We start from the raw sequence: 139732 nt of genomic DNA, 5'->3' as shown, positions 1-139732 counted from the left end.
CCACCACCCGCCCCCTATCACCTGGACCATCTCGGCTCCCTTGTGCTTCTCTGTGTTCCATCTGCCCTCTTTCCTCTGACAACTCATTTTAAGTCAACCCAAGTCTCCTCTTCCCTCTGCACAGCCTGACACTTGTCCTCTTGGGCAGTTCGCCCCTTGTATATTTATGCCCTCACCAATACATGTACTGTGTATCATTGCCCATCATTCCATTTGAGCCTCTTTCTGCAAAACTCCATCCATCCATCCATCCATGCAGTTTCTATTCTGTTTATCCACATTGGCATACAACATTCACACTCACATGGACAATTTATTGTCATCCATTGACCTAACATGTATGTTTTTAAAAAGTGTGACGACTCTGCAGTACTTGGAGAAAACCCACTTAGAACATCCAAACTCCATACAAAGGCCGAAACCCTAGATTCTAATCCAGAACCCCAGAACTGTGAGCCAGATGTGCTAACTATATGTCTGCTGTGCTGCACTCTGCTAATCTCGAAGAGTAAAAATTGGGAATACAGTGGTACCCCTACTTACGAACGTCTCTTCATACGAAATTTGCAAGTTACGAAACGTCTCAACAGGAAAAATATTGCCTTTTGTTACGAAAGACATTTCAAGATACGAAAGGTAAAAATGCGGTATGGTCGGCTACTCACTGCTCAGAGTTTCCTGAACGCAACATACGGATAGCTGCTCTGCCATTGGCTATTACCGAGAATCATCCTGGCATCCCATTGGCTAAGAGGGACTTCTCCTGTGTGTGTGTAAATGTGTGTAGATAGATAGATATGTGTCGATGCAGCATCCTCGTTATTTGCCCCTCGGGCCATGAGGTGTTCCGCTAGTTTTACGTAAATGTGAATCACCCAGAAAAAGTGTTCACCAGTGGGGTGATCGCTCACTATGCTGATGTTTGCCTTGGACATTTTCGAAGGATTGTTAAAAACCAACAAAAGCAAACGTTCTTGGATCAGTTCTTTGCAAAACATCAGGAAAAACCACTTCTGAGAGACATGGACTGAAGAGGGCAAAAAACGATGAGGACGCAGTTGAAAGTTAAATGACCATCATTTTTATTCTTTACTCTATTCTTTGTGTCTTGCATGTATGTGTTATTTTTTATGCAAATTTTGATGCATTTTTATGCTTTGGGAATCATTTATGTCTGAATTTTTTGGAGGGCTTGGAACGAATTAGGGCATTTACATGGAAAATCCGTCTCTACTTACAAAATTTTCTAGTTAAGAAATTTCTTCCAGAACAAATTAATTTCGTATGTAGAGGTACCACTGTACTACCCTATCCCACCCCTCCTCACACTTTCAACCATATTGAGTCTTACTTCCCACCTCTCTCTCTCCATTGTCCCATTTGCCTCCAGTCTTCAAATCGGATATCATCACATCTCGACCGCGTAGGAGAGAAACACCAGCGCCATTATCTCCCCATCGCGCCTCCCCTGGTTCTCTCATATGTGTGCATTACTCAGATGGAGAGTGGGGCAATTGCGCAATAATCAGATGGTTCAAAGTAAAAAGGGAAACATTATACTGTTTACTGTACCTTTGCGTCTCCCTCGCGTCCTCGCTGGTGGTAGGGGTTATTTGTCCAGTTATCTCCACTCTTGTCAAACCAAGCGCAGAATCCCTCTCAGGCAAAAATGCGCGAAATAATCCCACTCTTGGTCAGAACCATTCTTTAGACATAACAATAGTCGGTGTCCACTTTTTTTGGTGTGTGCGTGTAATTTTCGGTGTCTCGCTCTTCCCTGTACCCGGCTGACTTTTGAGGTTGTCGGGCCACGTGACGCGGTTCAGTCGTATTGAAATAAACGAGGTGCGGTGCCGGTGGCAGCCCGCAGAAACCCAGCGTCCGCTCGAGATCCACTGGGACGCAGTTTATGAGCTGAGAAAACGCCGCTAAATCGGCGCACCGCTGCGTTCGCGGTCATTTACTCTCCACACGAGCTCCCCGCGCCCCCTTCTTTCAATCACCCGTTTAAAGGAAAATATCCAACCGCGTCTTACCCTGGAAACCACCCCTTGGTTAGCCAATGACAAAGCAATGACAACGGGAAAGCTTTGGAGATCGATTCCTTCATGAAGACAGCCGCGTGCTTGCTCGTCGCCTTAGTGGCCCACTATTGCGTCTCGTCGCTTCCAGATCTAAATGCATGGCTGTCCCGACAGCTGAGTTCTGCCATTTGCAGCTCTTTCAACACCTCCGATGGAATGATAACCTCCCGGTGGCCCTCAATAGATTAGGCTCCGCCACAAGGTTATCCAGAGGGAGCTCTCCCAGGAGTCGTTGCCCCTCTTTCCGCCTCATAAGTGACTTTGTCGTGACCCGTTGTCTGCCCGCAGTGTTAAGAGACTTACAGAAAATGTTGAAGTTGCAGCCTGCAGAGCAATGATCCACAAAGAATACTCCCAAAAATAAAATAAAAAATAAACAAATAAATCCCCTTGTAAGCAGCAAAGAACCTTCGCGCGCGGGCTTATCCCTGATCAAATGGGATATGCTCCGACACTGTGAGCATCCTAGATGGCCCCGCCTGCAGTTACTTTCCCACAGTGCGGCTGTGGGCTTTGTCCCAACGCAGTCTGTATCCTCCCCTCCGCGTCCGTCTGTCCATTCGCTGCTGCTGGCGGATTGCGCAATGATTAATTGATGCAGGGCGTTTGCTTGAACGAGTGTGTTAGAACAATCTATCGAGACAAACCAGGAGGACCATATCCAATGTCAAGCAGCAAATGTATAATGTGTGGCATTATGTTAATTTGACTCAAACTTTCGAAGTAGGGGAAATGAGAATGCGTTAGAATTGACATGGTTGGTTATATGGTTTTAACAATACAGAATCGTAATGACTGCAAAATAGCCCCCCTCTCAAAAAAAACAACAATCTGAAAATGGTGCAGCATAAAAATCATGTTTAGTGCAAGATTACATCAACTCCAAAGGGCATCGTAACAATTCTGGCACTTGTACCACTAGGGGCTGTAGATGAGCCATTTTCCTCCACAGTTTTTTTTTTTTTTTTTTTTAACGGCATACATAAAAATGACATTTAGCTCTGATGAAAAGTAATTGATAGAAGTTATGCAAATTAAATTCCACAGTGAGACACATGCACAATAATAGCAGTGATTAGTGCAATCTCCAATACCCAGTCATAGATGTCTACAGATGCTGCATGTTTTTTGTTATTTTTTTTTTATTTTGCCCTTCAATTATCTGATTACAGCTAGACATTGGGCAATTTACATGGAAGGCAACATAATTCTAAGATTAAAGATGACAAAGCCACGAAGGTGATCCAAGATCAGAGGAAAAACAGACTAAATTAGACAAACATATTATGGTGAGTGAACAGCCTCATTTTATCTCATGTGCCACTCAGTCAAACAAATACTTTACGAGTATGCTGATGGATGATTGTGGTAAAATATTACATGCATTGCTGTGTAGGATAAAATTGTAATTACTCTACAACAGCATTGCCCAAATTATTATTGGTCATAAACAACAAAATAGGTCAGAGTGTTGTTTTGATAGCTTCAGTTCACATTGTGGTTTAATTGGTCTGAACTCTTGAGGGAGAATTCATATCTGGTCATCTTGAGGTCTTTAAATAAAAGTTTCTGACCTAAAAGTTTGTTCAGAAGAGATGGAAACAGACCCCAGAGTGGTTTTAAAGGTGACAATACATTCAGGGATACATTGGCCAAATTTTACATACGATATCTGTAGTCATGTGTACAAGTTTGACATCCAAAGTTAACCATTATTCATTCCGTGAGGCTGTCTGATAGCAGGTTTGGACTAACTCAGGTGTCAGTTTCAGTTTTATTGACATCAACAGTAGTGTCATAAACAGTTAATTGTACACAGATTGGCCAGCAATAAATAACGTTTTAACACCCATGTCTGAATAAGTGTTAACATCAATTTACTTATGATTACTGTATGTTTTTTTTAATTAAAAAAAATGACACGAAAATAACAGTACTCACTCCATGCATAATGTAGGATGGATGCCTATTTTTTAATTCGATTCAGTCGAACAAGTGGATAAACGACTTTCCATGTGACAGGGTGACAAGTGCATGTGCAAAGGCAGAGACTGTGTGTGCCCGGGAGCCGAGTCTCTTCACATTAAGACAAAATAGATTTGACTGATTGTCGTCATCTTGGGCACATTGTCGTAGCAGCGGGCTCAATTGGAGCTCATTACTGTTTGGCTCGTTGGTTTCTGGTGGCTACGCAAATGCGCAAGCCATAGCTAAGGGAAGAAGAGTTAGTCCTTAAGATGCTCACTAAGCAGAAGTTTCACAAAGTCCTGTGTGACATTTCTCATAATGATGTTTCCATCTTTGTGCATGAACTCCACGTTGTACAACTTTAAGGACACTCGACATTGTGCTGTGCTGTAACTGACTTCTTGAAACCGATTAAGTCTGTTTCATAGAAAACAGCCCAAGAAAACAGCACAAGAGTTCAGTTTTGTTACTGTTAACAAACGAAGGGGCTGAAGCGTGTGTGGCGGGCGCTTTTCAATAAGAGCACATTTGACTGGAAGTCAGGAAAATACTTGGTAAAGGGAGGCGAAGAAAGCATCCCTCCACCCCCCCAAAAAACAACAACTCCAACCGCCAATTCAGAACTTTGGACAGCTCCACAGCAGGATTCCACAGCACAAGGCGGAAAAGCTTTATCCTCCCAGAAAAAGCCAAAAGCGCTTCTCAACATGCTCTCATCTATTCCTCTGTAATTCCCTTGCTACATCCCTTATACACAGGCACAGACACACAGGCGCACTCATGCATATCTGGGTTATTTCTCTTGGTGCACCTTTTCTCACATTACCACGGCTCACATGACGATTCATCCATGCTTGCTTCTCCAACTAACCTTCCACCAATTGTGTGCCTGTCATAATTCCGCCAGGTGGTGTGATGGTTGGTGTCCAAACATGGGGTAGGAATGGCGGATTATAATCCCGTGTAGGAAGAAAATTTTCCACATGTATTCTTCCTCGGAAATGACTTGATGTCAAGTAAAATGAGTTGCGGAGGAATACTCAACACGTGAACAGGCTGAGTGTCTTTTACAGCTGACAAAATAGTTGATGCAATTGTTGTTGGTCAGAAATGACAGTTTTCGGGACCATTATACCCGCAAACACAAACAATAGTGTCAAAACATATACACATTTCTATCTCGATGTTGTTTTAGGACATTTCTGTAGGAAAGAGTGTCGTTAAAATTCTAGCAAAACTGCGTCCCTTTCAGATATTGCTTATCCATGCAGTACTTTAATGACATTCTTAATGAGTTAACCTCGGGAAATGTTTTACTTTTGGGTTAAAAACAGCTTCCTTCAATTTCCAGGATCCCTCATCATACCCTTTTTTTTTAAAATCTTGCTTTGGTCCAGTAAACCCATCTGCACTGCGTCATACCAGCTCTCTAGTGCTAAGATAACCTGCCATCTCCAGTCAGTGTTCGATTCCGGTTCCGGCCATCCTGTGTGGAGTTTGCATGTTCTCCCTGTGCCTGTGTGGGTTTTCTCCGGGTGCTCCAGTTTCCTCCCACATTCCAAAAACAAGACACATTAACCACCACACTTCTTCTGTCTTGTCAATATAAATTCCTGAAATCCTGGATGTCTAGCCACACTGAAAAAATGGTATGTTGAATTATCAGGTGGTTTTTACACAAATAAAATCATCTGGATCCATATATATTTTTTACATGGATGTATAGTCTATCCAGATACATTTTTAAGTAGTCTATTTAAAAAGTGTGGATACAAGTATTTTAACAAGTATAAAGTAATAGCTGTCGTACAGCATCCATAATATGTATCTGCTCTGGAAACCCCTGTGACAATTTCACTCCGATTAAGTTGCTGCCCAACAGTTTCCAGGGCTCCAAAAATAGTCGTGCCTCCTAACATCTGATATTTTCGTTCCATTCACTGGAGCATGAGGAACTGAGTACTCTGGCAGAGCTGCCTTCCTTCCTGCACTGTATTACACAAGGCACTTTGCAGCACAGGAAAGATATGGCCCAAGACCACCGTGCAAAATAACACCTCAGCGCAGCATGACATTGAACTGTACCGCACAGTGTGAAAAACTATGTCACAGTTAAACACAGCAAGGACAACAGCTTTCCAGATGAAAGGGGAACAACTCCGAATGATCTTTCATAGACTGCTGCCCCACTGAGCTCTCGCTTAAAACGTGGCATGTTAAAGCTTGCGACGGCATGGCACCAAACAGCACAATGCGTTTTTAGCATCAAGCCAATTGAAACGTGGTGGATTTTGTTCATTCCAGACACAGCACGGCTGCCAAATGATTTTGTTTTGGATTAACCAAGATTTACGAAAAACGGCTCGACAACAGCTCGACCTGTGATCGTCTTTGAGCTTGCTAAACATGAACCCCTGGGATTGATGTAGCTTTGAGCTCAATTCTATGCACACCCCTTCCCCCCTCTCCGTCCCTATTAGATCCTAACAAGGTGTCCTTTTTCGAGTTCTTATCCTCAAATACGAGGCAAGTACTTGTTTTCGGAATTACAAATCCCATTACATCCTTGCAAGGTGTCCTTTTTCAAGTCCTTATCCTCACATATGGAGTGGAAAATTTGGTTTAAGCTCAGAATCACGTTTTTGGGGGGATGTAGGAAGCCACCATCGAACACCAACAAAACCCATCCGAGCGCTGGAAGAATGTGCAAACTCCGCATAGAAATGTTCCAGTGTTGATGTAAACATAGATCTCCTGAGTCTGAGGCAAACGAACATGTTGCAGTCAACAAACGAAAGATTATTTTCAGAAAGGTGGTGTGGCTTTCGACTGGTTAGCCCGTCTGCCTCACAGTGCAGAGTTGCTGGGTTCAATTCCGGCTCCAGCCTCCCTGTGTGGAATTTGCATGTTCTCCCCGGGCCTGCGTGGTTTTTCTCCAGGTACTCCGGTTTCTTCTCACATTCCAAAAACATGCATGGCAGGGTGATTGAACACTCAAAATTGTCCCAAGGTGTGAGTGCGAGTGTGGATGGTTGTTTTTCTCTGTGTGCCCTGCGATTGGCTAGCCACCATTCAGGGTGTCCCCCGCCTACCGCCCGAAGTCGGCTGGGATGGGCTCCAGCATGCCAGCGACCCTCGTGAGGCTAAGCAGACTAGAGAATGGATGGATACTTTCAATAGTTTGCTGTGACTCTGTTTATATATTTGGCTGGTAGTAAGTCCATCAAGCCCAGTCTTGAAAACACTGCAACAGTACGGCATTAAAACCAAATTGCAAGATGATGGTGTCTGGTGACGCCTCTTTTTTTTGCCTTTTATATTCCATTCCATTCCATATTATATTCCAACCACAATTTTTTTTTTTTCAAACGTCTGGCACATTGACTAGATTAGGTTGTTCTAAATCAGGGGTGTCAAACTCAGGTCCTTGAGGGCCGCTGTCCTGCATGTTTTCCAAGTCTCCCTGTTGCAACACACTTGATTCAAATGAACAGATCATCAGCAAGCTCTGCGGAAGCCTGACATTGAACCTGTTCATTTGAATCAGGTGTGTTGCAACAGGGAGACTTGGAAAACATGCAGGACAGCGGCCCTCCAGGACCGGAGTTTGACACCCCTGTTCTAAATGTTACTACACCCTGGTCACTAATCAATAACAGGGCACATATTGAATGAAATATACTTTAGTGGTGTTAAAAAAAAAACATCATATCAGTATGATGGATTTTTTTTTTCATTTATGGTCCACATGATTGTGCTTCGCTCAGACTGAGCAAACACGTCTGTCAAAAATTGCCAACAGAAATCGGTCACACTGAGGAACTGAACGCACAACGTGCCAAGTATGTGAGATGCCCTTCCTACTCCGGAGAGCCCTTAGCCCTGCTGCGCTCACCTCTGTTCCGTGTTGAGGCATTCTGTTTCATGCCAAGCCGGCTAACTACAGCCTTCTGCTCCGTTGGTGCAGAACGTCAACTGCATCTGCTACAGCGCGCTGCCGTCTTGTGTGTATTGAGTGGATGAATAAATACAAAGCTAAACCGAGCAGGAGAGGAAAGGCAATAAGAATGTCGCAATGAGGCTGAAAATAATGTGGAAAAAAGATTCTGTCCACTATTTTACAGAAGGGAAAGTAAACTAAAATTCATGATAAAATAAGTGTGGAAAAAGATGACTGGATTTTTTTTCATCTTGATTTGTTATTATCCCAATTGAAAACATATTTCCTGTCAGAGTGATGGCTTTTGTTGCAGCTTAATCAGAACTGACCTTGGCCGTTCCTTTGATGAGCTCATTTCTAATCCTGGCCAGCCTGATGACTCCTAAAGAAAACCTCAACGTCTTAATTTCCGCCACCTGCAGCTCTGCTTCCTGTCATTTCTTCAGAGCCACTGTCCGCAATCCGTACATCATGGCCACCCTCACCACGGTCTTATAAACGTTACTATTCATATTCACATTGCTCAAATCACAAATTATGTGACACGAACGGCCTGATTTACGGAAGGTTTGCGCATGCAAAACGTGTGTAAACTTGATTGTTTTTGTAAACAGTTGTGAAAACTGATCCAAAAATTGGGTGCACCAAGAATTGAGCCTAACACGTGAAAAAAAAATAGGCAGATTTAGCTTCTTTTAATACCACATGTGAAAGGCAAGTGTAAAGTGGCACAAACAAAGATGCCAGGGTAGCGCAGGCCAAAGGAAAGGTGGGGAAAACGTTTTGCTTCATGTGAACATTTTTAGATGCCAAAAACAAACATTACTGCAACATATCTTCTATTCAGCAATGCAACGTTGGAGCTTCAGAATGATATAAGGTCTGACTTGGAGCCAGTCACAAGAAGCAGTCACGTCATATCGCCTGACAAAACTCTATTCAACTCTGTGTTTTCTTGCGTCTCTGTCGGTGTACAGTCACAAAGACGGTCACAATCTGCAGATCACGTGCAACACAGCCACCGACATTGTGCGCAATCTCTTAGACTGAACGCACAATTTAGTTCCAGCTGTTTGGAATATTAGTAAATCCTCAAAACGTCCTTAGGCGGTTCAAATTTCGAACTCCAATGTGTTAGTTAGCATATAGTTACTGTTTTATACATTTGGTTAAACAAAATAAAAAGTATAAGGGCACAGTTTACGGTCACCAAGCTTCATGGAATACGAGAGGAAGGAAAAACTATGCATAATACTGTGGATTCGTTATCCGGGGGGTTTACCCTTGCCTGACCGCAAATAGCAAAATTCCACAAATAATTCACACTTCCCTAAAACTGATCAGAATTTAGTATATGAATAGTTTAATCCATAAATATACCACAAATGATGATTATGAAACCATTTTAAAGCATTCCAAACACTGTCAAGTGTGAATTTGGGAAAATTAACATGTTTTCCCCAAATTTCCGATAGCCACCCCACCCCTGGTTACAAATAAAACGTGCAAGTCAAAGCACCACTGTATATGGTTTTCACGGTCATAATGGCCCAGAAAGCCATAACGATGATACAGCCTGCAATGAAATTGAGCAGGTCAATGCTGATGAAGAGTCTTCAAGCAACCTATCAAAGATGTGATATCAATGTAGGAGGAAGCCAGAGTATCCACAGAGAAAGTTTGTATATACACCCGTCAGATACTCCTCTTTTCCACCCGCTTCCTGAAAATACATTCTTTGTAAGTTAATGGTAAGTGTAAATGTGAGTTAAAATGGGTGCTTATATGTGATACACTGGCGAGAAGCAGAAAGAAAAATGGGTTGATTGGTGAATGGTATCTTCAGCAGGCGGCGCATGGATGGCCCTGTAGGCAGTTTTTTACCACAGCAGCTGGCCCCTTAAATATGTAGCATAGGGCCATTGCTTTTATGCGCATAAACGTCTTGAGCTGAAAGTAGGAAGTGCTCCAGTTGAGCTAAGTGCGCAAAACGTTCACACTGTACTCGTGGCCTTTGTTCCTGGGCCTTTGGCTATTTGCTGTTTAATATGCAAGATGGTGGCATTAAGGAGGTAAGCGTGCTTTTGCTATCATTATTAATATGCACCATAAGGCTGCTGTTGCGCAGTGCTAGAGCTGCGAGCTGTAGTGCCCTGGGAAATCCCTGCTGCTGACCTTTTGCTGACAGGATGAAACCTGACACGGACACACACATGGTAATGAGGGCTGTGAAGAGAGCAAGAGGAAGAGTGAGAATAGCCATCTCGAGTCAAAGAGAAGGGTGTTGGAGGCGAGAGCGGTCGTATGAAAATGCAAACAGAGAGCTATAGGGGACCATGAAAGAAATGAGGAAATGATCAGATGGTCTGCGGTAACGAAAGGAACTGCATTTTATAACTTTGGGATCAACAACAAAGGTCATCTGGAGTGAACAGATGCCATTTCTGAACAGGGCGTGACAGAAATGGAGACCGGCATACAGAAGGGAGAAATCCTGATGCAATGAGGACACAGAGGAAGAGGGTTGCATGTGATGGGCCGATAGTGGAAAAGGGCAGGTGTCTGCCAGAAAGAGAAAAAAAAATGACAATGGTCCGAATAAAAACATAGAAGAGACCACAATGTGACTCAGGGAGGAGAAATACCAGTCGATAGAGAGCAGACAGGAGGGAGATGGAGGGCCAAAGGAGACAAAGACCAAAGACTATAATCGGAGCAGACCGTCACGATTCCCTCGCAGCAGTTTGAGTGAGGCTTCAATTTGTTGCTCTGGCAAGTCGCAATGAGCTTGTCTATGCATGCATTTGTGAGTTGTGAGTGGGCCTGAGGCAGACAGTTTGACACCCACCGGACTCAAAGGCTAAAACACAAATGAATGAGTCCACATCACAGACTGAAGGAGCAGATTGTTTCTCTTTATTCAGATTTGCTTTCTGTTTCAAAGATCATCCCGGTTTGGGAGAATGAGTCCGATGAGAGAACTTGAGAAACGAAAAAGGTCGAGAGAGAGGAAAGTAGAGGGCAATGAGAACAATGAGAAGATGTGCAAGGAGCAGGAACATGTAGAGGAAAATGAATGAGGCCAAAATAATGGATGGCCTTGTTGAAGAGAGCTATAGGGGACCATGAAAGAAATGAGGAAATGATCAGATGGTCTGCGGTAACGAAAGGAACTGCATTTTATAACTTTGGGATCAACAACAAAGGTCATCTGGAGTGAACAGATGCCATTTCTGAACAGGGCGTGACAGAAATGGAGACCGGCATACAGAAGGGAGAAATCCTGATGCAATGAGGACACAGAGGAAGAGGGTTGCATGTGATGGGCCGATAGTGGAAAAGGGCAGGTGTCTGCCAGAAAGAGAAAAAAAAATGACAATGGTCCGAATAAAAACATAGAAGAGACCACAATGTGACTCAGGGAGGAGAAATACCAGTCGATAGAGAGCAGACAGGAGGGAGATGGAGGGCCAAAGGAGACAAAGACCAAAGACTATAATCGGAGCAGACCGTCACGATTCCCTCGCAGCAGTTTGAGTGAGGCTTCAATTTGTTGCTCTGGCAAGTCGCAATGAGCTTGTCTATGCATGCATTTGTGAGTTGTGAGTGGGCCTGAGGCAGACAGTTTGACACCCACCGGACTCAAAGGCTAAAACACAAATGAATGAGTCCACATCACAGACTGAAGGAGCAGATTGTTTCTCTTTATTCAGATTTGCTTTCTGTTTCAAAGATCATCCCGGTTTGGGAGAATGAGTCCGATGAGAGAACTTGAGAAACGAAAAAGGTCGAGAGAGAGGAAAGTAGAGGGCAATGAGAACAATGAGAAGATGTGCAAGGAGCAGGAACATGTAGAGGAAAATGAATGAGGCCAAAATAATGGATGGCCTTGTAGCCACAGGGAGGGGATGTGAATAGAAAGAAGCATGTGTGAGGGAGAGGCGTGAATGAAACAAGGAGAAGAATGAAGACAGGAGCGCAAACCAGGGAGGATCAACGACTAATCGGGAGAGGGATGCAAAGACGAGAGGATGGTGAAGGACACGGTGAGGGGGTGGGGCAATCAGAGAGAAAAGTGGATCGAGGGAGGTGAGGATTGGAAAAATAGCGAATGAGATGGGGCAGTAAATGGAGAGGAGAAGAAAGGAAAAGCGGAAAAGTCGAGGAGAGAAGATAGGATTAGAGGGTTGGAAAGAGAAGAGGGGACGGAGCGCCATATGGGACAGGAGATGAGACCAAAATGAGTTCCATTTTTATCCAAAATAGAGTAATCCCCAATACAAAACTGTTGAGATAAAGGAGTTGAAATAACAAGTTTGGGTAAGTGGCTTTGACTTGCTAATGGAACACTGAGTGGAGTCCTGCGTAGTTCCGTATCCGAATCCTGTGATGTATAGATATCATCTTATCCATAGTATTATTTACAGGTGTAATCAGAATGCCTCCAAAATCTTTATGCATCCATTTTCCAATGAGCTTATCACCAAACAACGGTAGGTTATTGACATAGCTATGTATCCCAAATAAAAACGAAACAAAAACAGCGCTGCTCTCTACATATTTTTTTATTCTTTCTATTCAGTTCTTTAAACACACTGCTATGATTCTCTCCAAATATGAATTGTTTTTGTTTTGTTTTTTTAGCCCAATTGAGAGCACACTCATGTGGGGTTTTTCGCAACGCAATCCAGGCAGATCTCTGTGTAAACGAGGCGATTAATGGTGTCATAAGTCCTCCAAGCTTTTGGAACAATGTCCCCATTGCTGTTTTCTTTATTTGCTGGATGAGCTTTTTGGAAGGATAAAAGAAACAAATCTTTAAATTTGCATCTCCCAACAGTTTTTTCTTTCTTTTGTGTTCTACTATATATAATGTGTTATTAAAATTCATACACTCAATAAAGCTATTGTTGTTAGACAGAATAATATACTTGCACTTCCTACAATGAAAAAAATACTACTACGAGGAAATGTCACTTGGGTCTCATTAAGGACCAGAAAGAAAAGAGAGAGAGAGAAAAAAATAGGTGGTTAATTATACCGTGGTGATCATCAGGTCCCGAAAAACTGTGGCCCCGCCCCCGATGGAAGGTGGGAATGGGATTTTTCAGTACAGCATGACCACCATGGCTGACATTACTATAGGATGTGAGTGACGAAAGGAGAAACATCTGCAGGAGGAGAAGGAGGAGAAAAATAAAGACCGAAATGAAGAGAAAGATGAGGTAAGGTGAGGTGTGTCGGCGTGTGAAACAATCACACCTAGAATTACCGGAAAGTAACAACAGACAAACAAAATAGAACATACGACCCTTGTTGTTCTTCAGCTTGATATCACTGAGATATTTTTTGGTGACGATGGGTCAAAAACAATCAAACAACAGCAACAAGTGCTGTGCGGGCCTCTCGGAATGGAGAGAAGAGTCATTCAAGGGATTTGAGGGAGAGGGAGAGCTTTTTCCCGTATGAAATCACATGATGGAAAACATATGATGGAAGCGGAGTGGCAGCACAAAACGGCACACAAGCACACACCCGGCTTGTTATTGAGGGCATAGGTCTTTGAAGAATGCATTAGGGGACGGAAAAACACAAATGGGAGTGATAATCTGGAGCCGAGTCGATACGAGGAAGCACTTCATGTCGTCGCTTTACCTCGGGATGCGATGCGGAGAGTTGAAGTCGGTTACCTCACTTTGACCCTATGACGTTTTCCACAAAAGCGGTGTACAGGTTTTAGTCTCCCAAGAAGCCCCTGGGTGCACTTTCTACTCTCTCCACTCTTGAATGTATTACAGACCACTTTTTGATTTCTTGTACCTGTCTATTTTTTTTCTAACGCCTGTTTCTGTATCTTTGCCTTCTGTGCCTTTCCATGTTTCCACTACACTCAGCATGTCATCTTTTCCTTTCTAAAAGCTTCCACAGCTTTTTTTTTTTAACGTGCAGATAGGAGTTGGATGATTGCTGCATTGCTTGATCATGGTGGATGTCTCCATTTATTTTCTCCACAAAGAATCAACACCAAATCAATACAAATAACGGTTACGGTAGTGCCAGCATTGTAGCTGGAATAGCACTCACTACAGCGCAGATCTATTTAGAATTAAAATAACAACAAATCCGAGGCCAACCAATTTGTTGAGGTTCTATTTGAGTACAGTCGGTACAGTAGGTTCTCCTTCTCAAATAAATCTTCCATTTACGGACCAGATCATCCCTTTTCTAATGTATTATTATCAATGCAAATCATTCAAATGTTTTGCATTCATTTTTTTTAGATTAAAGACCACATTCTACTTTGTTTCTCCGCTGCATTATGTGTGGCTACAGCGGACGTGTCTGCTGTGGGGGGAATTGAGTTGCTCGCTTTTACCTCACTTTTACTTCTGCGTGACCAAACCAAAGCTGGTATTACCCCACCACGTACCATGAACAGTAATTCAGTGATGGTCGGCCATGTAGCATGAAAGCACGGCTTTTGTAAAATGGATTTATGGGCGCTTAGCTGAAGGATGTTGACAACTGAGGTGATCATCTCCTTTTTTCTCAGATCCTCTGTGTAGCATTTCTTCATCCTGGTGATTTTACTCCAATGCCCACGCACACTTTTTCTGTATGAAATTGCTGCCCTGTGGAACTTATGGTACTGCCAGAAACGTGACTGTATGTAAACACATTTTGTCCGAACACAACATTGTGATATGGTGTTATAAAATTGATAAAACTTAAAATATGTGTTTACAGTGGTGGTGTTTTTTTGGTGTTTTTTTTTTTTTTTTTTGGTCCTCTCATGTGATGAATAGAGTCATCTGCCTTTACGACCTACTCCACGGGCCTTATTTTCGTAAGTCTGGCACAGAGTGGTTTTTTTTTTTTTTTTTTGGTCATCTCATGTGATGAATAGTCATCTGCCTTTACGACCTACTCCACGGGCCTTATTTTCGTAAGTCTGGCACAGAGTGCAGTCTAACTGTGTTCACAGGTGGACTTTTCTTTCTTTTGGCATTTAGAGAAGGATGTCTGTGCCGTTGTGGTTGCCAGCCGGTCGCAGGGCACACAAAGACAAACGACCATTCACACCTACACGTAGGGAAAATTTTGAGTGTTCAATTAACCTACCATGCGTACATGTTTTTGGAATGTGGGAGCAAACTGGAGTACCTGGAGAAAACCCACGCCGGCGAGGGTAGAACACGCAAACTCCACACAGGAAGGCCAGAATCAAACCCATGACCTCTGACTGTGAGCGTGTGTTTGTAAAAAAGCAGCGGGAGCAAAACTGAGTTCGGTTGTACTTTATTGAGGTATTCAACAATGTACTCACATTTTTTTTTTTTTTGGGATCGATCCTCATCCACAAATCCATCAAAGTCTTCTGTGTCGGAAAAACACGCCAGGTTCCCTCTCGTCATGATCAGAGTCAGTCCTCCTCAGAAAGGATGTCGGCTTTTGCGAAAGCTCGTACAAGACTGCAAGCAGACAAGTTTGCCCAGGCATCCACAAATTGTGGCGTAACTCGCCCAGTGCTGCCTCCCAGTCTTCGTAAAGCTGTGTCTGTCATCTGTCATCCATCATTCCCACGGCACTTGCAACTTCACTTTGGATGCTCTGTTTACGCCATTGTCCAGCGGTTGGAGTTCTTTCGTCAAAAGAACGACTTCTTGGTCTTGTTTGTACAACTTGTTTGTCCCCTTCTGTCCAGTATGGTTCACCGGGATGTCGAAAGTGAGCGGCACCTCATCCATGTTGGTGATGTGGTTGGGCTGGATGTGTTTGTCGGCAAGATGGCCACCTTTTCCTTGTAATCCCCCAGGTTTTGTTACACCACGGTAGTCCTTGCCCGGATGGATAGTCGGTGCCATTTCATCAAACGAAAGCACCAAGACGGACCTCCTTGAAAGTGTTCGATTTTCATTTCTTCTGTAAGTGTGTTTGACCTCAGTCAAATGGTCACGATAGAGACGCTTCTCTCGGCTATTCTTTGATCATTGCTGGAGTTGGTCTTCCAATCACAGCAGCTGATTCTGCCAGGTGGGAATTTTCAGTGTTTGCAAAAAAAAATCATGGACCTCTTCATGTGGGGAATAATATTTCCTTGCTGTAACTTCCACTTCGTCAGTGTGAGCTGAAACGCTCAAGCCTGGCTTTTATTGCCTCATTTTCTGGTTCTCTCTCACTTCCCAAAGCTGCACATTCTGAAGTAGAAGACAATTTAATTCGATTAAGGTGACAGACTAATTTCATTCAGTGCACTCATCATCAAGTTCTGTGCTGTCTCCTCTAGCCAAAATCACGTGATTAGTGACTCACTCAACATCATGCTCTAAATGTCATTTTGGAGAAACAAATCGACAAATCATCTGGTCTGTCCAACCCCTTGTCGTCACCACTTTCGGCGCTACTTTTCTCACCCTGAAGCTAATATTGCTTTCTGTTAAGGGATGTCTTAGTGTTTCCATAACTGCTTCTGCTAAACCCGTTTAGGCACGTGTTGTTTCATACTATTCTCACAGGAATGTGGCCCGACACGCATGATAAAATTACGTTTTTTTTTTGATTAAGCTGTGTGAAGGGACCTTGCAAAAAATCTTGATGACTGAAGTCAGTAGGGTTTTTTTTTTGTTTTGTTTTCCTTTGTACTCTTTTAAAAACAGAGGTAGTTGACAGATCCAAACATAAAGCAAACTTAAAATTGGTGTTACCTGTTGAATCTGGCCTTGAGCGATTTCTCCCATTGCCTTAAGCAGCCCTTAAGCACTCTTCCCTTTATGTGTGTCAGAAGCTGGAGGAAATCAAGTGCGGGAAGGTACATCATTGCACTTGAATTTTGGATCTATTTACAACATCTAGCACACGTACGAAGGTTGTAAGAGAGAATTTCTGTCAGATGTCACATGGATATCACAACGTTTTTATTGTTTTCTTTTTGTTATGTCATCTGACAACATTGGTATGCACTTCTAGATTGGCAAGAAGGCTTAGTTAGCTCTTAGGCTAAATCAATCATCCCACGACTGTCATGGATCTGTTGGTGATCAACAGGTGGCACTTCCTGCAACTGCACACCCGTTGCTCATTGTGCCATTCGTTTTCTGCCTTAAGGACTCCCGACCACTCAGTCCCGGGTCATTGTTTCTGTTAGTGTTCGTGTTTTGCTTCTGCCATGGGTTTTTGTTACTTTTGGTTCATGTTGTTTTCAGGACTATGTTTTCTCAGTGTTTTATGAACACATTTTGTGAAGTTCACCCTGCTGCTCCCTCCTGCCTGATTTTGGGGTCTTCCACCACCACATTTGTGAGAGAATGACCTGACCAGCAAATGGACCCCACAGGACCAAAGGACTGGTCCCAATTCCATCCTTTGTCTGGCGGAGCGCGTCTGCGGCCGCCACCCGTTCCCATTCAGGCGGCGCATGTCATCCGGCCGTACCATGTTGCCCGTCAGGCTGAGCCCCGTCCACGTCAGCCCGAGCACCGTCCAGGTCATGCCCAGCCAGGTCAACATCGGCCAGTGGCTGACAGTTTGGGACTTGAGGCATCAGTCCCTTGAGGGAGGGGCAATGTCATGGATCTGTTTGTGACCAACAGGTGGCACCTTAGGGCTCTTCCTGAAACTGCACACCTGTTGGTCATTGTTTCATTATTTTCTGCTTTAAGGACCCCCTGCCCGGCCACTCAGTGTCAGGTCATTGTTTCTGTTTCTGTTAGTGTTTTGCATCTGCCATCGATTTTTGTTTGTTACTTTTGGTTCTTGTTGTCTTCAGGACTTTGTTTGGGATTTTGTTTCTTAGTGTTTTATTTATACATTTTGTTTGCCTTTTTGGTTTCTTTCAACTAAATTGCTTTTGAGTGCAAGCCTGCCTCTCCATACTACTTCCCTGCATTTGGGCCCACCTGCGTGCCGAACTCCGTCAAGAAACATCTGCGGGTCTCCTGATTGCTACCCCCTACACTAATGATGTTTTAGTGATTTGTATCTATCCTTACATCTTCTTTACCACTTACCCCCACTAGAGTTGTGGGTATGCAGGATGATTTGACGGATGTGCAGGATGGATTCATTATTACAATTTGGGATCTTAGTGAAACATTGTAATGTTATTTTCACATGCAACACATCCACTAACAGCACACAAAACCTGTAAGAGTGAACGTGCGATTTAGCACCTATTTGGGACCTTAGAAAATCATGAACTGAAGCTGATCAGGAAGGAAATGGAATATTCTGATGTTAACATTTCACAGGAATAACACAGCAAAGAGAGACAATTTAACAATGTTTCTGTTTTGCCTTAAAATGGCCTCAGGTTGATTATTGGTGTTAATGAGATGCTTGGTAATGTGTTTTTTTAGATGAGTTAGGTGTTTTGTGGTATTAAAAAAAAAAATCCCATTTTCGAGTAAGAAATATACTGAATAATTGCAAAAACAATACTTAGATGAGTTAGGTGTTTTGTGGTATTAAAAAAAAAAAATCCCGTTTTCGAGTAATAAATATACTGAATAATTGCAAAAACAATACTTCATTTCATTTCTCCAGACATGTCAAGTCAGTAAGATGCTGGCGACAAACATTCATGTGCAATTCAGTGCGGGTGAGTGAAATGTCACTGCCCAGCCCACAGATTCCATTAAGGGGATTATGAAGATGCATGCAGCCACGTTTACAGTCTTAGTGCTCAAGTTCACAACAATCTGACCGCTGCTATTATATCACGGAGTCAACAGTGCATGACACCCAACAGCCCACGCAAACGGTACATAATAACACCACTGAATACCGTGTTTCACAGCACTCTGGTGTCCTTTCGTAGAAATAGGCAGGTCACTGCTAATGCACTGCTGCTCATGATTATTATTATTAAAACTGTGAGACGAGACATCATGTCAAGGAAAATGTACAGTCCATAAAACTGAAATAGCATCAATAAAGTGTAGCCCAAATAATATCGTCCGATTTGACTGATATGAAATGTGTGATAATTTGAATCTAAATAAGAAATTGAAATGTACATACATTAGGAGTCTCAGAAGGGCACTGCAGTTTTGGGGATTTTGGCTCAGGCATATGTAAAACCTTATACCCTTAATATCAAAATGACCTATTTGAACCTGTTAAATCAATCCACAGAAATCTAACAAAAAGACTCAAATAATTATGATGTTTATTCATATCAATGACATGAGATGAATGCTCTCTCATGATACAGTGAGAGCCTCCTGATACACAGCAGAATAGAGCCAAAGGGGACGACATATTGTTGAACCCCTCACATCTACTAGCTAGAAACCTTGATGTAAAGCATTATTAAGTGAGAAAGAGCCAAACGGCTAAGTGAACTTTGTGTGCTCTTATTTTTTAATTTTTTTAATTTTTTTTATCACCACTTATAACATTTTTCCCCCCAAGAATAAATTGGACTCTTACTCAATGACAGGCTATTATTATAGTCTTTTTCGAAAATACTTCAACCCTAACTTTGATTCTTGGAGCACAATTTCTGAAACTCAAAGAGTTTGCACAACTAAAAGCACAGACACCGCTTTGTACTGAGTGTGTCATTTTGTGACACACACTTTGAGAATTGTTTGAGCAATCCACTGCCCAGCGTGCTTTTTGCAGAAGTGTAAACACCACTGACTGCTTGACGCTCATTTTCCAAATAATCAACACACGCCTCGCAAAACCATACACATTTATCACATACTTACGGACGGACGCCATTCGGCTAACTGGCCACACTGTCTTCGGAGAAAAGTGTTTTCGATCATGAGTTCAATTTGCAATCAGCCTGTGCACTATAAATAAGGCACAGGAAAGCTGTCGCTGCTGTGGAATGCAATGGAAGGAGCAGGAAGAATGCGAAGAGTGAGAATTTGAGCGAGAAGCGAAGGACATGAAGTTGAAGGAGGAATGGGGAGTAAAAAATAGAATTACTGATGACATCAGATTTACAATAGCAGAGCATGAACTAACTCGCAGGGACGACCCATTGTAGCTTGAGTTGTTTTCCCCTCTCTATCTTTCAGCGTGTCTCTCACCTCGAATGTTTACAGAATTATGACAAAAGAATGACCTCAAACTGACATTGCCTACCTTGTGCACAGAGAAAGGAAAAGCCAAATGTGTTTTTCATTCATGCCGCGCGCATGCGTGTGTGTGTGTGTGTGTGTGTGCGTGTGTGTGTGTGTGTGTGTGTGTGTGTGTGTGTGTGTGTGTGTGTCAGATGTGACTCGAATCTGGAAATACTCATTTGTTGGATATTAATGGCCAAATACTTTTTTATCAGTCAAGGTGGCTTTTTTCATAAACCAGAATCCTGATGAATCCGATGGTCAAATGAAGACAAAAATATTGTGAATAGGTTTTAACACAGTGGTGAATCTGTGTTTGAGTTACGATAAAGGTTGAACTTAGAAACACAGTCTGCATAAGATTCACCAGGTAAAGTAAATTCCATCCATCTATTTCCTGAACTAAAAAGTCACTTAAATGTTATGTGACTAAAGCAGAGGTATTTTAGTAGAACTTGGAATTAGAGCTCTGCTTCATTTGAATGTGTTTGCGTGAAGAAATAGTCCGGAGAATGTATTTTCTGGCGTAAGATTTCCTATCCAGTCTTCAGGGCTGTAGGCCAAGCAACACTTCACACGGTAAATGTTGAACTTAGTCTGAATAAATCTGCTACCAGTGTTATAACATTGTCATTACAGTCACAACGTGTTGACATATTCACTTGATTTGCATTGTTTTTCTGTTTCTGCAAGAGCAAACAATGAAAGAGTTCAGGGGGTCTAAAAGGACAAAATAAAAGCAATATGCGTTTGCATGCCTCTTATGAATTAATGCTTTGTGTCGCATGTGTCCATTCTCCTGCCATAAAGTGAAGCTGTTTACAGTAAAATTTAACATTTTTCTTTCATTTAGGGTTGTGCAGAGCACTTTTAGAGGGGGATGCATCTGCAGATAAAAGCCTTTATTTTTAAATAGTCACATACATCAATAATCCCCAACCTTTTTTGAAGCACGGATCAGTGACTTGCACGGCAAAAAGTAAACAAAATACATTTTTAATGGCAAAGTCAACAAAAAGAGATCGTTTTTACATGGGTTGGCCTTTATGACAATGCTCCATTTTCCATTTCAACAACAAAGCCTCCTTCATATTGTATTGAAGCTGCACTTTGACAACAAAGCTACAAGAACTGGTGACCAGACTTTGTCATACATTATCCGTCCATTTTCCCAATTCTTGGGAGGGGAAAAAAATGTAAATTGTTTAAAATGAATACGAACTTTGGAACACTGGTGTTGTAATGGTGTCACATTACCCAAGGTGCTGCAGGTCCCAAGCCTGGATGAAAAAAATGGGTGAGTTGTGTCCTGGAGCGCATTTGGCCAAAAACTCTGCCGTGGTAAATGTCATGCATTACTCTGACCATTCTTAAAACGCAGGTGAAATTTGGTGAGATGGATTTGTGAAATGACTTCCAAGGTTACAAATCAGCAGATAGTGTCAGTCCTCATGATTCTGTTTTTGTTTCAATTACATTTGGTTTTGTTTCAGCGTTTTGTTGACTCATGTGCTTTTGTCTTCCTCGTTGGGTTTTGTGTCCACCTGCTCTTGTCAACCGGGTCCCTTGTGTTAACCAATCAGTTCCCTCAACACCTTGTGTCTTGTCCAGGTGTTCATTGTTGTCTCGTCAGTTTGATTGGATTGAGTTCCCTGGTTTCTGTCAGGCTTTGTCGGATCGTTGCGTTGCTGTCACCTTGTTTTGTTTTACTGTCATGGATTTTTGTTTGTTTGTTTGTTTGTTAGTTTGTTACTTTGGTTTATTGGCATTTCTCAGGACTTTGTGTTTTGGATTTCGTCCTTGCAGTGTACCTCTGTCAGGGATTTTTGTTGACACATTTTGTTCAGTACCCCTGGTTCTCCTGCTTCCCTGCTTTTTTGGGTCCACTACAATCACGCGCATGTGACGAGCTAGAAAATCACTAATTTGATTCTTGTCAACATTATTTTGACACACATTCTGCAGCCATCTCTAAGGTCTAATTAAATTGGAGTGATAATGAGCTCATGCCACACTTAGAAATGGTAACCCCAGTCTCACTTTATTTATTTTTTTTCTGGAATTACTGCTCTCTGGCAAGATTTAATGACGGTAACCCCACTGAACAATGCATAATTGCAAAGTGCTTTGGCGATGACAAGCACATGGCTTAAATGAAAGGGAACACACTGATAACTTTGCAGCATGATTCCCAACTATGGTGCCACTCCTTACCAAAGCAAAATGGAAAAAAAATGCCCAACATCTACTGATAGTTTCGTGATAATTATTCTAGATTCATCCAACATTCTTATTGTAACAGCCCAAAAATATGATTAGCTGAGTTGTAGATTTGAAACTGCAAAGGCCAGTTGTCCTTTTGGTTGAAACTAACAGTGTTACTTGGTTGGAGAATTAATGTCACAACTTAATCACATTATGCTTCCTTTTATTCACATGGCTCTATGACAAATATGTGGGGCTGACAGTAATGTTTTAGTCTTGCAGAGTTTCAGATTTTGAGCTTGCGGGTTAGCGGGCACGGCACTTTGTTGTGTTACATTTGTGATTAGGGAAACGAATGCTTGCTGATTCTCCTCTGAGCGCAATCAAGCACGGCAAAGGACGCCACGGGAGGGAAAGATAGAAGGAGACATCAAAAAATTGTCTGGATGAGGTAGCGGATGAGCATACATACTGTCATGGTTGGACTAAATCAGGTGACTACATTGCACATTTGGAAAATATAAAACAAACGGAAGGGAAGAGAAGAATGACTTGAAGGACAAAACCGTGTTTCTGCTGCTTCACTAGCTGCTTCAGCTGAATAAAGCGACATTTGTGTCCTATCAAACTCTCACGGAGTGTTCTTTTCTCACCCAACACAAAACTTCCTCATGGTATGCTGTGCGTGCGTCTATGTTTTCACTTTCCTTCGGAATAATTTCCTGTGCAATAAAAGTGTAATGCCCACGGGCACAACTTTACTGCCGCTTTGTCAAAATATTTTAGACCCATACAAGCAGAGAAACTCTGTGCTACTAAATGACCAAAAATGTACCCTTATGCAATAGAGGCAATGGTTTACACATTAGAAAATGGGTGTGTGGCCGAAGATGAATTCTGTAGCCAGTAATAATGTAGGGGCATTGTCCATATCATTCAGGAGGACAGATAATAACCGAGAAATAGAATATAAAACAATAAGCCTTTATTAGTCCCACAACGGGGAATTTCAAGTTTTACAGCAGCAAAGTGGACAGTAGCAGCACGCAAGAATATTATCAAGAATCCAAAATCCAGAACCAGTTATGTGCATATTTAAAACATCAGGCAATGAGACGAAGCAGAATGAGCGGATGCAACAGTACATGAACAGTAATATCTATACATGCAGTTGTGAATGCAAAACTCTTCATGCCTAAATAATTACACGCATAATATATGCAATTGACAGGTAAAGTGGACAGGAGCAAGAAAAGTCCGCAACACTGCATGAAGCCAAAATGTATGGATCATTGAAATGTTCTATGCATAAGCAGGAGAGACTTGAAGAAGAAAAAAAAAATGCGGTATTCATTTTCAGCAACGGAGCGACAACTGGCTATACAGTACACTAAGAAAAAGATCGGAACACCATACAGTACTAAGGCCGACTATATGCACTATATATGTGCAGGTGTGAATGTGAACAAGAGCAGAAAGACAGAGGAACAGTGAAAAAAAAAACTGTGCACGAAAGCAAAGGTTCTCAGCTTGAGGAACAATGAAAAAGAGAGCATGGAAAAATATTGTTCAAAGAGAAATCAGAATGAAGTGAGACCAAAGAAAGGTGTGAAGAAATGGCATGTGGTAATAATCGTCTCTTACTTGATTCCTCTTTCGGCTGGCATCACACACACGACACCCTGTAGAATAATCAAACCCATGCGAGGCACCTGTCTACGCAACAGGGAACCTTTAGAGCACATCAGCCCCCAGGAACATGTTGCATCAATGTTACCTAGCAACAGGGCAATAGAAAGTCGCACGTTAGATTTGAGGGTTCGATCATTGCAATGCAAGGACTCTGGCGAACATTTTTCGTGGAAGCCACATGAGTATTTCTGTCATAGTGGATCATTAAAAATGTTTGCCTGTCATCCTTCAACCAATGTATGCGTTAAACGGTCCCGATAAAATGTCGCTTCTAATTTTGCCTGACATGACATTTAAGGTCAATGAAATTATTTTTGGACTGAGTTGGCTCCAATAAGGTGCAGGATGTCTGCTGGCTGGCAGCTACTTGTTATGTAGGAATTAGGGGCTATTAAAAAAAAAAATGCTTGACCAGATCAAGCTGGAATACCTGTTCGTTGTCCCACATTTCGCATAGAGCGGCTGACAATTTGGTGGCTGGCAGTCATTGGAAGCACGTTTAATTATTGGAGTATATACTGTCGTCCAAACAGTTTGGTCAATGTGATCAAGGCAGAGGCAGACAAATTCTGCGCTCCATGGACATGTGAGGTGGATATTATTGGATTTTATTCAGAAATATGACGATGGCATGCATGGAACCCTCTGAATCGTTGTAGATCTCAATTGAATGAATGCATGATTTATATTGTATTCCCCATTATATTTTAAAAATCACTCCATTGGGTGATCATACACAGACACGAATGACTTGAGGTAGAACGCAGTCTCCAAGTGGCAAACGCAGATATGCGATTTCCCTGGCCTAGGTATCACACACACATTTGAAAGGGAATCGCAATTGCTGCCTTGATTGGCAGCAAATGGATTTGATGGATTTGTTCACGCCCAAAAACTCCCATTTTTAGCTATGCCAAAGCTATTTACGTCTGTGAAAATACCAAAATCAGTCTAGCTGGCCTCTGCACATATTTATACCGTGCCTCGGGCTACATTTACAATGGGCACGAAAATAGAGCCCTTAATCTCAATGACTTCATCCTAGTTTAATGCAGGTTGATGGAGTGACACTGCAGATTTGTATTTATTTTTTTGCTCTTAAGTGCCAGGTCGGAAAAGCAACAGCTCGAGGAGTAAAGCTGTCGTTATCTGCTTTGAGCGAACATTTTAGGCAAACTTGCTCATGCCATTGAATGAAAAGTCTCTGAACTTGTGACTGACACTGTAGATTTCAATCGTCGACAACAAAAAAGGTTTAGGCACAGAAGTGGAATTTTCCATTTGTGCAAATCCAGCCCTTGCTTCTCCTTGAAGCCACACCTTACAAACCTAAACCCCTGTCCTGACATCAACTCTCGACAGAGCTGTCTTATCGGCACAAGCTTTCTCCATCTGTCATTCTGTGTTCTCCTCTATCTCCCTCCATCTTGCTGTCTCCTCAGCTTCCCCTCACACCTATACACTGTCTATCTGTTTCCTAAACACATGTCCCATTCTTTTATTGTCCCAAAGTTGCTCCATCGCTTTCCCCATGCTGTGGTGATATGAGCTGATGTGTCACTTGATTTGATTGTGCCCTCCAGCTGCCGTCTGCCGACTTTTTCTCCCTCACGTGTCATCTTCTCTTTTCCCTTCGCTCTTTCACTTTGTCGGTCGTGCATCCTCTTTGCTTTTAAAGACGCTTTCACTCTATCGTGTTTTCTTGTCTGTCTTTCACCATCAACCTTTACTTTTGTCTGTGCTCCCACCCTCTCTTTGCTTCCCTTTCTGAGGCAGGCATGTCAGCAAGATTCAGCCTCTTGTACACAGGCAGTCGGATGTGGTTGTGTCTGCTTCGGTATGTCTACATGTGCGGCACGCCATAGTACTCACATACTCAATTAAGTGCGAGTGACAAAAAATGGGGTCGCTGGGCTTTGTTTGGCTGCTCCAGACATTAAGTAGGTCCAACTACTTACAACTAAACTAAATTTTATGTCTAATTATTTTATGTCCGTAGCAGAAGCTTCGTCGAACCCTTGAGACTAATTCACTGAACCCCTGGGGTTCAATCGAACCCAGGTTAAGAACCACTGTGCGACACGATGTTACGGCAGTGTCGCAAAGCAGTGGTTGAGTAACTGCACACACATATTACGGAGTTGAATGAAGACCGTTGACAAAGCAAATCGTCTCCTCACGTTTTCCAACACAACACTTGAACACCACATACAACACGTATTTTAGTGTTGGTCATTATGGTGGTACTTGGGGAGCCAGGTATTTTTTTAAGGTGGTATTTGATTTATAAAGTTTGAGAAATACTTCTCAACGCAGAATTTCAAACTATATACACAAGGACTTGACAAGTGACTCATACTGACAAGGGGCAGCTGCATTGCCCGGTGCTGAAAAGGGGTGGTGGGGGGGCTGTACACGTCAAAGCTTAAACAGGATGCACCAAATGTCTTTCATTGGACTGGACAAAATGAAAACTTTGAGAATGATCAGCACACAGACAGCTGGTCTTGAAAGGAACCAGTACTCACCGGTTTTTGGCTACTAGTTGAGAGGGCAACGTACCCATCATAAATTGAGCGAAAACTAACTCATTCCTTCGACCAACAGCCAACTTTTGCAGCGTGCAGGATGCGAAAATTGCCATCCTACACTTAGTGTAGAATATAGCAAAGAGATTACAGTATGTAGCAAGATAGGGCTTAAGGTGCCTCAGCAATGATACAAGATACGTTGAGCTGAGGGTGACAACGATTTGTCAGGAAAAAAAAACCCAAACAAAATAAAATACAAAATAAAGAAGTATCTTAGTTACAATGGAGTTTTTTTAAAAAGAAATATAGTGACAATTGAGATTTTTTTTTTCGAGTGGTGTGCACTCTAAGGCCTTAAAGCACACAAAGCAACGTTCATATAAGCAACATTATTTTCAACATTTTATTTCATATGAGTCAATGTACTGCATGGATAATAGTGTTGTAAGGGGTTCAGATTACATTTTTCAATGTTTTGTTTCTTCATAGGTCACCTTCAATGGTTTGTTTAGGCTTTTAACTCCAGCAATCAATATCACTCTAAATTCTATTCAGCGTTTGTTGGTGTGACCAACGGGGGATATTTAAGATGCAGAGAATATTGTATTGTGACTACTTCGAGCCATGCTTCATGGTGAGTTAGACGCAGGAAAAATACCTCACAGAAGACCAAAACTGGACCAACTGTATGCACCCTGAAGCTGGCTATGGCCTTAGATCTTGGGAACAACTTGCCACCGACAGAGCAGTTTGAAGAAAAACAACTTTTGATTGCACAGACTCATCCAAAAAAGGCCAGGAAACAACAGATGAAAACCAAAATGAATAAAAAGAACAATCAAACCAACCACACCACCTACCCACTATACAATTGCCCATGACTCTTTTAACATAGGCTTGGCCTTCAAAGTCCCTCCTGCCATCAACATCGACCACAGATGGCAATGTCCTAACCACAGAGAATCCAATGCTCGCACTCAAGCTGGAGCCAACACATTTTGGAAGTGCTGCGATATTATGGGCTCATGCTTATACTACCCAGAGAACACTTTACATCACACAAAATAATGTAAAAAAAAAAACAAACAACAACAACCCCCCTCCCCCCATCCTACCGCTATATAAATGTGTGTGCCATTAAGTAGAGACAGAGGCATTCCATGTGTATGAGGATGAATGCCATTACCAGTATGATTACTAAAGCAAAAAAACCACAGTTACCTTTATCTTACAACTTGCATGCAAGCAATGAAATTGGTTTTTAATTGAATCAAAATAATTGCATTCATGATGAACCCGGTTGCAATTACAGTAGAACATATCCTTTAAAATCTCTCTGCTGATTGACCAATCCTAATTATGGGTTTTGTCATTAAGATCCATTCAATATCCATGAAGAAATGAAAGAAAATTAGTATGTATCATTTTGTATCACTGCCGAGAATCCCTCCTCACCGGACCTTTTTTTTTCGCTCGCTCGCTGTTGGCGAACAGGGACCAGCAAGAGATGGCAGTTGGTCCATATCAATGACGATATTGGAACCAGACACTGCAATGACACGTCCTGATTCAAAAAGCCCCCTGATGGGGCTGCTTACTAGTAGGCTTGTAGGGAATACAGTGTACCTACTATCAAAGAAAATGAAGCAAGCATACCTCTCAGGCCATGAAAAGGATGAAAAGAAAAAACATGATGGTGGTAATTGGGTATGCGTGTCTGTTACATGGGAAAAGTAATCAAGCCAGTTTGTGGGTTTTCACTCCTGTCCCATCCCACTCTCCCAGAAAAATTCCCGTCCCATACCCTCCGTATAAAGCCATCTCACACACACAGTAGTGTCTAATTTGTGCAAAAAATTTAAATTGCGTCACTTTAACATAGTCATTTAAATGTAGACTAACAGTCTGAAATGGGGCTCTTGGTTGAAACAGGTTTGGTTTGAAGTTTCTTATAGAAAAGATCTTGTTTGTGTGAGCACAACTCTGTGTGAATCTGACTAAGCGGTTATTTTCCTTGCATGTCTCTTTCGCATTGTAAACAATGCACAAAGCATCTCTGGCTTTATAAACACCCTGTTATTCTGCCCCAGGGTGTATCCTAATGTGCTGGTGGAGTGTGACACCACCTTGCCAGAAACCTCCCCAAGGCAATGGCTGCAAGGGAAGAAACAAGAGTGTCCCTAATATTTCTGACCTGGGGGATTGTATTTTTTTCTGGGGGGGAAAAAAAAGTCATTATTCACCATGTTTTGAAAGGTCCAATCAACTGCGGGTCTTTGGACGCCTCCTGTTCAAAACAATTGGTTGTTTGATTAGAAATGTAAAATCAGCATTCAAATGAACTGACAGGGCAAACCTGGACAGCATTGAGTGTGAGTATGGAAGATTGGTTAGCTCCAAGAATGCTGTCAATGAAAAGGCATTTCTTGATTTGCAAGAATGTGCAGATTACCGGTAAAGGAATTCATTCATTTTCTTTCTATATTTGATTTTATTTTTCATTATTTTCAATGCTATTGTTTCTAATTTCTTCAGTTTCATCCCACAGGACTGTTTCTCTCTCCTTTGGTCTTTTCTCTTACTGTCAGCCTTTTCTTGTCCCTCTTTTTGTACCAGATACAGACGTACAACTTTCTCAAGCAAGACTATTGATGACACACAGCAGGATTTCTGGTGTTGGTTGCGTTTAATCGTCCCACTTCACAAAGCCTGACGAAAACAGCAGAAAACAGTGTCCTCCTCGTCTCCCTCCAATGAATACCAGTTATGAGGGGATGAATTAGTATTAATAATAGCATAGTAATAATGTATATATATTTCTAGCGTAACAAACCCCTCACCCCCAAAACACACACAAATACACACTGCCCAGTTTACTTTTTTCTTTTGTGAAACACGGAAAAGGCCAAACGTTGGTTCTGGATGGCGCAAATATGGGACTATTATTATGTGATAGGCTATCAATGTGTGCACAGCCATTGTCAAATAATTTGCAGTAATGGCTCCTGCAATTACTGTGTATTCACTGACTTTATCAATGCCCTGTTTTGTGTCAAGCTATTTTCCATTAAACACTCATTCCCAACGTATCCTGCACATTTTGGTGGTCAAACCAAGTCCTTGTTCCTATTAAATGCGAGCCTTTTATACTGGTTTGTTCAATTATTGTTTTCACTTTGTTTTCTGGAACACTCTGTAAAACAACAATTGATCAATACAAGCCTGCTGCCACCGCTGGATTGTTCTTTCATTCCCTGTGGAATCATGAATTCATAACCAAGTGTGAGCGAACACATGGGCACTGCACACACACGCACGCAAGTACACACACACGTTCACAAGCACACTAAAAGCCCCCATACATACGCAGGCACATGCCGACTCCAGTTGACACATAATGATAATGTGCTGATTACCAACAAACAACTGTGCACATTTTTTACCAGATAGTCATCTAGGCACGGAAATAAAACACAAGTAGATATATTGTGTTCACAAAAAAGAATGAGTGGGGTAAAATTTACAAAAAAAGAAAAAGGTGAAAGGGAAGACACCGATCATAGACAAATTGGTCCTTGGAGGTTTGACCTTTAAAACCTCCAATATGGCTGCAGTTTAAAAAAAAAAACACCTATTAAGATTATAATATTATTTGTCCTGTATTTCAAAAATGTATGCCCGCAAATGTGTAGTGGGATACACAGGAATGTGAAGGCAAGGGTAAAAAACATTGCCAAAAGGAATGTGAGGCGTGGGAAATGAAGTGAGTGAAGACAAGCAGTTGATGTGACATGTCTAAGATCAACATGACATCCAACAGGCAAATGTCGTGGTTCAGTTTGAGCCAGTAAGGCAGACATATGATCAGTCACCAGTCACGTTGCCTGCGTTTCACACTTGGGCATGCAAAGGTCATTGGAAACAAAGCCAGTCATCTGTTATTGAGACATATTCATGTTGATCGAGAGCTATATATGGGTACTCTGTTACATATCTGACGATTGACGACAACAAATTCAGATCAACAAAAATATGTGATATGATTAAGTGGACATTTGATCAACAAACTACTTAAGATTTTTTAATCCATCCATCCATCCATCCATCCATTTACTGATCCGCTTTATCCTCACAAGGGTCGCGGGGCCTATCCCAGCTGTCTTCAGGCAGGAGGCGGGGGACACCCTGAACTGGTTGCCAGCCAATTGCAAGGAATGATTTTTAAAAATGTTCATTCAAAAATGTCATAATGCACAGTTCTTAATATTTTGCTTTATTTGTAAGCACTTTTGAAGGAAAATGTGTCATTGACCAATGTGTTTTCCAAGAACCTCTCAAAATGTTTGAAATAATCCGAGTCAAAACCTCATGAAATATGTACAGTATATTTAACATAGGAAAAGAAGAATGCAGTTGGTACGCGGCCAATTTTTTTTCTCTGGCTTCCACAAAGACCTCCTTAGGCTTCACCCGTCGGAGCAAACACACATCTATGACTGGAGTCTATCCCAGCAGACTTTGGATGAGAGGTTGGATAACTGAACTGGTTGTCGGTAGTCTGTGACAGCCACCTGTGGGAGAAGGAAAACGGGACATGACTCATTATCTTCTTTCATATATTATAGGTATCTTTATTTAACGGCAACAAGACCATGACTCTGTCTGGACACGGACAGCCATTTTAAGCCGTCTGCTGTATAATATGGTGGCATGAGATCAACCTCCTGGTCATGATTTGATCACTGAGGAACACCGGGAGGGCTGCAAGCACAGTAAGGCCTTGTTCAAACTGCCAGCCCTCAATCTATTTTTTCCCTTACCCAGCTTGCTTGTTATGATTGAGTCTGGACAGCAAAAATAAGAGAAATTCAAATCACATCGAGAGTTGGTTTGAGATGTGACTCAAATGAATTATTAGCCTTCACGTTATGGTGGTATTGCTATTGCTATTTGCAGCCAAGTGGTATCTGTTCCATTTGCACTCTCTACCGGGAGTAATATTGTACATTGTCAAATAAAATTATCATTTGATAATCATTCCGACTTGATTTTCAGCTGCCGTTTACGGCTATTATAGTTTTTCTCAGTCGCTCTGTTACATATCGAAGGACAGAATGGAAATTCTCAAACTACTTGTTCAATCTTCACATTATAGTGTCACTTGTATGTATATCAACTTCAACTTACAGTAAAATACTCTGGCTTCTTGGGTTAGTGTTGAGTGAATGTCACATTGGCAGTAGAAGGATGATTCATGTTAGTATGTGATCCATTATATTAGAAAAAAAAAAAAACATGATAAAAATGGTTCTTAATATTACAGAAAGTGACTCGCTGGTATGCAGCCCAAGTACAAAGAGTGAATGAACAGGTGCATGAGTGAAACAAAAGCCATACATGGGTAGAACGAGCCTGTGCTTGAAAAAGAAAAAAAAATCTCACAACCTGTCTGTCTAATACTGCGACAGTAAGTTAGCTATGATGGAGTTTTAATGTTGGACTTTTACCTGTGCAGAGTTTTAGAGTTAGTGAAATAGTCTGTGAATCTGTTGACAAATCGTATATTACATGTATTGTATGTATTGTTTACCTAGCATTAGACGGGCTGCAAAATTTGGCCAATTCATGAGTACCAAGAAATGTAGGACATTGACAAGTAAGCTCGGGTCCAATAATTCCTACTGCCAAGTGTCATTATTTTTGATAGTCCATTTTTGGTTGAATGGTTGCAATCACGCAATATGAATAGCTCAATTAGCATTGTAGCGTTCTTCGGAATAATGGTTATCAATGGTGCAAAGTACTGACAATGAGATCCACTGAGGGGGTCAAAGTTCAATATTTTCCAATGAAGTGGAACACCTGTAAGGTCGGAGCAGGAGAAGATTTGAGAAAGTTGCCGAAGCATTTCTTTTGGGAATGTGTACTTCTTGGAAGCAATTATTAAATATTCAATGCAAACTGACACATTTACCATTTGTCCTATTGAGTTCTAAAATTAAATTGTGACAAACAATCCGTTGTACACTATTTCAATATATACATACAATATACATGATAAATGTGTACTCAACTTCATTTATTGAGAATTTAAAAAAAAAAAGAGCTTCAGCTTCAGTATTGTACATAAGATCGACCATAAAGCATAAAACACAATAAATACAAAAAGAAGACTAACTAAATTATCATTAAGAAAAATGGAATTAACAAATATTCAAATGTTCTCCCGGGCCTGCATGGCCTTTCTCCAGGTACTCCGGTTTCCTCCCACATTCCAAAAACATGCCTGGCGGGCTGATTGAACACTCTAAATTGTCCCTAGGTGTGAGTGTGAGCGCGGATGGTTGTTCGTCTCTGTGTGCCCTGCGATTGGTTGGCAACCAGTTTAGGGTGTCCCCTGCCTACTGCCCGAAGACAGCTGGGATAGGCTCCAGCACCCCCCGCGACCCTTGTGAGGATAAAGCGGATCGGAAAATGAATGAATGGCTCCACTGAGTGACATACATGTTATGTCGTCAATCATTCTCAAATTGCTAAAACAACAAATCTAATTATGTGTTAGACTTTGGCACAATACCCTATTTTATAATGTCATCTTCACATAAAATCTGCAACTAAGACAAAGTAAAAGCTTAGAATATGGGTGCTACCTGCTCTTAAAAAATAAGGAGAGAACCTATAACTCCAATATGTCAGTAAATAAAAGGATCCGCAGGTTATCTTCATGATGAAAAGAAAAAATCCAAACAGACGTTTTCGGAATACTTTCCAATGAGACTCCTGCTGTTCAACATACAGGATTTTCGAGCAACAGCCACCATTTCCATGTGCTTGACTGAACAAACTAAAAAGATGCAGTAGCATGATCCATATCAAAAATTCACAGCGAGGCACAGCTATTGGACTCTTGCCTTCAATCAATCTGTCTGCCTCTGTGTCTCATCTGTTGGCGCATGTTTACCTGTTGGCCCTGACTAGTGAAGGAGAGAGATGGGATGCATTTGAGAAAGAGACAGAAAATGGCACGGGGCCAAACCCAAATGGGAAAAGACCCAAGAAGGTGTGTGAGAAGCAGCCGAGAGTAGGCAGGAAGTGGCGGAAATAAAGGGATTAGAGAGGACCACCACCAAGGACAATTCCTGCACACAATTGCCAAGCTCCCTTTGAGAAATTTTGGTTCTTGAGAGTATGAGGCATTGGATGATACTAATTGTTGTTTTTTGTAAAAAAAATAAAAATAAAAATAAAAAAAAATTGCAAAACGTAATAAGGTGAACGGAAGGGCAATATTTTTTTGCTTTAGGGACATTGTTTCTGTCTCGATTCAAAATGAAAATGTGAATGATTGTCGGATATCTTAAACATCTGATTATTAGCTCTGACATGTGATGGAACGAACCATCAACAATACCACCCACACGTCACTAGAATTACTTCATTAAAATGATTCTTTCAAAAGATTGGTTCAGCGATCATTCCGGGCTTTGCCGTTCAGTTACTTTATACTTTACAATAATTAAGTTACATGCATCATCAAACTGCCAATTCTCAATGAATGTTCATGAGCTTTGGATGCTTTTGTGACATTTGCCGTACATATATTGATCGTATCGTATGATTTTTTTTTCAATCACCTATCGATGCTATTTGTTTTCACAAGAGAGTCCTGACTTTTGACTTTGACTTTTGAGGTCTGTACAATACCGGTATATGTTCTCAAAACCACATTAAAGCAGAGCTTTTTTTTCTTATTTCCAGACCTCCAAAAAATAAATAAATAAAGTTTGTTGCTATACGCAATGTGACTTTCAGAAATAAAAGTGGTTGAATCCATTTTTAAAACATGTTTTGTTGTGTACATTGCAATGTTGTGTAATGCGCTTTGTTGTTATGCTCCTCTGTCATTCGTTGTTCATACAATGTTAGCGTAGCGAACTCAAAACGTTCTTGGAGTACAATTGACCATCCGTTTTAGGACTACTTCATCTTGTTGTTAAGCCCAGACACAGTTTTGGGACCCAAATGGCAGAAAGCCTGTTTTATTGATGCAATAGGCAAGATCAAGTAGCATCAGCAGATCGGGTAGGCTGGCAAAGGAAAGTTTCAGATGAGCAGGAAAGTCTTGGGTGATGCAAGGTCGAGTAGCATCAGCAGATCGGGCAGGCTGTCTATGTATTCCCAGGGCTGGAAGAACCAGAACAGACTTGAACACAATTAGTGAATTTTCACAGCTTGAGCTTGAAGGCTTTTCTCGGACCCTTCATCCACGACGGACTGGTAAACTGCACTGGGTATCCTGATCAGCCTGATTGGCCACCACCAACCAGCCTGGGGGAGGGTGCAATCAATTAAGACGTGATGGACAGATCACCAAACTTTTTAGCTGGCTCGTTATGTCGCTGGATGTTTTTGACTTGCCTGTAAAATGTGACGCTGAGAGGGTTGGAGAGAGCAACTCCTTTACATGGACATCACATTTTCATCCAAAGGTGTTCTATCATGTTAGTGTACACAATATAATCTTAGAGATGCACTGAGGGGACGGCTCATTTAGTTGAACTAAGTTAAGGTGAAGCTACACTTTGATTGAGCATACAAATGCCACATGCGTGCACTTCTTTGCTGTTTCGGCGAACAAGGTTCACAGAAATGGTTCTTGTGCAGTGACTTTTGTGCTCCATATGTCCTCTTAGGTGCTTGTGCAGTAATTGTGGCACAAATCTAACGTCATACTGTAGCCTCTGCCTACACAGCGTGCAGAATGCCGAGGTTGGGGTTTGATTCCCCCCCACCACTTTTGTTTTTAACCAATATAATACGGCGCGCTATTTTTCTTGATATTTATGTTATTTTTGATTGTATATTGAATTGTAATCCAGCCCCATGCAGTATATCGCATGATATAATGTCTTCATCTTCACACATAAATATTCCAGCCTGCTGGCATGTTGAACAACTTTGATTCTTGCTTTAATGATGACAACGACAGTACAGCATTAAATTCCTGATTTGTAAGGGAAAAAAGACCGAGCGCAGCCAATCGTGGAATACTTAAAACCACTGATTCAGACTTGCCCCTCTAACACAGGAAATGTAACGAGAACAAAAGCAGTCTTGGAATTTGCAAGCATCTCTGCCCACACTGAGCATTATTACAGAAATCCTGGTGGATGCAGAGCCTTTTGTCTCAGTGTTCTTTCGTTTTGGAGCTGCCGTTTCCATGCTGCCGTTTCTCATTGATTGTTGTGAAGTTGCTTTGTAATGAATCTGCTTCAAGGGAGAACTTTAAATTGGGCCACTTCATTGCGTGTGAGATGGGCTTGAAATAATGTTTCCTACTTGCCGCTTTCTAAAGACATGAAGCGAGTGTTTTATCACATTGTGTCTGGTTCGGGAAAGGCCAATGGGCTTTTAGCACTAGGCCGGGATATCATTAGGTTTCTTGGTTTGTCTTGGCATTTGGAGACAAGCCAGTTATCGTGCTGCTGGCGGTCGAGAGGGAAGCGCGACAATATTTTTGTCAGGACTGAATTATTAGAATTTGCTTGTAAGGATGAATCTCTATTTATTTCCATCCATGAACTCTCGCTTGCAGTGTAAGTACACTTTGGATAACTATGGTATAATTGAATCACGACACCGGACATGACTACTTTAACTTTTATGTCAGATATATACCGTGTGCCACAATTGACCTCCTGTCAAACTTTGTTGTCATTCATCCGGGTCACCTGTTTTAATTTCTGAACTGACTACACTTATTGACCCTTTGTCCCAAGCCTCACCATATAGACTGCTGCATGGTTCATGGATCCATTTCTTGGCATGCTGAAGTGTATTTTCTCATTGTTGTCTTTGAATACGGCAGATGGCATGCAATTTGTCATGCCACTGGGGTATAAGATATATCCAATTTCTATACTCTGTGTCCTTACTAGGATCAAAGTTAAGTGAGAGCCTTTCACAGCTGCCTCTGGGCAAGAGGAGGTCTCATCCAGAAATCATTCTCAACATTTATTTGGAGCTCAGTTTTGACATTTGAAAAGTTGCTGCTACTTTCTAGGTTCCGCAAAGTTTTCAATGATTCACTAGCTTGTGTGGGATCTGAAAGACTTGCTCTCTTTGAACCAGTTTTCCTCTCATGTCAGTAAGTGCTTACCAACCATCACCTCAAATAATTGTGCTGTCTGTACAGAGTTGGTACCTTAGGCTCCTTTTTTTTTTAAATTTTGATTGACATGCTGTGGTTGTTTAATTGCCATTCCAGACAAATATCTTTGATGTAAATAATATTCATTTTTGTATTGGGAAGTTACCTGACTAAAACCAAATGTCAGTGCTCCTCCTCCTGCTCGGGAAGGTTTGCTTTGAGTCAGCCAACGTTAAAACGGCCACAGTACATGGCATTTCCAGTAGCAAAGCTGGCTTCCTCTTCTCTTCTGCTTTGACAGTTTCCAGTTTTTTGCCGTGAATTTGTTGTTTGTTTTTGTCATTCGACTGTTTCATTGCAAACAGTCTCCGACAGAATAAATGCCCTGACTTATGCAGCCTTGCTTTATTCATACTGTATGTATTTAGAATGTATGTCAGCTCTGTGATCTTTTTTTCCCAGATTTTATTTCACATTTATCTCTCTCCATTCATATCCCTCTCCGAATTCCTTCTTTATTATCATAATTGGTTGGCTGGAGTGGCCAAAATTTCATGAGTGAGCAAACAGAATGACAGAGACATTATATTCAGACACTTGGGAACATTTTCTGAAGTGGAAAATAAAATAAACGTCAAGTAAAATAGTATATTTCATTTCATCGGGCAAGAGTGTTGTAAAGTTATCTTTGGGAGGGAAAGCCAAAATGATATATTTATGAATAGGCTATGTAGAGTGTTTCCCACCACTTGTGTGTTCATCCTGTCACCTACCCTTTATATTAAAACGAACATGCGTCTTCCAAAGGCAGGATCATTTTCTCCACACCACAAAAGGACACACAGGTGAAGACAATGTTAGAGGGAAGTAACGAATAATCATCAACATGAATGACAGAACCCAAGTCCAGGTGTTTTTTTTTTTTTAGGGAGTGAAAAGGGAAATAGAAAGAGCAAGAACAGCAAAGGAAAGAGGAGACTCCGAGAGAAGACGCTAAGTGGATTATAGGACAGAAGGGAAGCGTATGGGAGGGGAAACATCAAAGGTGCAGTTAAATATGAAAAAGAAGATAAAAGCAACTGAATTTAGAGTCAAATCGAACCCGTAGCACACCATACCATCCCCGATGAAGATGCTTAACAAGCATCCATAACTTAGAGTCTAAAATAGTACGACCTGACTGCCGTTAGACCTGAGCTTAGCGTCAGTGCCTGTGGGCTATCATAAAATTTAGGTCAAAATAGGTCTTGCCTTCTTATTCGCTCTTAAATATAGGAATGCACTTGGGACTCTTCTTTGGCTTCATATTAAAATAAACCCTTTGGCTTGATACTCTAGTAAATTGTGCGCTAAGCCGTGAGTCTTTGCCATGAATCACACTAGGAGCATAATGTTTGTTAGCCACAAATGTATGGCATGATTGGAGTACTGTGTATTGTATTTGTCTAAATGCAGTAGCACTCTCCGATGTCATAAAGAAGCATTGAAAGCTCATTTGTGCATTGCTCTTGGTCAGATCTGTTTTATGGGTATATCATTTCAAAATCTCTCAACTGGATGACCAAGACCATCTCATAAGATGCAGATAGCTTTTTGAAAGTGCTCTATAAATACAGGTGAGTTGAGTTGAGTTATTGACGGAACAAGTGCGTGTCGATCCAGAGATTTCTTTCCAATGATGAATTTCTTCATCAAATAGCTGGGCTAATAGAATGCTTCATGGTCGTAGAGTTAGGAGCTATTTCAGTTTGTTCTGACCATGGACAGCTGCCTTTGTTCAGGCTATCTCTGCACTTTGTTTTTTTTTTTTCTGGGTCCAATTACATGGTAAGAGATGAGCTCTTTTGGCATGTTCATGCCAAGTTTGTGACAAGGGTTTCCTAGTGTTATACAAACACTGTCACTTTTAGTTCGTTCTACATTCAAAGATAGCTTTCTATTGCGCTACGTCACCGAGTGTTCCACTTTATTCTCAGGCCCGATAACAGTGTGCCGTTACCCGACCTAAACATCGGATCGTTTTTGCAAGGTAAGAAGAAACAAGGGGAGCCTGAGCTCAGCACCGCTGTGCTTCTGTTTCTTGCCAATGCATACTGAATGTGTGCTTTCTCTCCCAGGGAGTCTAAAATCCAATTACAATGGGAGTTGTTGAGGCCAACAAGTGAACGTTTCTCTGACAGCCTGGCTTAGGGAAATGTTGAAAATGCTCATAAGGACATACTGTAAGTCGGCATATTGGCACATGACACAAGTCGGTGCTCTGGTATGTTGTATGGCACCGCTACTTGACATAAATGGCCTGGATATGATCCTTTGCACACTCTCTGAGTCCGGAAAGGGTGCATGACTCTCAAAAGCTCATTTAGTTTTCAAACCATGGAGACTAGAGGAATGTACGGGGTGTAGGAACCACTGTTTTTAACTTTTAGTGTGTCCTTGTAATTTATTATGCTCTAACTGCCACATACAATATACCCTGTGCCTCACATACTGTATCTCAACGTGATTCTGTTATTAAGATGTAAACGTTTGTAATTGATGGACCAACTTTTGTGTGCTACATTTTGACAAAACACATGAGTAAATACTGCTCATGAGAGAAAACTACTGACATTTTGCTGGTTTTCTACTCTTCAGAGAGAGGAAAAGAGAAGAGGTTGCATTGAGAAGGTATAAAAAAAAGGAAGAAGCATGAAATCACGTTTGACATTTGAGTCTGGTAAAAAAAAAAGAGAGAGAGAGGAGCGGATAAAAAAAGAATAGGCACAAGATTAGAATTGTTTCTCACTTGAATACATGTGGGTGGAAGATAGAGGAGGGCCTGTGGACAGAGGAAAGACAGAGACACACGGGGATGTTTTCTTTATTCTTATCAGAAAAATGTCTTATAAAAATGTATTTTGTGGCTATTTTCATTCCTGTTCCCAAGAGCAGTTTTAAAAGATAATCTTAGCCTGTCCAGATTTGTTAAGATTTGACAAAATGTTGCCTCATGGCTGTTGGGACCGGGCCACGGAGGGAACAGTGAAAGCCAATGCTTGAAAACAATGCAGCAAAAATCAATGACGATTCGGTCCAGATTATTCCCAAAACAGAGGCCGTTTTAAATTTCATCATTTAAAAGTTTATTTCTGTCTGTACAACCCATTGCACACTGTCTGTTATCTCTAGCGCTGCAACAAAAATGTACTATGGGTTCCATGTTACTGCAAATTTTTGTTTGTTTGTTTGTTTGTTTTAATGAGTACCTTATGCTTTCGATACAAGAAAAGTTTAAACTGAAGTGTTTATTTGTTTGAAAGGAAATACTGCTGTGTCCTTGAAAGATTTAATCCTAGCTTGTGAATGTCACTTCACACTGATAAAGGAAGACTGTGAAATATCTCAACAAGAGTTGCAGCTTGTGCGCACGTGAGTGTGTGTGTGTGTGTGTGTGTGTGTGTGTGTGTGTGTGTGTGTGTGTGTGTGTGTGTGTGTGTGTGTGTGTGTGTGTGCGTGCGCGTGTGCACGTGTGTGTCAAAACGTGTAATGATCACATTAATATGCAAAACGTATCTCATCGAAATGTGAAATTTGTCACATAATATGATCTTGCACTTTTTTATGGTGTGGCAGCCATACGCTTCCCTTGATCCTGAAATGTAGCAGCTACCTTTAAATCTTCACAACGACTTGGCAGTATTCCTGTTCACAGACACCATCTATCCCTTTTCTAGCAAGTCAAGTGTCAATCAAAAGGCACTACTGGTAGACAAAGAGCCATTCACACTTGCATTCAAAACTACGGGCAAAATTAGGAGGACCCGGATAAAACCAACAAAAGCACGGGGAGAAAATGCAAACTTCACATGGAAGGAGACAAGCTGACGTTCAAATTCAGAATCTCCCACTGTGTTGCTAATCATCAAAATACTGTTTTCGGGCTTTACAAGGCTCTCATCCCAGGTCTTGGCATTCGTGCAACACTCTAGAGGTAGCAGGAAATTTTGAAAAGCAGCAGAGCAAATATTGAATGCTGAATGACCCAACGTATTCCAAATATCTGAAGGTTAAATCAATCTCTGTGCTTACACGTTATTTTTTTTTCACGATAGTACCGGTACAAGTTTTTAAAATAAAATACTGGAGAAGCCACAGTTGCTTTTAAATACCATTGCTTATCAACTTGTGGCCATGGTCTGACAGTATACAATAAGGTGGCAAGACATTTGGATAATGAAAAGACCTGATTCATCAAAGCGGATTGACACAGAAGGGAAGTCAAGTATAAAGTTGTTTATTCACTAAACGGCTATCGCACAACACCATAAGTCATTTCAATTTACAAGAACCCCCATTGAGTTCATTTGCATGTAATTCCAAAATTAGATTGTCTTCAAACTCTTAAAAATCTCAACCGATGAATTGTGTTTTGTGACTGTGAGTCAAGGCAACTGCTTGAGGCCAGATTCATCTGACAACTGGAACGAGGGATGTCTGTCAGCAAATTACACTGATGTAATATACTCATCAATATTTAACTGTAATCACGGTCATTCCAGCTCCTGATTAGATACGGTAGCAGCCTGTTCAGAAAATAAAAAGCCAATGGAAGTGAAGTAGTTCCTTTGTGACTCTTCAACACATAAACTAATCCCTCTTGTTTTTTTATCGATGAGTTATATTTTATTTTGTAATACACAATCTGATTGGCTGGCAATGAGTTCAGGGTGTACCCTGCCTGCTGCTCAAAGACAGCTGGGATAGGCTCCAGCACGCCCTGGACCCTTATGAGGAAAAAGCGGATGAGAAAATGGATGGATGGATGGATGGATGGAGGGATGGATGGAATACACAATCTAGATGGATGGATGTATTCGGCCACATGGTCACTGCCTTTATATGAAATGAAATTGAAGAAAACATACAATAGTTGGTCCCATGTTTCAAATATTACAAATAGCTTCCACTCTTCTCATTATTCTTCAGAGCTATTCTTGACTGAGTTTGGTTATTATGGTAATTTTGGGGCATATTTTTAATTGTCATTTGTGAGTAGCATTTTTCCTGAAAATCAGTTCTGTTGCAATGTCTTTTTCTTTGGAACTGTTGGAACCATACTAATGTGAATTTTAAGTTTTCCTGAATCATTACTTGGTAAAGCTATATGAGTGGCGTACATTAGTCTATATGGTGGAACTAAGCCAGATTTCAATTTATAAGGAGGTGTTACGTATGCCACAAATGACTAAAACGTAAGAATACATTCCTACAAAGAAATTCATACTACCGGGATATATATTTTTCCTGTCATTCACCTTGAGGTATTCTTCATTCTCTCTTATTTTCAAAAAATATGATTAACTGTGTAATACAAAGAGGACACACATGGATTCAAGTGACACGATAATGGCTCTCCACCAATGGCAAACAATAAATGTGTCCATTCGAAACATACTGTAACCTCTTTTCTGGCACTATTCACACTTTGTATAGGTGAAGAAGAGGGACAAACATTCAACACGTCATTTTTTCCCCAAACGCTATAAGATAAGATAAGATAAGGAAACCTTTATTAGTCTCGCAATGGAGAAATTCCCAATTCATATCTATAGCGAGGATTTTCTTTTTTGCACCTTGATTCTTCCTGGCTTATAACACCTCCATGAATACAAACAGCATCGAGAAAAAGATCAGTCACGGCGATCAACAGAAATATATATTTAAAACAAATACAGGCAGACAGCCCCTTTATCAATTTGTTTGACGAACAAAGTAAACGCAAGTGTTTCGCCCTTTCTCGGCTAATTTTCGGCCCGACGCTTGATGCCGTGAACCAGTGAGCTAACTGTGAGCCAAAAATATTGCTCAACAGTTTCAGTTGGATTTTTGAGTGATTACTATAGTTCATTTGTGCCATAGCTGGAGTCCTCCACCTACGCTCCACATTTGGAAAAAAAAAAAAAAACCCAGTCTACATTTACCTGCTGCTGAGACAATTACAAAGCTGACATCCCTGTGGCAGAATTTGTTGTGCACATAAAATGAGCAATCGCTCTGATTCTTTTTCTCATCACAACAAATAAATCCACCATGATGGATATCTATCCATCCATTATCCAAATAGCTTGTGATAGTAAAATACTGCTTTGCTCCTTAATATTATTACAGGCTGATAAAAGTTGTATTATCAGCCTGTCAAGAGCTTGTCATGCTTATAATACAGAGCAAGTAGGCATTGTAATGCAATTTAATTATGGTTTTATATACATATATATATATATATATATATATATATATCTTCCTTCACGGTTGAGTGGTGTGATTTGTGTAGACTTTGTGACTAATATTTCTTTTAGATTTTGGTGCGACGTGAGAAGACATATTTGGTTCAGGTTAGATCAGAAAGCTTTCTGGAAGCTGCAACTTTAAAGATTCTTTTGGGGTGGCATGCATCTACTTTTTTTCTTTTTGTGGGTACTTACTGCATCAGCTCCTCACCCACAATGATGTTTGAGGAGAACTGCCTGCTACTTTTTTTCATACTGTTTGTCAGTTATTGCTGCACTGTGAACAGTGTGACTAGAGAGATTAGTTGATGACTCTGTCAGACAACTGGCCATCTAAATCCACAACAGGGATGAGATGCATGAATGAACTGGAATGTGCTCATTTTTGCCCCAGGCGGGATTCGAACCACCGTCTCCCGTACGCCAAACCGATGCCTTACCAACTGAGCTATCCAGCCGCCTCATATATATACATTTTTATATATATATATATATATATATATACACAGAGAGAGAGAAAGAGAGAGAGAGAGATGAAAGCGAAAATATAAATATACTTTTTTTCCTTTTTTCCCCTCTAGTTGGGGAAAACAAATCTCAGGATCTCAGGCTAAGTAGAGTATCATCTGGAGAGACATTTTAGCCCAATAAAATTGGATGGCCTCAGTAAGATGATAAGAGGTTTGCTTGAGGGTAAATATGAGAATTAAAATGGCTGCCACATACATTCCTGTTGGCAGTTATTTGCATGGTGACAGTCATTGGTTACTCACGAGGCTTAAGCTTTTTACCCCCAAATTTATGTACAAGCAAATACAACAACATTAATTTGAAACTTTTACAACCCAACAAACCAGTAAATCTTGTCACCCACGGCATTTTGGAGGATTTCAACTTTGAAAGTTCCCATTTTCCCTTTCTGAGGTACTTAAAGCCCAACCCCCACAGTCACGTTGCAAGCCTGATGCATCCAATTTCAAAATCCTTTCAGTCCCCTTCCAAACCGTGAATTATGCCTGAAGCTGCTGATGATTTAGGGAGAAAATGTTTTCAGCACATCTTACATGTAGAAGGCAGTAGTGTTGCAACTCTCTGTGTCCTACTCTGACTAAGGCTATCTGATTGTGATTTGTCAAAGCCCTCGTTTGTTGTGGTGGCACGCGGTGTTGTTCCTGCCGTGTCAGTTTGATAGTTATTACATTGTAATTTCAAAAGTTTCTGTCCGCAACTAAAAGAGCTTACTCTTCATTTGGGTCCACTTGCCGTTTTTGTTTTATTTTCAATCGTGCGTATTGTGACATCATGAGACATAAAAGATCAGACTCACTGCTGTCATATTGCAGTGGTGCTTACATGTGGATGCCCAGAGGGTTGTAGGAAACAGATTTAAACTTCAGTATTTCTCTTCATGAAGAGGATTTGTGGCTCAGATGATATGTCGATGCATCACATTTAGTGTCTATGAATCATCTCCTGAGTGCTCTTGAATATGATGGTTCCGCTGTTTACCAAGACAGGTTTATTAATGGAAATAAATCATGAATGTGGCAGAAGAAGGGACCATGTTCGACCGACAACAATGTGATGGGTTCAAATTCCTCATGAAAAAAAATATGATATCAGCATTTTATTTTTCAAATTCAAAAAGCTTCTCAAAAAGCAAGTCATAACAGCAATTACCAGAGTTGGGAGTAAGTCACACATGTTCAAGTCACAAGTCAGTCTTAAGTGGCAACCTTCAAATCTCAACGAAGTCTCAAGTTACTGTGAAAATAAAATGAAATAAAATAAAATAAAAATCAAGCAAGTCAAGTCCTAACCTGGTTAAAGCAAGATGTAAAACAATTCATAAAATGTTGCTCAGTAGAACATCGGTGGCTTTTCACTGATTCTACTATAAAAAATAAATTATAACTAAAATTTATTGAACATTTACATTTTAAAAAATGAAATTAACAATTAACTTATAAAATGAATGGTTCCACCTTCATTATTTAGAAGAATGCATGTCTTTTTTTTTTCATACAAACGTTTATATGAGTGACAATGATAAATACTGAAACGCTGAATGGGGACGAAAACATCCGATTTAAAACTACATACGTTGTTGCTGGTGTTACCCAAATCTAATTAGCGTGTGGAAATGGGTGAAAGGAAGACATTCATTTTTACAATATTATCTGAAGTTGTAGCCTGCAAACCACAGAAACATACTTCTTAAGCAATTTCATATACAGGTAATTATAATAGTTCTCCACTTAACAGTTGCTTACTAGGAGGATAATACTGGTGGACAATTAATGTGGACTAACTAACGAACGAATCAAGAAATTTCACACAAATGGGTATCGTAATGCACGATGAACTGTCGGTTGATTGAAGGAATCTATTTTTACCCTGATAGTCGTGAACGCACCACGAGCTGCGTCATTAGTTATCCCAGAAGCCTTTTCACCAGGAAGTGGGAGGCACTTGAAGTGGTAAATGTTTTGACAATGATGGAGGAAGAAGAATTTGAATTTGCCGATGATTTGGAGGCAATTTTGCATCTCACACCAGAGGTCCAGCTGGCGATTGAACAGGTAACGTTTCGGGGGTTGAAAATAAAGAGTTGCTTCAGCCGCATTGTTGACGGATTTTGCCACCAAATGACGAGATTGTGTCACCCTGTACCAGCTGGTCGTAGCACTAGCAGTATTGTGTGTTTATTATTTAGTTATACCGACTGAAAAGTCGGCCGAATGTACTTTATATATGCGTTTGCAGTGCTTATGTTTGTATCCACAGATAAACGTCAACGAGCTAATTCAATAAGATGGGGTTATTTGAATTGCCGAGACAAACCGTTGTCGGTTTGTTTTACATTAGCTATTTGAATACTGTATTAATGAATATTAAGTATGGCACGTTGACCAAATTGATTTTGTCGTATTTTCAAGGTATTTCCAAGTCAAGATCCGCTTGATAAAGCAGACTTCAATGCGGTGGAATATATCAACACATTGTTTCCGACCGAGCAGGTAAAAGCACGGTGTAGTAACCCATTATTATTATTATTATTGAATAATCTTTATTGAATGTCTCAAATTACAAAACTGGCATACTGGCAAAGTTATTGACATACATAGTCGAATAGAAGAAAGAGCCGCCAGAGAGATTTGAAATAAAATGTTTAAAAAAAAAAAAAGAGCATGAAGTTCGAGCCGATTTGTTCTTTGGATGGATGGAAAATCCTTTCAAACATTGGACCGGTCTTGTTGTGTAGGTATGCTATATTTCCATGAGGGGGCTCTGTAAACCAATAAAACAGAAATGGAACAGCAAGATTAAGTTATTGAAGGATTTAACAGAAATCGTTTTAAAGAAACAGGGTCATATAAATATAGCATGGAAAGATGACGTTTTTGAATGCTAAAAGTTTAAGTGTTGCTTCTTAATCCTAACCATAATCACTTGATGTCTGCTTTTGTTTTCTTCCCCCTAGTCCCTTGCTAATATTGATGATGTGGTAAACAAGATACGTCTGAAAATCAGGTCAGTTGATCTCAATTTTTTTTCTTGCCGACTCTGTCATTACAAATAATATGTGGATGCATGTATTTAAATGTTCAAATCATGTGTTACATTTTGTAGGCGCCTTGATGACAACATCAGGACAGTGGTGAGGGGTCAAACCAATGTGGGGCAGGATGGGAGGCAGGTGAGTTGTCTCGTTAAATTTTGCATTTGTTACTTTCAGCCTTAAAGGGCACTTACTTCTGCCAGTGAATGAGCTATTATGTTGCATTACACTTATTGCATTGTTATTAACTTTCATGTCCTAGACCACACACCAAATGGCAAATAATCCTTTTAATTGGCACAAAAATTCAGAAATGAAATTTCACATTGCGGTTATTTGACCTCGTTTAAAAAAAAAAAAAAAGGCCGCAATGCAATAATTGGGGAGAGTACCATCCAATTCAATGTTCAACACCTTCAAAACACACACACACACACACACACACACACACACACACACACACACACACACACACACACACACACACGCTAGAAAAATGAAAGTGCCCCCAACATTGTTCATCTTCTGGAGTTACGATGCAACCTGTGGATACTCTCATCTCTGGAAAAACAGAGATCCTTCTTGCTTTCCCTTTCATTTGTCTCCACTGCAATCCACGGAAAAGGACATGATGACTCAGATTCATCCCCATTGCGCAAACTCTACTTTTTTCTGTTTCAAAAAAACATGTCTGGGAAATATATCCCCTTGTGTATACTTCTTTTAGTATAACCCCAGGCTTTATTGTAAGAAAATGATGGAAAAGAGCTGCCCGTGCATATTTCATTCAAGCCTTTTCCCAGTTAAGGGTTTGTGGTTTCAAAGGAACATGACACCTGAAGGTTGAGCCATGAAAGTTCTGAAACGTAGACTTCATTTGGCGTACGAATTCTTCTGGGTGTCTGCCGTGGTGGCCATGTCTTTTCCAGTGTTGCTACTGTTTGGAAGCGGAAAGACTTTAGTCCAACCCCAGACGAATAACATTATCAGGTTGCACACACACAATAACTTGAGGTTGTTTTTCCAAGGCCACGAAGCAATTCCAACATTTCCAGAGGGAAATTTTTTTTTCGACAGATGGAAAGAAGCAGAGGTGCTCTTTTTAGGATGAAGATTGAGACATAATAGCCGCAATAGAATCAGCAATGTTGTCTGCCGCAAGAGAAATGTGACCGTTAGTTGACACTGAAGAAGATAACTCTTAAGAACTACCGGGAGTTGGCTGTATTGTGCTATAGGATTCATGATAGTTGAGTGTTGTCATGGAAGTCTGAGGAGGAGTACCCTTAACCTGGGTTTGAACCTAGTCTGTTGGTTTAAAAACAGAAAACTGTGCACTGACCATGACATAAAAAAGTCAAGCTCTTTGAAATGTGTGCCTTATCGGAAATACAACTGAAATTTACTTCCATTACTGCATTCATTATCTTTCTGGAATAGAATCCCACACATGCCCTATTCTGCTATTCCTCCGGGGTCAGTCTTACAGTGTCACCGGTCCCCAAAGTTCCTTCAAACTGCTCTTACCACAGATGGCCTCATGACGAACCAGCATACTTCTGGCTTCATTTATCCTGGTGGTCCGTGATAGGCCATGAAATTCTGATGTGTCTGGTTTTTAAATCCTTGTGCTCAGAGGTCAGTGACAAACTTTCACGTTTGATGTTTAGCTGTTTGGCCAAGCATGATGACCCCACTGGGAAGGGCCCTTCACACGTGTGACTTCTGCGCAATTGATCCCAAAGGGGCACTTCACCTCACACACTGCTACACATTTTGTATTGCACGGCACACAGCGAACAGACGACACAAAAACATGCAAGGAGTGACGTCAGAGTCAAAGGGGTGTACAGAGTGCTGCAAGGGTGCAGATGATGCCTTGCTTATGGGCACCATAACATGGAGCTGGATTTGAGCTGGGGCACTCTGGCACCAAAGCCCACGTCATTACAGATTAGCTACTGCAAAATCATAGTAAACATGCTATTTCTAGTGCAGGTGAAAATGCTGGCATGATGTACATAAACTGCTTGCTAATTGCATGTCTTGGATTATGTCCTTCCCTCGTCCGCATTTTCCACTTGTGTTTGCTCTTTCTTTTATGTCTGGTGTGGTTAAAACAAACAAAAATGTTGAGGTACCTTTTGCCCCCCCACCCCCCTCAAAAAAAGCTTCACCTTAATATTTTATGTAAAATCTAAATTTTTCATATTGTCAAAAAAAGTAGTTCAGAGGCTGTTTTAGTTTCCACACTTTTCATCCCCGCTCGCTGACTTTGACAGATCCATTTATTTCTGTATTCTGACACTGAATCAGTTCTTTTAAGCCTTTCGAACAATGTGTTTTCTGCACTTGTCATTTAAAGTAACATCTGGGACACAAGCAAGCATGGTGCATTCGTTTTTCAGTTATATGTAGGGATTTAAAAGAAAAGAAGCCTATCAACTGCAACTGTGCTTAGATCGCCTTTGCAGACTCATTGCGCATATGTATACCGGTGTGTGGTGTGTGTGTGTGTGTATATATATATATATATATATATATATATAGTTTTAGTAGTAATCCTTTTTAGTGTAACAACGTTGCATGATACACTATGCAACTAGGGAAATGTTTCAACTCTTAATATAATTCCACTTGGTTGTTTAATTTTTGTTGTTTTTAACTAAACTTGAGACACATTTTGTACTCATTTTACTGTTGTACATGTGAAGGAGAGTTGATGACTTGTCTGGCTTGTTTAAGCATTTTGAAGAAGGTTTTCTCCCCCCTTCAAAATACCCCAGTAGGTGCTGCTTATTTCATGTTAAAAGGGATACACAGTTGTGTTTGTGTGGAAAGGTAGATAGCATCTCGGGCATGGAGGCGCCTGTTGGGCAGTGGTCTCCCTTTGCTTTCCTCTGGGATAAATACAGGAAATGAGCACTAGGCAGCGGGCCAGATTGATTCGGCTGAGTCTGCATGACTGACGATTACAACCTTGAAGAGTCTTGGCTCCTCAGGATGGACAGATTTTCTTTAAGATCACCAACTGAGAAGCTCTTCGAAATGATGTGGAATTCCAACTGCCAGATCAAATAGCAGACATGCAGTTTACCTTCCTTTTTCCAGATTTTTTTTGACGTTTCTTTATTTCGAGGGAATGTTGGGCAACTGAGAAGCTCTTAGAAATGATGTAAATAGGGTATGTAGTTTATTGGCTCTCAGAATTGCAAATTATCTCTTTGATACATTGAAACGTTTATGTGACGGTCGTCATGTTTAGCTTTGTCTCTTGGCCCTTTGCCTCAATTGAGTTGGTGCCCGGTTGGCCAATTAGGCTAAGCCTGACATTACAGGCAGGATTACAAGGATCATTTTTCACTTGGAGCTACAGCTTGCGGTGAGAGTGAATAAAAGTGATCTCAACACATCAGTCCCAGACTTTTAATCGCAGGATTGTAGTTGAACCAACCATCGCACAACCACCCATCCAGTTTAGGATCGAAGAAAAAGGATAAAGGAACATTTCAAATGTTGTTTCATTCATAACAAAAGTGATGCTGGACTTATTTAAATCGCTGCCTATTTAGCTCACAACCTCATGTACTTTCGGCCAATTATGGCTACCAGCTATATGTCATAGTTTAGAATATTGTCAACATTACTCTGTATGCCGTAGCGACCACAACGGTACATGGTGCCAGAGCTGCTGCCCACTGCCAAAGCAAATCACCCCATTTCCCAACAGACTGAATTATGTGGTAAATTACCCTAACCTTGACCTACTTGAAACCAAATCAAAATAATAACGGACTCAGTTTTATGATCACCTCAACAGTTTAGATCGATAGTGTGTGATAACTTGATTTTCAGTGTCCAGTGTCCATACAGATCCTGTAACTGATGATGTAATGATGTGATGCGATGATGTGATTGAGATGGTTTCATTGTAAAGAACACGCTTTTCTGTGTTTTGCATGTTTATTTGTGAAATGTGAATTGATGATTGACTCCCTGCAGTTCAAACATGCTTACAGGTCCACTCGCAGCTCTTAGTGTTAGTTTTCAAAACACCTAAATAACGGATGTTCTATTTTTAATATTGACAAACGTGGTTTCTACAGGCTTTAGAAGAGGCCCAAGTAGCAATTCAGCAGCTCTTTGGAAAAATCAAAGATATCAAGGACAAGGCAGAGAAGTCTGAACAAATGGTATGTACGCACACACACTGACAGCATTCAGCACCTTCCATCGATTATAATAAAAACAGTGGGTAGCTTGTCTCCTTCTTCCTTTAGGTCAAGGAGATTACCAGGGACATAAAGCAGTTGGACCATGCCAAGCGCCATCTTACTACATCTATCACCACACTGAACCACCTGCATATGTTAGCAGGAGGCGTGGACTCTTTAGAGTGAGTACACCTGTATTGCACATACAGACACATTTGATTTATTAGCAAACGTGTGCAGAACAAATTCATGTGACATGAAATTTGTATAATTATGTTTTTGTTTTTTTCTGCATAGCATGCATAATACCGCGAATCATATTTGTTTTTTTTTAACCAATCTGTATTGAGCCTATGTGGGACTTGATTTGTTCCTCTCTTTTAGCTCGAGGACCCGCTTCCAGACTTATATTATTCCAGATATAAACTCCAGCTAAATCATCCAATTGAACGAATATTTGCTATGATGCAGTAAATTCTGATCACTGTTCCAGACACCTCCGAACCGATTTGTTAGTTCTGACCATTAGAAAAGTAAGCTTTTGATGACAAACATTATTGTGTGCATCCTTATGATTTGAAGCTGGGACTTTAAATTGTTTTTTTTTTTTTTTTTTGTGTCAGGACCGACACGTCATTTAATTTTGCATTTGAGTGATTCTTTTTCTTTTTCATTTATTGTCTTTTAAATCCAGAAATGAAGACATTGACAATGACACACTGAAATAAACTCAGGCATCTTTGTGTGTGTTCCAGGGCCATGACGAGAAAAAGGCAGTACGGTGAGGTGGCCAATCTCCTGCAAGGAGTTGTAAAAGTACTTGAGCACTTCCACAAGTATATGGGCATACCTCAGATCAGACAGCTCTCTGAGAGGTACCTCATACTCGTACACATATACCTAATGCATAGTTGCTCACATGTCTACTGTATTGCAGAATCATTTTTGATGATGCATCTTGTATGGCTAATCAGTCATTTTTACAGCAGCTATAGCATCAGATGGAATGTGTCTAACTCCGGGTTCAGAGTAGTGTTGATCCGTCTAATCGGGAAAATGGCCATCTGTTCAATTTTGACTGAGGTGTGGCAGATAGCGTTGAATACCAAAGAACAGCTGCACGGAAGGAGTAACTTCAGGAGAAACAGATGATGGGACTCAACTCAATTGTATTTATAGAGCACTTTAAAACAACCAGAAAAGAAATATGAGCGGGGGAAGTAATTAATGCAGAGAAACCAACAAGAACAGGGTAATATTGTGAAACACAGAATAAGACTGAATGTGAATTAAGCTCCTAAAATGTATCAGTACAGATTTGAAGATTGGACAAACAAAATTTAAAACTGTACAGCCCCCTCCAAGTTCCATTTCTTGCTCTTTGCGATGACCGGTAACCCTCTTGTGGTAACATCACAAAAACCAAAGAAGCAAAACACACTTGTGGAACCAAAATTTCACAAGACTTGCTAACGTGTGTTTCAGACTTTGAAGGAATTCTACTTATCGGTCTGAAACAAGACACTGAGATTGACAGGATGACTTGATGAGTCTGAGTCTTTCATTTGCATTTACAAATCTTTCATACAGCTTCAGACCAAATGGCTAGTGAATGGCTGTATAGACGAATATGACACATTTGTACAACTCTGACACTTCCACTGTGAATTTGCTCTTTGACTTGTATAGAGTGAAAGCAGCACAAAGTGAGTTGGGCACTCAGATACTGGCAGATTTTGAAGAAGCATTCCCATCCCAGGGCTCCAAGGTAAACACGTCAGCTTTTCAAAATGTGTTTTCAGACTCTTTGAGGTTCATTCTCCTTTATAAAAATAAAAGCAACAGTGTTTTTGATCTTTATTTTTTTTCCTCACCACAGAGGCCCGGTGGGCCAAGTAATGTGTTGAGGGATGCCTGTCTGGTTGTAAATGTTCTTGATCCACGCATCAAACTCGAGATAATTAAAAAGTTCATCCGGCAGCATCTCTCAGAGTACCTTGTGCTCTTTCAAGAAAACCAAGATGTGAGTAAATGCTCATTAACAAAGATTACCCACTAATAAAGTTTGGTATCAAGGCTTGAAAGTACATGTGACTTTGGATTATAGGATGCTTGAAAAAGTACTTAACCAAATGTTTTAGGTTGCATGGCTAGACAAGATTGATCGCCGCTATGCTTGGATCAAGCGGCAACTAGTCGACTATGAAGAAAAATATGGACGCATGTTTCCAGAGGAGTGGTGCATGACAGAGCGTATTGCAGTGGAATTCTGCCACATCACCAGGTAGATTTATAAATCCCTTTCACTGACCTATTCAGGTTAGGGCTTGGTGTGTATCACCTGCAAGTTGCGGGGGACCAATGTACCTCAATAAAAGTGCAAGTATTGCATCAGTTTGTTTTTTTATGTGTCAACTTCTATGTGCATCTTTTTTCCCAAAAGAGTGGAGCTTTCCAAAGTAATGAGAACACGAGCCAAGGAGATTGAAGTGAAACTGCTTCTGTTTGCCATTCAGAGGACGACAAACTTTGAAGGTCTGCTGGCAAAACGTTTCACAGGATGCACATTGACTGATGCCCCTGTGGTAAGAACAAGCACAGGCAGACTTCTGTTGGTGATTACGTCAGACAGAATTTTCATTCTCCATTTAGAGCAGGGCAGGACTGCCTAAGAATAAAATTCGAAATGTTTTTTGCCCCACAAAATCCCAACTAGGTTGAACAGGTGCACTGCAGAAAATAGTCATTTGGCATTTGGTCAATACAATTTTGCAGGATGAGTTCATCATTAGAAGTGAAATAAAGGACTTGAAATGAAAATGGGCTATGTGTAAACATTATCCTTAATGTAAGAATTTTCCATACATTGAACTAAACTGTATTTCTCCAATTATACATATTACCAAAATATGTTTTGTTTTGTTTTATTTTGAGCAGCAGAAGAGGCCAGAGAGCCCTTTAGAGCCCTCTAATCCTTTCTTGGAAGACGATCAAGGTGAAGATGAGGGTAGTGAGAAGGATGGCAAAGATGGGGATCTTGCAAAGGTGAGATAAGCTCCAATAACAACTAATCAATATCTTTCCTAAGAACTGGGTTCTTTTGTCTTATTTATGCTGCATAAATGTTGGAAAGACCTTTCCATCCCAGGGATGGGAAGCCCATCTCTGAATTTAGCAAGGCAGCTTTATTTATATAGAAGCACATTTCAAACATTTGGTAACTCAATGCACTTCACGCAAACAGAGACACAGCAACACAACAAGCATTTACAAACAGAACAATTAATAACGTTCAGAAGCGAAAGTAACGTAGCAAAATTACGAAACAACCATACAAATACAAGAAATAAACACATTCACAGAAACCCTTAAGAATATTTACAACATTTTAGAAGTTAAAAAAAATGTTCAAAAATTACGAAAAGAAAAAAAAACATTAAAAAAAATGATTAGATTGTTTTGGGAGGAGGGAGAATGCACATTAATAGGCAAATCAGTAAGTATGCCGGAGTTAGTGCAGTTGCCTTGTGGCATCTCTCTCTCTGTCCTTTCCCTGAATCTGCTCACCCTTCCCCTCTCTGCTCAGCCAAGTGGGAGGAAAAGAAAGTGTCGGGCCTCTCGTTGATTTTAGAGAGGTGACTGGCAACGTGATCAAGTGATCTCTGCAATCAGCCAATCATATTGCAGCCGTTTACAAGCCCTCTCAAAAAAATAAGAGAAAAGCACAATACTGGAGACGGACAGTTTTAGCAATAATTGAAACCTAGATTTTCTGTTATTAGGATTTTTTTTTTTTTAACCAAGTAACAAGTAACCGGCCCATATGGAGTCATTTGTATTAATGCCTGTGTTTCTTACATTCCTGTAGCCCAGAAAACCCAAGGCTCCTGAGAATCCTTTCCATGGCATTGTTTCCAAGTGCTTCGAGCCTCATCTGTATGTCTACATAGAATCACAAGACAAGTGAGCAACCAAAAAATTGTTATACACATACTGCATATACCGTATGTATCTACATCATCAGGAACAGATTGTGTATAAAGTTGACATACGCATCCTTGTTTGCCAATTTCTACGTATTCACTAAAACACACACACACACACACACACACACACATACCTCTTGCTTTCCATCTCTCCGGCTTGTCTGTCTTTCCATCTCATGTTCCTGGACATGCCACTGACTTGGTTGTGGCAGAAATGTTTCCCATTAACTACACAACCACAGACGCTGAGAGAGCGGGAGAGCTTGAATAAATCGCTTGCCTCAGCAACCATTCTTTTTCTTTTTTTTTAAATCCCCACCTCTTCATTTTATATGCCCCCCATTTTAGTCTGCTCCTGCCTTGTTGGTTGGCTCTCTTGTTTTCTCTCACTTTTTGCCTATTTTCCCTCTGTTACTTCCACCAGCTACCACTTTTCCCTGAATACTCTATCCTTTCCGTAGGCCATAGTGGCTATTCCCAATATGAATGCAGTTTTAGAAGAGCTGTGATTGAATGGTTGTTGTGTGCAGCTTTAAATGGTGCTCGTCAGTGCTCGCTTCAATTAAATCCAAAGACTTGACTATAAATTTTTTACATGCTTGCCTGTTAATACATCTGGTATACCGTCTGTGTTACAGGAACCTAGGTGAACTGATAGACAGGTTTGTGGCTGACTTCCGAGCACAGGGCCCACCCAAGGTTGCCACCGATGAGGGTGGTGCTGTGCTGCCAAGCTGTGCTGACCTCTTTGTCTATTACAAGAAGTGTATGGTCCAGTGCTCCCAGCTGAGTACTGGGGAGCCTATGATTGCCCTTACAACCATCTTCCAGAAATTCCTACGGGAGTATGCCTGGAAAATCCTCACAGGCAATCTGCCTAAGTAAGAACACATTAGTTCTGTTGAACAGAATCATAATTTAATCCACATTTGTCACACCCATATGTGGTCTTTCTTTTAGTGCGGTGATAAAACCATTAGAGACTTGAAAATTCATTTTGAAATGGAATAGCTTCAGTCCTTGCCCTGTTTTGATGGGTAGCAGTAATGTGGCAATTGGAGTGGGTTATGTAATCGCAACTGTGTGCAAATTGCAGTAAAATTATTTGGATCACTAACCACACTAGAAATCATCACTGACAGCTGACTGTTTGTGTTGCCGATACACAAAAATGCTAATTACACATGTGCACTCGCTGACTTATGGATGCCATATTGTCGACCATATGCGATCACTTAAACAAACTCTCGAGGGTCCACTGGCCCATTAGTCTAATATCATGAGTTATGACCTAATTTTAAAAAAAAATATTGAGAACAGCTTGATTTACATGGTGACTGATCATATCGCTTTCTTCTGGCTGTTAACCTAAGTCACTTTATATGTCTTTTTAAGTAAAATATGTCCATCTACAGGTCGAGCAGTAACAGTGGGGTTCTGACGATCAGCAGTCTGCTGAAAGAAAAAGAAGCCTCGGAAACGGCCAAGTTCACTCTTGATGAGCTGTGCCTCATCTGTAGCATCCTCAGCACTGCCGAGTACTGCCTTGCTACTACGCAACAGGCATGTACATGTAAATTGTGTAAATGTGTATATATATATTTTTTTTTACATCAACATAATAATGAACACAATAGATTGATATTTTTTTCTTCTCTCATTGAGATTCCTGTCATGCTGTATTAAATCTTGGATATACATGTGTGGTGTCTTTCAGCTTGAAGAGAAACTAAAAGAGAAAGTGGATAAAATCCTGGTGGAAAGAATTAATTTGACTGGGGAGATGGATACATTTAGCACGTATGTAGCAAATATAGATGATCTTGTATAGCAGCCTGCTTTTGAGTAGATCATTTGTGATATTAGTGTCTTCTCATTTTCACTATTGTACCAGAGTGATCTCGAATAGTATCCAGTTACTTGTTCAAGATCTTGATGCTGCCTGTGACCCTGCTCTCACTGCAATGAGCAAGGTCAGACACACTATTTTATTTCTCTTCTTACATCAAACTCCATTCAATAAAACAGGAATTGCATATTATGAGGAGGCAATGTGACTGTATATGCACATTCCTTTTCCTCTCAGATGCCGTGGCAGAATGTGGAGCATGTCGGTGACCAGAGTCCCTATGTGACTTCAATCATCATGCACATAAAGCAGAATGTGCCAATCATCAGAGACAATTTGGCCTCCACGCGCAAATACTTCACGCAATTCTGCATCAAATTCACAAAGTAATACCCATGAGAGATCCTTAGTTTAGTGGTACATGAGTCAGAAGTGAAGATACATGAATTGAATTTTGTCATTTCCCTTTTCTAGCTCTTTCATTCCCAAATTTATCAATCACTTGTTCAGATGTAAGCCTATCAGCATGGTGGGAGCAGAACAAGTACGTGCATCCAAATCTATTTCTGCCTCAAGGTGCTACAAATGCACAGCTCTGATTTTGACTGGCTTTTTATTTTGTCTGTTCCTTCGAACAAGCTCCTTCTGGACACACACTCCTTGAAGACCGTCCTGCTAGACCTACCCTCTATAGGTTCCCAGGTACTTCGCAAGGCACCTGCAAGCTACACCAAGATTGTGGTGAAGGGCATGACCCGTGCAGAGATGATACTTAAGGTGAGCAACTCTGGTAGGCTTACTGACATTATTCTAAACAGGATAGCTTGAGGCAGAGATGGATATTCCGTCCCTGGGACGGAACGGTCCATCTCTCCGCTCCTGGGATGGAACGGGCCATCCCACCATCCTGTAAACCTCAAACCACAGACCTGGCATCCTTGAGCAAAGTACTTACAGCTAGCCCCTTATCCAAAAATATGTTTTTAAAAAAATCTATATACTTATGAACAAAATTAAAGACGATGTCCAAAACATAGCATGTACGTTAGATGTAGTTTTTACTGCAAAGAGTAATTGTGACAGTCAAGACAACTGACCTTGTCTCAAACAACCATGTGGACCCTCGTATGTTACTGCCCCGGATTGCCCCACCCTTATCAACTGTCCCTGGGGTGAAGAAAAATGCCCACACCCTCTTAAGTGAATGCCTGTCTGCCTTTTGAATTTGGTGGGACTCCAGAGAGCCCCTCTTTCCTTCCGAAGTTTGACCTTGGTTCTGCTGTATTTTCTTGATGTCGATCAGCAGACTTGCATGAGTTGTGGAATTCCTTCTCACGGCTTGACAACCAGTGAGATGGATTTCATGTGTTATCGCTATATGGCTGTTATCTTTTCAGGTTTTTGATGTTTTATCTCAGTTCTGACAGTGTAGCAAAATCTGCACTTAGAAAATTGCTTGGTGTTTGTGTTACAAAGCCAGTGTTTGCACACGAAGGGTTTGATTTAAGAGCCTCACAGCTCAGCGGAGTAGTAGATCAGCTTCCACGTCCTATTCGCGTGACCAATCAAGTAGGCACCCATTTCTTCACATGCACATGTTTCGTAACTTATGACTGCAGCACACGATTATTTACATCTTAATAGTATAATATTATGCAAAATATCAACCAACTGTCCATATTTTTCATTTTTTTTGTGACTCCCAGCAGCCTTTTTAACTGGAGCATAAAACCCCCATTTGCAATGTAAGTGGAACATTGTGTAAAATGCAAATAAAAACAGAATACAATGATTTGCAAATCAATTTCAACCTATTGTACATTCAGTTGAATACACAACCAAGACAAGATATGTCATGTTCAAACTGGCAAACGTTTTCTCTCCCCCCCATGTGTTGTCATTTTTATATCATTTCTGCAACACGTTCCAAAAGGCTCAGACGGGAGCACCAAAAAAACTGACACCGTTGAGAAATGCTTCAAGAACACATGAGAACATTTCATTTGTGATTACTTAAATTGGAAATGGGTGAGTGTTATGCTTGGGTACAAAAGGAGCGTCAGCTGAAATGGAGGGAAACATCTAAAACATGCAGTATAGGGGCTTTCGAGGACTGGAGTTGGTGACCCCTGGTTCAAAGAATATTGCCATGTGGGCTGCGGAACACTTCAGAATACCATTGTCAGTTAACAAAGTCCGTCGCTACATTTACAAAAGCAAGTTGAAAGTGTCTCATGCAAATGGACAGCCATATATCAACAACACCCAGAAAAGCTTCTGGCTTCACTGTGGCCGAGCTCATTTGAGATGGACTGATGCAAAGTGGAAAAGTTTCCTGTGGTCTGTTGATTCCACATTTTCAAATTGCTTTTTGAAATTGTGGACGTCGTGTCCAGGAAAGGTACCATAAGGGTTCCCACGCGTCCTGGAAAACCTGGAAAATGATTGACCAGTTTTCCAGTTATGGAAAACACGTGTAAAATTAGAGAAAAAGTTAAATGTCCTGGAAAGGCTTGAGTTGTTCTGGAGAAATTATTTTTCCTCCCTCTTCTTCTGTCTGCCTTGTGGGTGAATGCAAACGTTTGAAAACAAACATCAATGTCTGTTTTCAGCTGCCTTCATTCGGCAACATTGAGCTGTAGCGCTTTTCTGCTCCATCTCGACTTTGAGCCGGCACAGCGCCCCACGTGGTGCTACTAACCAATCAAATTGCAGATTCCCTTCGAACAGATCTGCTGCCCAGTGTTTCCATATGAATGTTGCCAGATTTACAGACTTTTCAGACCCAAGCAAGGATTTATTTTCTCCAAAGCTTCAGCTCTCAGTTCTAAGAGAGCAGCTCGAGGGATCAGGATGAATTTTGCACTGGTAGCAGTGGTGCGACCAACACAGATTTGGCCGTACCCTTTTTTGGGGCGGGACAACATGACCATATTTATATTACAACATAAGTGTCTTGATGGACCGTTGATTGAAATTAAATAAAATACGTTTTTAATCGATGGATGGTAAGCCCACATTATTTCGAGATTTGTAGCTTTTAACGTTTACTGCATTGAGGGACTTTTTTTCTGTTCTAGTTGGAATCACACATTGTCTCAAGGCTGTCTTCTATTTAAGTACATATTCTGCTTCATGATACCTTAACATCATTTTTTTATTTTCTCACTTGTGTGAACTGTTCTTGCTGTACCGTTTATGCATCTCATACGACCATCCATTTAATTATGCGCATTCCAAGTACAGCACATTCCAGTATGGATGTAGTGACTGACATGTTTTCACAGTATGTCTGATAACTGAGCCTATTCTGCTTGGCTTCCAACAAGTTTCAAAGTGTTCTCCCATTATTGTATTTATTACTATTTATTTATTTATTTATTTTACTTCTCTCGCTGTTGCAGTTGCTTGAGGTTTAACGTTGCCACCCTGGATTTTGTTCTTGCTTGGTTGCTTTCTGTGAATACGTTAATAAGGTGTGATATGAATAGAACTTAATTGTTTGATGCTATGCAGTTTGCACACTTTTTTTTTTTTTTTTGTGGACCTCAGCTGTTGGCTGCGCAAGACATTTTCCTTCATTTTAGAGAAGATTGTCGGTTTGTTGTGTACATTGAGGTCGTTTTGTGAGCCACTTATGTTCCGAGCTTTCCGACTGAGGCGGTCTCTCCTTGCTGGTGCAACGCCTGTGAGACTTGGCTGTTTTCCACCCAGGCCAACATCACTCCAATGCTCACTTGTGAAGGTCTCCTCTGGGAACTGTTAAAAAAGCAACCCCCATCCCCACATTTGTTTAACCTTGCTTTTGTGTGCGTGTGTGTGTGTGTGTGTGTGTGTATTACAGAGGAAGTGTCAAGACAAACTTATAGACTACTAGTTTTTTGTTGGTTTTGTTTTTTTTTATAGGTGGTGATGGCCCCACATGAACCGCCTGTGGTGTTTGTGGATAACTACATCAAGCTCTTGGCTGATGGCAATCCTGAGACGTTCCAGAAAATACTTGACATGAAGGTTTGTTGGTTTGCCCAGTTTCAAATCATTTTGGACTCATCCGGGTGAATGTAAATCCAAAAAACATAGACAACTTAGCACAGGCATGTTATGCTCGTACCAGTATCTTTATCAAATGCTTTTAGCAACTGTATCTGTGTGTTGTCATTCTTTGGTGCGTAGGGTTTAAAACGTGGTGAGCAGAGCAGCATGCTGGAGCTCTTCAGACAGAGGTTACCCACACCACCCTCTGGGGCCGATGGCAGCACCTCTTTGTCTTTCAGTGCCCCCACCCCTGAGCAGGAGTCATCGCGTATACGCAAGCTCGAAAAACTCATCAAGAAAAGACTGTGAAGGAATAGCACTTCAAGAAACTGTGTGTTGCTTGGCTGGTCTTTACCACTCAATTATTCATCTCACGAAATGTCATTCTGCTCCATTTAGTGATTGTTAAAAATAAAAGAGATTACTTCATTTACCATCACGGAGAAAAATAAATCCAAGTTCATCGTGAGTTCTTCAGAAACTTCCTCAAATGCAAATTGCTTTTGGTACATAAACTCGTTTTTGTGCAATTTCCTCGCGTCTGTGTTCACACAATGGCCATAGATTGATCAATGAGTTGCACTGAAAAGAATGGATGTTGTTCATCAGTCTTGTACAGGCAACTTCATCCAAGCTAAATGTTGACGTTGTTCTTTTTATGACAAATAAAGGGCCATAGAATTATTTGGCAAATCTTAGTATATTGATTTGAAATATGTATGCTTGTCTTTCATGAATTTATGAAAAAGAAAATTAAAGCTTCTTCCCCTTTTTAGGCCTTAGGGGGCATATTCTGTTCACTATGTTCGATATCACATACACAGAGCTGCCAACCAAACATCGGTTGGCTTCGTCCAAATCAGCCATTGTAGTATTCATGTCTTGCGTGTTTTGCCCCAGTGGTCTCTTGGTGCCATGTTGGGAGTCAAAACAAATATTGCTTTCGAGTTTTCTTTTGTTCATCCAATCAGAATCGAGGAAAAAAAAAGCCTTGGAATGGGCGTGTCTTTCCTCTTTCAACGCGAGGAGGATTTAAAGAGGGAGAAGTTTGAAGATCAGCCTCGAGGCTTTTCAAGTTATGTTCAACTTTGCCTTGTCCGTTCAGAAAATACAGTATAAAGTATATGAACATAGCACCTCCAGTTTATTGTGCAAAGGCCATTTAAATTGAAGGCTTGTCGGAGTTGGGAAATTATTTTTTTCTTCCCTGACTGTGAGCATCCCTGTAAGTAGCAAGGGAAGCAGTGAAACGTGAGCACGGAGGGGAAAAAAACCTACAAAAAACGGGTGAACCACATTCTGGTAGCTGTTCTCCTTCGCAAGAAGCGTTGCCGGCTGCCGGAGTTTTGCAACTTCTCACTTGGAAAGGAAATGGTCAGACGGTTGAACTTTCCAAATGTTTGCGAAGAGGACCCACTTGGTATGAGCTGCCGGGCGGACAGAGGGCTTGACAGCCCGGACTCCGGTTTACCACCTAGCCCAAGTCCCAGCGCTTGGCTGCTGCCTCAGGACAAAGCCCGCGGCGTGAGCCCGGTACCGGAGGACGAAAGAAACGGATCGCGGGTAGGTAATCGACTGGATGCTTATCATTTGGTCACCATCAGTGTCAGTGTGACTCATGAGTCCGATGTGTATTTGACTCGAATGCATGTGTGTAAATGTTCGCTATAATACTATAATTAAAACCCTAAATACACCCCAATAGTAATTATTTCCCTGTTCATTGTACATTACCCCTCTCTCTCTCTCTCTCTCTCTCTCTCTCTCTCTATATATATATATATATATATACACACACTTAAATTAAGAATACTTAGTTATGTAAAACAGACAAAAAAATCACAAGTGAGTTAGCGACTCGATGAGTATACCATTATACCAGTATTTCCTCAGAGTGCAGAAAGTAATAGGCCTTTATTTGAAAGGTGTTTATTGAACAAATGGGTGGCGTTAGGCTAATAGCATAAAAGACATTTTTGCACATTTTCGGACAACGAGAATAAAAAAAAATTAAAAAAAATTGCAACAAACAAGAATCGTCCAAATGGCTTGATTCAACCTCTGCTTTGTCATGAACCTGGATGACTGAGAATCTACACAGACAAACTTTCTATGCACTTTTTAAAAATTATTGATATTGAGACAGTAAGCTAAAAATTATTGGGGCCAACAATTCTCAATTTGGCACATGCGCTACCATTAGTGGTGAGGGAGCTCCTTTCGAGGTATGCAAAAGAATCACTGGGCACTTAACTTTTCAGTTCAATATATTTGCATTTCATCTTTAAGGCCTGTTTGATTTTAAACGTTTGGTGATGTTTTCTTGTTGCATTTCATTTTAATTCAATTATTTAAGTACTGTTGTTTTCATTTAGTGTCACGTCACTCATGATGTGAGTCCCTTAAAAAAAAATCTCTCTCTCTCTCTCTCTCTCTCTCTCTCTCTCTCTCTCTCTATATATATATATATATACACACACTTAAATTAAGAATACTTAGTTATGTAAAACAGACAAAAAAATCACAAGTGAGTTAGCGACTCGATGAGTATACCATTATACCAGTATTTCCTCAGAGTGCAGAAAGTAATAGGCCTTTATTTGAAAGGTGTTTATTGAACAAATGGGTGGCGTTAGGCTAATAGCATAAAAGACATTTTTGCACATTTTCGGACAACGAGAATAAAAAAAAATTAAAAAAAATTGCAACAAACAAGAATCGTCCAAATGGCTTGATTCAACCTCTGCTTTGTCATGAACCTGGATGACTGAGAATCTACACAGACAAACTTTCTATGCACTTTTTAAAAATTATTGATATTGAGACAGTAAGCTAAAAATTATTGGGGCCAACAATTCTCAATTTGGCACATGCGCTACCATTAGTGGTGAGGGAGCTCCTTTCGAGGTATGCAAAAGAATCACTGGGCACTTAACTTTTCAGTTCAATATATTTGCATTTCATCTTTAAGGCCTGTTTGATTTTAAACGTTTGGTGATGTTTTCTTGTTGCATTTCATTTTAATTCAATTATTTAAGTACTGTTGTTTTCATTTAGTGTCACGTCACTCATGATGTGAGTGACAATGTTAATGTTCACACTGTGTGTAATGTAACAATGGCTGAAAATTTTATAGAATACTGTATACTTTTTAGGAATAAAACTTCGGTCTCATTTTTTATGAATGCATAAGCCTACTCTGCTTATTTTATTGCTTGTCAAGGCGATGGTACATGGAGAGCTATGTATTTTGTTTTAGGTGGCTCTTAGTGTAATAAGTTTGAGAACTACTTGAGCAATTATCAACTAACAATGTTTAAAGTTGCAGCTCATGATTGGTTTATGAGGAATTTTTACATTACAGTAGTTAGCATTAGCAGTTTATGGCGGCGGCGTGATCCGAATTCCTGCGCAGGCCAGAACCTACCTACTAAGCTGCTAGTGCAGCAGTAAATTAATAAATAATTGAATGAAAAGATTTGTATGCCATACACAAATCAAATGATAAAGCAGTAAGTGCAGGAGTAACTGAGCGTACCTTCTTGTGCCATATGACAAGATATTGTTATGCTGCGGCACAAACTACAGCACTGTAGTTTTTGAATTAACCCAATTGCTCATTTTAGAATAAACTGGACCACACAAACTATTATCCTAATATTCTTGATTAATTTCATTTATTTTGCAGGTGTCAGATTTGCCCTCTGGTTCCTTTCACCCTTTGTCCTATGGGGAGGGAATCATTATTGACTCTTTACCTCCTCAAGAAGTAAGGTGAGTCTGTCAAAGCCCTTCAAACAATCCAGCCGTTTCATTTTGTTCTGCGGCTCAGTGTTTAACTCTTGGCTGCAGCCTTGTTCTACCCATGCTAATGCGGGTATTCTCCGGTTATGCCATCTCCCTCCCACAGTCCAAAAACATGCACGTTAGATTCATTGAAGACTCTAAACTGTGGGTGAATTTGAAAGTAAATGCTCATTTGTCAACATGTGCCCTGATATTGGTTGGAGACCAGTCCAGGGTGTACGCCTCCTCTCAGCCAAAGTCAGCTGTTTGCTGCATAGGCACAAACAACAGTCAGGAATCATCTTCCGTCATCCACAGATACACCTCCTCAGTGCACTATGACTCTGGCCGCCACTTCATTCAGAATGTGGCCCTGCAACCGTGGGGTCAGGGCCTGGAGCACTGCACGCAGACCATCACAGCCGTGTCCCACAGCACCTGGCGTCATTATAAGACACAGCTGGATTTCCAGCCCCGGCATCGGCCACAAAGTTTTACAAGCACCACCATCATCTACCCAAAGAAAATGAGCGCTGTGTACGCCACAGAGCTGAGCTACGACCGCCACCGACGAGGCAATCGTTTCCTCTCCAGCATCGAGTTGGAGGCAGCAGGAAGCCACTTCAGGAACACAGAACATGTTATTCCGGTCACTCCTGTCCTATAACGTACCCCTTTTGGCTGTCTGTCGCTGACCCAGCTGTGTTGTCTTCACATTTGAGTCGTTACTTAACTTCATGTTATTTTTAATGACAGAGAACAGAGACATAGTCTAAGCTAGAGGGAACACCTATTCATTCAATGTCTTCCCAATTTTCTCAGTGGATGAGTCATCCATTAGAAATGATCTTTTTACTAGTTTCTCCATATACTGTATCTGTCTCGGTCTTTGTGTTTTTGCGGCCCTCGCCCAGTGGAGGCTAATGACTTGCCCTCCATCTAAGGCTCCCATCAAATTGTCACTGCTGATGTTTAACATTTTTAATGAGCGCAAAGACTGTTACTAGTTAATGAAAGGAAGAGAAATTCACTGTTGTGCAGGGTTTGTGATGCATGCAAAGAAATCACTCGCTGAAGATAACCCCACTGTACAAAGGATACTTAGGGATTATTATTATTATTTCTTCACTAAATTAGCACAAATTAAGATCTTCCCAGCCTATATTATAGACATTAACAAATGTGTTATATTAATGTGGGTGGATTAGATGGAACATGAGTCTTAAAGTGACAAATACAGTATTGTTGATACCTCTCACTGGCCTACCAGTGAAAAGTAACACACTGCATTCCACTTCATTGCATTTTCTATGGCATTTGAATGACATTTTGTATTTATTCTTTTAACATTTGAGATTTTATCATCTAATAAATTTATTGTGTCACTAATTCAATATTTGTGGTGTTTTGTTTTACGTGCCTCGATGTTTTTTTCATTTTGCTATTGTTGACTTATTTGGTGCCAGTTTGAAATAATAGAATTCGAGGTCAATATTTAATATTTGGGTGGGGGATAGCGTCATAGAAGATTAGATGGATGGACAGCTGGAAACACACACAATTGAAATAATCCTTCCTACAGTACTTGCAAACCGCATCAATAAAACTATAAACAATAATGACTAATCTAGATCTCCAACAATTGCGCAATCATACACATGAAGTTATTTTGGATTGAAGAGTTTAAAGGGCTTTTTTTTTCTGTAGTGTTTGAGCGCCTCGTAGTGACCAAGGAGTGCAATGATTTCAATTTGGAGGAAAACCAACGTCCATATAAAGGGAACATCTATAAAAGCTTGTTGAAATGTTGAAAATTTTTATTTAATTTAAAACCACATTTTTTTCTTTTAATAAGAAATATTTCCACCCGGTCTTGAACGAATGAGAGCGGCAGGCAGTTGTTATATAATTATTAATTTGAAACATACTGTACTTTTAGTTTGATGGCGTCATTTTTCCAAAGCCACGCCCACAAGATTCGGCATGGAAGATGAAAGTGTCTTGTTTTACGTGTTCGAAGCTAAAACTTTGCTCGCACCTCTAGATTTACCAACACAGTGACGTGTTGTCAAAAATGTGCTTGTATTTGATTTGAGGCAGTTAAAGGCAAAGTGACACGGTGCTTCGGAAGCGAGTGCCGACGAATGGGCACTGAGCGGTGTTAGCTGTTTATGCTAAGTGCTAACGCTACGCCTTGGAAGAATGAAGACCACTCACCGCAACAACGTCGTGGGCATGTTTGAAGAAGGAAACGTGGTAAAGATCTGTGCGCCGATGGTTCGTTATTCGAAGTAAGTTGTCATTTATTTTGTCTCTGTGCGTTTACTTATTGATGCTGTTGTGCACCACTGCATTCTACAACCAACGTAATGCAATTAATAAAAATTAATGCATTTGTGCGAGCGTCAGCAGGTTTGTAGCTCTTACCTTGAAACCCGCACATAGTGTTGTAGGGCTCCTCTGTGAATCATTAGCCCTCTGCTATAATTTCTCCACAGACTGGCTTTCAGGTCATTGGTAAGGAAGTACAACTGTGACATCTGCTTCACTCCAATGATAGTTGCATCTGACTTTGTGCGATCCATCAAAGCCAGAGACAGTGAATTCACTACTAATGAGTGTGAGTAGGAGTAATTCAGGCAATGTTGAGTGCTGCTAATCGATTGAGAGCTGTTTGATGTTAAAAAAAATGTTTTACTGTTCCTTTTTACCTAGGTGACAGACCCCTAATTGTGCAGTTTGCTGCCCACGACGCCCAGACTCTGGTTGATGCAACGTGTGCAGTTGCACCTTTCTCAGATGGAGTTGATCTCAACTGTGGATGCCCCCAGAGGTGCATGTCTATCTCCTTGCATTGCATTCTTATATTGCATTTACACAGTAGGTCTGCAACAGATTAGAGATGTCATAAATACTTAACAACTAATTGATAATCAAATTAATCGACAACTATTGTAATAATCAAGTAACAGGTGTCAAAGTCCAGTCCTCGAGGGCCGGTGTCCTGCATGTTTTCCATCTTTCCCTGTTGCAAAACACCCCATCCAAATTATCAGCTCATCAGCAAGCGCCATAGGAGCCTGATAATAATCCTGCAACAACAACAAAAAAAGCCTATTCGGGTGCCATCTTGGAAAAAAAAACTGCTTCACTGAAACTGCAGATCCGAACAACCAGTGATTTATAAAGGAAAATCTTGAGAATGATCAGGGGTGCCTTGTGAGGATAAGCGGATTAGAAAATGGATGGATGGATATATCATAAATTAATGGCGAGTGGTAGGCTCGAAATAAGCAGAGCAGTTTTGTTAAAATCAGTGACTTAAATTGAGCAGCAACTTTCTCATTTTGAAGAGCTATTTTTTGCAGGTTAATCCCAGAGACCTGAAACAAGGATTTTATTAATGATCTGTACTTTTGTAATGAGTTTGTTTGTGTTGTTTGGGCAAACGTTGGGTGTGCATTCATCACCCACTGGCGTAAGACATCAAGTTTACATTGACTGGGCAGTCACACTGGCACGTATCCTATACGCATCAGATTTGTATCCGTATTTGGAAGGGCCCTGATCCCAAGTTGATGATATTTGGTTCCATACGGGGAGGGCGGGGGTGTATTTTCGCTGCCACGATGTATGTCCCAATTGTCCCACTTGGGAGCAAGTGTCACTTGAACCATGCAGTGTAAATCCAGCTTTACAATACTTTTTCCACTCTTTTGGTCTCAGTATTTATCAGAATCAATATATTTATTAAGCCTGCTTAAGTATGGCAGCAGCAACCTCTTTGAGTTGTATGAAATATCTTGTCTTCAGATGGGCCATGTCTGCGGGATATGGTGCGTGCCTTATCAACAAGCCTGAACTGGTTAAAGACATGGTCAGACACGTCAGGAACCAAGTGGACAATCCAAACTATACAACATCCATTAAAATAAGGTAAACGAGAAAGCTATTCAGACCTGAATTTAAAAAAAGAAGATAATAATTCAATTTAATCTGTAGAATTCACAATGACCTGAGGAAGACAGTTGATCTGTGCCAGAAGGCTGAGTCAGCAGGTGTGGCGTGGATAACCGTGCACGGTCGTACGTCGGAGGAGCGCCACCAGCCAGTCCACTACGACGCCATAAAGACAATCAAAGACAGCGTGTCCATTCCGGTCATTGCCAACGGGGACATCAAGTACCCACGCGATGTGGAGTCTATTCACCAGCTCACCGGTGTAGATGGTGAGTTTTTTTTTTTTTTTTTTTTTAATTGCTTTGGTAAAAATATCAATTTGAAATTAATTTCCTGGCGATTTGTTTTAGGTGTGATGGTAGCGCGAGGATTGCTCGCTAACCCGGCGTTGTTTGCGGGGCATGAAGATACACCTTTGGAGTGTATATGGGACTGGGTGGACATCTCTGTTCAGCAGGGCACTCCATTTACGTGCTTCCACAATCATCTCATCTACATGCTTGAAAGGGTTAGCTCCCAGCCTGAAAGAAAAGTATTCAATTCTTTATGTAGTACATCAGCTGTAATTGACTACCTACAGAGTACATATGGTTCAGTGTATGATTTGGTCACATGAGCATCCGTCCATCTTCGATTGCATTTGTGTCACTCGGGTCAGAGGTGAGCTGGAGCCCATCACTGCTGACTTCAGGGCAAAGGACACCCTGACGTGGTCACCAGCCAATTGTCTGTCACATATAGGCAAAGAAATATTCACACTCGCGTGTCAAATTAAACTTTACTTGCATAGCATCTTTCATACATGAATACTGTTTCACTGTAAAGTAGGGCTGAAACCCGAGTAATTCGAGTACCTCAGACTAAAAAAAAATGCTCAAGTCATTTTTCTGCCTTGGGTAACCATTTATTGAGTGTACACTGTCAAAAAGTCAAGCCAACTACGACAAGTGTTCATACTAAAGTGGATGGATTGATTAGCCAATTATTTAATCAGTGAAAAATGTAAAAATGCTAATTTTACTGTTTGTATGTTATGAAAATCTGTGAATTTTAATACAATATATGCCCATTTTAGTTTTACTTACAATTTAATTATTAATAAATAACCGGTCAGTTCATTTTTTTAGTAGTATTTTAATTATTTTCAGTACTTCAACTAAGAAGTTATTAAAAAAAAAAAGTAAACAAGTACGCATTTTGACCAACCAATTTGAGGGGATAAAACAAGCTTCAATAACGGAACAAAGAGGAACATATTGTAAACGTAGCGTAGCATTAGATGCATGCATGGTTTTGGACCTCTTGACTGTGAGGCACGTGTGTTAACCACTCATCCTGCTAATTTGTGGTCAGTTGTAACACTGTGAATAAAGCTACAGATTGACCCCTGTGTTGATGTCATGACACTTGTTTTGTTCTCTGCTGTGCTATCATATTAAACTAATTACATATGATTTAATACTTAGTTGTGAGGATTCAATCGACTTGTTTACACATTTACAGGATTAATGCATTAGTGCATTTAAAAACAACAAAAACTTTTAAATGATATTTGACTGGACCAGAACTGACGGAAGTCAGTTTCTTTCACAATAAAAGCACTTTAGGAGCACTCAATGCACCCTTCAGGGATTATAGTTATTTCGTTCACAGCAAAGAGTACTTTGTCAAATTTGACATTTTTGTGCCCCAACTACCACTATTTTTGCCACAATACGTACCTCATGACTACATGTCATTTTAATCTAAAAGGAAGCAGCGGAAGGCACGCTTCCTACTTCCTACCGGAAGCATAGAGGCGGTTGCATGAAGCAGGAAGTGTGTGTGGCAAACAGATCGACTGATACAACTTTGTGCTCCCAGTATTGTTTTAGTCAAAAGTTGGAAAGTCCGTTGAGACGTCGATTGTGCGCTTTCCTGGTAAGTCAACAAGGCATATTCTTCCAGTGCAGCCTGTATGAAACGCAGTCTTATGGTTTTAAATAACGCAGGTTAGAAGTTTGGCTGGCGGTCACTTTAAATTTGCCGTGCAGTGGGAAATGTAAGCAAGTGCGAATAATTTTCTCGTGTAGTCGCAGCCGTTCCTTTTATGAGGAGTATTTTACGTCTATTGTTGTTTGTGACGGCGTGGCGCCGCGTAATGTACTGTAATGCAAACTCAGTCTTGAGTCATGCATGACCTGTTGACAGACTGGTAGAGAACTCTCCTGATGAAGATGGACCACGCCTTTCATTGGACCTGTCGCAAAGATGACGGAGGTTGTAAAACCAGTGTGCGCTAATCTTGCCCTTTTGCATTTTTTTTTTCAAGTTGACCTAACCTCCGAAAGATGACGCTGCAATGGACCGCTGTGGCCCTCTTCCTCTATATGGAGATAGGCATCCTTTGCATCCTCTGCCTGCCCTTCATCTCAGCTAAGCGGTGATATACATTGTTTTATAAGCAACTACATCGTTAAAACACACACACGGAAAAGGAGAGCGCACATGACACTTGTTGGGCCAATTTTAAAGCCCCTTTTGATGAAGTCACCATCTCTGAAATGTGTCTAAAAGTTATCCCCAAAACAGGGGTGCTCAACTTTTTGGAATTACTTTTCACGCAGCCAACCTCTCGAGATCGACCACAAAGTGTCAACTGTTGACACCTCAAACCTGCACACCTCGTGATGGCAGAATTAATCTTGAAGCATTCCAACCAATTGATCTGCTCATGGTTCAAAGTTTCATGGTGTTATGGCGCCATCATGTGGTCAAAAACAGGATTACATCTACAGTACACAGAATGAAATAAGATTGGAGGCTAAACAGTGACAATTTGACCACATTGCAGTTTTAGCAGTTGGTGCGTAGTGCAAGTATGTCTTAATAATATGTTTATAAATAAATATCAGAATTTAAAACTGTCAAAATCTGTTCAGGCATCAAGCCCATGACACTGTGAGTGAAAGAGCATAAGTGTATACTCTCATGCAACAAGTACATACAACGATATAATGACTACACATGTACTGGCCGCAATAAAAAATAAACACAACTGCTAACCATACACAAGAACTTTTATGTATTCTTTTGTTACACACAGAGTGACTCCTGAACTCGCAAGGTAACATGAAGTTCACTCCATACGATAACACCTGCCAAAATGTACAAGGTCTCGAGTGTTAGGAGAGAAGGATATGTTGAATGCGCCAGCGACATTATCCGAACAAACAGAGGCCTCGTATGTCATCGGTTATGTGAATTTCTTCTCAATGACACACACTCTAAATCCAGGCTTCATTTGGCACGCCCACTTTTGCTCCGAAGCCTGTTTTCATTTGGCACATCACTACCACACAACTTTCTCAGGTTTCATGAACTAACCTCACAACATTTTTTCGTCACACAGCCACTTGACATCGCATCACTGCACTCCATCATCACGTCATTTCTGGGATCAATGCATGATAAATTGTGTGTGTGTGTGTGTGTGTGTGTGTGTGTGTGTGTGTGTGTGTGTGTGTGTGTGTGTGTGTGTGTGTGTGTGTTTCAGGTGGCAGAGCATTTTCAATTTGAGGATCTGGAGCCCGGTTGCCCACTTTTCAAACAAAGTCTTCCTTACAATGATTATCATACTTATTGTCCTTTTCCTTGGTAAGTGCAATCATAGTTGTCTAGGAATTATTGAAATAAATAAATAGCTGCACACTGAATTGCGCACAATCAGTTATAATGTGCTGATTAACCATCAATTTTGGGGGGGGGATTAACGATGTTTCCGGTTCTACTATCGTCATCATTATTATTATTATTATCCATCCATCCATTTTCTGATCCGCTTTTCCTCACAAGGGTCATGGGGTGTGCTGGAGGCGGTCCCGTCTGTCTTCGGGCAGGAGGCTGGACACACCCTGAACTGGTTGCCAGCCAATCGCAGGGCACACATAGGCGAACAATCATCCGTGCTCGCAATCACACCTAATGACAATTTAGAGTGTTCCATTAACCTGCCAGGCATGTTTTTGGAATGTGGGAGGAAACCGGAGTACCCGGAGAAAACCCACATAGGCGTGGGGAGAACATGCAAACTCCACGCAGGGAGGCCAGGGCCGGAATCGAACCCTGCACCTCTGCACTGTGAAGCGGACGTGCTAACCAGCCTACTACCGTGTCTCGCTATTATTATTATTATTGTTATAGTTATATTTTTTGCTTTATTTTTACTGGTACCCGTCGTTGATGGCATCACAAGGGAAAGCTAATCACGCTTTTTTTGGAGTTCATCCCACTGATGAATCACAAATCTGAAATTTCCCAAAATGTGTTTTTGATCATTTGAATCTTATGAAAGATGATGGCGTGACAGCATGGTCTGTTTCTCCTTCTGTAGATGCAGTACGCGAGGTGAGAAAGTACTCGGTTAAAAATCTCGGCACAGATGCCAAGCTGCTGCCCAACATGCATGACCACATGCATATGAAGCTTTTCCGGGCACAGCGGAACCTTTACATATCTGGCTTCGCCGTCTTCCTCTGGCTGTGAGTCTTTGCTTCACTCTTACAGAAAAACATACATAGACCAATCAGTTTAAACCTTTTATTTGTTTACTTTGTAAAAAGGGTTATGAAGCGAGTGGTTACCTTGATTAACCAACTGGCTTCAGTGTCTGGGACCACCACTGCCCTGCAGGCGCAGGCTGAAAATGCAAACAAAACTGCCCAAAAGTACTTGGAAGACAACGAGCTGCTGAAGAAGGTACCCTCGATAGATAGATAGATGGGGTTGGTAGGAAAACAGATTGGAATCGCAAAATGAATTTTGATTTAAAGGATGTAAGTGTAGCGATACACACAAATGAACCAGTCTCAATATCGAGTGAACCGGTCAAAAACTGATCTAAAGTCATAAATTGGTTTGATGTTGCTGATGATTTGTTCTTTCTTCGAATTTTTTTATGACGCTAGCTTCACGTTAGCTTCCTGTGAGAACTACCTTTAACGTTCACCCACTGGCTGTTTATTTTCGCCGTTTCACGCCGCGTGTGTTGAGATGTTGCGTAGTATCTCACTGAATTGAACCAAAAACGAATCGTGGCGCTTCAAAATGAACGATCATTGAATTATATCACACCTCATGTATTGATATATGTATTCAGTGTTTTATTTTTTATTTATTTATTTATTTTAAACTGGAGAGATGCACACCCCTAGATAAATGGTGCACTTCCACTCGACCTCAGACCAACCCCACCAGCCTTGTCGCCACGCAGGCTCTTTTAAATTACATTGCATTCATTTTGGATGAATAATTCAACACCACAGAGCTGTTGTAACTTTGTGAAAAAAAAAAAAATCATTCCAGACGCTGATGGAGGGGGCGGGAGATAAAGCAACAGCGGAGGGCATGGAGCTCTTGAGGAAAGAGGTGGAGAAATTGAAAGACGAACTGAAGACGTCAGAAGATGGTGAGTGTGACAGCACTCCACGTGAAATGAGTACACTCAACACCAAGTTTTGATTATTTGTTTTTTCTGACTGATGAGCTTCAAGCCATCAATAGATTGTCACATCTGATTAGCAAACATGCCACAGTGGACCAATGAAACTGTCCCGAGTCGGACCTCATTCTCAATAGTCATCAGCTATTTGTGGTTGGAGCGTACACACGAGAGGGAGGAGCCGGCCGCCTGACAGAGAATGCGGAAGTTTGTTTGCGTAGCGGTGCGCAGCTGTGTAAGGAGTCATTGAGAATTAAATGAAGTATCTTGACTTGAGTTCAATGAGCATAAGGAACGAAATTACGGGAATCATAAAAATTTAGAGGCGGCACTATTGTTTAATGGTTAGCACATACGCCTCACAGTGCACACGTTGATTCCGGCCGGCCCTGGATTTCCTGTGTGGAGTTTGCATGTTCTCCCCGTGCCTGCGTGGGTTTTCTCGGGGTACTTCGGTTTCCTCCCACATTCCAAAAAAATGCATGGCAGGTTAATGGAACACTCTTAAATTGTCCCTTGGTGTGATTGTGAGCGTGAATGGTTGTTTGTCTGTGTGCCCTGCGATTGGCCGACAGCCAGATCAGGGTGTGCCCCCCCCCCCCGCTTGCTCTCCGAAGACATCTGGCATAGGCTCCAGCGCGCCTGCGACCCTTGTGAGGAGAAGCGGATTAGAAAATGGATGGATGCATAAAAGCATCCAAAAATTGTTCTTGTGTTCTCTGGAAAAGTAAACAAAACATTTGAGGCCATTTTCACTGACATCTGTTCCCTCAAGCATGTTAGGGCGTGTGCTGGTTGCACAAACTGCCATGCGCCACAGTGGTCAAACAAACAATACTTTGCTTCACAACCCCCCACCCCCATTTGAGATGTTTGTTGAACCGTGACAAAGCTATTTGCTCCGCTGTTTGGTTTTAATCTCTGATGTGTGGTTCATGTGTTTCAAATGCAGCGCTGAAGAAGTCTGAGTGCGATGCGGATGGATTGAAGAAACAGACAGACGGTCTCGCTAGGGAGTACGACAGACTGCTTCAAGAACATCAGGAGCTTCAGGTGATGCTTTTTCCTAAAAACAGCTCGACAGATGCCTCAGGTCAAATATGAACCAACAACGACAAAGTAACTTTGTCCCCTGTACTCCTTTTTGACTTCCAGAATGTTCAAAGTCCTGTGAACAAAAAAGAAGACTAGCCTGTGGAACAAGCACTCCACTGACCACCTGAAGTACACACAACCTTTTTAATGGCGCACTTTTTCCTCCCCAAAGCGAATCTTTTTGGGTCTCCTGTCGCCTGACTATCTTCAAGGGGAGTTTCACGCCCACTTTCCTTTTTCTTTCTGGCACTGCGACTAAGACGATTGCTGCTGGAGTCAATGCTCTCTCTTTTTAGTTGGGAACTTCTCTGGAGCGATATTGGCATGCTTTTCCAAGAGGGAAAAAAAGGCCCATTCAGCATGCCTTCAGCTGAGTCTTTCTCGGAAATTGTTTCTCAATCTCTGAATGGATCATTCCCTTCTTCCTGACCTCCATCACTCGTGAAAAGTTGCTGTTTTCATACGTTTACATTTATTCGGATGTGCACTGAGAAATCGTTATGTTCTCATTAACTTTAATTTTACATGGTGAAGCATAGTGGTAACAATTTCCAACGTCAAGCAAATTCCCCCATGGCCATCCTTGTCTTAAATTGAAGATGTGAAATGAAAAAAATGTGTTATGGAATGTTTTTGTGGTATGTTATGGTACAGTGTACGGGTTTTGCCACACGGGACGTTGAATGTTGACACCCAAATTCACCAATGTTTCACTTCGTCTATGGGGAATGGGCTTTCTGCATACCTTGTTCATTTTGCTAGTCAAGTATTGTAAATCAACATGTCTGTCGGGAAGTTGCAGAATGTTTTTGATGATTTTAATTTTTTTGTATGGGTTTTTTTTTGTTGCTGTTTGTTTTGCAAGGTGGCCTCTTATACAAAAGCAGCCCAACACATTTTTAGGATTGGTTATTAAAAGTTATATTGAAATGTATTCAATTTTACAAAAGTAATCCTGAACATTTAAATACATTCTGATTTTTTTTTTTGTGATGTAAGTTACATGATGGATAACTTCCTTCTGGAAAGCCTCATCGCCACTGTTAGTCTGTACATAATACTTGTGCCTGACACGGCCCAATTCAAAAGACAGTAGTCACAATACATTTGAAACTCCCATTTGGTTAAACAGCGCATATCGTCCATCGAGACAAAGTCTTCCAAACAATATTCTCGACATTTATGAGGGCATTATACATACATACATATTCTGAATGTACAATTGCTCAGTGTATCAGGAGGATGTCCCGCTCCAGAAAAAAATCTCGTGAACACCTGAGAACATCATGTCTGTTGGGTTTTGGCATCAGTTTCTGCACACGCACGCACACAACCCCCCAGCCCCAATTGTCACAAAACAAAGCCACTGGTGTAAAGTCCAACGATGTTGAGGTAGAGCTAAAAACATATCAGCAATATAAATGAACTACAGTATTTGCGTCACAGTAGAACCATCGCTGGAAAGCCGAGGGCAATGTTTGGCGCAGCTTATCGCATGGAAACTCCCATACAGCACAGGGCAAGCGGGGCAGTAAGCGATCGCCATGGTGACCGCAAATGCCAATTGGAGTGCCTATTAGCGAAGCAAAGCGCTGCCTAGAACTGTTGCTAAGCATTACGGTCCAGTTAGTATGCCAGCATTCTGTTCAATCTTGTCTTAGTAGGGCTAGAGCAGTGCGGTGTGAGTCACAAGTTGGGTCTGGAATTGGCATTATGGATCCACTTTGGGCACTTCAGTGATTGCCTTCTGATTCTGAGGTTAAGGGTTCAAATATCAGCTCTGTCCTTACTGTGTGGTGTTTTCACGTTCTGTCTTTGCATTCAAAATAGATAAATAATCGGATCCCTGATGGTTGTTATTAGCGTTGCTAAAATGTCCATTTTGATGGGAGTCAAAGTGAAAATGCTGGAAAGGCCAAGAGTCCCAATAAATCTGGAGGGTGGGTCCCTCTGTTTTTCTGACCTTGTGCTGGTGTTGGGGCAGCAGTCTTCCTTGGAGGAGACTGGACACTGATATGACAATCCAGACACTTAGCACACAACCTCCCGATGCAGTACTGTCCGTAACCCCCCGCAAGGCACTTTCTGGCACAAAACATTCAGGGTGTTAGAGTGGCGGTCAAGGCAGCGGCGATGTTCCTTGTACTCTCGCTGCTCTCCTCTAATGCCGCCCAAATTTCAGTTACATGCACTTATTGTACGGGGTCCAGGGCTGGGCATACTATTGGTGGTGTCCTCTGAACCTTGTGCTCACCAGTTGGCAGTTACCAGTGTATACCGTAGGTCTGTTGGATTCAGTCGCTGTTGTTTTTCTCTGATTTTTTTCATATAACAATCTTTGTGATCCTTTTGTCCTCCCGGACTGTCCCCACACTCAAATTCTTTTAAACGGCTGTAACTGCTACTACACACCAGTAGCCTTCGCAAGGCCGAAAAGGTTTAGTATCGGGTCCTCCTTTGCTCACAGGGTCTGGCAATGGCTTCCCAATCCACAAACGGATACGTTTCAACTCCAAAATCAAGGGTGCCGTATGGGGGAGAAAAGTGAGGACGATTCGAAGGCCTGAGAACATTGGATTTTGAATTTGCGGTGTTGAAGTGGTGGGGCCCATTGTGATGATGGTTTCTTGTAGCCAAATCCTTGGCTGAAACAATGGCTTTATTTTGCTCAGTTGTCCTTTCTCCGCCCCGTTTCAAACCTTGTACTGTCCAGCAGCGTTTCCCCAAAACATACATGTTACATGTCCATACCACACAAACTGCAAAGAAGGGAGGATATCAAAACTCGAACGTTGCACAGCAAAACAGTTCCAGTGCTGTAAGATATTCAGGTCCCCTGTCCAGCATGACTTCTTGGCAAAGTGTACAGGTTAAAAAAAAAGAACTACCAAACATGTTCAAACATTATTTTTCCCAACCTGTTTTTTGAGGAAAACGCTTGACGGTATATTACTTATTATTCAAGAAGATATATGTAATTTTATTTTTTAAATGCAATTTTAATGAGCCTCAATTATTTTCACATTTTCTTATTTGCGGGCTGGCACATTATCGCTCGTGAGTAGCGGGGGTCCACCGCATATGTGGGAAATGTGACATTCACTTGTTCAAATTACACTTACAACTTGATCCTCATAATGTTCCAACTTTCCTTTTTTTTTTTTTTTAAAAAGATGAGTTTATTCTCTGACTTTGCAGCTTGATTTTGCTGATGGTACAGGTTTTTTTTTTCCTCTGTCCTGTTGTACTTTTAGTGTTGCATTATTATTCCTTCATACACAGAGTGATATTTATTTATTTTAGAAAAAACAAATATATTTCAGTGGGATATTCAACCACAGTATATCAAACCTCTCTCAAATCCTCAACGCACGTGAAAGAGTCAGTATAGAATTTATGCTTTAAATAGTCACTGCAAATGTGTGTGTGTGTGTGTGTGTGTGTGTGTGTGTGTGTGTGTGTGTGTGTGTGTAGATAAGTTTGTTCATTTATGTGTGATGAAAAGGAGGTTGGTGGTGCTTGGGGGGGTCAATCACAGTCGTGTCTCGCGGTCTGTGCCGTTTTCTGAGGTTCTTTGCAATTTCTCGGAATTTGAGAGTCCAAGTTCTTCCTTTCTAAGCGCTTCCAGCTCTGTTCCGCCATTGGCTTGAGATCCACGAAGGGCGGCGTGCTCCTCCTCCTTCAGCTGCCTGCTGAGCAGGATGAAGCCCGGAATGCAAATGAGAAATGAGATCGTCCGCAGGCTTAGAGTGAGACCCAGGTAAGCTATCCTATGGAAAGAATTGAAAACACCGTGGAGGGTACATACCTTATACAGCACGTATTGCTTTACGCTGAATAGAGATTTACCTGTACTTTGTCGTGTTGTAGAGTCGACAAGCTCCTCTTCCACCGCAGCGTTTCCGACCCCATTTCAGACATGTGGTGTCAATGATTGCTCCAAAGTAAATGGGGGCTGGGATTCCAGCTGTACAAGGACATTATTTCAGCCCTCAGGCAAACGGTACATGATCTCATGGTTGACAACAGTATTACTTGTGGATACATTTTGAAAGACCTTACCAAGCGTATGTGTTGCTAGAGCATGGAATCCCAAGGCAAAAGATTTCAGCTGGGGTTTGATGCACCTATGAGAAAGAGATTTGGAATGTTTTTTTTTTTTTTTTTAAGAGTCATTTGGTGAAATGTGTTTGAAAGAATCAGCAACAAAAAGTGCATTGAAAGATTAACATTTAAGGAAGAATATATATATATATATATATATAAAATATACACATTTACATTTTTTTGTTGGGGGGAGGGGTATTTTCTTTTTTTTTTGCATTTGAGAATCTGAAATTCCCCTTGGAATTTTGACCTCAAAATGTTCCGGTCAAACGTAAAGAAAAGTGTAGGTTCGGTACTACTTGCTTTGTTTGTGAATACTGTAGATCAGGGGTGCCCCAGCTCCGGTCTGGTACATTTTACAGAATGACTCCATCCAGAGCAGCATGGTAAACTGGTGATTTACATGGCTCCATATTGTTATTCTGACATTTGTGGGGTGTCTTCATCTTCCTCCCACATTCCAGTCACAAGAGTCTCTAATCGGGGGTAGTCAAGCTCAATCGCATCGGGAGCCAAAACTCAAAACACCCTTTTGTTCACAGGCCAAAAGGATTCACCACTTATTGGACAAAACTAAATGTTTTTTTTTTTGTTTGTTTTTTTTAACCTAAAAACACAGTATATAATAATACAGTATTCTAAAATAAATCAACTTAAAATAAGTATTTTTGGCCAATTAATTGCATCTAAATTGTACAATTGAATTTCCTGCCGTGGATGTTTCTTGTGCCCAGGATACTTGGCAACTTCTATTTGATTCTCAGAAGGGACTGCAGATGTTCCTCAAGTTAGGCGACTCCTAAATGAGGTTTGATCATCGCAGCCAACAGATTTCCACTCAGATAAACTTTTGGACTCCACAGTTGCCAGAAGGCTTCATGAGGCTTGCTAAAATGTGGACCAAAATTTCAAATTCTCATCTGTAATAAATAAGAGAGATATTGTCAACATGTTCTTGTTTCCAAACACCCCATTACAGTAACTTAAACAATAGTTCAATAAACTGTTATTCTTAACTTCTTTATACGATTTCAGTCATAATGGCCCTCCGACGGAAATGGTCACTAAAATGTGGCCCGCGAGGAAAATGGGTCTAAATAGTCTATTTGCTAAAGTCTAAGTGTGTTGGTATGCGAAGTCTGTAAATAGGGACATAATCATGAGCTGGCTGGCGGTCAAGCCACAATACTGTGCGAATCCCTGTTTATGCAATATAACCTTTTTTTTATTTCTCCAACTTCAGGCTGTGTGCTAGCACACTTTTCTTAGAATGAGGTCAGTGCAGACAGTTCAGATAATCAGTTTTTACAAATGATCTCGACAACACAGCAGCCATTGTAATTTGTTATCGCAATCTGGGACACAGAGGACGGTTCCTAACGTCTGCCTCATAACCAAACTAAGCAATCGGGGAAAATCTTATTAGCCTGTTTCCCGAGAAAGTGCTGCATCAAGGTCATGACATTTATCCACGCTTTATGCTGAAACTTGAAGAGACCTAAGACTGCAATTGTGCTAGCAAGGTATTTGTAGTGTATCGGTGATAACAGAGTCAATCTTCAAAAGTAAATTCATTGATTTTAGTGGAAATGGGTGCGTTAATAAATTTTTCCAGTGTGTCATTCGTAGTTTGTCAGCACCCGTCTGTCATCGTCATCATCATTATCATCATCATTTTTTTCAAGCTCAACCAAAACTGTCATTTTCAGTCCGTCGCATCCGTCATCGCTAAATTATCTTGAATTAGTCGTCAGTCAATCGCAGGGCAAAATATAAACAACCACTCAAATTCACATATACACCTACGGACAATCTCGTCATTTATCAAATACCATGCAGGTTTTTGGAGTGCGGGATGAGTACCCAAGTACCCAGAGAAAACACACGTAGGGAGAATATGCAAACTCCAGAGAGGAAGAGCGGAGCCTGGATTCAAACCCACGACCTCCGAACTGTGAAGCGGTAGTGCTAACCATTCGCCCAACGTTGGGAATGACAATGAAATTAAACAACAGCTGTTTTGTTTGCGCACTGACACCAGCATCACAACAGTCTGATCTAATTTGTGAGGAGCAGAAACTGGTCTTTCAACATTTGATAGAGATCATGTGATTGGAAAGAGGCTTTATCAGAAAAAGTTGGCAGATGGTCTAATGGGATTTCCAGCTACAAAGACCCCCCAAAAATCAGCAGAAAGAGCAAATTCCACCCAAATGATAAATAACTCATTGAATTGTGGCATCATGTTTTGTGCTAGATCAAGCAAAAGTCGCTGGAGTCACACACAAATTATGCCTGAGCATACAGTGCAAAGCATTTAATCATGTAGAATCCAAAGCAGCATCACGCCATATGTATGGAGACGTCTCCAAGTAATACAGCACCACAATTCGGTTCACTCACTAATCTCAAAACCTCTCTGATCAAAAGATGTGGAGAAAGAAAAGCTTTATGAAGAGCTTTGGTGCAAGGCTGACCTGATGAGAAGCATGTAGCCCGGCGTTCCTCCCAGAGAGATGATGAAGGAAGTAAGGACGGAGAGAGCCAAGAAGAATGGGAACATCCTGTCGCAGTCTTCCTTATCGGGGCACTGACCTGTATTGGCTGTCAAATTACCGGCCTCACCGATACAGCTACAGTTCGAGAAGACCTGGACAAATGTGCACACGCGTGAATAATTAGAAACGGACGCACCCATCAACTGAACATGAGTGTAGATTCTCAGACATAGCGTTAGATTGTCCATAAAAGTTTTTTTTCTGACAGAGAGTTTGGGGTGAAGATAGTGAAAAAAATAGCGCCCCACCTCATAAAATTCTAGTTACCACATCTCAACCTTAACAGTGGTAGGCATTCTGTCATAACTGACCCCGCCCTTTCCTCTCATGTTTATGTACCTCCATAGGAGGAGTTTGGGTGGTTGTCTCTGTTAGTATGTCCCTCATACTCGCTGCAAGCAACTGCTGATGCTCTTGTTAGGCACTGTCCCTCTCCCTTCACCAGTACATTACCCAGCTGCTCCGTAAAAGCTCCATAATTTGATGCCATATTGGCAAAGTTTGCTTGGCATCTATTGTCGAAATGGGGAGAGCATCCACGAAATACAAATCAGCGCTCATTGACAGTCATGTGAGTTCCTGGATTGTTGTGATCTTATCTTTCCATTTTTGGAACGGATCGTGTCTGATGGTGGTTAGAAGATAACACGAGGGTCAAAACTCTCATTCATCAGATGAGAATGCCTCAAAAATCAGGGTTTTCCTCAGAACAATCCTCTGTCTCGGACACATTCTCCTCTATATCACTTTCACAAAAAGCTGTTCCAAAACCTCATGGACAGTAAACCTTTTTCCAGATGACATTTCTAAGTGAGAGAACATGCAGATTTTCTGCATCAGATTGACCCCTGAGGATCAGCAGTGCATGCAATGTGTGTTCAGAATATTGAAAAAAATATCAGGATCAATTTATGCTTAGTCCGTTGCCCCCATAAAATCAGGAAAAATCATGAAATAAGGAGCAAAAAAAAAAAGTCAACTATTGTTTTTTTTTTTTTTTTTTAATGAGAAACACTGAATGGGATCAAATTGACCCCAAGGATGATAAGGGTTAAACTGCAATTACTATGGAAAACTCAAATTGTCTTGCTAGTGCAACACATCTCCTTGGAGTTGTCTAACATTAGACTTTTTACAGTTGCACTTACTGTGTTTTTCCCTGAGCCGGTGGAGATGGTGCAGCCAGCAAGACAGGGAGAAACATATGTGATGCCATTCCGTCCACAGACTGGGTCCCAGTTATTTGCTGAACAAAAACAATTGGAGTTGCAGGTGGTGAAAACAGAGTGTTTGTCATAAGAGATGCCCTCCATGCTGGAAGAGACAGAAGAAGAGAATATGCGACTAAATACTGGTTGTGATATGGACAGTACCAGAAACTAGTGAGGAACACATGAAGCTTCATGAACCACTTCATTTGTAACTCCTCTCAATGCCGCTCTTGGTTTCCAAATGCAGTGGAAATGTAATCAATTTCTATTGCACTAGCCTTTATCTTTCAATCAAAGAAGTAAAAATTGCTTCATGAAGCTTCAATTTCCCATCAGTACCAGAAATCTTCAAAAGTTGTACACTTTGAGATTTGATGCAAGACTAGTCAAGGAGAGGGCAAAGTATAGCAACGACAGTATTTATTCATTTTTATATTTTTCTGATTCATCGAAATAATTGGGGCGGCCCACCTACTGCCCAAAGACAACTGGGATAGGCTCCAGCACCCCCTGCGAACCTTGTGAGGATAAATCGGATCGGAAAATGGATGGATGGATCTAAATGATTGATTCATTGTAAATATGAAAATAAATATTGGTCAGACATATTTGGCATTTACATTTTACACATTCTCTTTAGATCCATCATTTTGTTGAGAAAAAAAAATTGTTTAAAATGCAAACAAATCAACGGCCGTTCAGCATCCCAGAATGGATTGTATTCAACCAAAGAGGTTCCTCTGTACTCAGCTCATAGTTAATGTAAACAATTGTGCAGCAACTCACCCGTTGTATGGAAGCGTCACTCCGGCTATCCTGGCGTTGTCGCAGCTCATCGCAAAAAAGAACAATGAAAGGACATAACCAAGGAAAGAAGTAACAAAGGCAAACTTTGCTGCTCCCATGATGTTCAGCCTCAACTTCTTCATTAGGAGGCCACCAGAAAAAATCCCAAGTGCAACCGCTGGGATATTAATCACACCTAAGAGTTGTGAACAAAACACAGAATGATGAACACAAATGGAATCACATTCATAATCGAGGCCGAATGAAAGAGAGACATTGAACCTATGCATATTGTTTGGTAAAAAGGCCAGGCAGAATTTTTTAAGTTGTGCTCTTATACGATGCTTCATTAATCTTTCAGACTGTTTTACACAAATCATTCATACCCATTAGAAAGTTAGCCTTTGAGGCGGATTGCCTAAAGTGCTGTTCGATGTACTTGGGTTTGTAGGTGACCATGCCAATAAGCGAGTTGAGCTGGATGATTGTCACACACAAGTAGATCAGGTAAACAGGGTGGGCCAACAGGGTGCGCAGGGTTGGAATAAAGTCTGTGAAAAGACATGAATAGAGCCGCATTATGACTCACACCAGATGACTTTGAGGGCATACGTAGACAAACAACCATCCACGCTCGCGATTACACCTACGAATGATATAGAGTGTAGATAGATATGATAGTCTTAGCTTTTCTCACCTTTAGCCATCTCTATGAAACTGGTGTGCTCTTCCACTGGATACTTGTGCTTCACGGGGGTAGAGTCTTGAATAAAACTTGCCTGCTCCGGCTTTTCTGGAGTGTGTGAGCCCGGAGCCGGCAGCGAACGTGGTAGAAACCAGAATGGAATGGCAGAAATTAAGGTGATGACACCAGCTATGAGGTAGCCCAACCACCAGGCTCCAACCCAACGGGAATCTGCTGGGGTGATTGTGATGGTTTCTGTGTTGGGGTAAACAGAGTGACACATAGTCATCGTGTTTGATGTTCGTATGTTCGTGGCATGTACACAAATGTATCATATTCTGTGTCATATTCTGTGAATTAATGTATTCAACTGCCAACCTTATATTCATTAAAAAAAACAAGTATGGGGAGAGGGGGAATGTTCTCCTGTAAAATTAATTTAAAAAAATTCTCATAAAATTATTACTTCCTGCATGTAAAATGACAGATTTTAATATTAATATTCACATTTTATTCTTGTAAATAAAAAAAAACATTTTTCATGTCAAGATTTTATTCTTGTCATAAAAAAAGACAATTGTTCTTGTAATAATGCAACTTTTTTCCCCCCCATAGATTTACAGTTGGATTCTGGTAAAATTCAAACTTTGCACTGTTTTGTTTCTTCATGACCTTTATCTTAAGCAAGTCACCAACAAAGTGAGGGAAAACTGGCAGAAAGTCATGTTCTCTTACTTCTATGACAAGGAAGATTATGAATGGTATACCCAATTCGAATTTCATGGAAAGACCGACATTTATATTACTATGGACTAAGGTCTGTACTCTGCAGTCTTGTTTTTGCTATAACATAGCCCATATTCTCACTTCCACTCCCTCTGCAGCACTCTATTTGATTGAAAGCAGCTCTGGTTCTTCAACAAGTGATGCTCTTGCCAAACATCTGTTGTGACTCCCACTCAACGACATGTGCTGCACCAGCTATTGTCTTGATAACATCATGCCTATGTTTTATGAAGGGGCGCCTTTAGTTATAATCTCGGAAAGTGCCAGAAAAACAGTGTTTCCAAAAACTCACTTTTCATGAATCACATTGAGATGCTGTGAAAGGTTTAATATTAATAATACATAAGCGTGATCATTCTCTCTAACCAAGAAATGTCAAAATAAACAAACTTACCCATTTTTACAAATCCAATGTCCACATAAATTTTGGCACATAAGGAGCCTAACAGGTAGCCGAAGACAGGCCCCACCACAGAGATGGTCTGTACGCAGCCTAGAATGCCCAAAACACACTCAAATTAACAGACAAATATCATAGGCGAAGATGGATCACATGCAAAGACCATCCACATCCATCAGTTCCCAATTAAATTGATGAAATGTTAGTGTTGTTAATGGGGCCTTATTGAAATTGTTTTTCTTACCCACATACAACGCGGCATTCTCCTCACTAGCAAAGTCATCAATGTAGGAGATTCCAAGGGGTTGAACAGGGGTCTCTCCAATCCCACGGAGGACATTTCCCAGTAGCACATAGATCCACATGGACAGGTTGGTGTCTCCTTCACAATCTGGAAAAAATGATTACATTATGGTACCTGTTTGTGCAGCTGAGTGTGCTGATCTGAGTAGATAGATACCTGTCACTGGCACTTCAGGTAATTGACTATCTAGGTTGAGGTCAGCTGTTGAGCCCGGTGAACATGGGGACGAGGTATGGCTTGAGTTCACAACCCACTGAGCCGCTGATTCAAATTCATAACTGTAACAACAAAGGTTAGAATGAAATTTGAGGAAGAACCAAGTGACTGATTTCCACGATGTTTACGAGACATCAAAGTAGTTCTTTACTCACTGTCCAATGATGAAGTGAGGTAGGGCGATGATGAAGGTACCAATAGACATCAATACACAACCCATTGCAATGATCTTTGGCCGATGGAGCTTGGCACCAAAGTAACTGACAAAGGCGATAACTAACAGGTTACCTGTCGGAAGAAACAAAATATTAGAGATTTTATTGGATACCCAAATTGTTGTATCCAAATAAATGGGTCAGCTACCTTTGTACAGCCGGAAAGCAAAAATTACTTGCATTGAAATAATGACATCAATCTTATTACAGAGAGTAATTACGGTGATCCCTCGCCACGTCGAGCGTCAGGTTTTTGGACTTCAGTGTTTCACGTTTTTTTTTTTTTTCAAAAATTAATTTTAAAAATATGTAAAATTAAAAAAAAAAAATACAGACATATTGCGCAAAGACACGTTTCATCTTCATGCGGGAGAGAGGTAAACGTCTTACAGCTAAGCCCACAATGTACACTACGAATATGTCCACGTCACCAATTGTGAGGATAACAGTTAAAGTTACCGCAGCAGTGCAGTCTGGTTTGAAACAGTGAACAATTGACGACGCAGCAAAGCACAGGAGTTAAATCAATGGTGCAGGCGCTTGAAATAATGACATCAATCTTATTACAGAGAGCAATTACGGTGATCCCTCGCCATGTCGAGCGTCAGGTTTTTGGACTTCAGTGTTTCACGTTTTTTTTTTTTTTTCCAAAAATTAATTTTAAAAATATGTAAAAAGAATTTAAAAAAAAATAGCCATATTGCGCAAAGACACATTTCATCTTGATGCGGGAGAGAGGTAAACGTCTTACAGCTAAGCCCACAATGTACACTACGAATATGTCCATGTCACCAATTGTGAGGATAACAGTTAAAGTTACTGCAGCAGTGCAGTCTGGTTTGAAACAATGAACAATTGACGACGCAGCAAAGCGCAGGAGTTAAATCGATGGTGCAGACGCTCCAATGGAGCGGCCAGTGCTGGTTGGAAATGCCACTGCTTCATTTGCCCATGTTAGGAAAAGGCACAATTTACCACCGTGAGTTATGGAGGTTAGGTTAAAAAAAAAAAAAATGGATGAATATGTGAATGTCAAACTGTAGATACTGTGTGGTGGTCCACTGTATGGAAAACGGATGGATGCATAAACCAATTCTGTTTTCCTCTCCCACTGTGCTCCGTTTTTAACAGAAGTACCATCCTTTCCTCTTTGTATTCATTCATGTTGCCTTGGTAAACGTCTTACAGCTAAGCCCACAATGTACACTACGAATATGTCCATGTCACCAATTGTGAGGATAACAGTTAAAGTTACTGCAGCAGTGCAGTCTGGTTTGAAACAATGAACAATTGACGACGCAGCAAAGCGCAGGAGTTAAATCGATGGTGCAGACGCTCCAATGGAGCGGCCAGTGCTGGTTGGAAATGCCACTGCTTCATTTGCCCATGTTAGGAAAAGGCACAATTTACCACCGTGAGTTATGGAGGATAGGTTAAAAAAAAAAAAAAAAAAAAAAAAGGATGAATATGTGAATATCAAACTGTAGATACTGTGTGGTGGTCCACTGTATGGAAAACGGATGGATGCATAAACCAATTCTGTTTTCCTCTATAATGCTCTCCCACTGTGCTCCGTTCTTAACAGAAGAACCGTCCTTTCCTCTTTGTATTCATTCATGTTGCCTGACTTGTCTGTGTTCCCCTAGCAACAATGCTATAGATGTAACTGGTTGCCTTGACCACATGTGAACATTTATCGACAGGAGAAGCATTAACTACGACGACATGAATGGAATCCAGCTGAAGGATGCTCCAGATCAGTCACCTTCTCAGCTTTGCAAAGAATGTACCAAATTACAGTGGCACCTTGCCTGACGAGGGTTCATTTGTCCTTTGACCACACTCATGACAAAAAGCGGACCAAAGGACTCTTCTGGTGTGAATACATTCAAAATGGTTTACTCCAATAGCATATCTTTATCTGAGAGAAATGTAACTTACTACATAACTACTTCAGAGACGCAGTGAGTTGAATTCAAGATCAACGCAGACGACACCTTATTCACAGGGCATAAATAGAGATGCGTTCACACTCACATTCACACCGTCACTGAGTAAGAACTGAACCGACGCTGCCAGCACCGATACTACACAACCTGTTCAATACAGTATACACATATTATTTTAGTTTTGTCATAAAAAGCGGACCAAAGGACTCTTCTGGTGTGAATACAGTACATCCAAAATGGTTTACTCCAACAGCATATCTTTATCTGAGAGAAATATAACTTACTACATAACTACTTCAGAGACGCAGTGAATTGAATTCAAGATCAACGCAGACGACACCTTATTCACAGGGCATAAATAGAGATGCGTTGACACTCACATTTACACCGTCACTGAGTAGGAACTGAACCGACGCTGCCAGCACTGATACTACACAACCGGTTCAATACAGTATACACATATTATTTTAGTTTTATCATGCGATCACTTTTGCGTGGTTAAGTTCTGTTTACACATGTCCGGCAGTAAAGTACAGTTGACAAAGGTTTCTGAGATGGCCGCAATTATAGGATGGAAAGGTGGACACCTTATTCACAGGGCATAAATAGAGATGCGTTGACACTCACATTTACACCGTCACTGAGTAGGAACTGAACCGACGCTGCCAGCACTGATACTACACAACCGGTTCAATACAGTATACACATATTATTTTAGTTTTATCATGCGATCACTTTTGCGTGGTTAAGTTCTGTTTACACATGTCCGACAGTAAAGTACAGTTGACAAAGGTTTCTGAGATGGCCGCAATTATAGGATGGAAAGGTGTCAAAACATTTGCTTTATTGGCTGTGGAAAATTGGAAAAAAATTATAAATATATAAAATTGAAGTTTCTGATGATTCCAAATCATCTTTTAAAATCATCTTTTTCAGCCAACTTCAAATGCAGCACCCGATGTACTTTTGCGTGGTTAAGTTCTGTTTACACATGTCCGACAGTAAAGTACAGTGGACAAAGGTTTTTGAGATGGCCGCAATTTTAGTATGGAAAGGTTTCAAAACATTTGCTTTATTGGCTGTGGAAAATTGGAAAAAAATATAAATAAATAAAATTGACGTTTCTGATGATTCCAAATCATCTTTTAAAATCATTTCTTTCAGCCAACTTCAAATGCAGCACCCGATGCATTACCCATAACCAATATGATACTGTCGAGGTGACCCAAGCAGGTTAATGCAACCGACCCAGAAACCTTGCACTGCAAGTCATCATTAATTTTCAGGCTTGCAGTACTGCCATCAAAACACTTCTTGCGGAGCCAAAAATTAAATAAAAGTTCAAAAGGTTGAATGTTTCTGGGAGGCACTCTTGTCCTCTCTCAGTAAATAATTTCAGTCAAGTATTCTGTGACAGGTTTACGACGATTTTCCCTAAAAGGAAAAATTATACCATCGCTGAAAATTATCCATTCCCATCGAAAAACCGAAGCTGATCCAACAACCAGTCTGATTCTGTGCTTTCAAAAGCACCAGCTTCAACCATCAACAGAACAAGTCGGGTGAAAATAATGTGAACAAACATGTTTCCTGGAAGATCTGTCCTTTGCTTCATGTTTGCTCCTAATGTTTGCCTTCCGGTTTCGGTGTTCCAGTGCACATCAGTCTTGCTTTCACCCATGAAAAAGTTATATTCTAAAATATCAGTATAGGGAGAGTATAGAGAGAGGAAAAAAAACATATATATATATACACACACACACACACACACACACACACACACACATACCTTTCTTGAATAAATAAACGTGTGGGGTGAGTGAATGACACACCTGCGACACAGGCTACTAAACAACATCAACATAAAAGTGACGGCAAGCAGAACTACACACCTATCTCAAAGCTTCCGTCAATGATGCCTATTAGGTAACTGGGAATGTCAAAGCGTCTCTCCAGCTGAGTTATGGTGCTCTTCATGTAGCTCCCCGACAGAGCCTTTGCAAAATAGGCAAAGGACAGAGCCACCAGAAACATCTGTGAGGAGAAAGGAAATGTAGACTATAAGGACAAATTCGATACACGTAAAAGGCCTTTGCATTGACATAAAACAGAGCCTTTACTTACCAGTACATTAAGTGAATACCTACGATGACAGTGTTCAGATGTGTTCAAAATATAGTGAAGCTTTCGCATAGCAACTCCTTTCTGATTGCCGAGTCGAGTTGCAATTCATCATGAGAATTCCTAATCCTTTGAAATTATGTCATCCATCCATCCCTCCATTTTTCTCATGAGCATCGCAAGTGCGCTTAATTTCACAATTACATGTCAATCTTGAGGTGGCCCGGTGGTCTGCGTCGACCTCACAGTGCAGAGGTGTAGGGTTCGATTCCGGTTTCGGCCTCCCTGTGTGGAGTTTGCATGTTCTCCCCGATTGGCTCGCAACCGGTTCAGGCTATTGCCCGAAGACAGCATTAATGTTTGAGCTTTTGTGCGCATGTGTTGCATTCTCAAGAAAGTTATTGTATATGACATAAAATCATCAGACTTTTGTTTCGGGACGATGTCACCCAATCTATAGTCGTACTGGAACAATCAACAAAAAGCGGGAAACAAAAAGATAGGATGTGAGTTGCAGGAGACTGTGTCATGCCCCACCCTAAACTGTGTCATGCCCCACCCTAAACAAAACAATTCTGAAAAGAAATAGTCCGTCCAGGGACTCAGTCTGTATTATGACAACCTGCTTGAACACCATTGTCTCACCTCACTTTCATCTGGGGGGGAAAGGGAAAGGGGAGCAACGAGAGGGTTTGATCTTATTTAAAGTCGCACTAACTTTAAAAGAAGACTTTCATCTTATTTTTTTCCAAAGTTGTTTGACGTAGAGGGAAAAGGCAAGCGTGAGACGGAAAAGCCTGAGGTGGTGGAATCATAACATCCCATTCATGCTGTGTTCTGCCTTGTTTCTTCTGCTCTTGCTTTGGGGAGGACGACGAAGCAAAATCAGATAGACGGATAATCAAGATGTGTAACACAGAAAATATCTTTCCAAGTGTCAAACTGCTATATACTTGTGGCACAGTAAAAAAAATTATAAAATGAAATAACAATAGTGCTTGTACTATTTCTTCATTTAATGTAAACAGATATGTATGAAAAGATGAACAACTAGCTTGATTCAAGAGTGTTCCGTTTAAAAGGCACAGTCCAAGAAATGCCAGCTCTACTGTTACGCCTCTAAAGAAGCTTATGTTTCATGATGAATACTATCCTCAAATGGGAATTCAATGTGCTTTTCAATAGGTGTTCAACAGAAAACAAGGTAAAGGCCATACTCTTGTTTCGTCTACTGGACTATCATGTGGATTTTTTTTTTTTTGGTTGTTTTTATTTGGGGTGGGGAGGTTGGGATGGGGACAAACTGACGATAGACGGACTGGCGGACTGATGAAATTTACTGACGGAAGCGCGGTTAAAATAACCTGATGGACTGACCAACTGACAATTACAATTTGGTTGGGCTTGAAAAAAAAATGACGATGACGATCGGGTACTCTGATGAATGACAGAATGGAAAAATGTTGTAAATTGCCCACCCCTGATGTTTCCATAATCAAGGAAAGTTTGCAGGAACATGGTGACCAAAAAAAATAAAAAATCTCAATTTTAACAATGGTATATGGGTGGCTCGGTGGTCAACTGGTTCAATGTCGGCTCCGGCCTCCCTGTGTAGAGTTTGCATGTTCTCCCCATGCCTGCGTGGGTTTTCTCCGGGTACTGCGGATTCCTCCCACATTCCAAAAACATTCATGGCAGGCTGATTCGAACACTCCAAATTGTCCCGAGGTGTGAGTGTGAGCCCCGCGATTGGTTGGCAACCGGTTCAGGGTGTCCCTGCCAACTGCCTGAAGACAGCTGGGATAGGCTCCAGCACCCTTGTGAGGATAAGCGGATCAGAAAATGGATGGATGGTTGGATATTAGGTATTATCAAGTCAAACAAAAAAAAAAAAAAAACAAAATGAATGAGCATTAAATTGTACTCTGCAAAATAATATACTTTCCATCTCATTCTGAAACAAATACAGTACTTGCCTTAAGACTGGAGCAGGATGAGGGGCGTGTTTTTCCGGATGCATCGTCACCTCGTCGAGTCTTCTGCATGTCGCTGCACACTGCTCCAACCTCCATCCGCCTAAAAGGTCACTGTGTCTGCTTTGCTGTAGTCCACCACCAAGTGCAAATTCTTGGCACTGATGCATTCAAGCCTGTAAATGGATAATTCAAGCATGTGACCCACTTCTTATTCTCAGTACAAACCAAAACATCCTACAGCAGGCACAGGGAGTACACGCGAGTTTAAGTAGTGCAGTTGAATAAGACCGACCACACAATTGTCACGCCGTGAAACACTGTGTATTGTTTAGAAAAATGGCGCTACAGTATTTCTAAAATGGTAGGAACACTAAAAATGCAATTTAAACAGCTTAAAAATAAAATAGCTCTCGACTGCAGAAGTATTAACCTATCAATACGTGTACAATTGTATTTACAGTTAAATTACACGATTGTCAAGGGCAGAGGATCAAGCCAACCATGAAACCGGTTTTAGATGTTTCTGTCTTTCTCATTTTATTAGCCTTGTCCTGACTCGTCACCCCCACTCAGTATATTTTATCCTAGAGGAGTCATGTGAAGCTGTGAATGTGATGCCTCAGGGGGCAGAATTAGTGACGCCACTCCAGCATAGAGGGCAAAGAGAATGCACCACCATTTTTGGCAACAAGGATGCATGGAAATGTCTGTATTTCGACAAAAAACGTTCTCTTTTCAGGTTTTGGCTCATCGAGGGAGTTCAATCAGGTGTCTTTGAGCAAGGCAGAGTGCCAGGGTTCGATTCCGGGGTCCGACCTTCCTGTGAGGAATTTGTACGCTCTCTCCGTGCGTGCTTGGGTTTTCTCCCACATTCCAAAAACATGCATGGTAAGTTGATTGGAGACCCTAAATTGGCCTGAGGTGTGAGTGTCACATAAAAACACATTTTGGCACTTGCTGTCGACTGAAAATGACATTGCATGTGCTCAGGGCTCAGGAAACAATCAATCACGACTCATGTTGAATTTCATAAGCTGAGCCATGATTGGCTGTTACCTGAGTGCCGAGTACTCAAACGCAAAGCTTTTTTTTTTAAATTTAGGAAAAACAACTGTTATTTAGGGAATTGAGAGGTTGTACTTGTCTGAGTTTCTCTTTTGTACATGTCCCATTATCATCACCAAACGTGAATGATGATATGGATGACGACCATTGTCTTCTCACATCCCAGGAGGGTGGTCCCTTCTTTGTCTGTGTCATCGTCTCATTCAATCAAACAGAAAATAACCCCCATGCATAAACCACATTAACAGTCTAATCAGTCATTTGTCAGTACAAAGTAAATCAGCAAGTGCGAGACACACAGTCAGGTAAGCATGTACAGAAATCAATCTATGGTTGTACAGCTTTTCAATCACTGTCCAATAACGGTTGCTAAATCGTACCAAATAATTAGCTTTTTTTTTTTTTTTTTTTTTTTTTTAACAGACTGTGGTGGTTGGTTGTACTCCCTGCTGAATCTGTGACATTCTCTTAAAGGGCATTACTCAGAACAGCACACTCCGACATTCATCCAGTCACTGCATCATTCTAGCTGCATTTGAAAATTACATATGGTCACAAACTATGGAAAAAAAAACCCAAGAGATTCCACCGCATATATAATGCACACTAAACTCGAAAGACATGTCTGCATAACAACAGCATGTCTACAAATTTGGTAGCTGTAATTACTGATTGTTTGTGTCTTAACTCGGGGGATAAAATGTTGTCAAAATAGAGTGCAGGATCGTCTGCAACCAGCAGAGGTGCTGTTGATTCTCAAGTGGTTTGCTGTCTCAAGAAGTGAAACATTTGAAAAGTTCAGCTCCTCATCCAGCAAAATTATTACCGTATTCAGCTCAATACAACAGTGGCATTGAAATCACACTAAACTCGAAAGACATGTCTGCATAACAACAGCATGTCTACAAATTTGGTAGCTGTAATTACTGATTGTTTGTGTCTTAACTCGGGGGATAAAATGTTGTCAAAATAGAGTGCAGGATCGTCTGCAACCAGCAGAGGTGCTGTTGATTCTCAAGTGGTTTGCTGTCTCAAGAAGTGAAACATTTGAAAAGTTCAGCTCCTCATACTCATCCAGCAAAATTATTCCCGTATTCAGCTCAATACAACAGTGGCACTGAAAGAGAAATTCAGAATATAGGAAGAAATATTCTTCAATCACATTAAGATAACAGCAAAACCAACAACTACCAATCACGCTAATGGGATGCCATCCATCCATCCATTTTCATTCGCTTATCCTGAAGAGGGTCGCGGGGAGTTGCCGGAGCCTATCCTAACTGACTCCAGGCGCAAGGTAGACTACAGCTGAACTGGCTGCCAGCCAGTCGCAGAGTAAATCTAGATTCAAACAACCATTCACACCCACATCGTCACTGACTGGGAACCGACCCCACGCTGCCCGCACACGAGTCAGGCGAGTGGTCCACGACACCGTCCGCGACATCTAATGGGACGCATAACGTAAAAATGAAAACATTCCCAAGTGTTGATCTATTTGCTGCTTCTCAGCTTTTGGGGTTCCAAACGCTCCATTTATTAACAACACAACAAATCAGGTTCAGTTGAAACTCAATGCCCTTGCTGATCTTGGATTCGTACTACGATCAGATGAAAAAAAATACGTTACATACAACAATCACAATTTCAGCAATGCTGACAGCCTGTTGTGGGAAATGCATGACGACTCAATTGCACTCCCAGAAGCTCTCTGCTTACTCGGAGACCTGACCCAAGTTAGCATTCAGCTGCTGTAAAATACAGAATTCTCCTACTCGCTTATTTAACAATCGCCAGGAAGGTCAAAACCGTCAAAACGAAAAATTCCAAATACACTGGAACAATTTACTCGCAAGATACTATGTAAAACAGTAAAAAATAATTACAGCATGTTCGTGCCAAATTATGCAGGCTACTCTGCTTACATTTTATAACTTGATGTAGCAGCACTACCTGATACAGTTCTCATTTGATAAAGGTCTTTTTTAATGTCGCTTCAAAATAAAGTGAGAAAGGGCAGTGTCCCATGAACCTGCCATGCATGTTTTTGGAATGTGGGAGGAAAACAGAGTACCCAGAGAAAACCCACGTAGGCACAGGGAAAACATGCAAAGTCCATACAGGAAGGCCGGAGCCAGAATCAAACCCTGCACCTCTGTACTGTGAGATGGATGTGCTAACCAGTCGACCGCCGTGCCACCCATTTGCAGAATGAATCTCCTTTAAATTAAAGACAACTAAATATCTACTTGGAAAGCCCAAATACAGAATGAACAACGATAATTGCACATAATCCAAAACACTCTGTTATGAATGATGATTTTGAATGCTGCAAGGCCAATTCAATGTGACTGACATTAAATAGCCAACAGTAATAAATCTCAGAACCTTTCACATGCTTAGCTGTTTATGGGCTGGTCTTGTGAGGAAAACATGAATATACTGTGTAGTTGCAATAGGTGGACTCACATGACCAGATCAAATGATTCCACACCCATAATACTCACTCTCCGATGCTCATTAATCTTAAAAAGTAAGGTTCTATGCATTATAACCGAAGCCTCTCTTGCCTCCGTCTAATCTGTCATGTAATCACTTTGTTCAAACACCTGAATTGTCTTTGTGAATAAAGCGCTTACTTTCCATAAACAAATAATAAATGTACACGTTCTCCACCACTCAGCCCTTTCCTTTGTTCCAAATTCATATGAATTGGGGCATTTGCAAAAACATACTTTTGTATTATATTACTGTTGAACACCTGAATACCAATCAGGGTTCCTCCAGTGTGCTGTGAGAGATCAGAAGGGGAAAACGGTGAAATTATTAGATTATTTGACCCAAAATTATTACAGTATATCTTTGTTCTCTATGCCAATAGATAATCAGGCAGAACAATGAAATTTTGCTCCTCTAGATGGCAGAAAGTACGAAAAAACACCTGTTGCCATTCTTAAAATAAAATTAGTGAGTATATCATCTTTGTGTTCAATGCAGCACCAGCATGCAATAGTTATGACACGGATGTCACAGGTATTTTTTTTTTTTTAGTTATTGAGTTCGACAACCTTGAGGTAAATCATAAAAACACAACGCGACAGTAAACGAGTGACGTCAGAGACGAACCGTTCAATTTCTTGATGGGAAGCCCGTTTTTTGTGATTGACTCGTTTTTGTCTGCAAATCAAATACGATACAATCGAGAGGCTAACTATAACAATCGGTGTTAAAATCGTTTCCAGGACACGCTGAGCTAAACTGAACTTGGGATGCTAGTCCCTTACCTTCGTGACAAACATCGGTGTTCTGTTTAGATGAGGTGGAGGTTCCGAGATGGAGATCACAGCACAGGTAGGCTTCCCTCAGCCAGCTCGGCTCAAACTTCAAATGAGGATGAGAGAGCATGGGAGGAGGCGCCGGCTCTTAACTGTGGTCGCGCCAGCACCCCGTCGACATTGTCAATATTGTCCATACTCTGCGCTACAGTAAAGTGCTGCAAAGTGCAAACGCGCTCGGACAACGCATTTCAAAATAAAAGTCGTGAGAATATCGCAAAAGTTGAACGAGAGTGTGATGATGCCAGAGAAATTTACTCATATCCCTCCTAATTCAGAGACAATAACAATCTTGTAAACAATTTTAAAGAAGCTTTAAATGCAACATTCAGTTTCTTGATTTTTGAAACTTCCTGGGTGTAATTTTGAACGACATGCCGCCGATTGCCCATCCCTGAGACAGATCAAGCAAAATCAAACCAAAAAAAAATATATATATATATATATATATATATATATATATATATATATATATATTGATAGTTAGTTTTATGTCCGAAGGTTGAGTTTGGGTTGTTATTAATTTTACTTTGGGTACAAAGGATAATAGGAGAATAGGGAAAAGTTTGTGTTCTTCACTGATGTCATACTTCATGGGAACATTGTTGACACTTTAAAACACAGTCTGACATGTACTCGCGTGGATATGTGAGCCTTGCTTGCTTCTTCTTTTCTCTGTTGATATGAAATTGATCCACTCATCTGACATTTAGGACAATACTATTGCAGTTGTCAATTAATTTCTCATGAGTTCACTGGTTGGTATCAGGATAGTTCCACGCTGTTGTAATGTCCAGCAAATTTTTCGTTGCTCAAACCCCGCAAGGGTTTTGGTTATTGTTCATATGATAGAGAACTCTTGACACATAATGAATGTTAAAACGCAGTGGTTGACCTCCTTTGTTCACAGCTAGCATTGTGTGCACAGGTAATAGAAAAAACTCTTTTCTGCCTTTTCCTGTTGCTACGGTTACACGAAGTCCATTCAACATGGACTGACGTCATAAGTCCCGACCGGGTTCTGCATGAATGTTATAACTGAGATGCAGAGTTTTCACCTGAAAAGTAAGCCTAAAACATTCGTGAATAATGAGGAATAGGGCCTTATGATGAAGAATTGAAACAGTCGAAATGATCCACTCATTTATTTTGTAAGGGAGTTTTTTTACAGTGTTGCAAAACTCCACAAAATGAATCAACTGAATACATTTGTGTTTGTATTTATTTTTGGGAACATGAGAGACAGCAGTGTTTAGTGTGGTGTGTGAAATTACAAGGCGGATTTCAACACCTCAACACAGTCACAATTCCTCTGTGGAATTCTGTTGCGTGACCGTGGCTTTGGCCTACAAAAAGTATGTTTCATGTGATTAGATGTGGCTTACAGCTCATTTGTAATATCATATGACAAACAGAATGCTACTTTCCATCCACATAAGCAGGCAATGCTCTGCCCTACAAACGCAGAGACTCCACTGTGAACCGCATGGCAACTTATTAGCTTCCACAAAATACATGCAAATGTGTTTTGTTTTAGCAGAGTAGTTCTTGTATTTATTTGGATATTCCAATCTGTAAATTTGAAAGCAACTGCCGACTTCACGAACAAAAATGGTGTGACTCAATACCTCCCTGCTGCTTGTATTGTTAGATTTTTTATTTTTTTTTTGTCTCTGGGTGACTTGTATGCAGGGGACACTGCTTAATTAATACATCATTTACATTTTTAGGGCCCAATCAAGATGGATTTCTTATAGGCCGATGCCAACTTTGGCAGAAAGAAAAATACAGATTCCTGATTTATTGGCCGAATAATTGACATATTTTTTCTGTTGCATTAACTTGGAAGGTTAACTTTGTACAAGAGCCGTAAATTGGTTTGAGCTGGATGTTAAATTAATAAATAAAAAAATGACAGTATGCCACCTGTATGTTGTTATGGAAACAGGACAAAGACGCTTGCAGTATTTATAAATCATGTAATTCAACAATTGTCACATTACAACATCAACACTGCTTTGCTAGTGACATGTTCTCATAATATCTTGTATAGTTACTTTGTAATACATTTTGAAGAGGCACTTCCAGTAAGTCTGGCAATATAGAAGCTACAGTATCGTGTCTTAATTACAAAACAGTAAAAATAAATATTTTTCTAAAAGGTTGTTTCATGTAATATACTTTTTCAATATGTACAATATATATATATATCTATATATATATATATGCAAAGTCAAACAAGTTCAAGGAATAAAATGTTATATTCCACAGAAACAAATAGGGGTCCATCACACAACTTCCCCATCCTGTAAATATTGCTACATGTGTTGTGAGTGCAAGTGCCAGCGAGAGTAGATTGGAGGAACACAAACATAACCAGCCTGGTGGAAATGTTTGGTTTCAACAAACAATGTACCATTCATACAATGCAATTGGAAATGGTATGGCACAACAAACAATGGAAAACAACAATAGGCATAAACACCAAAAAACAGGATTCTGCTCTTCGAATTGGACACAACCCTGTCTTCTCAGAATAGCTGTTGTGCACTTCCATGGGCCTGGATTACATTGACGGAACAGAAGATGACCGAAAATTTCTCTTTTTTAGGTTTCATCGTGTGCTCATGACAAGAAATCTAACGCTCAACAGCCTGTTTGGGGTGCTATGATAAAGTGTGCAGCAATCAATCTTCTTCTAATTGATTCTGTAGAAAATCTCAAACTTTCATGAGCGGAAGTAGCTGAGTTGTCAATTTATCATCTGGATTTGTCTGGTTTCGTTCCAGCATGGCGTCATACAACGTGTGAATATTTCAAGAGCAGATTCAAGATAACTGGTACGTGTTCTCACAATGATCCAAAAGCAACTGATGGCATGAGTATTTATTGCAAACAATTTGTGTGTTCCTATAAACTGGAGCCAGTAGCTATTTAATGGCACGCACCAAATAAAGAATCGTGCCAAATTCACCGCATTCCCAAAAAGAATTTACAAGTACCGGTAAATTGTAACCAAATAAATAAATAAATAAATGAAAAACAGTGAAGCACAACGTGATGCAAAAGCTATGCGGCATCATTCATGAAACTGTACTCCCCCACCCACCACCCCCACACACAGCTATGTAAAGTACAGTACTCAAAAAAAAAAATGCTGTCATATTGCAATAAATTTAAATTGATAAAATTTATGAAAGGAAGAAACAGCAGTTGCTGGTCTTCGACACCTGCATTCAAGAAAATGTGGACATTTGGCATGAACTTGTTATAAAAATCTCAACTTGATTTTAGTCATAACTTGATTCTTGGGTGAGAACTTCTTTTGCTTGAAGATGTGAGCATTCACACGACGCTACTTCAGTAAAAAACCCCGAATGAGGCAAAGTTGATGAGCTGGCTCATTCTTCCTTCAAAGCATCACAGCAACATCGTGAGAAACATGCGAGAACATTTTTCGTCCACAACAGCAAAGAGTATCACAGCTTGAGGAGAAAAAAAAAAAAGTCTCTTTTCAGTACCTGTGCTGGCGCGCACAGTTTGTGAGGCAGATCAGACCAACTTGAGCCCACAAGGAACGGGGGCTTTCGGGGAAACACAAGTGACGCAGTGCCGTGATGATCAGATGCACATTAGATGGCAAAGTGAGGCATGAATATACTGCACAGTGAGAAGGATATATACAGTGCACAGAGCTTGAAGCTCATATTCCCGCACGTAATCCACACGGGAGGCAGCACACTTGCACAGCAGTCTGTTTAGTCGGTACATTTGGAAAGCACGGCAAGAAGGAAAAAAAAATGGGTTTGTATGTTTCGACGAAACAAATCATATGTCGGTGGCAAGTTGTGTGCTATAGATGCCTGTTGCTGCATCTGCTCGTGATACGAAGACGCCCAATAGTGTCGGCACAGGATCTGGACACCCGGAACATATCACGTGGCGTTTGTCCTCCTGCCAAGTTGCATTCCTTGGTTTTTTTTTTTTGTTGTTGTTGTTTGAGTCAAGGTCTTGTACATAAAACGCGTTGGTTTCCTTTGAAACATACAAAGGGACAATGAGCCCTTTCTTTGGACAGATATTTTGTTTAAATCAAAGGCTAATTAAAAAAAAAAAATCTTTTGTCAAGCCTTGGCAGTCAGGAGCAATGGGTTGCACGGCTTAGCTCTCTTCCGCACGAGGGGCATGTTAAGAACTGTGCAATGGGTCCAGCTCATGAATTAGAGGGGTATTAACATTGGAGAAACTCTAATTGAGTTAAGTAATTGGGTCACAAGACAGCAGTTCAGTTTCTACAAACATGCCCGTTCAATGAAATTTTTTTTTTTTCATCGTCAGACAATTCTATTTGCTGACAATATTATTTTGCAAAGTGTATCATTTCAAAAGCAATCTTCAATGACCTTTTTGTCTGAAAATGTGTCGGAGAGAGCATTTCGCTCACACGTGCTTGAAGTCGTGATTAAGTTGGTGGATGCAGTGTGCTTTCATGGTTGCAATGTCAACTCTCCGCTCTCGGGCTTTTCGGGATAGTTGCTATGGTTTGTCGTCAGATAATTGCAGACATATCTTAGTGATGAAAAGAATAAAAATGCAAAGGCAATCACTGTTCATGGGAAGAGTGAGAGCGCCTCGGCGCATTGCGTTTTCTAAGCTCAATGGTGTGATTACAGAGCCGAAGCCTTGTACTTGTTGACCTTTAAGAGGTTGCAATTAAGCTGTTTGAATTGTGGTGCGAAGTAATTCCTCCCTTGGTTCCACGGTGGTTAAACAATGACGGCGAACTCATTTCATTTCTGGAAATCGACTGGGATCCTCTTTGCCGCATGTGCCGCAAGGTTGTGAGGAAAATCACGGTGGGTATTTCACACAATAATCGAATGCTATCTTTGTTTGGATGTCATCAAATGATTGCCACACGAAATCATGGAATACAAACGATTTGTTCCAAGGGTCAAACGCCGTCCTAAAAACCCTCGCAAAGTTCATAGTTACGACACAAGACGCGCCTCGCGTATTTTCTTTAACGTCGTTTAATTGTCCGACAAGTGTCAATAGATCGACTTCCTTATGATAAGCGTCATCAAAGACGTGGACCACGTATTTTCGGGTGGGGATCATTAAATCCAGTTGACTCAAGTTTGACAGAATGGTTTGTTGACCCTGAGTGATGTCGGACCTGCGCAAATCTTTCTTAAAGTGACAACCACTTTGTCTCAGGTTGTGTCTTCTCCAGACTGCATGTTTCCGTTTCCTTTCAGAGAGGTCAGATGTGATTTACACAGTCCCGTTTAAAGTACCTAAAGGTGATACTTGACTAAAAGTATCCTAACAGAATATACAGTCACTTTGTTAGAAGTCGCTTGGAGAGTACAGTATTACTTGAGTAAAAGTCTCATCTGAAATAGTGGAGTGAAACTTGAGAGACATTTACAAATAAAGTAAAATACAGATACGTCAATAATCGACTAAAGTCCAGTCATGAAGTATTTGGATCCGATTACAATACAAGATTGGATTTAGGCGCTTCGGACTAATCCAATGTTTTGTTCTCAGCTGTTCTTAAGTCCTTTTAACCATATATTTGGGGTCATTAGCCAAGTAGAGGAACCCTGACCTATGACCAGGTCCAAGCTTTTCGACATTGAGCAGCACAAATTTCACCTCAGGATTGCCTTGATAGTCTTAACATTTTAATTGTACCCTGCACAGATTCAAGACACCCTGTACCAGATGTAGTAAAGCAGCCACAGATAAAAAAAAATATTATATTTTTTTTTTTTCACTTGTAAAACATGGAGCTGATGTGACTTGCTGAAAAGCTTCAGTTTTGTCTCATTTGTCCAAAGGACATCTTTCCGATTTGTCGTTTGTTTATGTCGCTTGCATTTCAGTGACCATTGTGGGTGTTTCTTTAACGGATGAGTACCAGCAATTTTGTCCGTGTATACTGTTCGATATATGGCACCAAACATAAACGTTTTTCATCCGCATGCTAAAATTTGAGCAGAAAAGCCGAGGGGTGACATTAAAAAGCAAATCATACAATAACGTGTTGTCTACAGGAACCAGAAAAAGAACGAGAGTTTTGCAAATCATTTGAATATACGATCGGTTATCTTGTTCCGTGATGAGTTTCGTTGGGAGAGGGAATCACGTGTATGTACATGGTCATACGTTAAATCAATAATAATCTAAATAATCATTTCAAGCGGATGAGTTGCCTTGGAAAGTACCGTAATAAGGTCATCTTGGTTTTATTTCCCTGCCTACCTGAGATGCATGACCTATCAACGTGTTAAGTGTGCTGTGGGAGGAAACATACACCGAAACACGCTATTGTTTGACACCAAGTAAAACATTGTTTTGGAAGTTGTTTTTTTTTTTCTTTGATGGGAGGTAAAGCTTTTAGAGGGCTCTTTGTTCAGCCTCCTATTTTGTCCACTGTATGAAACATGTTTGTCCTGTAGGACTCTATGCGCATATAAAACTTCAGTCTAAGTATGCAGGTGTGATGTCTTTCCCCCCGCCGTACGTTTTCCCTACATTGCCAAGCCTCAGTGGAAACAGCTTTTTCCTTGGCTTTTATCTCATTGTCTATGAGAGGAAGTCTGCTCAGATTCAGATGTAGTGGTGAGCAATGGGTTGGGGGGGGGTGGGGGATGAGTAGGCGTGGGCCTGGATATCCACCTGACAGGCATATGCCACTCACCCTCCTCGTCGACGTGATGGTGAGTGGGCAGCAAAATAATTTTGGCCGGTCAATACTAATAATCCAAATACCAATATTCATGCGCTCGTCACGGACATCCACTGTGCTTCGCACGCCACTGCTCGGATGGGAGGCTACGAGCAACGAGAGTAATTGGCAAAGGAATGTGACAATGTAGCAGGTGTGTCTGAATATTTCAAAGACTTGTGTCACAAAAGAAATAGTCCAAATCAGTTGACCTGCATCGACTCTCACGTCACATCTTCTCGCCCATTGAATGAAGCAAAAGCAGCGAAATGTCTTCGTAGATGAAGAAAAAACTTTCCTTTGAGTTTTAAATATGTTCAGCAGAATGAATTATGTTTAACGCGAGCCCTGGAACAATTCAGACACACCTCGTACTTCTCACTGATGGAGGAATTCAGCCATCTGTGTCGTTGTGCGGATGTAAACGAAAGGGCGAGCTAGGTAAAGACTGGATACCACGGATGAAATCAAGTTTTTTTTTTTCTTCTTCTTCTTTGTCTTCACTGAGTTCACTTCTTTTGCTCCTCCAAAAATCTCTGGTCGTAAACCCTGTTTTTGTTAGGCACAAATTACCCAAAACATCTTCTACAGTGTTGTGTCAAAGTGATGTGCTGGCTACCATATTAAGAGTTAGGAGAGCAAACAAAGAACGGTAAAACAAATTCCTGGTTTGGGAGTACGCACTTGTTCAGATTATCACTGGGATTCCTCCTCTTCCCCGCCTGACGTCTGCGATTGCAACAGCCCGTTCCCGTCATCTATAGCTGGCACCTCTTCGTTTTTATCGAAACATTCGGTCAAATCTTCCTCCTCTTTGCTTGCTTGTTCCTCCTCTTCCTCATCAATGGCTGTAATTGGCTCAGTGGAGGAACTAAGACAGTTTGGGTCTTCTTTCAAGGTGTCCTCCTGGACATCTGCAGCAATGACTCGCTTCCACATTTCGTGGTTCTCCAGAAGGTGCTGTGTGATCTGGCAGAACACTTTCCTCCTGTTTCCCGTCTTTGTCTTGTGCCTCTCTGGAAGACAGAAGGGACATGACACAAGGTTCAGAAACTGACATTCCAACAAGCTTTCCTTTTTATCTATCGACACACCCCGATTATTTCCACGAAGGGAAATATAAAAATGCACTTGACGTTTGTAATATTACAGAGCATGGATGCATCGGTAGTGGGAACCCTATGCATGTCCTTCTCGACAACGAGCTGGCCAGTCTCATCGTGTGTCATAGCGTGTTGTAAGACGGGACTTCGTAGCCAGGCTACAGGAAAATACTACCCTTGCAAATAGAAAAATTCTCTCTTTCCCTCTTTCTACTTCCCTTATGCTTCTATTGTATTTGAGGGCTCATTTGCATATTGTCCAAGTGACAGTGCTACCAGTCTCGTGTTTGGGAAAATATTTCCACACGCTTGAAGCCACTGTCTGCCGTCAGTGCCATAAAGCGACTCAAGCGTCGCATTCAGTGCCATACAGAGACCCAGGAGTCAAGATTGTGTGTTGTATCACACAACATCGTTGATGAATGAATAAAGCTCCTATTTTTACACTTGCGTGACACACTTGCCAGCATATAGTTAATATATTTTTTTTCCATATGAACAGATTATTCCGACTTACATGATCTTCATGTTGCAATTGCTGAACGATCAACTTGCTTTACCGGCATCGTACCTCCGCCGGTAAAGTGAGCTGGCTCTCAACAGCCTTTTCAAATGTCTCTCGCTGATAACGATTCCTTGCAATGCCAAGCTTTTCGTGATGTCCTTATAACTCATCCCGAGCTTAAAATGAAATTCGATCATGCTGCCCCGTGTCCATTATGTAGCTTTCCTTCGACCTTTCAACTTTGAAAGAAGTTCGATTTTTTTATTTATTTTTTTTTTCAAGTTACCTGCAAGAAGCCATGGCTACTTTGTACACACACTCTAAATACAGTACTTCATGCGCGCGAAGTTGTTCATTCGCATGAAGTTGTAATTCGTGCCCACAAAGTAGTTCCCCGTGAGTACATATTAGTTACAATGTGAAAAAGTTAAAAAAAAACCCAAACATTTAATTCAAAAGTCAAGTCTGGGGCTGTGTAATATGTGCCCTATAATTGGCTGGCGACCAAACCCTTGCCCGCAAATCTCTGCTGCAGGCTCCAGTTTATCCGCGATCTTGTGGAAAAGAAAATGAATGTTACTAAGATTAAAATGAATTCATTAGCTCGATTGTGACCTGGTTAATTAAATTTCCTGTACAATCCAAATAGCTCAGTAAATTAAACGCAATAACACACTCCACCTGCCAATAATTGAATGCCAAGGCAATGATCGAAAACTTGCTCGCAACAGAAGTAATAATTGGAAATCACAACAAGCACATTGGAGAGGAACATGAATAAATGAGAGGTTTACATACGGGGGAAGTCAGCGCCAGGAGATATATGTTCCTCACCCCAATCTCCCTGTTCCTCCTCCATATCTTGACTCTCATTTGATTCTTCTTGCTCCACCTCCCCCTCCGGCAGGTCGACCCAGTCACCGGGCATCAGAGCGGCCGAATCGTACGAGGAGCAGAGGGGGCCCACTATATGAGTGATGAACGACTCTTGGAGTTTAGCGAGCTGTGGCGCTGAGCGGTCCATGAAAGGGCTGATGGGAAGGCCCAGGCTTGCTTCTTCATCCCCCTAGAAAGGTGCCAACTTGTATTATTCTAGGTTCGCGCAAATGCGGACCTAATATGGAAACACGTGGTTTACTGTTACTTTAATAATGTTCTGTCTCACAGTCAAGAGGTTCTGGGTTCGAATCTCGGCTCTGGAATCTGCGTGTTCTTTCGAGCTTGCATGGCTTTTCTGGCTGACTCTAAATTGCACGGCTGTTGTAACGGCAGTTTAAGCCCTGCACCTGACAGCTGTCCCAACGAAGGAAGAGCCCATCTTTAGCCCCCTGTGAGCTGGAATAGGCTCCAGCTGAGCAGTGAAAGGCACTGCAGCGAGGTGTGCCCGCTGTTATTTAGGCAGCATAAATGGTAACGAAACCCACCGGTTTCTTTTGGTTTTTTTCTTTTTTTGCAAGTATAGATGGTACCAACAGTACTCCAAATGGCACTGCAGCGAGGTGTGCCCGCTGTTATTTAGGCATTATAAATGGTAACGAAACCTACCGGTTTCTTTTTTTTTTTCTTCTTTTTTTGCAAGTATATATGGTACCAACAGTACTCCAAATGTGGTAGTGAATACTGAACACTCATTTTGCGTTTGTGGTGTAAGAATGACATTGAGTAATTCATCAACATACAACGAGCGCCATACATACGAGTGCCCGCAACATAAAGTCAACGCTAACGAGTGACATATTGAACTCACCCTACCAACGGAGAGACATGAATTAACTGCTGACAATCAGTACCATTTACTTGTGGTCAAACTAGCGACAATTGAAGTTTGGCAATTTGTTTTCTCAACTTCAATGATATCATTTGTAAAAACATCATTACCAGATCCCCTGGTTATTTTTTTATTAAATTCGCCCACTTTAAAACAACTCGAATAAAAATGAAATGTTTTTTTTGATGTTGGTCTTATTTTAACTGCGAGCCACTGAATATGAATAATAAATAAAAAACATAATGCAGTGTCAGGGTTGTGTTGATTACGGCCAAATTTATTTACTCAAACCTTTTTCTGACTGAAACAGGGGGCCCCGGTTTACGACAGAGGTTCCTACTACTGGAACGTGCATGTGCCGCAAGTCGGCGCGTGCTGCCTTATCACAAAATGAACCCCTTGTATTGTGAAGAATTTGATATCGCTGATCTATCAGTAAATAATCAAACAGAAGCCAAGCATTGCAGAGGTTTCGAATCATACTTGTTCGTAGAATTCATTGACGATCCCTTCAGTCCATTGCAAGTGCAGCTCCTTACACTTCAGCGGTCCGTTGACATCAGCGAGCTTGATGCACATCTGACAAACCAGCAATCGGTCATTTTCGTTTGTCCAGTCGATCCCAGACATTCCTTCGTCACCCACCTGAGTACACATGCATGAAGAACAGACAGTATCTGGTATGATATATGAAGAATGTCACTCTGATCAATTTATTAGGGATGATCTCAATAAGAGAAACAACATTACACGGACAAATAAAAAAGTATCGTTTAAAAATAGAAAGAAATATGGGGTAGAGGTCAGGTTTGCGTCAAGTTGTTCCACAATAAACATGTCAAAGGAAGTCTCTACAGATTATTCCTCGCACACTGGGGCATATTCAATCCAAACAAAAAAAAGGACCCTTCCCAAACTGTTCCCCTCCAGATGTAAGTATAGAATTGTCCAAAATGTCTTGTTTTACCTTGGCATTGAACTCTGCAAGGAAGTCAAAGTGTTTTTTTAGGTCAGTGGCCAAGATGGCTTCAATGACAAGGAATCGGAAGCGTTTGAACTCAACATGTTCAAGGTTAACCAGGAAGTTGTACTCCGGACGAGACATGAAGAGGTTCCACGCTGAAGCAGCGTGATGGTTTTCCAAGACAGAACGGTCGTTGTACAGAAGCGCCTACAGTGGAAAAAAAAATCATTTCCACTCACTTTTATTTGACTAGCCAAAGAAAATCAAAGGAAATGATATTTCAGAGTCCCCTAATCATTTACCTGGGGTGCACTGGTTGCTACTAAAAAGGCATTGGTTCTTCCCGGATGGTCATAATCGTGCATGGCAGCAGCTACGTACAAGGCCATCAGCTCCAGGCCCGGAATTAGGCAAGACAAGGAGCCATAGCCTTCCTCCAACAAAGAGTGTATCTTGGTTGACAGAAAGGCCGTAGCACCAGGGGTTATGCCATTTGCTGGGTCTACAGGTAGGGGGGAGAAAAAAAAAACTTAAAAAAGGGAAAATGCATCTTTTAAGACAATGTGTGGAATAGCAGATGGTGATTAGACATGACAAAGAAATGCTTCTCACCGGTGTGTATGCCATTCTCAGTCGGGAGCGTGGGCAGTCTAGGCACGGGTTGAGTGGTGAGGTACCAAACCGCATGCAGCACGTCAGTGGCATGGATCCTGTTGTGATCTATCATGAGCAGCAGAGGGCAGTCAATGCATGATCGAAAAGTTGTACAAACCGCAGTCTCTCAACTATTCTGAGGCTTCACATCTGTTTATATTTCCTATATTTTCATTAATGTTCAGTTTTTTTTGGAAAATAAAAAACAACTCAAAAAGTGTACGGAAAGAAATAATGTTTAAGTTGTTCATTTGTACCTAAGGTAGATTTTGAATCCACGTGTTTCATCCAAATGATGTTGATGCTATTTATTTATTGATATGAAATGTAATGTATCCTTTTTGCAGGTTCCCAACTACTCTTGAAGTGTTTTTTTTTTCACAGAGAAGGCAATTAAAACAATGTTGGCAATAATACACCAGGAACGTATACTCACATGGGATATCTCTATATCCGTTCTCCAAAGCGTGAAAGTAGTTCATGAACTCTGCGACAGGAATCTTGAAGGTCTCAAACAAACCTGCATCTTCGAAAAGCCTGTAGGATACCTAGGACATTGCCCGGAAAAAAAAAAACAGCTTTACTAAACTAAGTAATCTGGGTCAAATTTGGTGTAATTTATGTTTGTGTTTTCCATCAATGCACACATTAAATACAGTATTTCTCTCCATCAATGTTGTCGTAAAATAAATGCCACAAAAATTTTAGAAAGATAATTAGTCCTTACCTGGCTAAGAATGCAACCTGTTTTTCCGTGTGTCCGCTCCACAAGACTGAAAATTGGGAAATTCCATTTGTCGAGCTGACTCATGAGAGGTTCCAACCCAGGCATCACCAGCGGCTCAGGGGCCAGGATTAGCTTGTTCTGTGTATGGAGGACAAACTAAAAAGAAATGGTGGGATGCAATTACAGTCATTACATTTTTCATTGTTTGATGTGTGTTTGTTGCTGATGCTGAACAGAATGTCTCAGGGTTGTGCATACACCACATGCACAAAATAAAGTTGTCTGTCTTGATTGCAAAAGCAATGTCTCTTGAAATGAATTTGAAATGTAAATTCAATAGAAGTAACGACATGTAAAATTAATTAAATCCATCAAACGTGCTGGTCCTCATTTGAGGTGGAGGAGCGCAAGACCTGAATCCGATTCTTATCCCCATGCCTGATTTTGGGTGAAAACACTGGACTGGTCAACAGCTGTATATTTGCACCTATGGGCAATTTAGAGTCTTTGATTAAGCTAATATGCCCGCTTGTGTAATGTGGGAGAAAGCTCGAGTTAGTGGAGACAATCCCACACAATAACAGGGAAAACATGGAAATTCCACACAAAAAAATAAAAAATAAAAAAAAGGCCAGAGCTGAGATTTGAACCCTGAACCTCAGAACTGTCAAACAGACATGTTCACCAGCGGACCTCTGTGCTACTCCAAACTAAATCAAATCATCAAATTAAATGAAACATGTTTGCCAACCTCAGGGGATGGCAGGAGGGGATGAAGAACGATGCTCTCCGACGGATACTCCCGGCAGCCTTCTCTTGCCTCAGACGGCTTCTTGCCTGCTTCAGCTTCTTCCTCATTCTGTAGAAAGTCGCTGCTGTCACTGTGGTTGGTCTCATAAGTGCTGTCATACGTGCTGTCATAGTCCGATGAGGTAACCGCACGCTCCTCTGACAGGAACACGGAACATGCAGTCAGCACTGGTACAATGAAACTGTTCAGTGACATCATTAGTCGCCTCACAAACTATTTAAGAGGAGAAATACAGCCAAAAGTATCTGAGATGTAAGCAAGCATAAGTCTGTTGTTCGGTTTACCTGGACAAGGTATTCGGTCTACCTTGACCATAGATTCTACCCCGTGGTTCAGTCGATTGTTGAATGGCCTGCCGCAGCTGATAAAAAGAGAGCAGAGAATGCGCATTATTTCATCCTGATCAATCTCTGATTACTGACTCATTTCCTGTCCTCTTCATGCTGGTAAATCAAGCGACTCATTTCCTCACAGACCGTTACAGTAGATTTACTTACATATACTGTATCCGTTCTTCTTTTGTTGCAGATTTGTAGCATGTATGTCAATATTGCAATCCCACATGAATGGATTCTAACTTTAAAACACCGGCCAAAAGATCATTTTGAAGTCCTGCATGGACATGGACATTTCATCTTTCGCAAACCTTGTTCCGCGAAAAAATACGTTTCATCATTTGTTGACCATGTCTTTCACTTAGACTTTTAGTTTTGAGTTAGACTTAAAGTGTGCAGTACACTATTGTAAACTTTAGCTGCTAAACTAACTGGCATCGACTTTTGGCAGACAATACATGTGACAAATCTGCTATTATTGGTGTGTAAAGCTATATTTACCTGCTACAGAGTGATGGCGGTCGCCAGTGAGGGGTGGTGGAGCTTGGGGCGCTCTGGCTGTGTGTTAAAGCTCGGTGATGACTCTTGGAGACCACACAGCCAGCCGGGGTCTGCTCGGTCAGCGGCACAGAAATCTCAGGAAGCTGAACTAAACATGTCTTGATAGTTGGGCTGGAGACAGGGGTACCCTGAACAGGTGGTGACGGACATGGGGAGCTCAAAGGTGATATGTTGGAGTTGATGAAACCTGAAGGAGAGAATGACAAACTTTGTGGAGCAATTAATGATATGACGCTACATTAAACACATGTGGTATGACACTACATAGACAAGTACAGCAGGTCCCCACAAGGTAGTGACACAGTAACAGAAGCCTTTCTACAGTATGTTGGGAGTGTACAGGTGTGGTCAAATGTCACTGATGTTAGATGAGAGGTTCGGGTTTGTTTGCGCGATTCTCGTTCATCCCAAAGCTATTTAATGGGCTTAAAATCAGGGCTTTTTATTTCTTCTGCATCAAGGTACTGGAAAAGGAGGACCTCCCAAACTGTTCACACAAAGTTGGAAGCACATAAATGTCCAATCCCAACTATCTATAGTATCCTAACTGTGTTTTAATTACTTCATTGAGAGGTGTGTCACCGTATGTATGTCCTTACAATAGTTTGAACAAACAGATGCTGCATTCGACAATCTCATTGCAAATTCCATCCATCTGATCCACTTATCCTCAGGAGGGTCGCGGGCGCGCTGGAGGTTATCCCGGCTGTCTTCAGGCAGTAGGCAGAGTACACCCTGAACTGGTTGCCAGCCAATCGCAGTCATTGCAAATTTTCTCCCAACATATTCTTATAGCGGGACCTTTTCGCCCACCTGATTTTCCCGGTGGTTTGCTGTAGAAGTGGTTCAATGTGACGGATGTGGCACACGAGGCAGACATGGAGCGGCTTTTTGAGATGGTTGTCATGACTGAGTTTCTCCATGATTCACTGCATTAATGAGGAAAAAAAGGAAGATAAAGCAATCATCTTACCCTCAAATTACATGTGATATTGCCATTACCTTTCTGTGGTGTATTTGATGCTAGCTGAGCGGTTTCTTCGTACAGGTCCGGGCTCTATGGCAGGTAGCCCAGTGGCAGATGTGGTTGTGGTCCACGAGGATGAGATTCTCCGCAACAACCCTGGGGGAAGGCTTCGCCGAAGACGCTGCCAATGCAGAAAACACAATTGAAAAACTGATGAGGCAAGCACTAAGTCCAAGATGTGCTCTTAAACTTCCTGCCGATAGACATACACATTAAAACACTTATAAATTGCAAATATACTGATAAAGCACCAACAGGTAACCACATCACTTGGCAAACACCTTCCTGTGTCCTCTCCTGTATGTCCCTGTCCGGTGTCTCATAAAGGTGTGAAGACTTTTACTTTATCTCACATCATGATATAGTTGTGTTAGAGCACGGCTGTCAAACTCACTTCGTTTTTTTGTGGCCTGTGAAAGAAAATCTTGTGTTTCAACTTCCATGGTCCTTGCAAAAATCGAAAATACCGAAATCCGCTTTATCCTCACAAGGGTCGCGGGGGGTGCTGGAGCCTATCCCAGCTGTCTTTGGGCAGTAGGCGTAGGACACCCTGAACCAGTTGCTAGCCAATCGCAGGGCACAGAGACGAATGACCATCCGCGCTAGGGACAATTTGGACTGTTCAATCAGCCTGCCATGCATGTTTTTGGAATGTGGGTGGAAACCGGACTACCCGGAGAAAACCCACACAGGCCCAGGGAGAATATGCAAACTCCACATAGGGAGGCCGGAGCTGGAATTGAACCCGGTACCTCTGCACTGTAAGGTCGGCATTCTAACCACTGGCCCACCGCGCCACCCAGTCATTATTGTAAAGGCCTCAAACATCCATCCATTTATCCCATTTTCTATTCTGCTTTTTCGGCAATTTTCTAGCATTCAGGTTGTGGGTGAGCAGTCGTCTTGGTGTACATCCTGCAATGGTTGCCAACTAATCACAAAAGCACAAAACTATCATATCCAATCGTATTTCCTTTATAGACATGGGGAGTAGCTAAATGAAGCAAACAAAGCTCTCCACTCAAAGCAATTGCATTCAACAGAGCAGCAGTCGCGATCTTAATTGTCAATGTACCCGTTGCTAAACGAGATCCCAAATATATTCTCAGCGAGCCAAAGCCAAGCAGCAGTTTCATTGAGCTCCATGTTTGTGTGCACTCATGCAGTGTTAAAGCTACTTTCCTGGTAGGTCATTCTTGCCTTGCATCATACGCTTTATTTAGTTTGCTTGCCGCCTAAAGTGCCTGCATACATTTTAGGCGCTGGCCTTGTAAAACATTAAAAAGCCCTTCAGAGGCATGCGCATCATTGTTTAGTTCCATTACGGCTCAATTCTGTGTCAGCAAAGAGGGGTGGACACATGCATATGGATGTTAACAACAAAGAACTTTTTTTTTTTTTTAATTCAGGGTGAAGGGTGGCTGTGTGGAATTTTCATGTTCTCAGGATGTCAGTGTTCTCTGTGGGCACGTGGCTTCCTCGCAAAATCCCCCAAAATGTACAGTAAAGCACAGTTTTAAATTAGTGTTCATTTATTATTTGTCACTTTCATGTTCTTGTTGCCTGATGCTGATACCTGTGTAGTTCCTTATGTGCATTTTGGGTGTGTGCCAGTTATGGTTGTATTCAGTGCTCGATATATAAAGTGACATTAGATTGGGGTCTCTTGAAAAAAAAAAAAAATCCACACGGTTTGCGCAGCTTTCATAGCTATCCTGTGAAGCTGAATGTACAGCAAGCTAAAATAAATGGTGGAGTAAACAAATGCATGGACAAAGTTGCCGATAATTCATTTTTATTGTATTTGGTTTGTTCTCACAAGGTTACGTTTGGGGCACCTTTTTGGTGTGACTATGCTGTCTTCGGCCTCCGTGCCATATAGCCGGTGGGAACAAAGCGAATGTTTATGCTGCATGATAAAAGGGTGGACGGGTAGCATGAGGTCGAAGAGACATGCTACGCAAGCCAAAGGGGCTGTTAATGTTTGTCTCCACGGCTTGCAGTGTCACTCTCTCTTTGTAAACGAGTGCACACGCGCTTGCTGCCTGAGCGCATCACAACTAAGGTTGGAAGGGATTGTCACACACGGACGCACGATCGAGGGCTGAAGGTGGTCTCCAAATGCCCTCTTCGGAGTGGACAATTTTACATCATTCGCAAGTGGAGATCTTCTTGCAGTTCATTTTAAATGTACTTTGGAGGTACGATTTCCTGCATGGACTGCAGCTAGTCCTTGCACCGTGAAGACTGCTTCCCTTTCCTGCTCTAAATTTAAAAGGAATTAGGTGAGCTGCTGCCATTGGTCGGAAAATAAGACAGCTGCAAATACCCATTTCTACCTGCACGCATCTATGAAAATAGCTAAAGAAAGATAACCCCATCTATGCACACAGCTAGACTACACTTTGCGCTCGATTTGTGCTGGACATAAAAATTAGCTCCTCAATGTTTGCTGCTGAGACAGACATAAAGCCCCCAGTTTGAAAGCGCATGACAACGTTCCATTTTTCCGTTCTTTCATACGAGTCGCTAGACCAAGAAGCATGTTATCAGTGGAATGTGGCAAAATCGGCAGGCAGTTTGCTCCTTTCTATGGTTCGGAGTTCAGGATCCTGCTGAAAAAGGTAATAATAATCTCTATTAAGAATGGCGAGGAAGAAAAGAAAAAAAAACTCACCTTTGGAATGGCCAGTCTTTCTACTTTATCGGTCCCGTCCTCTGAGTCGGAGCAGGCGTGTGTGACTGGTGGCACATGGGGCCGATGGAGTGGCTGGAGGATAATCTGGGTGCTGAGGAGACTGCTGACAGCCTTCAGAGAGCTGCAAGTGTTAGGGGGCAGCGAGGGGTCTGCCAGCAAGTCTGATATCAATCCATGGGCCTCACCCATCACTGCGATGTCCACCAACACACTGGTACCGGACGACTGGAGAAGAGAAGACAAAAAAAAAAGAAGTCAGTCAGTCGTGCTCGAATATTCTTGTAAAAATGGAAAGAAATACACTTTTTCTGAAGTGTACTTGAGCTGAAAGTCACGCATCCACACGCGCACACGCGGTAGTGTATTCGTGTGTTGACATGTGCCTCGAATAGGGCTGTGGCCCAGTGAGTGCAATCTCTGGTTGGCTGCGCAGTTATGAAAGTCTGATACATGCTCCTTCAAAGTGCTTTTATTTTATTTTTTTCAGAATTTTGTGTAATTCACTTACTTGCCACTTCTCTTTTATTTACTGAAGAACGCAGCTATTTGCTGTTTTTGCGCCATTTAGAAGATAAAAAAATCCGGTTAATAAAAATCGGTGTGGCATCTCCAGAAAATTTTTGAATGGTGTTAATTCACTCATCGATCCATTCATCCATTATCCCAGCCGCTTAACCGCACGAGGATCACGGTTGTTCTGGAGCCTATCCCAGCCGTCTTCGGGCAGTAGGCGGGGTACACCCTGAACTGGTTGCCAGCCAATCGCAAGGCACACATACACGAACAACCATTCGCACTCACAATCACACCTATTTGGAGTGATAACCTGCCATGCATGTTTTTGGAACGTGGGAGGAAACGGGAGTACCCGGGGAAAAGTCGCGCAGGCGTGGGGAGAACCTGCTTTACACACGGGAGGGCAGGAGCTCGAAATTGAACCCACACCCGCTGTACTGTGAGGCTGACATGCTAACCAGCTGAAAACTGTGCCACCAGTTTTTTGTTGGCTCTTGTGGAAGCGTAATATAAATAAAGATGTATTGTATCCGGCGGCATGGAAGGAGACTTAACATTGAATGGCTACCAAAGGATGCTGAATGTCGATATTCAAACCAGACCAGATGTTTTCTCCTCTTTCTTTTTTTTTTCTCCATCACTGAGGCAACACACAAAGCAAATGAGCACACGTGACACTTTTATGTGTTGGCTCACCCATCTGCCTCACCCCAAGGCAGTTTTGCTTGACGACTGCCAGCTACCTCTTTCTTTACCGCTCTGCTTGCATCTGTGACCGACTTTTAACTTTACAAACCCGCAGTGCACAGGGGGCAGCCAAAGACGTCTGGTTGCTTCCGACCAGGCATTTGACCATCTGATGAATTTCTGGCATATGAGGAATTTAGATGACTGGATTTTCCAATCTCTGAGACATTGTTTCTTGCTGCCCCTGCGCTAAGTAGGTGAACAGCTAAACTCATATTACCGAAGCAATCTTACTTTGTTGGTAGCATTGTTTCTAGCATGAGCATTCCAAGTCCCCAGCTGACGAAGATGTCTTTTTGTAAAATGTTAGTCACGGTGATAGTTTCAATTTAAAAGAAAAACTCTGCCCAGCAGAAATCATACAGTGTATTTCTTCAGAACGTGCGGTGCTATCGCAAAGACTTTGCTAAGATATTTACAATCATTAAACACTGTCTGATGCTTTTGAACAAGACCCCCAACTCAACAACAAACAGTGACGTTCTCCTGTACACTAACGCCAGCACGATGTGAGATGCCTCCAACCTAGTTTAACAATAGGCCACTAATGGAGACAATTCAAGGTCAGAGTATACACACTCTCAGCTAACGCAAAGCATAAATTTTGATGCTCTTATGCGCACTTCATGCTGTATTATTGCTTTAAGTGCATTAAAACATTTTCAACTTCGCACTCACATATTTATCTGCATCTGTTATGAAACCCGGAGAATTGGGGGCATGAAAAGTAATGCCAGCAACAATTACCACTCTGTTTTTCAATCAAAAACGGCAGACGATTCCCATAACATGCTCCCTAACACAAATCACGTGAACACTTCAACCGTATTTGCTAAGGAGTAAACGCCATCATCAACTTGTTGGGAGATTGTTTCCTGGAAGAGCGTGTGACGGCACAAGTGCGTGTGGGAGTGTGCACGTGTCACCTCAACCTGAACAAAACCCATTAGACCACTCCAGTACTCCAGAGCTTTATGACATCCTGCTATTGTGACATTTACCCATTACCTGGCAGTAATGGACTCTCTCTGTGGTGACAGGGGAAGCTTGTGTATGTCTGTTTATCTGGGAACCAATGAGAGTTTTCGACCTTGGAGTTGAGGACACTTTTTTTTTGTAACGGGACAATATTTTGACTGATCCTAATGTATCAAAGCAAGAACATGCAGGCTTATTTGCTGAGCATAGTTTGTACGCAAGGCAATTCAAAGTGCCTTACAGGAAATAGAATAAAACATGAAAATATTCATCAATTCACTTCAAAAGTCAAAATGCGCTCAATTGTCCTAAGCGGAGCTAAATAAAACTGTTTTTAGTCTGGATTTGAAAAAGGTCGGAGATGAGGCCTGTTTCACATCTTCTGGAAGACTGTTCCAAATTGTATGACACACAATACTTTATTATTTGGATCTTTTCAGCTTTTGTCACATGACTCACAACACAAGTGATTGTTAGTAAAACATTGACAGGTGGATTTAGTGTGGCATAAATAAATGTGCGGTTAATGCCATAGCAGTGTAGCAAGGCAAAGGAGAGGTAATTGATTCATTTTAGAATAAAGGTCCACGGAGACAGCAAGGGAAGTGCCAATCAATACGTTAGACCCGCTTGCACAACAGCAACAGCAACGTGGCCGAAAGTCACTGAACGAACAAATTGTAGTCTGTGACTCATAACCCGCACACCTGGAAATTGACCCTCAAACATATCCCAACCTGTTACAATGGTGGTCTTGTTGGGAAACAACTACTTGAAGGGCCACATACTGTATTATTGTTTTATTGAACCATGAACACATGCTGCTGTTGTCAAGGAAGGTCAATGAATCTATCTATCTTACCTCCATCCATTGATCTATCTCGTCACCAACCAATTGCAGGTCACATATTTACAAAATCCAAAGTTCAGAACCATGAGACAGATGTGCTACCCACAATACGCTGCCACATTTTAAATTATGTTATCTCACCACATCGATGTTCTGTATACTTCATCACATTAAAACACACACACACACACACACACACATATATATATATATATATATATATATATATATACACTTTCCTGCTCACTCTGCATCCAGAATATGTTAAATCTCTGTCAGTTCTCATACATTCCTCCTTCCTCCACCCCATTTCTGCTATTTCCAACTTTTTTCAGTTTTCCCACTCCAACCCGCAACCCCCAGTCTTCTCCAGAGACAGTAAGAAGATATGTAGGCAGATCAGGCATAAAGGCAGATGGTGAGAGAAGAGCGAAAGAGCAAAGCAAAAGAGAGAAAGATAAGAGAGGGAGAGGAGCTGAGTCCAAAGGCAGCCTGTGGTCAGTCAAGTGAAAATGGGAACAGCTCATTCGAGCAGGCCATCTGAGCTCCTCCACAATATAAGCTACACCAACATAGCTACATTCTGTTCGAGTCATTATTAGTGTATTAGAAAAAAAAAACATAGCCATGCCCGCACTGTTCACAACTTAAGGTACACCTGTATAATGTGATCAGATGCAATGTAAATCTATTGAAAGTTCAGACAAAAATGCTCAGTTTAATTTTCGATGGGCTTAATTTGAAGTGACGTAGGTGCAGGTGTGTGAGCTGCTTACAGCTCTTAATTTATGAAATAGCTACAGGTGTACCCAATGAAATATCTGGTTACCATAGAAATAGCATCATACTATTTGGAACCCCCGTCTTTAAAAATGCATGCCCCAGCGGCGAAAATCAACAACACACGCCAGAGGCCACGTTCATGTTCTAGATCCAAGAGAATGATTGCCGAGTTACACACCACTGCAAGACTGCAGAGTCAGAATTGCAAGGTGGTTAAGTCGTGGCAAGTGTAAATATTGATTTGTGGAGGGTGAATATAGATAAATTTTCGAATGAGCACAAGATGGGTGCTGATCACATTTCCTGGGTCTGATTGCGATTGTCTTTACGATATTTTAAGAAAAAATGGTTCAGACAATCGCTACTCATCTCCAGAGGGAAAGCAGGACACAGGATTCAAGATTGCGACTACAACTCAGTGGACATCAATAAAGACATGCAGAGCAACGGTATTCCCTTAGGATAGGATAGGATAAAAACGAACACATCTAATTTTATGAAAGGAACATGGTGGTCATGAAATAATAACAGTGACACGAAATCTCTCATCAGCCGTTTCACGCTTTTGCTTATTCACCAAATGCTGCACACTCATAACTGACCTAAAAACTAGGCTGGATCAAGCTTAATTTAGACGTCGCTTCAACTTGTCCCACCTCGCCGTTACTGATTAGACGGCTTTCTAATTGTCAGCACACGCATGCACAAACGCAGGACAGGTACACGTATATACTGTCCAGAAAGTCTTGACCTCAAGAAAGACTCTACCTGCTTAGCAGGACGTGAATTATCCAGGTGACATCCCATAATACCCGATGAGTGCCTCCTCTGCATCTTTTGTGTTGGGTCTGAGGACAAACCAAGAATTCTTGTGATACAAATCGCTGAAGCAGCCTCTGCAGTGATCTCTGTCCTTAACTGCAGTTCAAATGGCACACGAACCTCAACACAGAGCAACTGGCATTTCAGCGGTGCAGCCCACCAACATTTCCTTGCCCTCTTTACTCATCTGCTCCTCTTCTCTCTGCCGCTTCATGAACCTCCCCCTGCCCTCTCACCCGCCCAACCCCGCTCTGCATCTGCCAATTGCAAGTGTTACACTGCTGTACCAGCAATGGGACCACCTGCAATTCGCATAGATCCCAGGTATTGAAAATACCCGGTTACTAAGATACATTGGGACAAAGATCAAGGTGACTCATCAATGCACCATAAACTAGCTGTTCGGCGCCCAGTTGATCACAATAATACTAGGCCCGCCCCTGCAGTACTTGTAGAAGGTTTCCTGTGCTAGAGGTGCTGCATGACAACCAAACTGCGGGTCGTGAGTACGAGATTATCAGAACACGGTTCTCTTCATGGGTTGTTGCATGTCAATCACTGAAGGTCTGTTCAAAAGGGGTCGTTATTGTTTGTTGGGGCTGTGTGAACTAACTTTATTTAGTCATAACACACCGCAGGAAGATTTGATTCAAAGCATATATCATTTTTACCTAGTTCAATTTTTGGACTTTGATGTCACATACCCGGACCGTGTTTTCTGAGAACCACCCATAGATCCAATAGACAGAAGGAGGCCTGCACAGCCGCTCCCAATGCATTACAGAATGAGGGATGGGAAAAATAGATGGAGCACGTTCCATTCGCTGTCTCTTCTTTACTTGCCCTCATGCCTAAAAATAAAAGAGGAGCAGGAGCTACTGATGAAGAAAAGAACTCATGGCTTTCTGTCACCACTGAGGGTTGATGTGCATACAACTCACCATCCACCAAACATTCCCTCATCGTCGGGATTTTACAATTTGCTTGTGGCACAATGGTCGACTGATTCGCACATCCGCCTCACAATACAGAAGGGCAGGGTTCAATTCCAGCGGTGTGGCGATTGCACATGCCTGCATGGGTTTTCTCCGGGTACTCCGGTTTCCTCCCACATTCCAAAAACATGCATGGCAGGTTAATGGAACACTCTAAATTGTCCCTAGGTGTGAGTGTGAGCGTGGATGGTTGTTCGTCTATGTGTGCCCTGCGACTGACTGGCAACCGGTTCAGGGTGGCCCCCGTCCGCTGCCCGAAGACAGCTGGGATAGGCTCCAGCACACCAGCGACCCTCGTGAGGATAAAGCAGTTCAGACAATGGAAGGATGCATAAATAGATATTTGGGACTATTGTCTGCTATACATTACAATGCAGTGTGTCGTGATTTGACAGTGTTCCTTAAGGTTCAAAGAATGATTTTGTCCTTGTTATGACTTAATGACGTAATGAAGGGACTGATACAGATTTCTCAAAAAGTCTCAAAATAAACAAAATAAATACTCCATGCATAGTGCCATGAGTGAAAGGTAACACAACTTCCAATAATTCATGTAGAAATTCATATTCTTAGGTAGGAATAACATCTTTTTTTTAATAACATTTCCACCCTTCTGTGTCCACAGTGAATGGATTGCCACTGGCAAGTGTGTGTGCTTGTGTGTGTGTGTGTGTCTCACAGAGGAGTTGCATGACTAAGGCTTTGCATGTAATGTCAACTACATTTCTCTTTTCCCTATCACGTGTGTGACGCATGATGTGCTTAACTTGGGTGTATGTGCACTGTGCAGATATATTACTGACCTGTGCAGCATTGCAACTGAGGTGAAAGAAAATATGGAGTCGATTTCCGACTTGTAACCAAAACATTCTTCCGCGAAGACCTTCTACAAAACAGTTTGTTTTTGGGATTTGTCGTCCCTTCATTCAGAAGAACATTTCTGAGCTCAGGAGTGACTGATTTTGGAACAGAAAGATGGCCCATTCCCAAACACACACATTCTAAAATGTGAGTTAAGACGCACAAATGCAAATTGCAAAAAAACTGTTTGTCTTACAGCTCCCGTGACACCTGCATGTCATCTTTACTGGGGTGACTAAAATGCATCACACGCGAACAAATCCTGCATACACCGAGCTCATTTGAAATTCACACACATCATTTCCTCCCTTCAAGACGGCCACGGCTAAGTGGAGTGCTTTTACCGCACGTTGTTGTACCCATGTAAGGCTACTGACGCCAGCTTGTCATCCTACTCTTACTGCTGCAAGAGCAGAGTGCGTCACAGCTCCCATAACCCACTTCTCTCTCTGTCAGCTTTCTGCTTCCGTTGATTGACACTGACGGTGCCGGGCATTTCAGGTCCACACTTTCCCTCCATCAGCATGGAGCCGCAGGACTTCAATTGACATTACAGGACAATCAGGCAACCACAGAACAGAATGGGACAAATCAACAATATAGGACTAAATTGGTGGGTGATGGAGATGCGCTCAGCTAAGATGTGTTAAGAGGCACATTGAAGGGGACTGAATTGGATACAAATAGACAGAAAAAAATATTTTATTTTTAAAGATGAACACTGTTGAGTAATGTTTGGAAGCATCAGCGCTGCATAATTTACATGAGTGGGGACCAGGCAACGGGCACAGATGCCACGTGACAAAACTTGTTTTTCAGTTTTCTGTACAGACTTCTAATTTTTGAAGTCAGATGAGAGCATTTATACTCATCCTGCATAATATCATGATTGCCATTATCGGAAATAAACATCCCCATTGTGTCACTTGCTATACTTTAACATTATCGAATTGAAATCAATTTAGATTTTTAAACCCCAAAAATGTCACTATGGAACTTTCTCCCATCAATCAATCAAGAGTGATCAGTTTCTTAACAAGGCTTGTAGACCCCTGACAGCTCTGCTCTCGGTTAGAGACTTACACGGGCCAATGTGCAACAATTTTATTTGTAGCCACACACACGCACGCACGCACACACACACACACACACACACACACACACACACACACACACACACACACACACACACACACACACACACGGGCAGCAGCTGTTAGAATTGTGATTGGAAGAAGTGTGTGTGTGTGTGTATGTGTGTGCGTGTGTGTAGGTGAAAGTTCGGACTGCACACACAACAACTTGACATCAAAGTTTGTGTCTTCTTTTTTTCTTTAATTTAAGAAAAGCTCCATAACAATAAATATTGTACGGATCATGCGAAGAGTCAAACCTTTCAGTGAAACTATTGGCTGCACACACAACAGTTTTCTATTTGCTGCGGAGGAGGGGACATCAAGTTTCATGTGGGTTTTGGGGTGTTTACAGCCAACCATGGTCTTTAAATCTTTCTGAGGTCTAATAAGAGTAACTATCCAACTATCGCAATGAGTTACACGCAGAGCCGCTGACGGTTAAATAGCACGAGAAGCACAACGCTGATCTGTCCATTCATCCATGCTGAGACAGTTTGTCAAGTCTAAGTTGTGGCGCAGGCGCTGTAACGCGATTTTGGTGAATTTGATTGAGATGCAGGCAGACAGATTCTGCGCTCCGCCACATGTGATAAATGTCATCGTACTTAATTCATAAATAGAAAAAAAACAGTGTGCATGGAACCCTTCAAATCATTGTAGAAATCAGTTCATTGAATGTATAATTATTATCATTATCTTGATTTTTTTTTAAAATCACCTGGCCGTGGCACAGCTATGAGCGGGGGGTGAGGTGTGGTGGACATGAACGCTTGGTATGGAAGACGGACTCCAAGTGCCCACTTCACAGCAATGATCAGTGATCGCCCTGGCCAACTTTACACCATCAGCAAGTGGAGATCTTGCAGTTCCTTATAAATGTACTCTAAGTGCATCAATCTCCTGTATGGACTCCAGCGAATACGTTTCTGCTTCCACCATGAAGACTGCGTATCTCTCCTGTGCTGGGAATGAGAGGACCCACTTCCAGTGGCCGGTAAGCAAGTCTAATGTGTTCACGCCCACGACACCACAAACACACGTTTGTAACTGCAACTAATAGCGAAAGAAACAAAACTCCACCCATGCACACAGTCACGCTTTCACTAGACTTATGATCGGCACGAAAATCACGCCCTTCATGTTAGCATAGAAATAATATGAATGTGTTCTTTTGAAAAAGTGATAGGATGATCCTCCACAGAGTGAAAGGAAGGTTATCTTGCAACATATGACATCACGGGCCAGCTGACAGTCTACAAATGCCACATAACCTCTAGCATTTAGCTGCTCTATGTATGTCATCAATGTAGGCCTGCAGCATCTGAGAATGAGACACGCATTTGAGCATTATAAGCCATAATGGAAGAGACATAAGAGCACTCCCAGATGCATGGGATTCAATTATACCCTTGATTATATGATCGGTAAACTGGACAATCCCAGACAAAAACACGGTCAGGAGATTGTTGACAGAGGGAAAGCCACAAGAAAGTAGAGACACGTATACACGAAGCACGGCCTCTATGATGCATAGCTGTTCAGGAAGACACTCAGTAGAAACACTGGGTAGCATTTGCAAGAAATATTTAGCTGGCATGTGCTCGTGAGTGTACTTCGAGTATATGGTAATTTTGGTATGCCTGAAAATATTGACATTGCAATGCCATTCCTGATGTACAGACTCTCTTCTTTTTTTTCAAGCTTTTCAGATGGATACAATATGAAATAAAATTGTAAAATTTACAGGTCTGGACAAATGCCACTTTTATTAGAATGATTTCAAATGGTTTATAGCCTCCTCCACAAATAACCTGGGAAGAATAAAAAAAAAAAAAATGTGCGCTGGGCCTGACCGAGCATATTTTGGAGCTAAAATACACCATTGAGCAAGTAACAAGGCAATCCTTGTCCAGGGCCACCAAACCTCATCTGGACAGCCAGCAAGGAAGCCACTATATGTTTGAGAGAGTTTGCATGGGTATACGGGCCGGGTTAAAAGTATTTACAGTACTGCTTCCTTTTAGTAGCAAGCTCTGGCAGTGACATTTCACACTTTTTTTTTTTTTTTTTTGCTCTTTTATCTCTCTGGCCCTCGCCTCTCACTGTGAAGCATTATGGCATGGAGCCACGAGCGCATCGCCTGGTGACAACAAATAGAAAACATGAGCCCCGCTTAAAACGTACGATCGAGGTAAACTTGCTCGAGCGCTGCGTATCTGAGTCCACGCGAGGGCTCAGAGCGTTGCGTTTAGTTTGAGCGCTACGACCGACTCGTTGTCCTTTTGCCATCAACACTTGTGATGTTTCTTGGCAGCCGACCACCTCCCACCCCCGCTCGTTTCCTCCCCCATCTTTCATCACTTTGCCTTTCCCCCAAACCTCCCTCTTTCCAAGATCCCTCCCCCGTCATGAAGTTCCATTGGGTGAGTTTGACCACGAAAACATTTTTGCTGTTTGACTGCAGGTTGAGGCTGAATGCACATTTTTCATTCAGTGTTATTTTTTTTCAATCATTCTTCTCCTATAACTGTATTTTTAAACATAATCTCTCATAGTACAATATCGTAACACATTTCCAAGATCCCTCCCCCGTCATGAAGTTCCATTGAGTGAGTTTGACCACGAAAACATTTTTGCTGTTTGATTGCAGGTTGAGGCTGAATGCACATTTTTCATTTAGAATGTTATTTTTTTTAAATCATTCTTCTCCTATAACTGTATTTTTGAAGATACTCTCTCATAGTACAATATCGTAACACGATCATCAGATATTGACCCCAAATGTCATATATTTGGAGTTCAATCAATATGTTTGCCTCAAATCAAACTAACACTTCCAGGTCAAACAGTCATGATATGTGGCATTTCACGAGACATGAGTGAAGTCAGAAAGTGTACCGCGTATTTTCTGCGAGCACCTAATCTTTACTTCAATTAAAAAAATAAAATGAAATTAGGAATAGTGTTCTCTTTAATGATTGTCGGTGTTGTCTTTTCCAGACAGTATATTTGACAGTGTCTAAGTGACTTTGATGCATGCTGCAAGTCTGACAGCTTATTATTGGTTTCATTGCGATTCTTTTAAGAATTGCATCATGAATATTTCAGAAGTATCTTCCTGTCAAAGAGTTCGACAAAGGCATGTGAGAAATGACGAGTACTTTGAAGGAGTGATTGATGATCCTTGAATGTTAAGGTTTGATATCATTCCAGCGATATCTGGTGAAGGAATGCGTCACATTATTTTAGAGGACATTGTAGACCCCCACAATTGTTACATTAATTCAAACCTTACCCCCATCCTTTCGCATAGTTAAACTCTCCAAATGTTGTGTATTTATTTGAAATGAAGACCAATTTTCTCAGCGGTCCCAAAGGAAGCGCTAATAAGCCTTGATGAACTCAGCAAGCCCTGGAAACGAGAACAGGTTGTGTGTCTCTCAGGAAATTCATTTGCGTCAAAGAGAGAATGTGGGCCTCCCCTCAAATAGACTTCTGAGCACGTCTTTACTTCAAAATCTTTTGAAAGTCCCCCTCCCTCCTCCAGACCCCCCCCCCACACACACACACACACACTCACACACATACACACACCCTCTGACACAGATACTGCAAATGATGTGATGATGACTATGTTATGCAACGGGGCATTGCCTTATCCGAGATCTGACCTCTATTTGTAAAGGGTCAAATATTTCAGGAAAAATACATTTACTCCTGAGTAGCACTGCTTTTTGTGTGCATTTAAGTGCGATCTCAAAGGCGTTGATGAACCTGAATAGCAGGGTTTTTTTTTTTCCTTTTTTGTTATACAGGCACTTTTGCAATGCATTCATGTGATCCTCTTTATTAAAACAATGACAACTGCTACCTACCCTGAAAATAGCCTACTGTCCAAGAGGTACTTTCAAATGGCGGTTATCATGATTAACTGGCAGGGGGGAATAATCGCATTGATTGACCTTCATGTTCTCATGCATGAGCAAACACGCTGTGCTTAAGTCTCCCCGTCTTCCAACCGCGCTGGGGGACGTACAGTATACCGTGATTGGTCTCAAAACTCATGCTGAAGCTAGTCAGACTCAATGGGCAAGCTGATTGGGTGACGATTATATTAAACTACGGAGTTGCATGTACTGCCATCCTGGCCCGCTCTTTCTCTGCTGTGCGGTGAGGCCAGGTCCTCAGATCCAAGTCTCGCATCAAGTGACAGTGCTATTTGAAGTCTGGCGATATGCGGCTCTGTTGACCCGTGCCCCTATTAGCTAACTCAATGAATACACACGTAATTTCACCTTTGTAACGATTCATATCGAGCATCTATTTATTGTTTGTGAGTCTTGTGTTTGCCATTTGCTTGCCTTAAGTGTACAGTAGTACTCTCAAATCTGGTATCTCACAGCGGTAACGCTTCTAATACATGTGACTACCACATAGCTGCTTCATAATAGTGAATTGTTCCCAACTGTTATTTCAGTTCATTGTATGTACCATTCTGCCTTTTTTTTCCCCCTATAAAATGTCACTGGTCAAATGACTGAAGGTCTTCCGAAAATTTGAGGTCAGAACATTCGCAGGAGAGTGCTGTACTACACGTGTCCAACCATTTAAATCATTCAAATCGACTGCAGCATGGCATCGTCCTCATTCCTCATTAAGGTAAGACCATGTCATTTGTTTGACCGGATACATCGACAGCAAAAAAAAATAATAATTGAATAACAAAACAAAAACATATACATATACAGTACATATAAAGCCATAGAAGACCTGGAAATAGAGTATGTTGCTGATTCCAGTCCAGTTAAGTGCCTGTCTTGCCTCGGGCTTGGCAGGCTACGCCAAGTCGGCTTCATAAATACTTCATCAGAAATGCTTGATGAAAACCGTGCTTCTCTTAGGTACAACTGCACTCTGGAGAGCTTCATTATCTGCGGGTCTGTACCTAATGCCTGGTACACACACCAATATTGTTACCAACTAGATCGTTTCTGAGCATGTGCGGGACCATCTACGTGAGAATATAAGCAAAATGTGTTGTCATTGTTCGTATTACAGTGTGGCGTACGTACTTGGAAATGACCAACAAAGCGCACCGCACACTTAATGATCTCCCTACCAACAAATGACCCTTTCACCCAAAACTAGAAGTCCACCACCTCGAAAGACGTGAGAGAGGCAGTACTGAGGAAAAATCGAGGAAAAAGAGTCCCACAAATAGAAGAATCAAGGCTGAGTTTTAGCAATTTCTATTGTGAATGACTTGGAGGACACGTTATTATAGTATTTAGTTTTTTTTCCAGATTTTGTTTGCCTTTTTATATTTACAAATAAACGATTTTGGTTGAATACATCCTGCACTCCCACCTTGCTTTTCCTGCTTCCCTAAAATGGGTCCAACTCTTACCTCCACCACCAAACAGCCTCAGTAACACATTTCGGAGGTAGAATAGGATCAGCTGTTCAACTGAGGATGTGGGCAATTTTAACGCAGATGTTCAGCATCATGAAGGAATCATTTAAAACATATTTTTTCTGAAACATGAATAGCACCAGAGTTCAGTTCGAGGCCTTCTCTGCCTCTGCTTCTTGTTTGTCTAGCCTTTTCTTCTTCTAAATACACGACAAAGCTCTGGAGATGCTCCACCATGTGTAAAAACAGTTAAGACTCACTCGCTTTCATGAAGTCGAACATCTCTTACTAAATTCTCCTCCTTCAATCAGAACATCAGTGCAATTGCCCAGCAAGTTGTTGTGGTAATTGCCTCTCTTTGATATACAATATAAAACAACCATTCGGCTTGCCAGGGTACACCTGATGTAGAACACGGCCTGCAACCTCTCATATTGGTCCAACCGCAAATGCATGACTCACTACTTATATGGGACATACAGTATAAAGAAACGTTAAGAGGGAACATATTAGCCTAAGCACCTGTCACTGCTTGTGTACGCATGCACTTGCGCCTGAGTCCATACAAATTGATAATAGAATACTTTTTGCAAACAGCACTGTGACCAACACGGATACTATAAGTGATTTCTGTATGCCAATTGCCAATAAACAAGCCGAATCATGAGAACAAATTTACAATAGAAAATAGTCCGATTTCTTCCTCAGGAATGAAAGTCGATGCTCGAAAGGAATGTCGGCTCGAGAAAGAAATTGTATATTTCAAGGAGAGACGAGAACAGCCACTTCCTAGCAGAAGTGCAAGTATAAGCAAAGTACATTTGAAAAGACTTTTAAGTGTGAAAGTAAAAAGACAATTGACATCAGTTTTTATTAATTATTCTTTAACAGTCCTTCTGATTTAGGGCCGCGCTTGAAGCTACAATTGAGTTATATGGCCAGTTCCTCTGAGTTGCAGTAAGAGACCCTGTGATCCGCTAACATAGTTAACATAGCTCTGTAAAGGGTCGGTCCAGTTCCCAATCTTTTTTGTTTCTTGGCACCATGGGCCGCTTTCACGTCAGGACATAGACTATCGCAAGGCTCGAAATAAGCACGTTCCCAACCCTGTTTGCGACATAAGATGTGTATTTTGACCCTCAAACGAACCCATTGAAACGCAAAACTGCGGATGGGCCGGGATTCATGTCGGAAAACGCAGAGCTGCCAAATGTTATGGAATCACAGAGTGAACTTGTTAAGCCCGTCACACATCGAGTAAGTTCTGAATATTAGAACAAAAACAAACACAAAAAGAAAGAAAATCATCAGAGCGGCCACCGTTAGCGAGTGCTTGTTTTGCCTTCGGCTCCACTTCCTCTGTTTTTTTCTTTTTTTTTTTCTGCTCGGTTCCCACTGTGTAGGACTCAATAGGAGAGGAGCGTGGCCACCCATCTGTGTATCCCCCCTTACCAATCGGAAAAGACAGCCTGTCTCGTGTTTCTTGGCGCCGAAATGAAGCATATTACAACGGCAGGAGCCGCTAAACACACTGAGGCTATGTTTAGCTGGCTCGGCCGGTTCGGTCTGGTCTGTGCATGTTCTGATTTGACGTAAATGCCCAGTGATGTCATTGTTTACGCACTTGAAAATGGCGGCACCTTCTCGCAGCTTGTCTGTGATGGGAGAACTTGTTTCAAGCTATTTGTAACTTGTTTTTATCCCGCCGTTGCTTTCATAAAACTGTGAAAACAATCCCGACCACTGTGCTAAAACAGATGAGTGAACTCCATCTTGGTAAATCTTGTGATTTTTACATCGATCTGCGCAGGTCACACCGCTGTAAAACGGCTCTTCTGATGAAAACGGTGGAGTTGGTGACCAGAGATCTTCAGTCAGAATCATTTCAGTTCGGATGAAAAAAAAAGTCTCGATGTAAACAATTTAAGGCTGGTGATTTGTGTAATTTAGATCATTTTGTCCTGCTTTTGAAATCAGATACAATTATCAGACATCTTTAATTGCTGACTAATATTTACCACAAATTGTTTGTAACTAAAAGGCAAGGCAAGTTTATTTATATCGCATATTTCATTTAGAAGACAACTCAAAATCCTTAACATAAAACATTCAACGGATTACAGAATGAGAAACAAAATATTATGATATTAGACATTATACAAATCAGAAGAAAATCATCTAAGATAATTAGATTAAAAGATTATAACCAAGCATCAGTCCAGATAAATTAAAAGATAGTGGGAAAATAGTGATGAAAATGAGAAGGATAGATTCAGAAGAATACCGCAGAAACAACAAAGTTTTCATCCCTGGTATAAATGAACTGAGACTTTGAGTAGAACTCAGGTATTCAGAGTTTTTTTCCACAGTTTATATTTTTTTTCTACACACCCAAGGTGTGTAAAAGCGCTGACTCGATCTTGAGCGCAATGTTCAATTTTCTTTCCTCATGCGCACCGGCACACCACTTATGTACACCCCTGCATATAACGCAATGTACTGAAGTCAATACAAATAAATGTTAGTGTTGTATTAAGCAAAATAATGTTGCCCAGAGGAATTGAGCGATAACAGCAGTCCCCCGTGGATGTAGGCCATAGTTGAGAGTGACTCAACAGCAACTCTCTGTTGGTCACTGTCAAGTAATGCACACCATTTTGCTGCAGTTGCTTCAAGATAGGGATTAATTAATCAAGTCCATAAAATCAAATGACTTCTTAACAATTGGGAATTATTCCACCCATCTGAAATTAAGGAACTGTTAACATCCAGCGGTCACCTCTTATGTTTCTTTCTTCTTTTTTTTTTTGAATGAGTGTTGTGATAAGTCGGGAAAAATACAGTTGCTCAGAAAGACTCAAGACATTCAATTAACATTTATAAACATCCATTAACCATTAAGATGCAGCACTTGATGACAACAAGTAGACAGTCAGGCGGTCAATCTGGAACATGAGTCATATCTCAGTGGCTGATGAAATCCAAAACCAGCCCCACACACATTGTTATGATAAAATGTGTTGCAAGTTTGTTAAGTTAGTAAAAAGGTACATCGCTTCTGGAGTCTGGACAACACACATGGTTAAAATGATAAAACATGCCACTGTGCCCTCCGCACACACACAAAAACACAGCAATGTCCACAGTAATTATACCATCAATCTGCATGAAGCCTCAAAGTGAGCCCAGCAGGATGCTGATGAACACATTAACAGTAGCAGCAAAGTGCAAATAAACATCAGGAGGGCACAACATGGATGCCCATGAAGACTTATGATGGCCAGTGCTGATACTACACACATTGTTATTGCCCGCTAGATACGTCCTGTGGGGTACTTTGCGTAAAGACACCACACGTGCCGCAGCGAAAATGGGCCCACGGCGGCTGGAAGGTCATCACCACACAAGCGCGTGCGTTTAAAGGGCCACGCGTCCGTCTTACCTGGTCCCGCGGAATGCAAGGCAGCGAAGTCCTGCGGTGGGACTTGCTGTTGCTCTGACTGTGAGCCATCATCTCCGAGGCTGCTATGGAGCTGCACCTCCGTCTCCGCTTGAAGACAGGGATGTCCTCCTCCTTCGCCCCGGTCACAGAGCCACAGCACCCCGTCCCGCTGGTCCCTGGGGCCGGCAGGAGCCGGTCAGCATACCGCGGAAGCAAAACACCCAGCAGGCAGGCCAGGTAGAGTCTTCCAGCCGGCCTGGGCTCTGCTTCCAGAAACAGGGGAGGCGGCCTTGGTGAAACGCCACGGACACTCCCTGACCCAGTCGGACGAGCAGCGGGGTCCGGCCAGCCGAGAACGTGCGGCGGGGTGAGGAGGGAGGGAAGGGAGCGAGGGAAGTAGGTGGGGGCTGACTGCGCAGCGGTTTGGCTCAAAGTGGCGCACCGCGAGACGAAAAACAGCGGCACAACTGATGAGGGACGGGCCCGACCCAAAAGAAGGCACAGTGACCGTAAACACGGAGGGTGGGGGTGGGTGTTGAGGCGCACGAACACAGGCAGCCAGTCAAAAGCAGCTCAGGAGCGCATCCGGCCGCCGAAGGCAGACGAGAGCCAGAATCGCCTCGATGCTTTGTGAAGTCCGCATCACGCAAACGGACCTCGCTGCTCCTTTGAGAGACGCTGCCCAAGTGTCAGATAATCTCAGCCTGCTACTACAGCGTGACACGTGTGCTCGGGTCGCCAAGCGCTCCGAAGCCGCCGGCGGGATGTTTGTCACAAGCGGCGCTTGATGAGCCTCTGGACCAGTCCACCTCGAAGACCGATACCATCATCATCATCAGTCGAGCGCGAGAGCAATGCTGCAAATTAATACCGATGCAAAGCCGCTTGAGCATGTAGTTGATATTTTTGATATTGGGTTTAAGCCTTACAAAGTGGGTCGTGTTGGACCCGTTTTGAATTTTGATTCAAATGGCTAAAACAATTGACATAAAAAAAGAAGACATGCAAAATGTCATTCTTTCAACCTGAGTTTTGATGCCTTTTCCTAAAGTCATTCAAAGTATACACAGGTGAATGCACTTTAAAATGTCATTCTTTTATCCACTGTTGTGCAACAGAACGTTCTGTCCACTAAGGCTGTTGCGGGTAAATGGCGCTACTACTACGAGAAGCACACATACGTCAACTATAGCGCATACTCGGACATGTGAAGTTGCAAATAGAGAAATTAGATGAGCCTTCTCTACTCCATCCATTATTTGTATGCGTGTGCGCGCGCGCATGTGTGTTTGCCGCTCGCTCTAACCGTAATATGGCACGTGTGTTGTCACTCCCAGAGACAGCGCAAGAAAGCATCGCCTACTGTATGTCTTTTTACTGCGGAAAATGACCAAAAAACCCAGCTATGCACAGTTAATTGGAAAAGTAACGTTAATCTGATTACTGGTCTCGAAATGATACTCGTTGTTAAAGCGTGAGAGTAATGCATTGCATATTAACTAACACATTACTGACCTCACTGCCAACATCTTTCACTTACTAACCTGAACTTAAAAAACTACAATGTGGTGTATAAATAATGCAGTATACGCTAAATCAGATTTCCGATTCATTTCAATTCCCATTTATGTTTTCAGTGGTAAACGGTCATGTGAATATTGTCGGGATGGTGATAGCTGCATTGGTTTTGTCAAGAGCACATTGTAACACACATAATGAATTTGACAATCAGTGTGACACAACATAGTGAAAACGTCACTTCCGCATATTTTTTAACCAAAATGTACTTTGTGGCTTTGCATTTTGTTTACCTGCAGCATTAACGGCTAATACAGAGAGTATTATACGTCAATGTCTTTATTTGTATGCACCTCCCCCTTGTGACCTTACATACTAAGAACAAATACCTTGTCAGGAGATGTGAAGAAACTGAGAAAAATGTTATCACGTTTTTCTACCTGTGCTCCACTGCTGGTCTCAGTCCAATTTGTTTGAATTCGGTTTCCCAATCTTCCGCTCGCTGCAGACACCTCTGGGTGACCCTCACTCTGTTTGCCCAACTAACTACTCAGCACTGCAGCCACAGGGATAACAGGATAATGCGCCCGCACTCGCTAACACACACACACACACACACACACACACACACACACACACACACACCCACACACACACACACACACACACACACACACACACACACACACACACGCACACACACACACACACAAGGGCAATCACCAGAGGCATCTAAATTCCCAGTCAAACTAAACAAATATTAAACGGAATTCAGATACGCGTGATATTGCTACAAACTCAGATTACTGTTGAACTTGCAATAAACTTAATTGGACAATTGATATCGAAAAACACTTCCAAGACAGTACCAAAAAAAAAAAAATCATGCTCATGATACACAGCTCGTGTACTGTAAGCTACTGGCAACAATATTGTCACTTCTCGGCCGTGGTGTAGAAGAAAAATATATGATCTATATTATATATAATATTCTGATGCATCAAATCACTGTCAGAAAGCATGGTGACACATTGTGCAGTGTACACGTGGCCCTGCATAATATTTTTGGCAAACGCGTGTGTACAAACACACGGACGGGCATGATTCATCGGCCTATTTTTCTGAAGTCATCCACAAAGGGTGATTGATTCACATCGTTATCGTCACATCACTCAAACAGGCGACTGGTCGCGATTAGTAGCGGCGAGCAATCAAACAATCTTACTTGGATTTAATACGAGCAAAAACAATAACGCAAGAACGACGCCTCGCACATTCACACATGCAGACGTACACAGGTCACATGAACGTTTCTAATGTTCGTTAGTGGAAAACATGACACAAACATCGAGAATTTTAATGACTTTGGACGAGAGACTAGGTAAAAAGAGAGTGAGTTATATCAGTTGAAGCTCCTCGGCCAAATTCTAGGTTCATATCTAATGACGTGAAGAACATGAGAAACGCAACTGTTTGTCTTTCATCTGGATGTATATGGCCCCCTACTTCAAAGAGCTTCATCGGCTTCACCGGGAATGGAGAAAAGAATATTTTAGTGTCTTTATTGTCTGTATTTGGATTAAGAACATGAACGGAATATTCGTGAAAACAATCTTGATTCTTCCATCTATCCATTTTCAACAGTGCTTATTCTGTACAGGGTCGCGGGGGTGGGGGGTAAATGGAACCAAAATGATGGATGGCCAGATAACACAATGCATTATGCCCCCCCCCCACCCCCACCCACACACACACATACACACGTACATGCGCACACGGTCCATGTCTGCTGCCTGGAGGATGGGAACCCCTGCTGTGTTACCCCGGCTCAGAGCAATGTCCTACCAGAAGCATAATATAATTTTCCTAACTTGTAAAGCCATTCACCCAGCAACGGGCTTGAACAAAACTGTCAGAATTGGTGAGGCAAAATGATAATGCCGTGCGAGTTGCTTGCACGGGTACGTTTGTGTGCTGTGAAACCACAATGTCCTGTAAAAGCATGAGGGAATCTTGAATAAATACATGACTAAATCCATGTGTCAAGTCCCCCCAAGACCGTCTCCCATCTCTTTGCTTCCTGCCTGGTTCTCCCAGACTCTCTGTTGCTTTATCATCTTGACACCTTCCCATAGGAGACTCGCAGAAATATGGAGAAGAGAGAAAGAAAATAGACTGAATGGCAGATTTAATGTGCAGTAAAATCTCATGGGTCTCATTTATATAGAATTTTTGGGTCATAATCACAAGGGATTTTGTAAAATAAGGAGCCGTGGAAAATCCACATCATACTTGGAATATGTGCCATGAAGAGTACATCGATGCTTCCGAGAGGTAATGTCTGACAAACCATGGCCATGTATATCCGATACAATTGGGGACTTTTCCAACTTTGCATCGTACAACGGAGTCTGTTCGAGCGGTGATGTACCAGAATTTGTGGGAAAAGAGAAGGACCTCCTATCAGTGTGACAGATTCGATACAATCCCAAATATTTCCTCGCTCCTCAGAAAAACAGCATGCTCGCGGCCGGCGGCCTGTCATGAAGCACTGCGCTTCTCTCTCTCCCCAGAGTCACTTCTATACTCAGTACGTATGTGAATCTCGCCTGTAGTTGTTTCCCGGGTTTCAGTGAGCCCGTAAAAGGATGTCTTGATCTCTCATCTGAGGCTTCGGTTTGACCATACTCCCTTTTGTGTAATAAATGATAATGCAGCTGTGAAACCACAAACATTCTGGACAAAAAGTATTGAAATAACGTGTGAAAACCAAAAATGCATTTTCCTTGGAGACCAAAATCTATTGCAACCAGACATCTCAGTTTTTTTGTTTTTGTTTTTGTTTTTTTGTGTATCCGTGCACGTTCACAGATTCAGTATTTCACTGAATGCAGTCTTGTATAGCTTCTTGGAGCTCTATATACTCAATATGGGGGCTCACCACGGCCTAGAAAATATTCATGCGACTTCACAATAATTTCAAGATGAAAATAAAACATAGATCCTTATGCATGCATCTCAACGAAAATGGGATATGATTAACGATGGGCTTCATTATTAGTATACAAGTCGAACAGTGAAAACATCATATCCACAAATGGACAACAAGACAGTAAAAAGGACTGTTTTTTTCCTGAATCTTCATTTTCTGGGGCAAACTATGAATGCATGCACTAACTGCAAGTTTTTTACACTCTGTGACCGTATTTTATATTACTGCTGAACAGAGCATCACATTATGCTCTCCCCGTCTGTCCTTTCGCTGGAAAGCTCCCTCATGCGGGCAACTGTCATCCGATTCCAGCATTGATGTCATAAGTGGCCCAATTTCTAAGCACCTGATTGGCTGATCCGCTGTGACACCGCTCTCCTCTTTGTTATACAGTTAACAAATTCACGTCACAGTGGTAAGTGGTCTCCTCTCCCTCTCCGCTCTCTGTCTGGCTATCACTTGCCATGGTCTCCTTTTTCCCTTCTTTTCAGTCTTATGTGTATGCGCAGCTCTTGTCCAACTGCAGTATAAGGGAAAAAAGGAGACGGTGATGCATGCAGCTGTCAGAAATGGGAACAGACCTCAATACAAGCAGACCTTGACATCTGGATGCTGTATGCATTGAGCCCACAATAATTATTGATGGTTAGACATTATGTGTCCTTCCCTTAAATGGTGTCATGATGGGTAGCTGGTCTTTTAGGATTTAATTTTATTTGCTGTCCATATCACGCTTTGAATGCTTGCGCAAATGTGTTCGAGAATTCCAATCACACACATAGTAAATAATGCACTATATTGGAATAAAAAGCCAATAAACATAAATCAAATCGATAACATTTACATTCCTTAACGCTCGGGGTTAGCCTTTTAGCATTTAGCTCGAAGGTTTTTGTGGATTAGCTCAAGGCCGGATATAAAGGTGAATTCAGTTTAAATTTCCTGTTCAAATTGGTAACACAGTGAGAATGCCCTGAAAATGAAAGAGGTCACCTTAAGTCTCTGCTATAAGGTGTGCCCGTAAAAATCAATAGCAAAAAATCCTTAGACTAGCTAAACTGAATATGGGATTCATCACAGGCACATTAATTGGTGGGAGATGTGGTTGAATGTGATTGGCTAATTCTGAGGACAGCCAAATCCCCATGTATCAATCTGTTCAAATACTTTTTTCTCGTCAAATGATGTATTCTTTGATGACAAATCATCTAAATTGGGAATCAGATGCAAATCTTAACCCGGCGGGAGAAAAAAAAGTGATCTCCAGTTTAATATCTATCTTTAAACGTCAGACTTATTTTCTTATTTATTTATTTATTTTAACAATCATTTTCCATTACTAGACTCCTAACATGCCTCGTGTCTAATATTGACGAGGTCTCTGATGAGGGACCTTGTGCATTTGGGCATGAAAAAAAATACATGAGAGGTGCATCACATGGAGGACTGTTTTGGCAGTCATGCATGTAAATACTACATGCTTGCGAGGCACAAAATGACAGCATGCATGAAAGAGCAAAGTCCAAACTCAAGCACATTTCACCAATGATGGAGATGATAATGGCTTCCATTGTCATCACAAATCAAGTAATCACATGTTCCAATTTGATTAGCGGCATGGGCACGAACAGAACTGGGAGGGGGTTGATGCAAGGGATGAAAACGCGCTCCGACGTCCAGCACCCACACAAAAAAAAGATGGAATCTGAATAGCTTCATTAATCCGTCATGAAAAAAACAAAAACGTCTTCAAGACTTAATACGAATTGATTGATGATTAATCGCCCCATACAGAGGGTTTCTTGGGTCCTATATTTGTGTTTTAATTGGAAAAAGTGTATTTTAAATTTACAGTGGCTGGCTGAGCGTTGGCAGGATGCTGGCGGAAGCTGCTCAACTAAAGGAATGGGATAATGGTTCCACCTAGAGGGAGATATTAGCAATTTAATTTTAACCTTGTGACCAATTCTCGTATACCATCCACATGTGGATCTTTGATTAATTAAGAGATGTCAAAGGGAATTAGGCGCATTATGTTCATCAAAAATAATTGTGTCTTATGTCTTAATAACCATTCAAGGCATTTGGTGTCCGACTTCATCAAACGAGTGAATTAGTTGCCGGAACATTATAACTGCAGATTAAATGATAAAATTATCCACCATAATAATAATTACCACAACAACAAAAAAATACTGTTCAATGAAATACAATGAAATCTAAAAGCGTAAAAGTACTTGACCACAAGAGGGGGTTACATGACAAAATAACTCAAACGAGCACGCTTGTCCTGAATGTCGTTGTTGACTTGAACACTTTGTCCAAATCAAACGGTTAAAATTGGATTTTGAATGTGAAGAGTCTTTACTTCGAGAGCCTCACTTCACAACAAATGTTACCTAAGTGATCTCTGCGAATGAAGCAGACCCTGGCAGTGGTTTTCTTTTACTTAATAAAATAATTAGGATTGCGGTGTACCGTGTGATCAAATCAGAACGATTCATTTACAGCCCTGAAGACCGCATGCACACACAAATGAATAGGTGGCTAATTACACGTTTATCAGTGAAATGACATATTGCAGGTGGCTGTGGCTCAGAGTCTGTAAATGCTGGTTAGCAGCAGATGGAATTGTCGACCTCGCTTGAGTCCCACAATGCTCCCTGATTAAGTTAGTCACACACTTGAATGCACTTTCATGACAAAACAAAGCAACGCTCATGATTTTATTGTATTCTTTTACCACGAGGCCTACTTCTTCTGCAGTGGCGGATGCTGGTCTGTCAAGGAGGGGAATCTCAATTTCGGCCTACATCATAAAATGTGTCAGTTTATTTATAAGTGAAATCTACTCTCCTTTCCTGTTCAAAAAAAATTACCAGGTTGCCTTCACCATAAGATCAGTGATTGGCTCATTTCGCTGTCAATCAAAACGAGATTCAGCCTCAGCAAGATCACCCAATCGTGATGAAGAAAAGCTGAGCTTCTACACGCCCACTGTCCATAGACTCCCAGAGACGCTGAGCGTCTAATGGGCGGGACAAAACCCGCATTTATCCAATGACTCGTCTCGTTTCAATGTATTGGGAAAACTTCACCGAACTCTCTCGACGCCCAGCGTCCGCGCTGTCGACGCTAAGCGTCCACACAGTTTCAAGCACAGTGAAGCTGTGGGAATGAATGAGAAGAGAGTCGCGTCGTAACCAGTAATAAGAAGCTGATTCGGAACAAAAGTTGTGCGCATTGTAGCTCATATTTAGTCAATGACATGTCCACACAATTGTACGTACACACATATCAGTTTGTAAGTAAATTGTGACGAGACACATCATCATTTCAGTGTTTATACTTTTTGCCAAATTTTTATTTGGTGGTCTGCGATGAGATGTTTGGAATGTAAAATGGATAGCTCAATAAAGGTTCGGAAACACTTGATAAGAAGACAGGCATATTTATCAACACAAAGAGAGGAAGTTCAGAACCCATGAGACCGCAAAGGAGTGCTGCACATGACGTTGGAAAACTGTTAGGGTTCTGTATGTTTTTACAAACTGCTCCAATGACCACAGAGATGAATGGATGTCAGTACAGTGACTCCAGCGGCCTCAGTGGCCCAAGCTTAGTCCATCTATCTGTCTCATAGAGAGGCCTTATCATGTTGCTTTGAGACCAGCGGGAGAGAGGATGTCTTGGCTATTGCCTGTGGAGAGTGCACTTCTAAGTGAACTGTTGTTGCTTTCCACCTCATTACCTTGACCTCTTTGCTACTAATTAACCTGAGATGGCTGGAGCATCAATTGAAACAAATATGGTTAGCTTGCTTTCTTGACAGACCAGCTGGCAGGACATGGCGAAAAAGGTTTCCTTACATTGCATTTTACGGATGAAAACATTTTTTGTGTTAAACAGGAAGGGACACTCTTCTTTGTGTGGAGCCAGACTGCATCTATTCTTTACAAAACAATGCGATTCATCCCCAGTGGCACTTAAAACTGGGCGTGTGCCAGTGGAGGGACAGCGAAGCATTAAAACAATCTGCGTTGCGCTCGCTGTATTAAAATGTCACATGTTATACGGGTCATTTCAGAATTGGAAAGCAATTTTGGCACGTTTTTGAAAAACTCACTATTCATTACGCACGCACACAAGCACACGCACACAAGCACACACACACACATATACATATATATA

The 139732-nt window shown here is 41.4% G+C and overlaps 7 protein-coding genes and 1 long non-coding RNA gene across 12 annotated transcripts in view; 5 read left to right on the top strand and 3 right to left on the bottom strand.

Moving 5' to 3' along the window:
- The window catches only part of LOC109525506 (leucine-rich repeat and fibronectin type III domain-containing protein 1-like protein), an 83822-nt gene extending 81231 nt beyond the window's left edge, over positions 1-2591 (bottom strand). For 2 of the 4 annotated variants that reach the window (XM_019886055.1, XM_019886052.1), the window contains exon 1: positions 1573-2591. The gene's annotated coding sequence lies outside the window, so the exon portion shown is untranslated. The remainder of the gene's footprint in view (positions 1-1572) is intronic. The other 2 variants (XM_019886053.1, XM_019886054.1) reach the window with 2 other exon arrangements.
- Positions 2592-45361: 42770 nt separating this feature from the next.
- Positions 45362-61260, top strand: vps53 (VPS53 subunit of GARP complex). 2 transcript variants are annotated; one of them, XM_019886024.1, is made up of 22 exons: positions 45362-45498; positions 45856-45936; positions 46401-46450; positions 46550-46616; positions 50585-50671; positions 50759-50874; positions 51448-51567; positions 52382-52460; positions 52572-52715; positions 52834-52976; positions 53136-53277; positions 53633-53737; positions 54561-54655; positions 55317-55559; positions 56094-56241; positions 56396-56478; positions 56573-56651; positions 56765-56913; positions 57002-57071; positions 57167-57304; positions 60434-60538; positions 60701-61260. In XM_019886024.1, the coding sequence occupies exons 1-22, from the start codon at positions 45412-45414 to the stop codon at positions 60869-60871; spliced, it is 2502 nt and encodes an 833-aa protein (XP_019741583.1). In that variant the 5' UTR covers positions 45362-45411; the 3' UTR covers positions 60872-61260. The 2 variants fall into 2 exon arrangements, with proteins under 2 accessions (XP_019741583.1, XP_019741581.1); XM_019886022.1 differs by having other exon boundaries at positions 53630-53737.
- Positions 61261-61587: 327 nt separating this feature from the next.
- rflnb (refilin B) lies at positions 61588-65742 on the top strand. The gene is made up of 3 exons (XM_019886025.1): positions 61588-62125; positions 64251-64336; positions 64667-65742. The coding sequence occupies exons 1-3, from the start codon at positions 61934-61936 to the stop codon at positions 65013-65015; spliced, it is 627 nt and encodes a 208-aa protein (XP_019741584.1). The 5' UTR covers positions 61588-61933; the 3' UTR covers positions 65016-65742.
- Positions 65743-66297: 555 nt separating this feature from the next.
- dus4l (dihydrouridine synthase 4-like (S. cerevisiae)) lies at positions 66298-69698 on the top strand. Its single transcript, XM_019885941.1, has 6 exons — positions 66298-66639; positions 66847-66968; positions 67064-67181; positions 68162-68284; positions 68351-68577; positions 68659-69698. The coding sequence occupies exons 1-6, from the start codon at positions 66551-66553 to the stop codon at positions 68922-68924; spliced, it is 945 nt and encodes a 314-aa protein (XP_019741500.1). The 5' UTR covers positions 66298-66550; the 3' UTR covers positions 68925-69698.
- Positions 69699-70094: 396 nt separating this feature from the next.
- bcap29 (B cell receptor associated protein 29) lies at positions 70095-76159 on the top strand. The gene is made up of 8 exons (XM_019885942.1): positions 70095-70228; positions 70620-70730; positions 71844-71944; positions 72681-72828; positions 72910-73045; positions 73652-73754; positions 74740-74840; positions 74943-76159. The coding sequence occupies exons 2-8, from the start codon at positions 70639-70641 to the stop codon at positions 74976-74978; spliced, it is 717 nt and encodes a 238-aa protein (XP_019741501.1). The 5' UTR covers positions 70095-70228; positions 70620-70638; the 3' UTR covers positions 74979-76159.
- A 2184-nt stretch (positions 76160-78343) lies between these two features.
- On the bottom strand, positions 78344-96744 carry slco1c1 (solute carrier organic anion transporter family, member 1C1). The gene is made up of 15 exons (XM_019885940.1): positions 96546-96744; positions 92197-92369; positions 89992-90133; positions 86091-86223; positions 85876-85997; positions 85660-85806; positions 85410-85508; positions 84242-84484; positions 83931-84095; positions 83545-83740; positions 82696-82861; positions 81467-81639; positions 78945-79009; positions 78732-78849; positions 78344-78652 (listed from the first exon to the last, which is right to left on the bottom strand). The coding sequence occupies exons 2-15, from the start codon at positions 92290-92292 to the stop codon at positions 78415-78417; spliced, it is 2103 nt and encodes a 700-aa protein (XP_019741499.1). The 5' UTR covers positions 92293-92369; positions 96546-96744; the 3' UTR covers positions 78344-78414.
- LOC109525448 (uncharacterized) lies at positions 93140-109115 on the top strand. The gene is made up of 3 exons (XR_002170153.1): positions 93140-93215; positions 93921-93922; positions 109102-109115. It is a non-coding gene; the product is annotated as an uncharacterized LOC109525448 (long non-coding RNA).
- Positions 100582-131204, bottom strand: LOC109525444 (cGMP-inhibited 3',5'-cyclic phosphodiesterase A-like). The gene is made up of 15 exons (XM_019885939.1): positions 131032-131204; positions 114468-114713; positions 111766-111911; positions 111577-111692; positions 110704-110950; positions 110152-110228; positions 109808-110004; positions 109057-109212; positions 108766-108877; positions 108288-108395; positions 107978-108204; positions 107679-107882; positions 107195-107356; positions 105778-106009; positions 100582-104351 (listed from the first exon to the last, which is right to left on the bottom strand). Exons 1-15 carry the CDS (start codon positions 131101-131103, stop codon positions 104032-104034), a joined length of 2622 nt encoding a protein of 873 aa, XP_019741498.1. The 5' UTR covers positions 131104-131204; the 3' UTR covers positions 100582-104031.
- Between the last annotated feature and the right edge of the window lie 8528 nt (positions 131205-139732).

The sequence above is a fragment of the Hippocampus comes genome, unplaced genomic scaffold, assembly GCF_001891065.2.
Source record: "Hippocampus comes isolate QL1 unplaced genomic scaffold, H_comes_QL1_v1.1 scaffold29, whole genome shotgun sequence".
Taxonomy (NCBI): domain Eukaryota; kingdom Metazoa; phylum Chordata; class Actinopteri; order Syngnathiformes; family Syngnathidae; genus Hippocampus; species Hippocampus comes.
Note: the sequence above shows the minus strand (reverse complement) of the source record. Positions and strands in the feature narration are given on the sequence as shown.

What these genes read in the sequence shown, in the direction of transcription:
- dus4l (XM_019885941.1), top strand. Translation starts at nt 66,551, where the DNA reads ATGAAGACCACTCACCGCAACAACGTCGTGGGCATGTTTGAAGAAGGA. An exon ending in TGAATTCACTACTAATGAGT is followed by an intron (nt 66,969 to 67,063) that starts GTGAGTAGGAGT and finishes CTTTTTACCTAG; the next exon opens with GTGACAGACCCCTAATTGTG. An exon ending in CCAGCTCACCGGTGTAGATG is followed by an intron (nt 68,578 to 68,658) that starts GTGAGTTTTTTT and finishes GATTTGTTTTAG; the next exon opens with GTGTGATGGTAGCGCGAGGA.
- LOC109525444 (XM_019885939.1), bottom strand. Translation starts at nt 131,103, where the DNA reads ATGATGGCTCACAGTCAGAGCAACAGCAAGTCCCACCGCAGGACTTCG. An exon ending in CCGCCATCACTCTGTAGCAG is followed by an intron (nt 110,229 to 110,703) that starts GTAAATATAGCT and finishes TCTTTTTATCAG; the next exon opens with CTGCGGCAGGCCATTCAACA. An exon ending in CAGGTTGCATTCTTAGCCAG is followed by an intron (nt 108,878 to 109,056) that starts GTAAGGACTAAT and finishes GCAATGTCCTAG; the next exon opens with GTATCCTACAGGCTTTTCGA.
- rflnb (XM_019886025.1), top strand. Translation starts at nt 61,934, where the DNA reads ATGGTCAGACGGTTGAACTTTCCAAATGTTTGCGAAGAGGACCCACTT. An exon ending in ACGAAAGAAACGGATCGCGG is followed by an intron (nt 62,126 to 64,250) that starts GTAGGTAATCGA and finishes TTTATTTTGCAG; the next exon opens with GTGTCAGATTTGCCCTCTGG. An exon ending in TTACCTCCTCAAGAAGTAAG is followed by an intron (nt 64,337 to 64,666) that starts GTGAGTCTGTCA and finishes CGTCATCCACAG; the next exon opens with ATACACCTCCTCAGTGCACT.
- bcap29 (XM_019885942.1), top strand. Translation starts at nt 70,639, where the DNA reads ATGACGCTGCAATGGACCGCTGTGGCCCTCTTCCTCTATATGGAGATA. An exon ending in TTCGCCGTCTTCCTCTGGCT is followed by an intron (nt 72,829 to 72,909) that starts GTGAGTCTTTGC and finishes CTTTGTAAAAAG; the next exon opens with GGTTATGAAGCGAGTGGTTA. An exon ending in AAGAACATCAGGAGCTTCAG is followed by an intron (nt 74,841 to 74,942) that starts GTGATGCTTTTT and finishes TTTGACTTCCAG; the next exon opens with AATGTTCAAAGTCCTGTGAA.
- vps53 (XM_019886022.1), top strand. Translation starts at nt 45,412, where the DNA reads ATGATGGAGGAAGAAGAATTTGAATTTGCCGATGATTTGGAGGCAATT. An exon ending in GAGATGGATACATTTAGCAC is followed by an intron (nt 56,479 to 56,572) that starts GTATGTAGCAAA and finishes CTATTGTACCAG; the next exon opens with AGTGATCTCGAATAGTATCC. An exon ending in TTCTGCATCAAATTCACAAA is followed by an intron (nt 56,914 to 57,001) that starts GTAATACCCATG and finishes TCCCTTTTCTAG; the next exon opens with CTCTTTCATTCCCAAATTTA.
- slco1c1 (XM_019885940.1), bottom strand. Translation starts at nt 92,292, where the DNA reads ATGGAGGTTGGAGCAGTGTGCAGCGACATGCAGAAGACTCGACGAGGT. An exon ending in AAAGGCTAACTTTCTAATGG is followed by an intron (nt 83,741 to 83,930) that starts GTATGAATGATT and finishes CACAACTCTTAG; the next exon opens with GTGTGATTAATATCCCAGCG. An exon ending in TACAACACGACAAAGTACAG is followed by an intron (nt 78,653 to 78,731) that starts GTAAATCTCTAT and finishes TTCTTTCCATAG; the next exon opens with GATAGCTTACCTGGGTCTCA.